Below are 121,896 nucleotides of genomic sequence, written 5' to 3' on the forward strand. Positions count from 1 at the left end.
CCACCCGCATTATAAGGCAACAAAACTACACTGCGAGGGAGGCCACCAGAATCTCCGAGAAGCTTAGCAATGGTGGTGGCTCTTCTCTGCATGACAGGGCTGAAAGCAGCAGATGCTGCCACAGAACTGGGATCCCCAGAATCCTAGTGGGGATAATGGGATTCCAGAAAGGCTGATGCTAAAGAGAGCAGTTAACCAGCAGCATCAAGGTAGACACGATGACTGTAACAGGCAGCAAGGGCCATCAGACTACCTTGACCCACAGGGATCTTGGTGGTTGCTAACTGATGATGCTATTGTGAGGGGCATGGTAGGTAGACAGCTGACCGGAGTGTTATTTGACTTGAAAAACAAAAAACAAAATCCACTCAGAGCTAGGGAGCAGAAGCTGCCAAAAGCTGCGACCAGCTGCCACCCTAGAACGCCATGGTTCCGAATACAGTTTTCATTTAAGTCAGTTCACAGATCTGGGGCCCAGGGATTGCAGAGGAGGCCCAATCTCCTTGAGAAGGGACCCCGCCGTAATGCCATTATAAGGGTGTATGATAAACCATTTCCTGATCCCTTCCCCGAGTCATGCAGCCAGTCGCCATGGTAACTGTGCACTGGGAAAGGAAAACACCCAGACTTTTGAAGGAACTTTGGACACAGGTCTGAGCTGACACTGATTGCAGGGGAGCTGAAATGCCAGCTAGAGTAGGGACTTCGCGGTGGTAGGAGTGGACGCTTTCAGATCACATCCTTGTTCTTTTCTGCCAAGTGGTGACCGTGACAGCTTCGGCCTCAGAACTGAGAGAACCAAATGATGGGCTCATGAGAAAAGACCACATAATCATCCTGGCCAGTGACTGATAAATGCCTTCTCTTTTCTAGCTTAACCGTAAGAAAGCTAGTCCCTAAATCAACCACTGAAAAGACAGAAAAATTAAAATTAAAATATTGTATTAAAAAATTAAAGGGATGTCTGGGTGGCTCAGTCGTTGGGTGTCTGCCTTCGGCTCAGGTCATGATCCCAGGTTCCTGGAATCGAGTCCCGCATCAGGCTCCCTGCTCAGCAGGAGCTCTGCTTCTTCCTCTCCCACTCCCCCTGCTCATACGTATTACCTCTTTCCCTGTCTCTCTGTGTCAAATAAATAAATAAAATCTTTAAAAATAAAATTAAATCAAAATTTAAAATTAAAAATACAGTCATGTCACCCAACCAGTGCTGGATACCACCCCAATCCCCGAAGTTCCCCATGGGAAGGTGCCATGTCTTCTGGGACTTTCCCAATATCTCCCAACCCTGGGCAGCCTCTACACCCCACTCTCCCCTCTAGGAAGTGGATCTGCCACAGCCTCAGCATGAAACAGAGCACGCTTAACTAGGAATCAAGAGCTGGGACCCTAATCTTGGTTCTTCTCCAGCCAGCTATGTGACATTGGGAGAGGTTCTCACCCCCATTCGGGTTCCCAGGGTAAAATAAATGGGGGAACCCGATGCCCACCAAAGCCTCTTTCATCTCCAGAACCCATATATTGATTTACCAGGACCAAATCCCAGTGAATACAGCTCTGGAGCCTCCGCAGTTCAAAGCAACTAAACCTCGTTCTATCTCTGCACAAAGCCCTTCAGCGTGACCCTATTTATCTCACACAAAGGACTACCTTGTTTCCGCTGGCAGGTGCCACCCCCACGGTCCCTGGTACACGGAATGCTGCTCTGAGGGACCCAACAGGACTTCAGCCTTGGGACAAGCCCTGAACTATCCACTCTCACCCCCCACCCCACGCCCAGGCATACGGCTCTTCTCTGCTCTCAGCTGTCTTAATTCTCCACACCCTCCAGGGCGCTGTGCTTGCCTCTTGCAGATGCCCTTTGCGCCTGCCTGTCTGGGTGGGCGGGGGCGGGAGGCGGGGCAGGAAGGGACTGGAGGCCCCCCCCCCCCCCCCCCCCCCCCCCCCCCCCCCCCCGCCAGCCAGGCTCTCAGGGTCCAGGCCAAGGGCTGCATTTAATCAGACACAGGCCAGAGCCTAGTTAGCGGGGGAATGTGTACCTTGGGCAGATGTCTGCTGCCTGGAGGAGACTTTTAAAGCAGCCATTCTCTCCTCGCAGAGTTTTGGCAAAGCCCTCACCATTTCTTCATATTAATAATGAAAAAGGAAAAACCCTTAATGAATGTGCAGTGAAATGAATCTGCAATTAATTTCAAATAAGCTTAAAATCCCATCGAAATGCCCTCCCTTGGTATTTTTACGGGAAACGGTTTTTGCTAGATAGGCGCACTGTAAAGATCCTGAAACACACGGTAGACGAAATCCTCCTAGGCATGCTAAAGGATAATTTGGTTTTTCTCAAAGCTACATTAAAAAAATAAATAAGGGATAGAAATAAGCCAGCTTTTAAAGAAATCTTAACCACTAACCTATAAACTATCCCAGGAAGCAATCTCCCCACTCAGGAAATTTAAAGTATGGTTCTCCAAGCTTAACCCTTTTGCTTCTTCACACCCTCAGGCATCTCTCACTTAAGCCAAATCACTTCAAGTCCCTTATCACAAGGGGCCTGAGAAGGCCTTTTCTCATCCCAGGACCCTAAGGCCAGGGGCTCCCTCCTGCACCGGGTTGGGGTGGCTGCCGGTCAACCTCTCACCAGCCAGGAGGGCAGCGGTTCCAGCCCTGAGGAAAGCCTTTCTCCTCACCCCACTCCCCTCCCCACCTCCCTCCACCCCCGGCCGCTGGGACAGTTTCCAGATCCAGTTCCCAGCGCCCCCCCGCCCCCCTGACTGATCCCAGGCCAAACCTTGGCTCCAATAATAACAAAGAGGCCCAGAAGATGAAAAGCTGAAGTCCTTTCTCTTCCAGCTGAAACCAGGTGTGATGTCGGCAGGGAGAGGTGCCAAGCTCCAGCGAGCCAGATGAAGGCACGCTAAAGCAATAACCCGAAAACGAGCCCCAAGTGGGGCCAGATGCCCAGACCTTTCACTTATTTTGCTATAAATGAGTTTCCTGGGGCAAAATAATTTCTTCCTTCAAAGAAAATCACAGTCAAAGGCCAAAGAAGAGAAGGATGGGGAGGAGGGAGGAAGTGAAAAGGGGAGTCAGGAGAGGGACAGGGGCAGGGGCCTCTTGATGGGTTTTCTAGGGCTTCTCAGAGAGCCCAACCAGACCCAGAGGGAGCCCTGTCCTGGGAGCTCCCTTTGATGTTTACAACGAGGAGCAGCCCTAGAAGCTTTGCCCAGCCTTTGGGTTGATGCTGTCTTCGTCCGTCTGCAGGGAGACAAGCCATTGGGATGGTTTGCTGGACTGCCAGAGGGCTGGACCCCCTGGTGCCCTGAGGGCTGGCAGGGAGGCCTCTGAATTCCAGAGTGAAACCCCGGGGGAGGTGGTGAGCGCAGGCTGCAGGCTGCCTTGCAAGGCTGCTCCCACCTCCTCTCCCTTAGCGGTCACTCAGATGCAGAGATTTAAGAAGGCAGCCTTCAGCCCTGCCTGCCAGGAAAGCTTTGATCCCCTTTTATAATCTCAGGGTCGCATGTATTTGGAGCTTCTGAACTCAATCTCAAAATGAAAGCCAGACGCCCTGCCAAGCTGCTTTGCCTGGTCATTTTGAGTCGATGACACTAGAGGTTGAGCCAGAGCTGGTGGCCATCTGCCCAGAAAGGGATGTTTTCTGCAATGACCAGAAATGGGGACCTGGAAGATGGCAAAGCCTCTTTCTCCTTTGCCTTTGGTTAATGGCTCATTCAAGTAGGGAAAGATGATCTGGCTGGTCACTCCCACACTTCCCAAGGCCTTAGCTGCCTCCTGGATCTTGAGTCACCTGGAACCCAGTACATTCAGCTACGCACCGAGGACCCTCTCCCTCGGGGCAGTTTTTCCTTCAATTGCAACCTGGAGATGTCTGAATTCTCATTCCATCACATCCAGCCTACCAAGATGCAGGGAGGGAGGAGGGATTCATTTGTTCGGTTGATGTTTACTGAGCACCTAGTGTATACCTTGTACTGTTGGACGCACTGGGATATACCTGAGAAAGAAAAGGCTCTTCCCTCGAGGAACTGCTAGTCTGAGTCCCAGAGCAAGATCTGCTGTCTTCAGGAACCATCCAACAGAACAGACCCCTCTGCCCAGGGGCACTGAGGCCCTGAGAGCAGCAGGGCCTGCCCAGGGCTGCCCAAAGTAGGTCTCCTGCCCTCTAATCCAGTGTTCCTTCTGCCACACTACATGCTCATCTGTGAATCTCACAGGCTTTCTCCAACACCCGCTGGGTACTAAACCTGGCAGACCCAAAGATCCCAAGATGAGGCAGGAGATGGGCTTCAGGGCTTGAAACCCAGACCTTCCATTTACCATGTGACCCTGGATGAATGAATGATTTAATTCCCATGAACCTCCTTTGTCCGGTGGGACCTGAGAGCAACTAGATCACACTACTGAAATTGTTAGGAGAATTCAGGAGAATGTCGGTCCAGCTCCCAGTTGCCCAATAGAGCCCTGGCAATGCTGGCTGCCATTACCAGGTCTTGGCAACTGCCCTGCCTTCAGGGAGTACAGTCCAGCTGACAAGATAAGACTGGGGCAAAATGGTTGGGATTCTGGCACCCAAATATGCGACATGTGTGATTGCTGCAGAGGAGAGAAGAGCATCCCATCTTTGACTTCCTGAAGGTGATGGGGCTTGGCCCGAGCACTGATAAATGGGTGGGATTTGGGTCAATCTGAGCGGGCCGAGACATTCAGACTGGAAGGGGCCTCAGTGACTGTGGGGTCATCCTTTCATTCCTTCATCTGTTCATTTGGCAAACACTAATTCAGCTCCAGCAGTGTGCCAGGCCCCGCTCTAAGCAGCAGAGAGACAATGGGGAAGACGAGTGAGGTCCCTGCCTCCGTGGAGTTTATATTCTAGAAGAGGAGATAGTCAGCAAGCTAGTGAGCATATAAACTAACAAGAGAATTTAAGGAGCTTGTTAATATGACGGAGAAACTTGGAAAGGGAAGGAATTTTCTTTAGAGAGTAAGGCTAAGGGAGTAGCTCTGGTGCCATGATTTTTCTGAAGGATGAAATGACAGCTCTGGCTCAGGGTCAGCCACGGAGAGGAACAGAAAACAAGCAATCAGGCTGTTTCCCGGGTTGTTGGTTGAAGTAGTGGGATGATGATTCTGCCTTTTATCAGAGAGGGAAGATTTGCAGTGAAATCGTGGGTTCTCTGTGGGGCACGCCATGGCAGATATGCCTCTTGAACATTGTGGTAGGCAGTGGAACAGGCAGTCCAGAGCTCAAGAGAGAAACGTGCCTGGAGACACAAAAATAAGACCCATTGAAATGGAGAAGAAAAGCCATGGGATGGGGATGAGCAGAGGACCCAGGATCAAGCTCTGATGTCCCTGCACAGAGGTCCTTTGAGCAGAGACTTGGAAGAATTAGACTCTGAGGCAGGACGAAAATCAGAAGAAGGGACCCCTGGGTGGCTCAGACGGTTGGGCATCTGCCTTTGGCTCAGGTCATGGTCTCAGGATCATGGGATCAAGTCCCGCTTTGGGCTCCCTGCTCAGTGGAGAGTCTGCTTCTAAACTCTCCCCTGCCTGCTGCTCCCCCTGCTTGTGCTCTCTCTCCGTCTCTCTCTCTCTTTCTCTCTCTCGCTACCTCTCTCTGTGTCAAATGAATAAATAAAATCTTTTTAAAAAACAATAAAAAGGAGAGACTTTACAGCATTTCAACTGTTGAGGAGATGCTTGAAGGGAAGATGTAGAAAGAGAAGGAAGCTAAAGGAAGTAGGATCCAGAGGGGGCAGAAGGGCTGGCCTTCCAAAGGACGAAAGAAACTTTCTTCATTATAACAATCTCTTGGGTTCTCAAGATAGGGCACAGACCAAGGGTGTGTGAGGGGAGCTATGAGAGGTAAAATCAGAGGACGCCGAATTGTATGAAGCTTTGAATGCCAACCCAAGGAATTTAGACCTCCTCCTGGAAACACTGCTTTTGGGGGCCAAGTGCTTCCAGCCAGGAGGCTCACACAAGAGCAAATACCTGAGTGAGACCCAAATCAAGTCCATAGGAGGAAAGACCCTTGCCTAGAGAAGTGCCCACTGTTGGACCGGCATCAGAGCTGGGCAGAGTTCTGGACTCAAGAAAGAGTAGTACGATGGGTAACACGCTGGCCTTCGCTTCAGAGGGACCTAGGTTAGAATCCTACCACTTCATTGCTGTGAGACGTAGGGGAAATTATTCAACTTTTCTGAGCCTCCTCTATAAAGTGGGACGAAGAACTGATCCCCTTGGAATGGACATCGCAAAGACCAGATGAGATCACATACTCACCTCGTACATAGTAAGTGTTTAGTGAATAGTAGCGACTGAGCCAGAATTCCTGGAAGAGGGGCGTGGGACCCCTAGTTTAGTAAGTTCTTGGAGGTGATTCATGTGTTGGTCCCTGGGACCTGCAAAAAAACTTATGTGGGCTTTTTCCATGACCTCATGGAGAGTAGGCTCTCAATCTGTTGAAAGATTAGTTAGATAGGCAGACAGATGGGGAGGGGGGCAGAGAAGAGGACAAGAAGGAGAAGAAAAATATATCTTAATCCGTCCAGGCTGCTCTAACAGAACACACAGACCGAAAGGCTTAGAAACAACAGAAGTTTATTTCCTACAGTTCTGGAGACTGGGAAGTCCAAGATCAAGGCACCTCCCTCGTGGGATGAGGGCCCTCTCCCTGGTTCATAGCCAACACCGGCTGCTGCATTCTTACATGGTGGAGGGGCGGGGGGAGGGTTCTCTCTGGAACTTGTTTCATAAGGGCACTAATCCCATCTCACCTCCATGACCTAGTCACCCCTCAGAGGGACCACCTCCCAAGACCATCACCTTGGGCGGGGAGGTGGTTAGGATTTCAACCTAGGAATATGGGATGGAGGGCAGGACACAAACATTTAGACCTACATAGATAGACAGAATGAATATAAGTAGAAAGAAAACAGATGGGCAGATCAACAGAAGTAGCTGGAAAAAAAAATCACCGTCTCAATTTGGAGCATTAAAATTTAAAACCGTCTTTGTGAGACCTTGCCACTCTCCTGTAAGTAACAAGGTCATTGCGCATGAGTCATTTTCCTCTTTGGAGGGAAAAAAAAAAAAAAAAAACCCAGGGGAAGGCCCCATAATCACACAAATCCAACATCAGCCGAAGCCAAATGAGCCACAGACTACCTGCGAACATGCTTGTCATTTCCTAACAGGACCGTCGGGGTTTTCAGCAACAGACTTGCAGGGCTGATCTGTTTGAAACAAACATCTTATCTGGAAGCAGAACAAGTCCATTGGACCTAATTACATTGAATCCACTTTAGAATCAGATTTCAGCCCTCCATCCCAAGATACCCCAGGGCTCAGGGTTCCACAGACCCTAAGGGATTCACTGTGAGGGTCCCAAACCCCTCCAAAGCCAATGCTGACTCGGAAAGAATCGTTTGAAAATCAGCCCGTTGCCGGTTTTCACCAGTCCCATATCTTTCCCCTAATCTACCGGGCTCTGAAAACTGAGGCTTTGGACTGGTCCTAATTTCACTTCTCCCTGCCCAGTTGGCAGGAAGTTGAAATAAGCTGAAAATGTGAAGGAGGGGGTGGAGAGGAAAGAGAGTCCTGGACCAAACCTAGCCTGCCTGACATTTTCTTTCAGGAGAATCATTTGTTATGCTATTAAAGCTCCCCCCACCATCATTCTTAGAGAATGTCAGCTTGAATATTCAACTTTTCATCAACCCTGATCTCCAGTTGAGGCCTCTTCCTCCCTGCAGAGCAGGAATTTTGAAAGGTTAGAAGCCAATAGTCTCCAAATCACAGCCTCTTAAGGGCTTGGCAGCCAGACAGCTCCTCCTCCTGCTCCGTCTCTGGGCAATTGGTGTGGGTGTCCCCCCTGGCACCTGAGCCTCACTCCATGAGGGGCCCCAGTAGCTTCTGGGGACCTTCCCTCCCTTCTTCAGTGAACATGACATTTGGAACCTGAAGCTGGCATCTTAATAAAGTTTGCATACGGAATAGGGCTCTGTGTCAGCTGAAATGCCCAGACTCCCATGTGGACCTCCTGAAGTCACTTTCTGCTGATGGCATCTGAGGGAAAAGCGAAAGCATCTTCAGGAAGGTGGGGAACACCCTTCAGATGAGCTCAGAGAAACCAGCTGGAGCCATAGTGAGGCCTGGTATAAACTTTAGAAAGATTTTTCAGTTGCTGTTGGAGTGTGACTGCCTAGCGGGGTAGAAATTCCACCTGGACTTGGAATCCTCGCGGTCCATGAATGAGCTTGGGACCTTGGGCAAGCTGCTAGAATCGCTCCGGAGGTCAGTGTTCTGAGCTGCAAGCTGGGTGGAGGGAGGGAATGCTGCTTCATCAGGGGAAGTGTGGGAAATACAAAACCAATCTTGGAGGATGCCTTGCCTGGCCCTGGACGCCTCAACCGGAGTTCATTCCTCGCTTCCACCCTGGCCTTCTTTGTAGGATCCTGGAAGGGTCAGAACGGCTTCTTCTCAGAGGACGCTTCCTGCTCAGAAGACTCAGAAGAGTTGTTCTGCCCAGGTTTTGTCCCTATATAAACTCAACAAGCCAGGACCCTTTTGATGCTCCACAGAAAAAACTCTGTGTCCTCACCTCTGGTTATGGCAAGTTCAATACCAGCCTCTTACTTTACCTAAGGAGACACAGAGGCATTGGAATTTAAGTTCCTTTCAAGGCTAAAAGATAATTATCAACACCTGCAAAAAAGAACTTGTACATTAATCTCCTAAAACATGAGGGATTTTTTTTTTTCGTACACAGGAAATGAACACATTTATTTTCTTCCCTGAAAAGGCCTCCACTCAGGCTGCTCAGAACTTGTTAGCATCCAACCCAACTGGGGGCATTTATTTTGAAGACACATTAATATTTTTCTCTTAGAAAACGTTCCAGGATCTTTGAAAATCTTTTTTTTTTTTTAGACCATGCATAAAATCTCCTCTGTCCTACACCAGGGGATTCCCCAGCGCTCTTGCTCCCCTCCAGGCCAAGAACTCTGCCCCTCACCCTTAGACTGTCCTCTGCCTCAAATTCCTCCATTATGGGTCAGACATTATCTTTCCTTTGGCTCCTGGGGAGTTAAGGAAGCCAATAGCTGTTAATGACAATGTAGCAAGAATAAATCTGTACTCATAAATTTAAACAAGCAATAAATAGAATTGTATTTATTTTCCTCATCCAACTAATTCCAGACCCCTGAGTCTTGAAGCCTTCCTTAGGTTTCCCCAACCCTCCAGCTTCCTGTCCCGCGCTCTGGAATCTTGCTGACATTCTGGCTGCTTATTCTAGTAGGGTTTGGATAACAAGCAGACCCCAACTGGTAGGTGTTTACCTCATCTGCCTGGTCCTATCCATAGGTGATAGGCTTCACATCCTCCCCTAAGATGAGCTAAGTAGCATGAACATCTCCGTACAAGTGTACCAGTGAGGATCTCTGGCTTTTGAGAACAGACAGGTAAGTCCTAGGGCACAAGCGTACACGGTTTCACTCTGCACTTCCAGATTGCTCCCTAAGACCACTGGACCTACCCTAACAATGGTTCTGGTTTCCCATGGCCTCCTTCACATTGGTCATTCTCTGGTTTTCCAGTTTTGTCACCTGATGGATATAACGTATATCTTACTTTTTAGTTTCTCCTCTCTGTGGTTAAGGGTGACGTTCAGCATTTCTTTGGGTCTTTATTACATTCAGCTTCCCTTCCCTATGAGCTGCCTGTTCCTGTCCTTTGCCCATTTTTCTAAACTGTTCTTGATTTTTTATTGTTGATTTTCAAGAGCTCCATATATATTCTAAATGTTACATTATTGTTATTTTCTCCAGCTTTTTATTTTGAAAAATCTGAAACAAACAAAAAAGTGACCTATCATAACAGATTTACCAACTGTCATCTTGTTCCACATCTGCTTGCTTTCTTTCTTTGGTATAGGTATAAATATAGATATATAAGCATATATTCTGATGAAACATTTGAAAGTAAGTTGGGCACATTCAGACACTACACGACTAAATATTTCAATGTAAATCTAAGAACAAGGACATTCTGTTACATAAACCACAATACAATTCCTCTACTCTACAAATTTAGCATTTATATAACACCAATGTCTAATTTAGGATTCATATTCAATGTTTCCCATTATCTTAATCTCCTTTAACATTATAAAAAATACCTCCCAATCTATCAATTTTTTTATTAACTCCATCTATGAAAACCGTTTAACAAAATCTTTAATTTTGATATCATCAAATGCATTCATTTTTCTCCCTCAGGAGAAAAGTTTTGAGGGTTTCATTTAAGAAGTTTGGGGCTACCCCCAAATTGTAAATGTATCTTTCAACAATTTCTCCTATTAGCTTTATAGCTTTACCTTTTAAATTTAGATTCTAAATCTCAGTGGGTTTCACCTTCGTATGAAGTTAAGAAGTCGGGATTCGACTTTCTTTTCACAGAGTGAGCAAGATTTTCCAAAGCTATTTATTAAACCATCTGTTCTTTTCCGGGTTGTTTGCCGCATTCTGTTATAATCCAGTTCCCACCAGCATGGATCTGTTCTCAGTCTCCCTCTCCTTTCCATTTGTCTATCTGCCCACTCCCGCTCAGGAGCCACTGGTGGTCTTTGCATCTGGGTAGAGAACAACCTCAAAGGTCCCTCTAGCTAGACTAAGAATCGAATTGACACGACACAGGTTAACAGGCGGAAATCACATTGAAGAGCACAGGTACAGAGAACCCACACAGACATGGAAATGCCAGACATGAGGTACGTATGCCATTCTCAACTGAGGAGAAGCGGCCATGGTGTGCACTTCTCAAGGTGGTAAGAAGAGAGGAGGTTTGGTAATTAGGTGTTTGCCTAGCCATACAGATGGGTCCACTCAGATAATATTTTTCTCTGTTAATAACATTATTTGGAAAACACCCCCAATTTAGATTCTTCTGGGTGGTTAAGAGAGGGACAGAATTTCCCTTCAGCCTGCAGGGTCTCAAGTGCCTTTAGCTCAAAATAATCCACGGGCCCAAATGGCACGTTAGGAGGTGGGCGGGGGGGCTGTCCTGAACCCGTTCAATATATTTTCATATATTTCCAATAAATTAATTGCTTTCTTTTTGCTCTTATGATTCAAAGTTGACAGCTGTTTGGAGACTTCGTTATCCTATTAGATCAGTTTTAGATCATATTTTTTAAGGTCCTCAAACATTCTTACCAACAGTCAACCACTATAGTAACTTTTTTTTTAATTTTTAAATTTTATTTATTTGACAGACAGAGATTGCAAGTAGGCCAAGAGGCAGGCAGAGAGAGAGGAGGAAGTAGGCTCCCCGCCGGGCAGAGAGCCCGATGCGGGGCTCGATCCCAGAACCCTGGGATCATAACCCCAGCTGAAGGCAGAGGCTTACCCCACTGAGCCACCCAGGTGCCCCCAGTAACTTTAATACAGAGCTGCCTTGACACTAAAGTGTCAAGCCCTCTGAAGTGCAGAGAGGCCCCAGTGGAGAGAGGCTGGCAGCCATATTTACCCATCATGGGCATCTCTTCTTGGCTCTTAGCAAGCCCAGGGGTAAAGGCATTCCTCTCTGTCTGAATTCCTGCATGTCCATTCAGGAAAGGACTCCAGGTGGCTTTGCTTGGGTGTTCACACCAAGACTAATCCCTGGGGCCCTGGAATTCTGATAGGCTGAGCCCAGTCAGATGACCACCCCTGCTTGGGGGGGTGGTGGACAACGTGCCCTCCTCAGATGCAAGGTTGGTCCAGGTGATGGGAGCCTGGAGGACACCCAGCAAGAGCTGACAGGCTGTGGAGGGCTCTGCTTTCCTTAAGGACAATATCCAGATCTCTACTCCCTCTAACCTGGGCTTTTCCACACTGGCAGAGCCCTTGACATTTCCTGCCGTAGGATAAAAAGCCCGGGCCTGTCTTCTTCCCACACCCTAGAATAACACTGCTAACCCACAATGCAAGTGAGCTGCCCATCATTTCTTGGGCTCTTACTGTGAGCCAAGGCCTGTCCAACACACTCTATGAGGATTATTATCTTCACTTCCCAAGTTAGGTAACCGGCTCCAAGAATGTAAGTGACTTGTCCAAAGTATTAGTGTATAGCCAGTGTGGGATTTGAAACCAAGTCCTGGTTCCGGTGAACACCTGGGACTTTGCCCCAGAGCCAGAGAGGGTAGGGAGGGGGCCAGGGGTGGGGGCTCAGGGTGCAGATCTCAGGTCTCCAAAAGCAGCCCCCAGGGCAGAAGGATGCAGGCTCTGTGAATACAATATGCAGTTCCTATTTCTAACTTCTGTGATTCACACACCGCCTTATACAAATACAGGCCTAAGAGGGGACTTGCAGACTATCTTATTTAACTACCTCCATTTGTATTTAATTTTATTTTATGGGCCCTCAGGGCTAGGGTTTTAAGATCCATCCATGTTTCTAAGTGAACATCTGGTCTGTTGCTTTTAAATGCGTCTAAGCCAACCTCCAGCCTGGTTCACCGCTCACTACTGCAGCCACAGACTCCCAGATCCCAACCCGCTCCACAAAGGACACTGTCCTCACCCACGGTCATGGCTCTGTTTTTAAAGGTGAGGGGAAAAAAAGATGGTGGGGGGGGCAAGGAGAAGAGACTGGCAGCCAAGTTCATCCATGGTGGGCATCTCTAGTTAGCTCTTTGCAAGCCTAGGGTTGGGGAAGACGGAGGGGAAAGGCACTTCTCTCTCTCTCCTAGTCTCTGCGTGTCCATTCAGGAAGGACTCAGAGTCCTTGCTTGGGTGTTCACACCCATGATGAGTACCCAGGGCTGGGCCTTCCTGAGTTGGGTCAGGGGACAGCCCGTGCTTTGGGATGGCAGGAGCTGCTCCTTAGCTCCCTCCAGAGGATAGAAGCAATGGGGAAGGGACGCTTCCTTCTTCCAGGAAAAAAAAAAAAAAAAAAAAAAAGGAATTCTGGCAGAGAAAAACAGCAGGAGTCCTCACAGGGACTTGGGATCACTCCCAGGCTGAGACGCCGGGAGCGGCCATGCCGGCAGAGCCCTCCGTGGGGACTGAGCGCAGTGGGATTCCCTGGAAGGAGCAGGGGGTGGGCGCACGTGGCCAATGCTGGCGCCATCTGGAGGGGCGCGCGCCCTGCAGTGAGCTTCCACACGAGCCTCAGGAAAGCCTCTCTGAGCCCTCTGAAGTGCAGAACAGGGAGCAGCAGGGCCCCCTCACTCACCACACACCCCCTCTCCACGTTGGTCCAGCCCACAGAGAGGAGAAGGTGGAACCTCTAGGAGGAGGGTCACTGCGTCTGCGCAGAAGCAGGTGCAGGGGACAGAGAATCTCATTCCAGGCAAGCGGGCTGGGTGCTCCGCCCTCCTTCCACTCCTGGGAGTGTGGTCTCTGATCCTCCCTCAGGGCTAAATCTCTCAGAAAGTTGAGGAACTAAGGCGCCTGGGTGGCTCAGTTGGTTAAGCCACTGCCTTCAGCTCAGGTCATGATCCCAGGGTCCTGGGGTCAAGACCCACATCATGCTCTGTGCTGGGTAGGGAGCCTGCTTCTCCCTCTCCCTCTGCTGCTCTGCCTGCTTATGCACTCTCGCTCTCTGTCAAATAATTAAATAAAATCTTAAAAGAAAGAAAAGAAAGTGGAGGAACTAGACCCTGCTTTCGTGGACCTAATTATGGTCAACAGAGCAACCCACGGCCACCAGGGACCAGGATTTGGTGCATCCACCGCCCAGCGCCCTCTCCCTCTGTGTGGCTGCTCCAGTGCCTCCCAGGTCTCACCGCAGGGACTAAGCCCTCGCTGTCCAAGTGCACACGTACACTGTATCCCAGGCTCTAGAAGCTTCCTCCCTCTTTGCCTCACTTCCCCACTCCCTTGCCTGCCTTTCCCAGGATCGCTTTCCAAAAAAAAACCACTTTCACTCAAATCCTTCCCTCCAGGTCTCTGTCTGGAGGGACTCTAAAGTAATGTGATAACCAGGAAAGTAAATCTGGAAAGAAACCTGGACGCCTAGTAGCAGAGCAGGTATCCTACAGGCTGCGGAGCCAGACAGTCTGTGTTTGAATCTGCCTCTACGAGTGTATAAACATTTAATAGTAAAATGAATGCTATTTAGAGATTTGAGGAAGTGGATTTCAGAATAGGCAGAGCTGGGAACTAGAGGAACAGGAAGGTAACTCAAGGATGGGAGGGAAGCTTTTACAAATTCTGAGAAAACACAAATAATCTATTCCTCAGAGGCAACTCCAGAAAGGCTCTGGCTTCCCAGGATGCTCTGGGGGAGGGAGGGCAGGTGTTTAAAAGGACAAAGAGCAGAAGTGATGAGGGAACAGGAGGCTGGCTGAGGACAAAGCAAGAGCTGGCGCCTTGCAACACCCCCCCCTTCATCCGCTCCCCTCCATAGGTGTAGCATTGCTCAGGCACCCCTGACTGCCATAAAATGATAAATAGTTAACTTGCTGAGATCACAATCCTGCACAATAGGAGTCTCCCTTGGTTTGCAAATGTCCTTGAGATTACAACAAAGAAGTTACCTTATCAATAGCCCAATTTCCAAAGACACAGAACTCAGTTCCTCAAGCCCTAATGTCACCCTCCCCTCCATGAAAAACCGAAGGAGGTGGAGGTAGAAGGAAAAGTAAATAAAGTTAAATTTCATCTAAACCTAAATCTCATTAACAAGGATGCTTGATAGCAGGAATGTAACATTCCACCAGACTTCCAATTGTCTTTACTTGATAGCAACTAAGCCTTCAATATCCTGATAGTATTCTTTGCCCCAATAGCCCTTCTGAACACCCCTTTGTCCTCACTTACCCAACTCCTGTGTATATAACCAACCACCCCTCACAACCCGGGGCGGCCGCATCTCTGCCTGCCCACGGGCCCTGTCCCCGTGCTTTAATAAACCACCATTTTGCACCAATGACGTCTTAAGAATTCTTTCTTTAGTCGTCGGCTCCGAACTTCCTCACCCCACCGAACCTGACTTAGGTTCTGGGACTTCATCAGAAGGAGTGACTCTGGCAAAGCAGAGAGCAGAGGCTCCCACTCCCAGTCCGAGCTGCTGGCATTGGAAGGCCAAACCCCAAAATGCACATGACTTGCTAACAGACCAAGGACAACGGAGAGGGTTCTGTTCAAGACTGCCCCACAGGAGCTCGAGGGGGAGGAAGGGACAGGCCTGTGCTTGTGGCACAGTGGGCTCCTCATGGGTGACAGGGAGAAAGCAGAACCTATTTGACTCCTGTCTTTCCTATCAAGACAACTGTTTTAAAAGCATAAAAGGTGAAGACAGAGTTAAGAGAAATCAGCACTCAACTAATGTGCCCGCAGGCAGGAGGGAGGTTGGCTTGGGCTGTGCGGCCCCCAACAATCTGGGCTCTGAGGGCAGACGGGCGAATGGTTACTAGGAGTGGGCTGCAGTGCTCGGTCCTGAGTCCCAGCATGCTCTCCAAGAACCGTAAGGAAGGTTCCAGGCATAGTGCTTATCACACCAAAGGCCCTTAGCCAGCATTCTCTCCCCAGGACATACAAGGACTGGAGAACACATATGGCTGTCATGTATGGCATGGGGGGGTGCATTGACATCTAGCAGGCAGAGCCCAGGGAGGTTTGACTCCCTAAAAGGCACAGCAGAACCCCCTAGCCACAAAGAATTCTCTGTCCTAACAGGCTGATCATGCAGAGGCTGAGAGAGCCAGCTCTAAATGGGCGACTGTTGAATGAATGAGTGAGCCGTTGAGCGTCCACAACGTGCCCTGGGACTACACAGATGAACAGGAAACAGGCTGTCCCCTCGAGAGCTTGCCCTTCAGTACAGGAGACAGAGGCAGGTGGCTGCTCACTGTATGAAATGTGCTTTCATGGAGGGGACATGAGAACAGAGACACAAGAACCCCCAATCCCACCAGAGCAAAGGTGCCATGCAAGCTGGGCTTTAAAAGATGAATGGAACTGTATCCAGGACACAAGGCAGAGATGAAGGTTAGAAACACCTCTGTGTTGGGGATGCCACAAGCAAGCCAGTGGGACAAGGGTGCTCGTAAGGAGGAATGACTGGGGACAGAGCAGGGGACACCATATGCCTTGGTAGGGCCCCTTGATGGAGTCATGCCAGCACAGGGTTCAAGAAAGTTGTGATGCAGATGATAAGATCAGATCTTTTTAAAATAAGAATATATGCTTTGTCTCTTTGGTTAAAAAAAAAAAAAAAAAAAAAAACTTCCTTTCTGTAAAGAACTATTGTAACATTAATCATATTCATAAATGCACCATAATGACCAAAACACAGTGATTCCACTAGAATCTTCTAGAACACGCCAAAACATTGCCCCATCCATCCTCATCAAACCCTCCCATTGCCCTGTTTACGTGCCAGATTAAGTGTACACTATAATTGTCAGTAAATTTACAGGAGTGTGTGACATTAGCAAAATCCTGTTTTAGAACATTTCTATCACCTCAAAGAGTCCCGCGTGTGCATTGGTAGACAATCCCCATGACCACCCCCACTCCCAGGCAACCACTAATCTGCTTTCCATTGCTATAGATTCGCCATTTCTAGATACTTCCCGTAATGAAATTGTATAATATGTGGTCTTTCGCTTCCGGCTTCTTTCCCTCAGTGTTGTGTTTCACTCAGCTCGTGTGCGAGCATGAATCAGCTGTCTGTTCCTTTTTATTGCTGACTGATATTCCAGTGAGATGTCTGAAAGATGATGCCGACGGAACGAAACATGGGGAGGAGGAGGAAGAATTGAGAAGCCAGGAGACCCTCTAGGAGACCAGGGTGGCAGTGGGCCTGGAGAGAGGGAGGGACTGGAGGCCGTTCGCTCACAGGAGGCTGGGTGGGCAAGGAGAGAAGCGAGCCGAGGGCCCCTCTGGACAGATTCACAGCCGGCTGAGGGCGCGGAATGTCCACGGATCCAGTCAGCTCTGAGGACCCTCGGGGGGTAGGGGGGGGCACCGAGGCTGGCTCCACAGGCCAGAGGGATGAAGACACTGAGAACAAGTCTGTCAACTGTGCTGATGACACAAAGCCATAAGGGGCAACAAATTTGGGATGCCCAAATTCAAAAAAATCCTGGCAAGCTCAAATGATGAACCATGGCAGAACCCAGGCAGCTCTTGGGGGAGACCTAAAAATGCCAGTGGACTGTGGTTTTTCTGGATCCTTGTCTGTCTTCCCGTGATGCTGAGAACCGAGACAGTGTCTGCCGCGTCCAAGGGGGTTCATGAGAAACTGACCCTGGTAGCTTGCTCTGGGTTTTGGGGCCTCCTCTTCTCAGCTTCCTAGGGGACCAGGAGGTCCTGTGCTCCAGTAGGAGGGTTGGTGGCTGCCAGAAACTCCCATGGGTCCCCAAGGTCCCCAAGTGGAAGGTAATTGCTTTCTTCCATCTTTAAGCCTAGCATGCCAATCCATGGGATGCGGGGAAGATGGAGACCTCGTGTCTCTTCTTGCTGATCTCTACTTGTGTGTTTCTCCCTGTAAAGTCTGTCCCTGAACCCTGCCTGTGTTGTGTGCGGGAATTTATCCCACGCCCTGGTAGACAACAGGTGATCAACAAAGTAGCAATAGCATGACAAGAGTGATTTCTTCATTTTGTCCCCATCCATTCCAGCAGAACACCTGGCCCATGCTAAGTGTTCCATAGACAGCTGACGGGCACATGAACGCACACACCACCTTGGTGAAGGGCACCTGCCCTAAACGGGGAGTCCCCCTTTCCCGGCAGCAAGCAGGGGTCCTAGCGCTACCATCTACTCATTGTGCACTAATTCTGGAAAACCGGAAATTCAATGACATGCACTGTAATTTTTTAACTATAGAAGTCGCATCTGCTCTCCAAGGCCGATCTAGAAACTGTAAGCAATGTTAACTTTTTTATTAATTTCTTTCTCTCTCAATCTAGAATGTGTGTTCAGAATATTCCTTCATTCATACACATATAAAACACGTATTTAGTCTATGTACACATAGCCCACATATCTTTACTACATAACTGGGTCAACAGCAGCATTTTTCAGTTTCAACGAAACATTTTTCTGTCGTTCAGACTCTTCGGAAATACCTTTTATAATCGGGGCAAAGTGTTCCATTGTACGTAGGTTACCCGACTGACTGGCCCATCCTCCTCTCCCTGCCTGGGGAAGGTTGCCTCTGGGTCTGGGGACTGGCTTCAGGGATCCCTGACCTGTGCTCCCCCACACCGTGGGGCTCAGGAGTCCTTGCCCAGCTACCTGCTTCTCTCCCCTTTGCCCTGCCCGCTCTCTGTACCTGCAAACACCCCTCTTCCGGTTACCTTGCTCAGGGTCCATGAACAGCCTCCCCCTTGCCCTGCTCCCCATCCTGGGGGTCCCTTGGCCTGGGTTCCCACGTTCTTCCCACCAGCCAGTTTCCAGAACTGCACCTCTCCACAGTCCTGGAGGCCATGCTGGTCGTTCCCGGCTCTCTCCTGCCATCTCCTGCCCGTTTACAACACGTCTGGCAGTGGGCTTCACTCCCACGGCATTAGAACTAACTGGGAAAGGACAGGCTTGAGCCAACATGACGCCATTGGACATATTTTGCGGTAAAGTCCCATACTTACTTTGTTCTCAGTTATCTACTTATTCACACTACGAGAGGCCTGATCTCACTGCTTCTGAAAATAGTCCTAAAGGTTTTCCTTGGTAATAAGCCCAGGAAGAATCAATAATGCAGTGTGGCTGCATTATTGAAATGAAAAAGGCTCATTTCATTTCCAGCTAGAACCAACAGGGGGATGTCACAGGAGGGCAGTTTCAGGTCAACATAAGGAAAAAGTTTTATAACGGGAGTTGTCCTCCTATGAAAAGGACTGGCAGTAAGTGGCCCAGAGCTGGCAAGGTTCTAGAAAAGATGGGATTCCCTAGGCCTCCAAGATTTTATTGCTACCCCCACATGCTCATTGTGTACACTTAGGTGACTACAGAGAGAGAGAGAGAGAGAACACTCAAACACCTATGGAAAGTGTGAGCACTGGTGAATCTTCATTATGCAGCTCATAGCCTAGAATCACTGGGGCCCAGAGGCCTTGGAAGACCCAGCAAGTCCTGAACAAACCCCAGGCAGACTTTGCACCACGAGGAGCTGGGCATGGCATAGTGGGGCAGCCCCTGGTCTCATTCACTAGGACAGTCCTGGGGTGGAGTGAGGCACAGTGTCCTCCACTCTCCCTGCCTGGCAGGCAGAGCTCACAGGCCCCACGTCCCCTCCCCATCAGCTCTGGGATGCTTTGTGGCTGTCAAAAAAATAATAATAATAAAAGAGCATGTGCAAAAACAGGGAGGCACAGGGGCTTGGGACAGGTTGCTGGGAAAGAAAGCATTCAATATGGCACACGGCCGCCTGGCTGGGGCTGAGCGGGGGATGACACGAGGCTGCCGGGACAGACGGGGCTCCTAATGAGAACAGCCATGCTGACGAACTTGGATTGCAATCTGAAGGCCATGGGAGACACAGAGAGCTGTATGAGAATATGAGAAGTCTGAAGAACTCAAGGACTATGAGGTGAGTGGTGAAGACCAACTGAAAGGATGAAAAGCTTTGATCCCTACTTTTTTTTTTTTTTTTTAAGGTAGCTTCATGCCCAGCGGGGCTTGAACTCCTAACCCTGAGATCAAGATTCAGATGTTTAACCAACTGAGCCACCCAGGTGCCCCTGATCCCTACATTCTTGATCTCATGGGCTCCCTTGCTGGCAATGACCAACCTGAGACATCAGACAGTGCCATATGGAGAGGGTGATGCCTCGTTCTCACTGAAACACATTTCGATTTGCTTCCTGTGCCCACGATGCTTCTGCCAACATAGCCGTCCGTAGACTCATCTTCTACATGGACTTCATATCAAAAACAACATCGCTTCTAAGGAACTCATTTTTCTGCAAAATTAAAAAAATTGGTTGATGGTCTTCATTCATTAGTTTTTGGCTGGTACCAAATCACCCAGAGACCGTTGGCCTTCCAGAAGGGTGTCACCTATTGAAAATCCCAGTTACAGCGTCATTGGAGAAACAAGATCTTTGAGGTCAGGGAGCTGATCTACAATATACAGTACATGTCTTAAGCCAGCGACCACTTCATGGTGCCCAGAACGGAGCAGTGGAGGGGAACCAGCTCTGGCTTGTCAGTATCATGTCAGTATTGACCCACTTCACAGTGTTTGCTTCCCACCCCTAGAACTCAGAGCTCTTTTGGTTAAAAGCTTTCAGTCTTGAAAGAAGAATGCTTCCACCAGAAGACAAAAAAATGGCTTCTCGTATAATTCACCATTTCACCTCCTCAGGCTGCTGTAGTGGTGGAACAGAGTTACCGCATCACGCAAGAGGAGAAAGGTGAAGTTGGATCGTAGAAGATCCCATAGGACTCCTCTGGACACTGCAATGATCAGTGGTAAAAATGAATGGAAACCACAGCCAGTGGTACGATTGTTGTGTTTGCCCATTTCCTTAAAGACTCCTACCGGGCCAATTTCAAGCTAGCGATAAAACATCGCCACGTTAGGAATGCATACGTGGGGAAAGGGGAACAGTAACACACTGTTATATGGCATTCCTACCATGTGTATAAAAGATAAAAATGATCTCCAAAAGATAGGGAGTGGTCAAATAATTAGGAAGTGATGAGTTTGGGTATTTATTACATTGTTTTTAATATAAGTTATTTAGTATAATTTAATTCTTAATAATGGCTATTTTTAACAAGTGAGTCCTTCCATTGCCAAAAATTTACCACTCTTACAAGGCAGAGCAAAGTAAATCCAGCACACCACTGATAAGCAATTCCCTAGAAAAAGGGTCATTAGCCTCAGATGCCTCCGAAGAAAATGAAAGTTTGGATCACCTTTCCTGGTTAAACAATCCAACCGAAGTCCTGGTTGAAAGCAAAGAGAATCTTAAATACTATGGAGGAGAAAAGTCACAAAACCCAATTCTAGCCTTGGGTCCATCTGCAAAAACTAAGGCTAGAGCGGTTACCCGTTCTTACTTCCAGTCCTTGTATGCGTTCATGTGTTGTGATTCATTTCCTTGTCTTTGCTCCACTGTCCCCAGCTGGGGTAATGAACTTCACAGGTTAGTCTCTAGGTCAGGTCACAGAATTCTGGGAAGAATGTGTCAGGACTGGAAGAGGAGGGCATCCCCAGAGACCTGGGATGTGGAGTTGGAACTGGTTACAGACCTAATGAGATGCTGGGTGGTCTCCCTTTGACAAATGGACGAATGCAATTTTTATCATGTGAGGGTTAGGACAGGGAGGGCGGTTTGTGTTGTCATACTTTGTTTTTGAAGCAGTCATTTGGGAAGAAGGAATGATATCGATATACAGTAACACGTGACCTCATGATGCAGCCCTGGATATAGCATGATGAACAATTGCTCTGTCTTCTGCCCAACCTCTGTTCTCGAATGGGGGCAGGTATAACTTATCTTCTGCTTCTGCAGCAGGACTGAGGAACATGGAAGGAGGACCAAGCCAGGCCCGGGAACAGCAGGCTACCCTGGATGGTAAAGGAGAGAGACAGGGGTTACTCTGTTCCATCACTGGTATTCCTTCCAGATCAGGACAATGAAACAGGAACCGATGAAGTGGGGGGAGGTTTAGAATCACTGCACCTGTTTTGGAATCCCTTCCTGCTGCAGAATCCAGAATCATTGCCTTGCTATGTAAGCTGGAGCTGATGCCTGCCCCAAATGGCTCCGTATAGCAGCCAGGACCTGGACCCAGCTGGGTCATGTGGTGGGGAGGCTCTCAGAGCTGCCACCCAGCCAACCGCTGCCTCACCATTATGTAATTGGTTTCACGGACATACAGTTCACATCTTATAAGAATTTTCTTGGATAATGTATTTGCATTTAGTACACAATGGTACACTTAGTAAATACCTAGTATTACAATAGGGTATTATGGTATCGGACACCAAAGGGAAGTTAGCGGATACTTGTGCTCTGTTTGATTTTTGGCTTCCCAGAATTTGAGCCCATGCCTAGAATTAGGAAATTCCCACCCTGTGGGTGTTAGACTGAGCCAGTGCTGACGAGGCCCAAGACCCACTTTCCAGCCTTCCTCCCAGTTCACACAGTCAGGTGCAGCCAGGACCAGGCACTGCGTGAGAATGACAGGGAGCATCTACGCTGAACCAGCTCTCGATAATGACAGTGGTGTCCATGCTGAACCAACTCTACAACATGGTTTGCTGCATAGGCCTTGCGCTTTGTCTTTCCGTCTTTCCAGGGATTCTGTGAGCTTCCTTATATTCTTTTCAATGACTTATGTTTATTCTCCAATCAGGCAACTGTTCTTGTAATTAAAATCCTTGATGGATACTACATGCATAATTTCTGAGGGGAAGTAACAGTCTCATTCTAACTCCCAGACTAGTGGCCCAGGATGTAGGGCCACCCCCCCACACACAACAGAGTTCTGGGTTGGAGTGAAGGGATGAGCCAGTTTGAGCTACTGTGAAATCTTTTTTGAATGAGTCTGCCTCCAGCATCCATTTGCTACTTCGTTGGGGAGCTCTGTGAACTCCCGGGCTTTAATCTCTCCTCTGTTCATATGGCTGGTCTCCCAGCCACCATTGGAGAGGCAGGAGAGATGCCCTTGTGTCTCAGCGGCTTGTTTTATCCCCGAATGTCTCCTCTCTTGGTTAACACGCATGAGCAAGGACTGACCGCACAACACCACCGGCGAGGGGTTCATAGACACACATGCAAGCACACACACATCTCAACCAAACAGTGTCAGAAAAAGGAACCTGAAATCCATAATTCAGAGAAAACAGGAAGAGCATGAGTGGTCCAAATGCCAAGACAAACCAACAATCGCTCCAGGAATAGAACCTCATAAAAGTTTTAGGCTGAGAAGTACTTATGTAAGAATCAAAGGGTCTCTTTTCCATTCAGGTCTAGATATGGGAGTTCAAGTGTTTACCTGAGGTCACACTGGTAATCAGGAGCATACCCAGGACCCAGCACCAAATCGTGCTTCTATCTCTACTTTCACAAAATTATACATTTTCATCATTAAATGTGTTAGCTATGACCTAACATAGTCTCTCTCTCTCTCTCTCTCTCTCTCTCTTACACACACACACACATACACACACAGTGTTCAGTAAGATGAAAAGATTTTCTACAAAAAGGCAAGCCCAATTTCCAACTGAGCCCACACTAATCTTTAAAAGACATCCCTCGCTTTATTTACAGTTAATTTCTCTCCCAAGACATGAAACTCTTCTACAAAGTGCCATTTTGGAAGGATCTCAGCAAGCTTCATACTTTGGAAATTTTATTGGGCTAGTTTTTCCACCATGGGCCCTGGCTTTTCCTGCTGATCATTACAGCCATAGCAAAAATGGGGCCCTCCAAGTTCTTGACTACATCCCAATCCCCACACAGACGAGAAAGGATTGATATGGGCCAATATTTTCAATGTAACACACAATGACAGAAAAGGCCCTTCGATTCGCCCAGGTCCTAACAGCGCTGTCCTCTGGATTAGAGAAGTAGCTGGGGGGCGGGGACAGAAAACCCTAGCAGACTAGTTTTCCTTTGGTCTTTAGAAAGCTCAGAGGTGATTTTGCAGGCTAAGTGTAGTTACCATATGAGGACTATACCCCTACCTTTATCTGAACCTTCAATTTCCTTATGTAATTACTTTTACGTCATGTATGTTTCTGCAAGTCAGTGCTTACTTTTCTGAAGAACAAAGTGAATTTATGTTTATGATTTTAACATTGTGCAATAATTACAGTCACCAAAATTTTTAAAGATATACAGAGAGGTCTTGCTTGCCATTTACTTAGTTTCCTCCAGCAGTTACACTTCAGCTGAATAAAATATCCAACCCAGGGACCTGATGTTGGTACAATGTGTGTATAGTTCCAGATCAGGTTATCGTGTGTGTGTGTGTGTGTGTGTGTGTGTGTGTGTGTGTGTGTGCAGATCTGTGTAACTATGTAATTTCCACTGAGGTCAAGACCCGGAACATTCCACCCCCAGAGAGACCTCCTTTGGGCCATTCCTTTCTAATCACTTCCCCACTCCTAAACTCAATTCCTGGCAACAGCTAATCTGTTCTCCACTGCTCTAATTTTGCTGTAATTTCGTCATTCTGAGAATGATACATAAATGGGTTCATGCAGTATGGGAAAGTTAATGTATTTTTGAAGTACATCTTGTTCACGCATCTCTTCTCCAGATCATTTTCATTTGCTATTTTATCCGTACATTTGCTTATCCAAGTGGAAGCTTCTGGGCTAGGGTAGCCAGGGCTGGAGGGATTCAAAGTTTTCTGAGTATCCCTAAGCCCAGCAGTTTATCCTTTGGTTTAGGAGATTAAAAGGCAATAAAATGGATGCTGGACTTCTGGCTTCCCAAACTGTGAGAGAATAAATTTCTGTTGTTTTAAGCCACTGTGCTTATGGTAATTTGTCAGAGCAGCCGTACGAAATTGATATCTGCCCCATCAACTAGGACAGCGCCTTTCAGATACATGGCAAGTACTCAAGAAATGTTTTATGAATATCTTGAGTTCAGAATAAAAGGAAAGACTAACACTCTTCCAGGGGCACCTGGGTGGCTCAGTTGGCAAAGTGTCTGCCTTCGGCTCAGGTCATGATCTCAGGGTTCTGGGATGGAGCCCAGGACCTCAGCAGAGAGGGAGCCTGCTTCTCCCTCTCCCTCTGCCCCTCTTGTGTGTTCTTTCTTTCTCAAATAAATAAATAAAACCTTTAAAAAAAAAAAAAAGTAAGATTCTTCCAAAAGGGGATTCCTTGAAATCAGCCCGGAAATAGGATTTGGGGATGTTCCTTGAAGAATTAGGTGAATTATAATGGCAAGAAATAGAGTAGGGGATCATTTCAAGTGATGGGATAAAATGGGAAAACAAAGAGGCACGAAAGCCCAGGACGGTGAGGGCAGTGACGTGGACCCCGCTGGGCTTGAACGGAAGATACAGATGTCCCGACTCCCTCATTTACCAGCCCTTGTATGGGCTTTCATTTGCTTTCCTCCAATACGATCAATTCTACCAACGTGGGAAACATGTACAGATTATGCTTCGAAGACTGGGCACCAGCAGGGCTGTTCTGTGGTGTACTATAGAAATCCAAACAGGTCTCCTTGACTCGCCTGCAAGGAGGCTATTTGGAACCTAGCAGGATAGAAAGATACTTTTCCCTCCTCTGGGAACTGGCTCTCTAAATTTCCCACCAACTGTTTATGATTGTTTAGCTAGCGTTCTGTAATGGGTCTAACTCACCAAGTCCATTCATCAGCTTTGTGTGGATGTGGTAATTTACAGAGCAAACTGATAGACTTGTCCTCTGTCTCCAAGGACCCTAGTACTCATTTCACTCCTGGCATCCAAAAAGAAATATAGTCAATTCTATTTTATCCAATATTCTGTTCAGACTCTGTTAATGAGCACATTACTGTATGTATAGCATAAGGATAACCAATGTGTGTGTGGTGTTGCGGATGACCCTGAGACACCATAAGGTCTTGACAGGTCTTATGAATTCTCAAAGTCAAAATCAAATTACTTCAATACAACTGTTTATTTACAGGAATTCTTCATTAACCAGAACATTCCGTTCCTTGTCTACATTAAAGAACAGAGTTTTCCATAATGACAATCCCCAACTGATAGGTCCCACCAAATCCCTGCCTATTTAACCCAAGATTGTCTCTCCCCACCCCCTAAGAGCAACTACTGAAAGATTTGGAACTTGAAAGAACATACAGATTTTGAAGTGGAGGTAAGAGATAGGTAGACCAACGAAACAGAACAAAAAGTAAAAAAACAACCCCAGATAGAAATTTAGTATGTTCCCAAGGTGGCATTAGAAATCAGTGGCGAAAATGCAAATGACTGCATTGAAGATAAAAGGTAATTGAATTAATCAAACTATGTAGCAATATAAACAATAATTAAACTGAATCTTTAGCTCACATGATATCCTAAGACAAATTCTGAGTGGATTGTGTATTTAATATAACTAATAATACCATAAAAGCACTAGATAAAATGTGTATCTCTGTGTTGGCAAAGGATATTTAAGGCATGACACCAATGTCACAAACCACAAAAGATGGCCAAATTTCTACACAAAATTTAAACTTCTGAGTGGGAGAAAAAACAAAGTTAAGCACAAATGACAACATTAGAGGGAAAAAATTGTCAACCTACACAGCAAAGAGGTGCCAGCCTTTTGTAAGTGATCCTTTCATTAGTTATGGGGCTTAAAAGCAATTCCAGCCCACACAGTCCAATCCGACTAAGCACTCTTAACCCTAAGCTCTTAAGACAAGGGTAGGAAGACTATATACTGGATTCCCTGGACAAGGCAGAAAGTGCCCTCCCGAAATCCTGTATCATTATTTTTCGACAGCACGGTCTTCCTTGAACTGAATATATACAATGGTATTAGAAAAGATACTTCACCAAAGCATTAAAAATATTGATATCGGGGTTTGAGGCGACTTGAGTTCTCCTTTCTTCCTGATTGTATTTTCCTAGTTTCTAAATTGAATATACGTTGCTTTGGAGATAAGAGGGAAATTTTTATATCAGCTCAAGTTTTTATTTGTAAGACACAGAAACTAATCTTGTCTGTTTTAACCAAATAGGGGATTTATTATTTATTATGAATGTACTAGGCTAGCTCATTAAATTATAGAGAAGGCAGGAGACCAGGCTTGGGCCCAACAGACAGAGCTTCCAAATCATACAGCAGAGTCTGTCTGGGGAGAAAACAGCAGCCTTCCCAACCAAGCAATAGATGCTAATCTTTGGGTCCCCTCCATCTCTGCACCAGGAACTTGATCTTGGAGCACACCAAACTGTCCCAGCTACTGGAAAGACATCACCTCTGCCTCTTACCATCACTTAGTGCCCCACAGTTGAGGGCACAGTTGGCAAAATGACCTGGCCTGGGTCATGTGTCTCCATCCTGAGATGCCAGGGAAAAGCAAACATCTGGCATTTTTAGCCTCTATAGTGGGTAGATGTCTCTTCTCTTCATCTCATTAAGGTTCATAAGATAATTTCCTAAACACAGAAAGACGGTTCTTATGTTGAGTGGTCAAGAGAACAGTGAACGTCCACTTTTTAGTACACTTTAAAGAAGAAATCTTCACCAAAGATAGAGGGGGAGGGACGACTCTGTGACAAGTAATAATAGTTTAGAGGGAATTACGAAGATGGGGTGAGCAAAGTTCAACTGAGGGCGAAGTCCTCTTCTACCTGCTGCAAATTTTCTTCTTCATTCCTTAAAATGTGATTTCTTCTTTATTATTCCCCTAAAATTATCCAGTTAGTACATGATGGGGAGCTAAGCATGTTGTTTTTTTTAAACTAAAAAATCATTTATAATAGAAATACTGGGGATCGAGAATAAGAGGAGAGGAAAAAACCTTCTTCTTCATGGACCCAAATGGACCACAAATGTGGGCCATTATTGCTGACTCCATCATCTCACCAGCTACAAACGACTACAAACCAAAAATATTATCCTAAACTAGCTTCCGCTTACCATCCAGTCTGATGCAAGCACTTAGAAAGTAAGACACACTACCATCCCCCTGCATGTGCCCCAGAGGGAGCACACATTCCCTCTGGGGCAACACCAGAGGGGAACACCACCGGCTGTGCTTGACCCTCTGGGGGACGGACTGGCCCGCCTGAGCACCAGGGCCAGCGGCGCTCTAGGGAACAGATGCTATGTTCCCATCCATGATGCTCAGTCCTTGCAGTGGCTGCTAGGAAGTTGAGTCACATCGAGGCAGCTCCAGAAAAGTAAGCGGTATATTACGGTGTCTCTGTCATGAGTTCTGGATCCCAAGCTGCTGCTTATTTTTCCTCTCCTTTTGGTATTTACATCCTCCCTTCTCCTCTCCCATATTAAGGGAAACACTGCAAGCCACCTTAACTTCCTTTTTGTTATGAGGCTGGGCAAAAATAATAAATGTGCATATTGACATTTGCTTGGGAACCTCGAATTGTAAATTCGAGGCACCAGCTCTTTATGCTGGTTAGACATCAGATCACAATTAAATCTTCCTCAAATTCTCTGTCGTCCTGGTAACTGCTCTCTACTTAGAACATGAGGGCGAGATTACCCAAAAGGGTCTGGAAGGGGAGCAAGAGCTTATTAAGTTCTTTCCGATGCTCAGAACCACACGAGCAGTGCTGAAGCGGTAGCGAGGCGACAGGAGAAAAGCCCCCGCTCAGGTTATCCGGATTGCTGTGATGTATTTGGGCTCTGCTGCCGTTAAGTAGTTATGTACATTATAATAACAAGATTGGCTATGGCACACCAAAAATATTGACAATGAATAGTATTTTGGATAATCACAGATTGCAAATCCTCTTAAACGCATTCAACTCTAACAGATATATTTAGACTTAGATGAACAGTAGCTGGAGGAATTTCTTAAAACGTCAATTGGTGTGAATGAATAAAGATGGTTTTCAGGGAGCCATATTGCTTAGGGATTAAGGCCAACTGGAACAATTCACTTTAAAAAAAAAAAAAAAAGAGGCTCCAAGCTCAAGAGAGCAGCTCCCCTTTATCTGATGGAGGTACGGAGGCTTCGGTCCTCAGGACTGGTGCTGGCGGCCCTGCCGTGATGGTTCGGGCCTCTCCATTTGCATAGAGAAGAGTTTGTAATTGTGCATAAATGGGAACGCACAGCTCCTGTGAGACAATGTTTGCAGCAAGGATGAGGAAAACAAAATCTCAGGAGCAGTCATTTTTATTTTGGCTTAACAGATTTTAGCAGGAAGACTGAATATGAATGGGCTTCATTTTTAAATCCTGAAGACAATTTCTGAAGCAGCCCATAAGGTGCCACTTTAGTCGGAGGCAATTAAAAACAGCCTAGAATAGCAGGAAAGAAAAATCACACCATTTGTTTGGACATTGCAAGGGGGAAAAGTTACGCATGAGATGAACTCCATTCCTACATCCTCCCTGTTATCTTTTTTGCTTTTTTACTCTTCCCGGGGTTTTGGAGGTGGAAATGGGACAGGAGGCATGGCGGAGAAACAAGTAAAAAACGTTTCTAATGCTTAAGATACTGCTTGTCGTGCTTTAATGACCATAACGTGAGGTATGTTACAAGCACTTAATTAAAAGGAAGGCGCGGACTTTATCCCCATGGGTCTTCTCAGGAGTGGATCCCCTCTTTGATAAGTTGGGCATTACTAAAAAAAAGTAAATGCGTATTAGAAGTAAATTCTCTCTTTTGTTTCCTTTCATTGTCCTTAAGGACCACTAGATAAGGCATTTTTGAACTTAAAATCTTGATGATCTCGAGTGACCTGAAAACTACTGGAAACCTAGTTTCTCAAAGTGGGCTATCGAGAGGGGATGCCCAGGGAGTTGGATTTCCTGCAAGTCCCACTTTCAGAGTGCCCTTCACCATCGTCTCGTAGCCTCTGAGGCGGCCACTTGATGAGGAACAAAACTAATTAAAGTCACACTGAATCTGTATGGTAGCTGTTCACAACGTGGAAAATCACTCTTTTTTCACAGCTTCTTTTCTTTTAAAATGTATGCCCTTTTCCTCGTCCTTAATGCATTCTGTATCTATGACACAAATACTCTTCGCCGTGGGACCTGGACTCAGAGGCGTCAGAACCCAATAAAAGAGTCCTGTAGCTTAATGGTCCTTAAATGCTCAACATCTTTGTCACTTAATGTAAAATCCATCCGATCTAATAGCCGTGACGGAATTAAAGATATATAATTTTTTTCCTATTAAATGTTAATCTTCTGACTTGGCAGAGCAATAGAAGCTCTAAATTATTAAGAAGGCAATAACCTCTCTAAACTCTTTCCTGAATTCAGAATACTCCCAGGACCGCTATCTCGAAAAACAAACTGCAAAGCTGTTTAAAATATAAAAATCAGGCCCATTCAGTACAACAATTTGAGACCAAATAGCAATTATAATGGGCATTATTTTTACCGACGTCTCTTCTACTATTTCATGGAGTAGAACATAAGTATATGTAGGTGCACACACACAGACACAGACACAGACACACACACACACAGCTACTGGGGAAGCAATCCTCACAAGTCTTGGCTCTTTCTCATTTACATATGACATTTTTGTAACCTTTCCTTTCTGGTTGAATCCATCCCTCACCGAAGTTTGTTCCTGCGGGTATAAATAATGAACCCAGCCTCTAATGCATAAGCGACACCACATGACCAGTAACACTCACCACGATGGCACTCGGTGCTCCATGCCCTGGAATGCCACCCCTGCTGCAGCTTCCGGGCCTTTTTTTTTTTTTTAAATCTCTACCATCATGTCTCTTGCAAGGTGGAGGCCCCTACATGTGGCCAGAGACCTAAGCCGTGCTCAGACTGCAGGTTACGATTTACCTGGAGAGGTCTGATCTAGGCAGTCATGTTTCAAGGCACCAAGGCCCAAACCTGGGAAAGAACTTCCAACAACAAAGACTCCCCAGCTGAATGGAAGGGAGCGGAGATGCCCGTTTTCTGTGTTGTATTTTGCATATACATATTTGATGGTGCCATTTTTTTCCTCTTTTCTGAAACGGCATCGTTGCGGAATATCACTCACAGCATGCAGCAGCCAGGAGCGAGGCCGAGGCTCTTCCTTCTCTGGCAGGCGTGGGCCGCCATATTTTTGCCTGCTCATCACAGGCAAGTCTCTCTCTGTCCCTATATTGGTGCCAGAGGTACCGCCATTACTTTGACGCACAGAACTTGTGAGAAGAAAAAAGATCATGCGAGGCTGCAGAGTCCAGTGATGAGGAGAATGCAGAGGCAGCAAGGAGTAGTTGTCTCCCACTGTGGTGAAGCAGACATCAAGAGAAGCTTCTGGCCATTGCTGCCTAAGCTTCAGCTTTATGTGGGCAGGCACCAATAGGCCTTGTCATCGTGGGCACCAAAAATGAACCTTCCCTTTTCTACTTTGAAGCAAGTCAACCAAGAACAGGAACCCTTCAGGTAGATGAGAAGCATGTGTAGAAGTTTTTAGGTGCTTGTTTGAGGAAAGCTGGTAATGCACTTGTGTTCTGAAGCGGCAAGATCCCTAAAGCAGCAAAGATCCAACGCCTAAGAGTTTTAAACCATGGAATATCTGGCTAGGGTCAAGAGCAAAGGTTGGAAATAAAAAGCAAGCCATCAGAAAGATGAAGCTACATTCGCCTGGAGTCTTAGAACAGCGCAGGTTTAGCTAGTGAATAAGTCACTGTAATATTACAATTTAAGATGTTTGTTGAATGAATATTCGACTTTAAAAGTTCTTTATAACATGGATCCTCTGGCAAAAATAATGAGCTTTCCCAATGAAGCAGGAATGGTAAGAATGAAACAGTGGGAAAGTAATAAAGCTTTCAACAAAGGAACGTGCCCCAATAGGAATTTCGTGACTTTTCCCCACTCACATCTCAGCACAACTGATCTTCGTTCAGATGTCCTAGTTCTTCTGAACACAGAACAGAAGAGACCAGCATGTACCTACTCTGTACATTCCACTGTTTACTACCTAAAAAGCTTCAGCCTTCAGTGTCATAAAGGCTATCTCTGCCTTTGATATCAAAAGATGGGTGAAGGAGAACATGGGATTAATTCAAGGGGGTTCCTTGCTCCTCCATGTGGTGGACTAATAATGGGCGACATCACCGGTGGACCCCGTCGTTCTCTACACCAAATTCTCCAAAGTGGCACATGGCATAAATGACCTTGTAAACCTTTTACGAGGATGCTCAAAACAATATTCCACATTTTACTGGTGATTGGTGACAAAATAAAGCACACATGAGGTTCCCTCCCAGCTCTACTAAGGAAAATGCAGCACTGAAATGTGACTATTCAGTAAGGGACGTTTTCTACTTTAGAGCTTCAAAGGAGACCTAAATAAAACCGATGAAACAGAACTCGTGCCAAAAGACAACATTAAATATGAAAATTAAAGAATCCAAATTTTACATGAAAAAATATCTAAAGAATTAAAAAATAAATCCAATTCTGACTTTTCACTGTTGTTCCTACACTGAAGAAATGTGATGGTTTCTGGTGGAAGAAGCTATTTTGATGGCTCTTTGTCCTTGTTACTATACAAAATTGGAACCAGAAAATCTGGGTGCCTGGCTGGCACAGTCAGTGGAGCATGCAACTCTTGATCTCAGGGTCGTGAGCTCAAGGCCCACGTTGGGCACAAATAAATAAATAAATAAGAAATCTGGTCCAGAATGTTCAAAGATTATTGCTAAGGCACATTTTGCGATGAAAAGAAAACTTGGTTGAAAGGATTCATTTGTTCAGTTTATTTGCTAACAGTAAAATTAGTAATCTTCAATCTGAATGGTAAACAAAATAGCAAAACACATAAACTCTTCTTAATGAGATATAGTTAATAAAAATGGTTGGTTACAATATTTACTAAAACATGGCCTATTTTATTTTTTTCCTTGTGAGCTACGTTCTTACGGTTTATTATTGCCCTTTCACCTAAAACCTGAAAAATGTTTTCTAAAATCTGTTCTCTAATTTCGCAGGAAAACTGCACGTTATTAATTTCATTAGTGCAATTTTCCTATAAGTAAGTACAAAGCATTTGGAGGATGTGTGTATAGTGAGTGTTTGGTTACTATAGTAGCAAATGTCAAAGTAGTTGCTTAAAAAAAGCCTATAATTTTTGACACTTTGAAAAATCTAGTATACCATTTATCATAGTTCTCTAAATACTATGGCAAGAGAAATCACAAGTGAAAATTAAAATGCTGTTGTGGATATTATGAGGCCATTTTAATATAAATTCCTGATACATTCTACCCTTGCCTGTTTTTAATCTAAATGTAATTTAGCACTGCACACCGCTTTATAAAAAGAAGTGTATTTAAAGGGGCATAAAAGTTACTAGGTAAGAAGAAAAAAATCTGTACCTCTAAAACAAGTCAAAGGCACTCATGAAGTTACTTCAATAAAAATGCAACTTGGCCAGCCAAGTTATGATGCATTCCTTAAAATCACATTCGGTCTCATGGCTTAGCTGAAGACCAGAAAGATCTTTTGAGCCACTTACCAAATTAATTTCTCTAAAAGAAATCTTTAAAAATTATTTCAGTCTGACCCCTCTTCATATGGCCCTATGAAGGTGGCGTACTTTATTACGGACTCAACAGTTTAAAAATACATAGCCCATCTGAGGCAGTGTTAGGTTGTTTGCCCGACCATAAAATTAACATATATAGAATATAAGAGTTGAACTGATAGGGAAAAACTCAGTAACATACCCATCTAATTTAAAAACAAAACAAAACAAAACTGGGGTGCCTGGGTGGTTCAGTGGGTTAAGTCTCTGCCTTCAGCTCAGGTCATGATCTCAGGGTCCTGGGATCAAGCCCCACATCAGGCTCCATGTTCAGCAGGGAGCCTGCTTCCCCCTCTCTCTCTGCCTGCCTTTCTACCTACTTATGATCTCTCTCTGTCAAATAAATATATAAAATCTTAAAAAAAAGAAACTTGCTGATGAAACAAAATATATTTTATTTCAACTGTAACCAGCACAAGGCAGCTGAGGAAGGCCATGGAGTTGTACTGGGACTGCTGAGCACCAGCAGCTAAAGCACGCCCCAGCTGGTCGGGACTGCCTTTAGCACACGAGCCCCTGCCGCATTTGTATGATCTGGAGTAAGGCCGCCTGCACGTCTTCATCCATGTGACCCTGGAGAGAAAGAAGAAAGGCAGAAATATTTTATGTCATCCTCACGGACACAAGAATTCTAAAGCCCGAGGCTTTGAAACAGGGCCTAAGTGGTTGTGCTTCACCAAATGCTAAAGCCTCATCATTGCAGATATTCTAAAGGATTTCCTGGAAGGAGGGCAGAGCTGTGTGATGGAAAGAAAGAAAGTCAGCTTAAAAGTAGTAGAAACCAGCTGCTCTTAACACTTATTATCAGAAGACAGATGGACAAACTTCTCTCTTTCTCTTTTTTTAACAATGGCTCAGATAATAGGGGCAGCATGAATTGTAGATAAGCAAAGTCAGCTACAAGTTAAGTTTTTTTCCTGCTCCTGCTGAGAAATGTTTTTGTAATTAGAAAAGTAATTAATGAAAAAGACCCCAAACTTATATTCTTATCCTAAGTAGGATCACATGTATGATTTTCCAACTTGCCCTTTCACCTAATGTCACAAAGTCTTTCCCCAGCTGTATCCCTAATTATTTTAAGTTATTGGATAATAACACTTACGGATATATCATCATTTCTTTACTTGGTCCTGCAGTGATGCCCATTTAAGGTGTCACCCATCTTTACAGGCAGATTCCTAATTGCCTGTTCAAAAAGCAGGCTCAATTGCTAATTTTGCTAAGCATTACAAAACTTCCCCTACAGGCGTTGTAACAATTTACACTCCCACCAACAGGGTATAAATGCCAATTTCCCAGACACCTTGGCCAACACTCCAGACGATCATCTTGTTTAGTATTTGCCAATCCCCTTGGTGAAAAATGGTACCTCCTTTGCTTATTCGCATTTCTCCATTATTGACGAGGTTGAGATCTTTTTTATATGTATGTTAGCCATTTATATTTAGGAAGAAACACTTTGAACTTAAAAAGATGGCAAGAGGTTGATTAAATGCGAGTCAATATGGTAAGCTTACAACACCCTCTTCCCCTTTTTCTTTGCTTGAACACTTGAACAGGTTTTAGCATAACACTTCCTATTAATATAAAAAGTTATGCTTCCAAAATCTGTTTCTATAACAGCAGGATGTTTAAATTTCAAACATTAGCCATAGTTGACTAAACTGAATTTCTTAGTTAACTTTATGATGCCAGAAGGCAAGACTATTTCAGATGCCAGTTGTTTTTGTTATGTTTCATTAGGAGTCAGTAGAATTTCAACTTTTGGAAGCAGACTTTAGACAAAGTTGAAAGGCTCGCTAGTTTGCAGTGTCTCTCGGCGAAGGCACACTCTTCCTCTTCTGGCCAATACCAGACCTGAATGAGTTCCTCATCCTCTCTGATACACATCTTCGACACTTTTCTACCCTCTCCCTCCTAAAAGTCCCATTCCGTTATCCATCAACTGTCCTCTCTAACAACCGCAATATACAGTTTACCCTTAAACAACAGGAGTTTGAACCATGGCTCCATACAGACACAGATTTTTTTTTATTAATATCATATTGCATATGATATTAATACAAAATACATGTATTTTCTCTTTATGATTTTCTTTTCTTTCTTTTTTTTTTTTAAATCAGAGAGGGGGCGGGGAGAGGGCGAGCAAGCACAGGCAGACAGAGAGGCAGGCAGATGCAGAGGGAGAAGAAGGCTCCCTGCCAAGCAAGGAGCCCAATGTGGGACTCGATCCCAGGACCCTGGGATCATGACCTGAGCCAAAGGCAGCCGCCCAACCAACTGAGCCACCCAGGCATCCCTCTTTATGATTTTCTTAATACTATTTTTTTCTCCAGCTGACTTTATTATAATATAGTATATAATAAGTATATAATAAACATAACATAGCAAATGTATATTAATTGAATTGACTACTTATATTATTGGGGAGGTTTCCAGTCAACAATAAACTATTAATAGCCAAGTTTTTGGAGGGATCAAAAGTTATATGTGGAGTTTTCGACCTTGCAGGGTTGGCTCCCCTGCCTCCCACTGTTCACGTGTCAATGGTACTGTGAAATCTCAGCTCATCTTCTAGCTCCGCAAAAGAAAGTAGCCAATCATACCATAATCCATTCTTTTCCTTTTGTTACCCCTTTATCTCCTATAGAAAAGGAAGGCTTTTTGGTTTTAAGAATTTGACACTGTAAAGTTTCTTCCTTTTTATTATTTCACCTGGTTCCTTTTATTAAAAAATGACCTTCTTGAAGCTTTCTCTCATCTCAACACCTCTTTAAAACAAACAAACAAACAAATAAACAAAAAAAACCATATGGACTGACATTTCAAATTCTAACCAAGTCCTGTTATATCTCACCCGCCATTCTAACACTGTCTCTTTTAATACATCTTCCTCAAAAATCTATTCTGAGAATTTTGGAGATGCTGATTACAGGATTTCTACAGAGCATTAAGTATGGCACTCTTCATATGTCAAACATTTTCTTATCCTTCTAAAAAAAAGCTTTCTCATTATACCCCCAAAGAAGGGAATTCTTAATCTTACGCTTCACTGAGTTTAAGCCTCAATAAATAAATGTTATTGGTAATCTCCTACCGGAACCAATTTTTTCCTTACATTCTTATAATTTTGTGCACACTTTGTCATTTTTGCACTTTTATAGTACTACATGTCCAAGAAATACTCCCGAGAAACAGTGAAGTCCTTCACTTCTTGAGCTGAGAGCCAGGTATGGCTGTCAAGACGCTATCTCCAGCTAGCAGTGCCACGAGCACGGGCCGCCATCAGATGCTGCCAAATGGTCTATAAAATGAGTGACAAGCAGATGGAGAGAACACGAAATTGAAGATGTTGTGTTACCATATAGCTTTGTAAATTTTGCTGGGAGATACACAGCCATGATTAAAAGAAACACAATTATTTTTAAATAAGCATATGGGGTACAACTACTTTATACATCAATGACTTTCTCATAAATGTACTTGCAAATAAAAAATGGTCTTCTCCAAAATGGGATCGAGGAGTGCGGCTGTGCTGAGCACAGATGAGGTATGGAACTACTTAATCACTGTATTGTACATCTGACACTAATACAGCACTGCATGTTAATGACACCGGAATTTTTAAAAAATAAAATGGAAAGGACTCTTAGGATGAAAATACAAATGAAATGAAATCTTTTCCAAAGGAGGAAGAGTATTCTTTTTTTTTTTTTTTACCTGTGCAGCACTAAGAAGATGTGTACGGTAAATTGCAATCACCTCTTGGTGCTGTCTGTCAGCATCCTAGAAATGTGAAAAGACAGACAGGTCAGAGCATCGGCATTCACATTTTCAAACACAGAGAGGCTTGTGGGAATGCCACCTTCAGGCTTGACACTACACAACAGTAGTGTGCTCCCACCATGTTATGCTCCTGCCACACCTTGTAACAAATCACCTTGGGCTCCATGATGCAAAACCTTGTAGCATAACAGTAACATAGACTTTCCTAATCAATGTGTGGGAACCTAGTGAAAGCAATGCCACTTGTCCTCCGTACTGGGAAATCACTGCCTTAGCTGACATCTCATGCCACCAGATCATCCAGATACCTACTAACTTCTACATCGGATTATTGCAAAAGCTTCCCATTTTGTCTCCCTGCCTCTAAATTTTATTTCTTTTCATGCTCCTGAAATTAAGGTAGCTCTTTGCTCATATCACTTTTGGCTCAAAAACCTCAGGAGAAACTTCATTCCGTATAAAAGAGAATCCAAACTCATCCACTTGCTTCTCAACAGGCTTGGCAGTTTTGCCACAAACATAACTCTGGCATGAGATGTCAGCTAAGGCAGTGATTTCCCAGTATGGAGGACAAATGGCATTGTTGTAGGGCTGTGATAAAGATCAAGGTCAAAGTATGTAAAGTGTTCAGGGCCATGTCTGGCATATCAAAGGCAGCACATCTACTACTAGTACAAGTAACTCTGAGCAAACGTGATTACCTTCCTGGACCTGAGCATAGCCACAAATTAATGTGCCTTCTAAATAAACTTTTACCAACTAATGTGAACCTGCACATGCGGGCATAAAGGCTCCAAGGGCAGGCTACTCACAGCCAGCTGCTGCTGCAGGGACTTCACTTGCTGCTGCAGGGTGTCGACCAGCTGGCTCTGCCTCTTGCTGGGGCCCCCGCTTGGGGACGTGAGCTGTGAAAGGCCACTGAGTGCCTGCTTGAGTCTTTCCACGTCATTGAGCAGTTCTGTTATCTTATAAAGAAAGAAAAAAGGCATGGGAGAAACCTGTATTATTCACTTATTCGATTCTAATGAACACCTTTACACAAAAATCCCTCCTTGAGGCACACAATTTATCTTTATAGACCAGAAAATTGAGGAATGGATATTGTCAATATTATGATCAATAGTACATAAACTATACAGGTTTTTTTCATTAAATTCCTCTCAATAAATTCCTTATAAACGCATTACCAAATTAAGAATAAATATATATCCTAAGATTGGACTGTGACCTTAGTCTTTTTATTCTTAGATAATACTTAAGTACTTATGAAAGTCTATAGATTATCTTCTAGGTCATCTGAACAGGAACTTATGGAGCACTGCCTCCAACAAAGTTTGAAAAGACAGCATGGCTCATTTAAGTCCAGCACTAACTCATGTCCCTGGTTTGTGTCAAGAACATATGATTTTAGACTACTTCATCTTAAAAAGGGGGGGAAAAATCAGGAGGCTCTTCAGACCAGTGGAGAGAGCAAAGGCTTTATTTAAGATCAGCCTGATCTGTTAGTGATTAGCTGTGTGAGTTTGGTCAATTTCCTTTCTTTCTCTGAGCTTTAGTTCCTTTATCAATGAAAGGGGAGAAGTTCTTTCATAGTTAAGAAAATCAAATGCAATCATAAATACATGCCTGGTATGTAGTATAAGCTCAAATAAGTGGCAAAAATGTTAAATAGTTATTAAAAACTTGCTTTTGTAATTATTCAATGTTACATTTGTAACATCCTTCTGAATAAGCGGAGGGCATTTAAATTCTGGGTCATCGGAGCAGATAGGTCAGGTTAGTACTGGCACTTCTCCAAGGAGGTGGGCTGGGATGTGTCTGCTCTCGGGTGTCACTGTACCCCTAGAACTCACCACGGCACCCTGCACATAGAAGGCATTCAATAGTTATTTACTGAACTGATAAAAATGCATCCAAATGCACCCTGATTTCTCGTCTTCACAATATACACTTTACGCCAACTACCAGTTTCAAAAATATTGTTGGGCACCTGTTCTGTAGATTGTAGCATGAGAATGAAAGAAGAAAAGGTAAGTTACAAACCTGAGCTTATAAGCTGGTTGAGACGATCAAGCACATAACTCAATAATTGAGACATTTGAAGTGGATGGCAGCACTAACAGAAACCATGCATTTTGGGAGGGGAACAGTTTACTGGAGGCTAGACAGGACAGTGAAGGCTTCAGGAAGGAGGACACATGTTGAAGTGGGCATGAAGGACTTAACTCGGCAGGCATGAGGGGCAGGGCATTCTGGGTGAGGAGACCAGGGTGTGGAAAGACACGAGGACAGACTGTGCAAGGAACTGGAGGGCTCGGTTATTGGTATGAGTGAGTGCCAAGATCAAGTCTGGGGTGCTCCCCCATGTCCTTCGTTTCTCGGAGCCCCGAAACAGCTTTCTTCCTCCTCTCTCTCATCACCCTTCCATATCCTAAAACCCATTGCACTGACCACTCGCTTATGAAGCCCAGGAATCCTGAGTCTCCCCATCTTTCCTCAATTCTTGGCTCTACGAGTTGAGGAAACCAAAGGAGAAAAGCTTTGCCTGTATGACTTGACTTTTCTTTCAATCCTGAATTTCTTTGCACACCAGCAGTCTAACCGGAAAGGTGGCATTTAGTGGTCCCGTAGTGAATACTTTTGTAACCCCATCCCGTGGGATGCTGCGGTAAAGGGCCCTGTCCCACTCCGGCAGCTCTGCCCTGGGGTCTGCCAACGCCAAGCCATGCACACGCCTCGTAGCCTACCTTATTATCTTTCGCTTCAATCTGTTTGGCAGATTCCTGTATTCTTTTCTGTAACTCTGCGATTGTGGTCAAGGACTTATCGCACCGCTCCTGCTGATCCTTGATTTCTTGCTCGATGCTGAAATGTAGTAATTCCTTCTCATCTTTGGCACAAAGTTGCTTCTTTTGGGCCTGCAGCACCTCCTCGCAGGCTTCCTCGTACTTTCTATTCAGATTGGCCAGTTTTTCATTGAGGCTGGAAATCTGGGTCTCCAAATCACTTTTTGTTGCTTTGTATTTAGACAAATCTACCACCTCTCTCGTCTCTAGCTTTTTTAATGCTTGTTTAGTGTTCTGAACCTCGGACTGGAGTTTGGAGACCTCTTCCGTTTTGTTTTGGCTCTCCTCTTCCTTCTCCCTCAGGCTGGCCTTCATGATGCCCACTTCCTTCTCAAATGCTTCCTTAATCCGCAAATGCTCTGCCAGGGGCACCGAAGAGTTCTTTTGGTTCTCTAGCAGCTGACGCAGATTGGCCACCGTCTGCTGCTCTTTCTCGTAACACCTCTGCTTAGTCTTCAGTTCCTCCCTCAGATGCTCGATGGTGCCGTTAAGAGATTTTTTCAGGGCCTCAACCTGCTCCAGGGGAACATGCTGCTTCTGCAGAAGGGTCTGGGCGGTAAGAAGCTCCGAAGCCTGTCTGGTATTCTCGTCCACCAGCTTCTCCTTCTCAGTCTTCACCTCCGTGTACTTCTGTAACAGGTCTTTCAACTGTTTGTTTAGCTCTTCTGCTTTCCTGTTCAGTGCTCTCTCTGTGCCATGAGAGTTCTCAACGAGAACGTTCTTATCCTTTAAATCCTTCTGAAGAGCGCATATCTCCTTCTTCAGCTTGTCATTCTCGTGCTTGCACTTCTTGGCCTCTTCTTCCCTGACGTGGTATTTTTGCGTCTGCTCTGAGAGCTGTTCTTTTAGTTCTTTCTCTGCTGCTTTAAATTTTCTCTCACACTCTTCGAAGCTGACGATTGGAGCGTATTTGAGCTTAATGCATTCCTGTATCGTGTCAAGTTCCTTCTTCTGGGCTTCGATTTCGGCATGCAGGGTCACAATCTCGTCTTGGCCCTTTCTGTAGTTGGCCAGTATTTCCGCGCTGTCATCCTGTACTCTCTGCAGGCTCTGGTTTACGGCACTCATCTTCTCCTCATGCTCTCGGAGGCTGATATACTCGGCTTTTATTTGGCTCTGAGTGTTTTCCAGGTTTCTTCTGAGGATTTCATTCTCACCTTTAGTTTTTACAAATTCCTGATTGAGATCTTCGAGTTTTTTCTTCGTGTCTAATAACTCTCTGTTGGCCTTATCCACTGTGCCATTCAACGCGGTTTTCACCTCCTCATGGGTTTTAGCCGGCACATACTGGGTACTCAGGGTCTTTTTCAGGTTAGTGTTTTCAGACACGAGTGCATTTATTTTTTCTCGGTCTTCACCGCTCCTCTTATTCAGTTCGGACAGCTGTTGTTTGAGGTCAGCGACACTGGATTTCAGAGCCGAGACCTCTTTTTGGTGCTTCTCGGGAGGCACAAACATGGTTTCCAGGCGGCTAACATTCTTACTTAAACTGTCATTTTCCATCAGCAACTTCTCCATTTCCAGCTTCCTGTCTGCGTATTTTTGTGTTACATCTAAAAGCTGTTTCTTCAGCTCATCAACAGTGATATCATGTGACTTTTTCATCTCTTCGCTGACTTGTAGAGGAACGTAATGACTTTTCATTTCACTTGTTAAGTTCTGGACTTGCTGGTTGAGGGCCTTGTTCTCCAGATAAACCTTTTCAATGTCCCTTTGCAACATCTGATTTTTCGACGTGAGTTCGGTGACCTTCTTCGCCAGCTCTCCTGCTCTCTGCTCCAGTCTGCTTCTGAGCTGCTCGTGCTCCTCTGGCTTGATGTGCTGAGCAAGTTTGGCCTTACAATTCTCAAGCTCTCTCTTCAACTGTCTGATTTCTGTAAGTGACTTTTCATACTCTCTTTCTGCCTCTCCTATTTTCTTCACCTTCTCGTTTACTTCGCTTGACAACAAGCTCTTCATGCTTTCAAATTTTTCCGTCGGAACCGAGAGGGCCAACTTGGCTAAGAGTTCTTTCACCTGGCCTTCCGCCTCGGCGACCCTCCTTCCTTTCTGGTCTCGCTCCATTTCACACGTACTGAGTTCCTTCTGTAAGCGCTTATTCTCTTCCACCAGCCTGCCTTCGTCCCTCCTCAACTGTTCCACTACCAGCTCATTTTGTTTGATTTGGTTTCGCAATTTCCCCATTTCAGCGGATGCGCCCTCGTACTTCGCCTTCATGTCCTTCAGCTGGTCCTTCAGCCCCTCCGTCAGCCTGTGGCTCCCTGTGGCTCCTTCACTTGTCAGGTGCTCCTTAAGGGCAAGAAAGTGCGTCTGCATCTGTTTTACTTTACCTTCGGAGTCATACATTCTCTTCTGCACGTCCTTCAAGGCGTCTTCCAACTGCTTTATCTGCTCATCGGAGTCCGCCTTGACCCGTTCGCACTCCAGCGCTAACGCCTTGCACTCGGCCACCTTGTGCGCCAGCTCGTTCTGCAGCTTGAGGCGGTCTTGTTTTGCCGATTCACAGAAAGTTCTCATTGCCTCTAACTCTTTCTTTAAAATGTCATTTTCAGAATATGAGGTTTGATTGGTTAATGACAGCTCCAGTGGTCTTAACATGGACCTGCTCTGCATGTAGGCTGGGACCCCTGGGGAAGTACACTGAAAAGGGAAACCAAAAAAAAGATACTAATCACAAAAGCCTAAAGAAGACAACGACTTAACTGCCAAACTTACAAAGTTCCTACATCATCAGCAGTCAAGGGGTTTTCAGACCAGCACCCTGGAAAACTACAGTAGTGATTCTGGGTATGAGTCCCTTCATATGCTCTCAAGCAGTGATACTTAGAGAGTCTGTTCATTTTAAGTATTTCTGTCAGAACAAAGAAGGTAAATAGTTGTGACCTCTGGGGACTACTTCCTCTTCCTTTCTCCATACACAGTAACTACCCACAAGTGATAACAACTTTATCAAAACTCATTATTATTTCTATGCTTTATGGCACATAATGTGCTTAGAACTTTCAATTCTGAACAAAGTCATCAGAACCCTCGAATCAAAACAAGTATTACAATTTTAAATCTGCAAATTATTTCACAGAATGATACATTATATAACTTCTAATAAGATATATAATTTCTGAATATCCTCGTTAACTCCAATGTAATGTTCTCTAAGTTATAAAAATACCACCAAAATAAGCAGCACAGCTAGTATGAGTTGTCAAGAGAATATTAGCTTACAAAAATGAAACCAAGTCTTCTTCAGTCAAGTAGGGTGAATGAGAACTTAGCATATGATCTTAGTACAAAATCTGACTGACATCTCATTCCCTCCACTAAGAGTTGACACAAAAAAGTATAATTAAACTTCTCATGAAATAGTTCATAAACAGAACATATAAGCACGAAACACTAAATTCAACAATTTTATTTTTTCCCATACAGCCTATCACAGTAAGGGCCCCTTACAGCTACTAACTCATTGATAAAACATATGTGCTGTGCACACATTCCACTATTTTAATAAGCAGGTTTCACTGTTGTTTAGTTAAATCTATACTGCCTTCCCCAGGGTCAAGAAAGAAAATTAACAACAAGGAAGAATTTCCCAGCCTCTCTGCTTCTAAATTATCTTTCAATTTGCCAATGATCTTTAGACTAAAACTGCAAAAATTTACCAATTACTTATACATCTTTACAATTTCCAGACTTTTTTTATTATAATCAAATATTTATCTAATCTTAAATACTTTTCAGATGATATCCATTTTCTCAACCTAGAATCTTAGAAGTTTCCAGCTTAAAATGATCCTTTTTTTTTTTTTTTAATATTGTACTTATTTATTTGAGAGAAAGAGTGCACACAAGTAGGGGGAGTGGCAGGCAGAGGGAGAGGAAGAAGGAGGCTCTCCACAGAGCAGGAAGCCCGATATGGGGCTTGATTCCAGGACCCTGGGGATCATGACCTGAGCTGAGGCAGATACTTAACTGACTTAGCCACCCAGGTGTCCCTGCAGCTTAAAGTGATCTTAAGACATCACAAAGGCTAACTCATTCTGCCTATCAATAACAGAAGGTTAAAAAAGCCTTTAAAAGTCCAAATATTGGGGCGCCTGGGTGGCTCAGTGGGGTAAAGCCTCTGCCTTCGGCTCAGGTCATGATCCCAGGGTCCTGGGATCGAGCCCCGCATCGGGCTCTCTGCTCAGCAGTAAGCCTGCTTCCTCCTCTCTCTCTGCTGGCTTGTGATCTCTGTCTATCAAATAAATAAATAAAATCTTTAAAAAAATAAAAATAAAAACAAAAGCCCAAATATTTATGTCTTCAGTCCACGGGAGGTGCTAAAAATGCAAACTTCTATCTACTGGAAAGTAAAGATGAGAAGGATATCAACAAGAAAATCAGACAACACTATCTCTTGGAAGGTTTTCTTATTTTGAGGTAAATTTCCAACACATAAAACAGATATTTGAACATAAGGAAAAATACATTTCAAAGCCAAAAAAATTACTTCTGAGTTATTCATAATCTGTCTTCCCCTCTATATGGGCAAATATGAAGAGGTAACCAATCACTGTTAATAAATACAGGCTTACTATCCAAGACAATGAAATTGTAATTCAAATCTCTTATTTAAGCTACTGTCATCAGAAACACTCTAGAGGGCACTAGAAACAGTAATATCTGCTTTTATTAAACTCAGAACACCACCAACAACTTTTCTTTGATAATGAAAACCTTATTCAATGTATATGTACTAATATAGAATGCTGTTTTCCTCTTTTTAAAAAGGCACAAATGTTTTTAATAAATATTTTTACATTAAAAAACAATTACCTGTGAATCTGCCATGTACATTTGACCCTGTTTGAGAAGCATATCTTCTTTTCCTACATAAATCCAAATAAATGATATCTTAACTTAAATACCCATACCAAAGTAGGCTAAGAATTGATTTGGTGTTATTATCTCTCCTCTAGTAGTCAAACAAAGGCATGAGTTACAACATAAAATTATCCTTGTTCTAAAATATTCCCGTTTTTCATTATTATTTCTACATATATAAGGAAAGTACCCATATTCTTCTAAATAGATACTAAGTTGGTTTTTAGAAATATGTAAGACTGTTAGATTACATAAGCTATATGATTATTATAAAATGTATCTTATAATCAGTCAAAATAAAAATGGTGTTCTTTATATTTATAGGATAAATGAGCTTGAGGATAATTTAATATTTTCTGGGAAGGAAAAAAAATGGATTTTCTAGAGGAATTATTTAGAATTAGCAAATAATACATAAAAGTTAATATTAATTACACAGTCTTAAAATAACTAAGAAATAAGTGTTTATGTAACTTCTAATTTTTAGATGCCTCCCTGCATTGAAACTATATCCAAAGATTTCTCCAAATCAGAAGTTATGTTTCTTTTCATAAAAGACAAGCCCCAAATATCACAAAATAAATGTCTACTCATGAACAAGATAAGTTTGGTAACTCATATAAGATACAACTTAAAAATACAAGTGGCTAGGGAAAATCAGAGCCTCAGCATTACCGGATGTTATGCTAGAGGCTACAGTAGTATCATTACCTCTTCCTACTCCCGTATGTTGAGGTATAACACACAAGCAGTTGAAATTGAGTGGCAAGAATGTCATATACAGTTAGACAAAATGAATAGGTATAAACATTCTTCTTTGTTTTAACTGGGTGAATGGTAATGATAATCTATGCTTTTGTACTTACGGTTACTGAAATGACTTCCTGATCCTAAATGATCGGTCTGAAATCAGAAGCATAAATTTACGATGAATATTGCTTCATTTTGTTAAATTCTGTATCTATTTTAGCTCTTAAATGATCCAATTATTAAAGTCACATTTCAAGATTACTTGTTTCTCCTGAGTATGACTCTACTTGAAACCATAAAAAGACACAGCATTGATGACAATTCGAGAGACCAGTTGGGAATAAAATACTTCACTGAGCATTTTAATAAAAGCAGCCAAGCGGTTCAAGGAAAAACTTTTCTGCTCAAAACAAAAAACAAACAAACAAACAAAAAAAGTGAGCCCCAAATGAACTGAAACAACTTTCAATACACACTCTTCACTGCTTCTTTACCTCAAAAGGAAGAAAATGGCTTCCCTATCAAATGCAATCTGTATCAAAATACCAAAGCACTTGTCAAAGAACTAGAATAATAGTAAATTTTGAATGGAAACACAAAGACCCCAAATAGCCCAAGCAATCTTTAGAAAGAATAAAGCTGAAGGGATCACAACCCCAGATTTCAGGATATACTATGAAGCTATAGTAATCAAAATGGTACAGGGACGGCAGAAAAACAGACACATAGACAGAACAGAGAGCCCAGAAATAAGCCCAAGCTTATATAGTCAATTAATTTACGACGAAGGAGGCAAGAGTATATAAAGGAGAAAAGACAGTCTCTCTTTAACAAATCATGTTGGGAAAACGGGACAGCTAAATGCAAAAAAAAAAAAAAAAGAAAGAAAGAAAGAAAGAAAAAGAAACTGAACCATTTCTTACACCATACACAAAAATAAACTCAGAATGGATTAAAGACCTAAATATGACATGTGAAACCATAAAACTGGTAGAAAAAAATAGGCCATAACCTATTTGACATGGGCCATAGAAATAGTTTTCTAGATAGGTCTCTTCTGGCAAAGGAAACAAAAGCAAAAATAAATTGCTGGGACCACATCAAAACAAAAACCCTTTGCAGAGCAAAGAAAACCATATAAAGACCATCTAGAGAATGGAAGTTGATATCTATAAATCATATATCTGATAATGAATTAATATCCAAAATATAGGAAGAACTTATACACACTCCCCCAAAATAATCCAATTAAAAAGTGGGCAAAAGACCTGAATAGACATTTCTACAAAGAAGGCATACAGATGGCCATCACATGTAAAGACACTCTACATCACTAATCATCAGGGAAATACAATTGAAATAACAATGAGATATCACCTCATACCTGTCATAATGGCTAGTATCAGAAAGACAAGAAAAAACGAGTGTTGGCAAGAATGTGGAGAAAAAGGAACCCTGTGCACTACTGGTAGGAATGTAAATTTTCCGCAGCCACTGTGGAAAACAGCATGGAGGATCCTTGAAAAATTTAGAAATACCATATGATCCAGTAACTCCACTATTGGGTAATTTACCCAAAGAAAACAGAAACACTAATTCGAGAAAATATATAAGCCCCTGTGTTTACAGCAGCACTATTTACAACAGCCAAGATATGGGAGCAGCCCAAGTGCCCATCAAGAAAAGAGAGAATAAAAAAGATGTGGTGTGTGGCGCCTGGGTGGCTCAGTGGGTTAAGCCGCTGCCTTTGGCTCAGGTCATGATCTCAGGGTCCTGGGATCGAGTCCCACATCGGGCTCTCTGCTCAGCAGGGAGCCTGCTTCCCTCTCTCTCTCTCTCTCTCTGCTGCCTCTCCATCTACATGTGATCTCTCTCTGTCAAATAAATAAAATCTTTAAAAAAAAAAAAAAGATGTGGTGTACACACACATACACACAAAGAAATATTAGCTGTAAGAAATGATGAGATGTTGCCATTTGCTAAACATGGATGGACCTCAAGGTATTATGCTAAGTGAAATAAATCAGACAGAGAAAGACAAATACCGTGTGATTTCACTCCTATGTGAAATCCCAAAACAAAAAAGTGAACGAACAAACAAAAAGCAGAAGACGACCCATAAATACAGAGAACAATCTTACGGTTGCCAGAGGAGAGGAGGTAGGAGAACGGGTAAAACAGATGAAGAAGAGTGGAGATACAGGCTTCTAGGTATGGAACGAATCAATCATGGGGATAAAGGCTACAGTATAGGGAAGCAGTCAAGAGTATTGGAGTGGCATTGTATGGTGGTAGCTACACTTGTGGTGAGCATAGTATAATTATGCACGGAGTTGTCACATTACTATGTAGTACACTTGAAACTAATGCCCCATTGTGCGTCAGCGATTTTCAGTTTCTAAGAAAAGCTGGGCAGATGTAGTTCATGTTTGTGTATCTATGTGGATTAGTACTAAGAGCTGTATGTCAGACTCATAGAGGTGACCAAAATAAAAACGGTCCACAGTTCTGTGACTAAATTAATGCCACCCCAACTAATCCACAGCACACCAAAGGGTACGGAAAAATGTCTGCAAATTTAGTTAAGCTCTTTGTTCTATGTAATATTGAATACAAGAGCTTGCAATAGTTGCTAAATTGGCTTCTACATGTATGGGTCAGGGGAGGCCTACATCATACATAAGGAGTTCAAAAAACTTGGTTTGGGTTTATTACCTTTAGTAGATTACTCAAACAGGGACAGATGAGTTGTAACACAAAATCAGCTTCATTCTAAAGTACCCATATTAGCCTATATTTTCCCTATAAACATAAGGGAACTGCCTATATGCTATATATTACACATAAGGCAGTATTTCTGTTGGCAGCTTATGAGGAATTTTTAGCACGTTGAGATGATACGGGAGTGAGTACTCAATACTTATAAATAATGCATTTTTAGTTTTAATGGCCACTTTCATAAATATTGGGTCACATATAAAGTGCACCCTCCAATTTTCTTCTTGAAAGTAAAAAACTCATTTCTAGTATAAAAATTCATCAAAATGAATATGTATCGACTGGAGAAAATGTCCCCATTAGCAAATATGTAGAAAGTTATAAAACAATATTCCCACCTGTTGAATGTGTATGTATCACTAGCTATGCACAAAGGAAGTTGTCAAAGGAGATCAGTCAGGGGCTAAGAGTGCTGGCATTATAGGTGTGTTTATTTTCTGCTTTTAGTTTAACTACATTTTCTCGGCTTCCTAAAATAAATGTGTTGTTTTTATAAGAAAAAACGTGTTATTTTTCTACAATATATTATAACCTCATTCAAAGTTATAGACTTGGCTGAAAGTTTGTTGAAAGCTACAGAAAACAATTTTAGTCTTGGGGCACCTGGGTGGCTCAGTGGGTTAAAGCCTCTGCCTTCAGCTCAGGTCATGATCTCAGGGTCCTGGGATGGAGCCCTGCACCCAGCTCTCTGCTCCATGGGGAGCCTGCTTCCTCCTCTCTCTCTCTCTGCCTGCCTCTCTGCCTACTTGTGATCTGTCAAGTAAATAAATAAAATCTTCAAAAAAAATTTTTTATTCTTAAGATGTGAGAGCCCACTCTTAGCAGAAAAGTAATACATAAAAGTACCCAATTTCAAGTATCCCAACTTTGGCGGACACTTCAAAAATCCCATATGCATATCTGTATTTTCTCATTCAAGCTACTCTGAGCATAAAACTAGTCAGACTGCCTGCGTTCAAGTTCTGGTCCTGCCACTTCCTATTTATAGAGCACCACATGGGTAGACTGCTCTGGGCCTCAGTCTCTTCACTCACAAAGTGAAGATAACAGTAAGATACACCATACAGGATTGATGTGTTTATGAAATGCGTGTATAGTAAACAGGGCCGTTTCCTGGCAAATGGGCAAGGCTACGAAATGTTAGCTATTACTAGTTTCACTATTAACCTTAAAAACAAACATCTTCAGACATGAAAGACAGAAGCCACTCCACTAGTTCATTAGTTTATAAATGTGTATTTCTGAATAATCTTCAGAATTTAGTCATATCAGTGTGAACATGCATCAACGCAAAACTCACTCGCCTGCAGTAAAGTACATGAATGTTACATGTACATTGCAGTAAGTGTCCGCATATGTATACCCCATGTCATCACAACCCAGATGAAGACAGAGAACATTCCCAGTGCCCTCAGACACTTCTTCATGCCTCTCGTCGGTAACCCCTCACCAAAGGGTGGCCTCTACTCTGACCTCCATCACCACAGATCAGTTTTTTGTCTAATTCTGAATTTTTTTCACAGCTGCACACGTTTTTCATCTCCAAAGGAAAAAAACTGCTTCCATCACGTACTTTGGGGTTATACTCCCCAGTAAAGATAAAAGATTCACACTGTGGGCACCTGGGTGGCTCAGTGGGTTAAAGCCTCTGCCTTCAGCTCAGGTCATGATCCCAGGGTCCTGGATCGAGCCCCGCATCTGGCTTTCTGCTCAGCGGGGAGCCTGCTTCCCTTCCTCTCTCTCTGCCTGCCTCTCTGCCTACTTGTGATCTCTCTCTGTCAAATAAATAAATAAAATCTTTTAAAAAAAAAAAAAGATTCACACTGTATCAGCCACCTTTCAGTGGCGCCAATGATATGAAATATATATTATGGCCTTGCAAAACAAACCTCTGCAGGTAAAAATCAGTTGAGTGGTCACCATCGGTGCTGGGAGTGTGGGTTTTGACAGGAAGCAAGTGTCAGGAGGTTTCTAGGTACCAGGATGTTGTATTTCTTGATCATGGTGTGTCTGACTTATGAAAATTTTTCAACATATACACTTTAACATGTGTGCTTTATAATGTACACTGTATTTCAATAAAAACTTAAAAATACCATGACTTTGGAAAAACTAAGTCCTAACTTATCCAACCAAAGCTGAGCTTATGAACTGAATCACACTGACACACTACGCTCAACCTTAAGTGTCATAACTAATGAAAAGATACACAAAATTCTTTCTGAGATAATCCTAGAAATATACTATTCATTTATGAGGCTTTGTTCTTTTCACCATCATACACATTGCAAATTCAAAGGTACGAGTGTGAAGTTTTGTAAAGATAAAATGGACAAAGAGGAAAGCCAGGGAAGAGAAACAGGTATGGAATGCCAGACCCATGCAGGTCAGTTTCAGTGGTGTCCTTTAACCTTTGCAACAGCTCTGTGGGGAAAGGGACAATCATCCCCATTTTGCAAAAGCGGCAGCAAGCTCAGAGACTTTAAATAAACTGCCTGAGGTCATACAATAAAGAAGAAAGCGATCTTTCAAATTCAAGTCTGGCTCCAAGCTCCTTCCACTGCCCATTATATGTTATATGAAAGAATTTATTTAAGCTTTCTATACCTCAAAATATTTAAATCTATTTTTCAGAGTCTCAATAGTTCTTAGGCTTTCTTCATGTTGCTTTTCTTTAGCCACCAAAAGGGACTTCAGCTTTTCTTTCTGAAATGGAAAGGAATAAATACAGAGCAAAATCACTTGCAACTAGGTTAAAAATATGTTTCAGAAAATGTGAATTAGAATAACTTTGATTTTTTAGGATTTTTAACTATTAGCAGAGTCGAAAGTTTCTACAAATATACAATAAAATATAAAATATATAAAAACACTATGAAAAATTCACATTTCTGCATGTTTCAAATCTTATTATTTTCAGACATTTTATTTACAATGTTTAGAATTTTATATCTTTTTGTTAGAAGTTTCAGAGAAAATGAGGCATTCAGAGGCAATAACAACAAAATGCTTAAGATGACCTATGTTACTATCCCTAAAAACGTATTTTTATAGTCACATGTAGGTTTCTTTTTTTCCTTTAAGCAATAACCAGAAATCGAATCCTCACCCCCATCTCAACACGGGACTCAAAACTCTACTGCAATGTCATCTTCAATTGACATAGCATTTTATAGCTTTAAAGTAAAATTTATCAGCCTACCTCACTTTCCAGATCGTCAGCAACCATTACTTCCTAAATTTAAAAAGAAGAAATGTATTTTCATTATGCAAAGATTAATTTTGAAAGGCATGAGCTCAGCGAGTATCTTTGTAAAAGACCAGCACATATCTTTAAGATTGGGAACAAAGAGGTGAGGAGAAAATGTCTCTGAATGACCAGCTCTGTGGTCTGAGCCATCACTCATTCTTCTCACTGACCAGGTTAAGAAGCACTTCGATTCTTCTGAGAACCCATCCATTATCAACTCCTCTCTCTCCAATCCCAAGGCCCCCAACCATAGGTCAGCGCTTTGCTATTACCATACACCGCCAGTAATCTCTGTTCCTACATGTGACACTCCAAATTTCATGTGAAGATCCCAGGGAGACAGAACTTTTCTGAAGGACAATGACCTCATTGTACCTCCTTTTGCATCTAGCACCATGACCTGATGTGGCAGGCGATCATTAATGATTTGTTTTCAATGATGATTATTGGTGGTAAAACATTTTTTTCATTTTTTTTATATTATGTAGATTATTTACCTCATTCAGCTGTAGTTGTAAACCATTGACTTTATCCAGTAATATTCTCTGTTCTTGCTGAATTTTTCTCAACCTATCTTTCAAATCTTCATTTTCAATCTCCAGATCCTTAAACAGTAAAGATAACAGGTGCCAGAACAGCCTTAAAAGAGCAATTCTTATGGAAGAAATTTTCAAAAGCAGTTCACTATCATGGTCAGATATATACCTATATACCTATATAAAACCTATATATACCTTAAGTCCAAAGACACAATATATTGTGGCTTAAATAGTTAATGGCTTAAAATTGATAGATCAGAAATAATATACAGGCATACTCATTTTATTGCACTCTGCTTTCCTACACTTCGCAAATACTATGTTTTTTCACCAATTGAAGGTCTGTGGCAACCCTGCATTGAGCTAGCCTATCAGCATCATTTCTCTACCAGCTTTCACTTACTTTGTATCTCTGTCATATTTTGGTACCTCTCAAAATTTCTGAAACTTTTTTACTATTCTGTTTATTATGGTGACCTGTGATCAGTGACCCTTGCTGACACTACAGTAACTTTCTTAGGGGCACCATGAACTGCGCCCATGAAAGACGGCAAACTTAACCAGTAAATAACCAGCAGTGTGACTGCTCAGAGAAAATGAGGCATTCAGAGGCAATAACAACAAAATGCTTAAGATGACCTATGTTACTATCCCTAAAAACGTACCCACTGGCCATTCCCCTATCTCTCTCCCTCTCCTCAGGCCCCCATTCCCTGTGACACATGGCATTGAAATTAGACCAACTAACAATTCTACAATAGCTTCTATGTGTTCAAGAGAAAGGAAGAGTCACTCGTCTCTCACCTTAAATCAAAAGCTAAAAATGATTAAGCTTAGTCAGGAAGGCATGTCTCGAACTAAAAAAAGCCAAAAGCTAGGCCTCTTTTACCAGTCAGTCAAGTTCTGAATGCAAAGGAAAAGTTCTTGAAGGAAACTCAAAGTGCTACCCCAGCAATCACATGAATGATGAGAAAGCAAAACCAACTGATGGCCAAAACAGAGAAAGTTTTAGGTGTCTGGATAGAAGATCAAACCAGCCACGACATGCCCTTAAGCCAAAGCCTCATCCAGAACAAGGCCCTAACTCTCTTCTATGAATTCTGTGAAGGCTGCTAACCCAATATCCACCTTGCAGCCCATGGATCAAGGAGTAATTTCAACTTTTAAGGCTTACTATTTAAGAAATACATTTTGTATGGCTGCCTTGAAGGAGATTCTTCTGATGGATCTGAGCAAAGGAAACTGAAAACCTTCTGGAAAGGATTCACCATTCTAGGTGCCACTAAGAACATTTATTGATTCATGGGAAGAGGTCAAAATACTAACATTAACGAGAGTTGGAAGGAAGTGTTCTCCAACCCTCATGGAGGACTTTGAGGGGCTCCAGGCTTCAGCGGTGGAAGTAACTGCAGATGTGGTGGAGATAGCAAGAAAACTGGAATTAGAGAAGTGGAGCCTGTAAGAGACTCTTAATGTCACAAAACAAACTGAGGGTGGCCGGGGGGAGGGGGATAGGAAGAGGATGGTGGGGGTATGGACATTTGGGAAAGTATGTGCTATGATGAGTGCTGTGAAGTGTGGAAACCTGGCGATTCACAGACCTGTACCGCTGGGGCTAATAATACATCGTATGTTTATTAAAAAAAAACTTAAAAAATTATTAAAAAAAAAAAAAAAGGAAGTGGAGCCTGCAGATGGAACTGAACTGCTAGCTACTCCATGATACAACGAATGATTGAGGAGCTGCTTTTTACAGACGAGCAAAGACAGTGGTTTCTTGAAATGGAATCTATTTCTGGTGAAGACACTATTAGATTATTGAAATGGTGACAAAGGATTTAGAATATGACATAAAGTTAGTTGATAGGGCAGCAGCAGGGTTTGAGAGGATTGGCTGCAGTTTTGAAAGGAGTTCTACTTTGGGGAAAATGCTACCAAGAAAACTTTTGTTAAAGGAAGAGTTCATCGCTGTGGCAAAACTCCTTGCTATCTTACTCTAAGAAACTGCCACAGACTTCCCAACCTTCAACAACTCACCACCCTCATCAGTCAGCAACCATCAACATCAAGGCAAGACGCCTGCCCAGTAAAAAGATGACAACTCACTGAAAACTCCCATAACGGCTAGCACTTCTTAGCAATAAAGTATTTTTATTTAATTTTTTTCTCTTTTAAAAAATATTTATTTAGGTAATCTATACACCCAACGTAGGGCTTGAACTCACAACCCCGAGATCAACAGTCACATGCTCTTCTGACTGAGCCAGACAGGCACCCTAGCAATAAAGTATTTTTAATTTAAGGTATACACAGTGGGGTTCGTTCGTTCGTTCTTTCTTTCTTTCTTTCTTCCTTTTCTTTCCTTCTTTCTTTTCTTTCTATTCTTTCTTTTCTCTTTCTTTCTTTCTTTCTTTTTTTTTAAGATATAATGCTATTACACACTTAACAGACTACAGTATAGGGGCACCTGGGTGGCTCAGTCAGTCAAACGTCTGCCTTCAGCTCAGATCATGAATCCCAGGGCCCTGGGCTACAGCCTCATATTGGGCTCCCTGCTCAGCAGGGAGTCTGTGCCTCCCTCTGCCTCTCCCCCTGGCTGGTGTTCTATCTCTCTCTCTCTCTCTCCCTCTCAAGTAAATAAATAAAAATCTTAATAACAAAAACAACAAAAAGACTACAGTATAATGCAAATATAACTTTTATATGTACTGGGAAACCAAAAAATTCATTTGACTCACTTTACTGTATTTGCTTTGCTACAATACTCGCTTTATTGCAATGACCTGGAACTGAACTGCGCTATCTCCAAGGTGTGCCTGCAGAAGGTTATGGTCTTGTTATCTAATTAATATGAGTATATACAAGACAGCAAAGCACCATGATTCTAACAAAATAAATAAATTACCTGGAAATAGAAAATAGCAGAAGAATATGCCATTTTAACTTTTGCTTAACACCTCTCAAGTTTATGACTGGGTTCTAATGCTTTCGCTCCACTAATTATTTCCATGCTCTGATGAAGTCTTTAAGGCTCCAATTGAGAGTTCTTTTACAGTTATATAAACAATAAACTATAAAACCCCAAATAAAATGCTTTTGTCTTATCATATGGAAAACAGCTATACAACTTGTTTTTTGTTGTTGTTTTTGTTTTTTTTTACAACTTGTATTTTAATGTGTTTTAGTCATAAAATAAACCATTCAGTTATGGAATCTTCCTCCCACATAATCCACATAAGAATTATTTTCTGAACACTCTGATTAACATAGAACATTATATGGTTAAACAAAATGATTTTTCTTTATCAAAATAAAAAAAAGTTGTATTAAACTAAACACATTTATTTACATTAGTAACCATCATTTTTCATCCCAATACTTGTTTTCTAAAATGAATACAAATTTAGGATTTATGGCCCCAAACAGATTTAAATCAACAGAAAGTTATGTAAAGTTGTTTAATTATTTCCTTCCTAATACATATTAAAACAATCATTTCTGTAAGATAATATAACCCAAACATTCCTAACAAAAGTCAATTCTTTTGGAAGGGACTGGGCAAGAAAACAGAATCACAAAACATAGCAGGCTGCCCTTCCTTCCCCTGTTCATTTCCCCATTTCATGCTCCTCTTCCCACCCAACCCCACTACAAACAACACAGTAATTCTTTACAAAGAGGATACTAATTTTTTTTTTACCTGAATGTTTCGATGCTCCCTCTGGCTTGACTTCATATTTACTTCATCTAGTATGTATGGCAAATTTCGCTTTGGTGAAACATATAAGAGAACACGGGTTAGCAAGTATGAAAATACAGAAATACTTTTCCTCAGTAGGCAACATATCCAGTTAGGGATGTGCGGCTTATCCAACATGACATTTTACTGTATACAACACAAGGTGGCAGTGTTTGCACTTGGAACTCCAAGTGAAGCGCATCTTTGATTATAGGTTTTAAATAAATCAAGTATGATTTATTTAAAAATACGAAGACATAATCAAATTTAAAATCCCAACTGTTAAACATTTATTTTTACTAAAGTTCCCAAGATTTGGAAAGTAGAATTTATACTAAACACAAATCTAGAGTTGCACTATAAGACATCAGCAACCATCCCCAAAGGAAAAATCTAGTACTTAAAAAGGACGGGGAATTACAGTAATGTTGAAAAGAGATACGGAAATTATTTATTTCTTTAACCACTGATAAAATATCAAAGTATGTGGTCAGGAAGACAGACAATCCTCTAAATGACTTGGTTCAATCCTCTAAACGACTTGTTTTGTACACTTACTGCTTTGAAACCTTATTCCAGCCTGAAGATTTGCTTTAATAAAACCATAACACAATCAATAAGCAAGAGAGTATTTAACTTTTTTTTGGCAAACTGACCTTTACTTCTACATAATAATTTAAAAACCTATGGTCTCTCTGAGAGCTTTAAAAAAAAAAAAAAAAACTACCACTTTACTTTTCCAAGAAAATTTTTTTTATGTTTTACATTATTTATTTAGTCTTGTTTTAACTGTTATTCTAATCAGTTTGGATTTAGAATTAGAAAGGAAAGGTCCTATTAGGAGGATATTCCATACCCACAACTTGGCCCAAACTACATTTCTAGCTTCATTCCTTCCAGCAAAGGACTGTTCTTTGTGTGGGATCTGATCCATTTTCTCATTCTATCTTCATCCCCATCTTCCCTCTAGAGGGTCTTTCATCATCGGGCAGATGTTTCCCTCACCTGCCTCTCCTCCTCGGTCATGCGCACATCACTCCTCCATGCTGTCCTTCTAATGCCCCCTGGATGTGTTAAACACACTCCTGCATCAGGGGGTTGGCACCTGTCCTTCCCTCTGCCCACTAAGGCTTCCTCTACAGAGCTCTGTGGCTCCCTTCTCGCTTCCTTCATGCCTCTGCTCAAATGTCACTTCCTGAGAGAGGCCTTTGCTGACCACGCCATCTAAAATAGCTTCCCGCCCTCTCCTCTCTTCATCCCCTAATCCTGTTCCACTTTTCTTCAAAGCAGATGCTATGATACTAAATATTAGCATCTGTTTATTGTTCATTTCGCTCACCAGGCTGGGAGCAACATGAGACAGGAACTTTGTACACTATGATTCCCCAGCACCTAGAATAGTAATTGGCATATTGTAGGTGCCCCAGAGAGGTCTGTCAAGCAAACAACTGAATAAGTCTTATTTTTAAAACTATACTGTACTCTTCTTGATAACAGGGACTCTATGTCCCTTAGCACAGGAACAAATGCTATCTACGGTAGCTATTTTAAAATGTATTCAACAAAGAATGGAAATATTGAGTTTTACTGTTCCTAGCAGAATATTAACTCTGTGTATTCATTTAGAAAACTCCTAGAGCCCTAAGCAGATTACCATTCTCACATTAATATTCAATAATTCTTTATTTTAAATATGTGTATATTTCAGAAATCACTTTCTCTGCTCCCATATAAGTCTGCTGGTACAGACATTACGGAGTGCATTTTTATCCACTCTACTCCTACTTAGATCATCTGAGGAACAGGAGAGAAGGTACAAATGGCTGCTCCAGATAGAAAGGTAAAGTGATGGCAGACATGACCCATGCATGAATGTATTACTTAATTCTGATGGACTGGAGAGGAAAACATGCTTTCATATAGCTTTCAGATTCCGGTGAGAGGTCAAGGAAATGATGTGCAGAGAGGATGATGGTCAGAATTTCTCAGCAGGTACCTGATTACTCTCCTCAGGGTTTGGAAGGGCTCAGGTTCCTCTCACTAGAGAAAAGCTGAAAGCCTGGAAGGGAACAGCCAACAGAAGAGGAAAGGTGCCTACTACGCTAGCTCTTGAGCAAGATGGTGACAGTGCAGAAAACCAGCCCCACTTACGCTAACCTGAAGAGATTAGGGGGAAACAATAAGATATTTACTGAGACTGGAACACAAAACCAGGGTTAAATAGTGATTTGATAACAAAGTTATGGCAAAGTATGAATTCTTTCATATACTGCGGTTTTTTTTGAGGTCCTACCAACAAGGTGGAAAAAGTACAAAGAAAGCAAAATCATAACAGCAGTATTGAAATCACAATATATAATCAGTTTTGAACTCTGTTCTCTTCATTTCATAAGGCACTGGAAGAATTTTCCTATAACAGTAAACATTACGCTCTATTAATAAGGGAGAAATGTTTATGTTTATGATCTACTGGGCTAAAATTAATTGTTGAAGAATGTCAACAAGGTACCATATCTCATATTTGAAAGTGCTGGAGGCTCAAGGCCAGCAATCAGGAGGATATTTCCTACTGGATGTCATTGAGGTCCACTGTCTCATGCTGAGGGATTGCATCAAAGCCTCAGGATCTTAATACCTGGGTACTACATGGGCAGGATTAACTGAGCAAAGAGAACAACATGCACTTAAATTTGAAACAGCTGCGTATAATCATTAACCTGTAAACTCTTTACTGAAATTGCACAATATATATAATTTTTAAAAAATTAAAATTAAGATCTACCTGCTGTAAAGATGGTCCTTTCTTCCAAAGTTCTCTCCCTAAAGATTTAAAGAGAGAGAGAAAGAGAGGAGGGGGGGAACAGTAAAACAGCAGGTTACCTTGGATAGATAAACAGATTATGAATTCTCTAACTATATAATTGAGTCACTAAAGAAATCAGTTTTAAAGCTCCCTCTAAAGCTTAACTGCTCTACATTTAAAATGACAGTGACCTATTTTTACCTATCAAACTGCAAAATTTTTTTTTTGTTATGTTTACATCCAGATGGATAATATTCAATGCTAGAAGGGTAAGCAGTTGCAAAATAGAAAATTTTAAACACTCCTAAACAGACGGCAGTTTGTCAATATATACCAAAAGCTTAAAGAAATGGGCATATCCTGAAATATAGGATTCAATTTCTAGGAGTTGATCCTAAGACTATAATAAAAAAACGCTAAAATATTTACACATCATGACAGTCACGAAATTGTTATGTATATTAGCAAAAACTGTAAACAACTTAAATGAATGTACAGAAAATTGCTTAATTCAATTAAATATATGGAATTTCATACATTAATAAAAATTTTACACAAAATGTTTATCTATGAGGGAAAACACTTCAAAATCTATTACACAAAAAGTAATCTGCAGCTCACTACAAGTGACCTCAATTTCCCGCATAGGGTGAAGACAAGGATATTCCTTCCTGCATAGGGAAAAGACTGGAAGGATATTTCTCCTTAATAAACACAGAAAAATACTTGATACAAGTATTTGATAAATACTGATTGAATATTTTATACACATGTTCAAACAATGATTCTTTCTTTAAAATTTTGTATCAAAGCTAAGTACTACACTCCTCCTCATCCAAAAAAAAATATATATATAAAAATATATATGTATATATTTATTTATTTATAAATATATATACGTATTTATTTATTTATATAAATATATATAAATATATTTACATATATAAATATATTTATATATATATATAAAGTGTGTTTTATATAAGTGTATATATAAGTGTGTTTTATATATATATAAAAAATATATACGTATATATTTATATATATATATTAATAAAACACACTTGATTGGGCTCTTTCTCCGCATTCCTTAACCTACTCTATAGTACAACAGGGTCTACTTGATAAACTAGCAAACATACACAACAGGCACTGCCTCAAAGTGACTAATGCAAATACACAAAGCCACAGCACAGAGGGAGAAAGACCAATGATGTGTAGCATTAAGGACTGCTTTGCTTCTTAAAACCTGCAGTTCCACGGTCTGAGTCTTTAAAAGCTGTTCTTTATTAAGCTAGACTTTTCTAGCTACTTTGCTACCTACCTTTGTTGGTATTTTCCGACGCAGTCTTCAATAAAGTTAGAATGTCCAGATTGTCCCCGATTCTTGCATAGTAAGAACAGTCATGGCCCAGGGCATCCAGCAGGCTGACATCAGCACCATTTTTAAGTAAGACTTCTACAGCATCTTTACAACCATACTCGCAGCCTAGCATGAGAGCAGTTCTAAGAGGGAAGACAGAAGCATAAAAGATGTTGAGAAAGACCCAAGAAAATACTCCAGAAATATTCCAGAGGCCCCTTCTTAAATAGATATTACTTTAAAAAGTCATAGTTGTTGGGCCACTGGGTGGCTCAGTGGGTTAAGCCTCTGCCTTTGGCTGGGGTCATAATCCCAGGGTCCTGGGATCAAGTCCCGCATCAGGCTCTCTGCTTGGCTGGGAGCCTGCTTCCTCCTCTCTCTCTACCTGCCTCTCTGCCTACTTGTGATCTCTCTGTCAAATAAATAAATATAATCTTAAAAAAAAAAAAGTAATAGTTGTTATACAGATTTTATTTCCTATTTTTATCTTAAAGTTTAACTTTATCATATTTATAAAACATTTGCTTTCTTAGTTTGTAGAGCTAAAAATCTGGCATCACTTATAGACACGTGTTACTTCTACTACCAAACTAACCTCCTTTACTCCAGTCCTTCTGTGTTCTACAAGTAAATTACCACAATATTCTCCCATCACTGATACTGTTACTCCATCTGCTCAAAACCTACAGCTATAAACCCAAACTATTCAAGTCCTTCATGAACAAACCTCATCATGTAAACCTCTTCAACCAATCCCTTCCACTCCAAAACAAGAATCAGATTCCAGTTCTGATTAATCTCCTTAAAAGAGCTTTCCTTCTCCTAATGGAGACCTTCATATCTTCATATCTTCACACTTCATTTTAAAACCTGCCTCCTCCAGGGGCGCTTGGGTGGCTCAGAGTGTTAAAGCCTCTGCCTTCGGCTCAGGTCATGATCCTGGCGTCATGGGATCGAGCCCCGCATCGGGCTCTCGCCTTGGTGGGAGCCTGCTTCCTCTTCTCTCTCTCTGCCTGCCTCTCTGCCTACTTGTGATCTCTCTCTGTTGAATAAATAAATAAAATCTTTAAAAATAAATAAATAAATAAAACCTGCCTCCTCCATCAACCTTAACTATCCCCATTATCATGGACCACTGGTTTATTATGCCTTGGCAGGATCATCAGCACTGAAACACTTAACAAATAGCAATAACGCAATTAAACACTTGAGTCATCATGGAAATTTAGAAGGAACTTTGAAATTATTTTGTTCCATTCCTATTTTTATTGCTGGAAACCAAAAAATACCTCATGAAATGAAGTGACTTATCCTATACCTAATGCAGTCTTTGTGAATATTGGATTTCATAAGAAAATGGATCCTTGCTTTTATTCTATGCATATCCTATTTCTCTTTTATACTTCCCAATAGTTGCTGGAATACAATTTTATAAACACCGGGAACCACCAACAAAGTTTTTTTTATTAGAGAAAAAAATGTTATAAGTAAGACCAGGAAAAAAATACAGAGTTTTAATTTATTTTTCATTTCTTCTTATATTTAAGATTTTGAATTTGAGAGAAAAGGAGCATGAGTTGGAAGGTGGGGGAATGGACAGTGGGAGAGGGAAAAAGAGTCTTAAACAGATTCCATGCTGAGTACAGAGCCAGATACAGTATTCGATCTCATGACACTGAGATTATAACCTGAGTTGAAACCAAGAGTCAGATATTCAACCGACTGGGCCACCCAGGAATTCCAAATTTTAAATTTATTTTTAAAGTTATCTGTTACCTAGCCTATTTAATACACGTTGTCCTACCTCATCATGTATGTGTGTATGTGTGTGTGTGTGTGTGTGCGCGCGCGTGCCATTCCAAAGTGCTTGAGAAAATATAGGATCTTTAAAAAAAATGAGGAATTATACATGGAACAACCAGATCATCCCTCTCTGATCCTAAACTTTATTTTTAAACCCAATTTTCTTAGTAATGGTTGAAACCAGATTATAGTATTTGCAAAAACAAAGTAATGTAACAAAGCCACTTCCTTAATAATCACATTAATGACTTAATTGCTTAAGAATTTCCTCCTTTGAGAGGTCTAAACAATAAAAACAAGTAGAGCTATAAAATCTGACATCTGAAGACTTTTATTATACCTATTTACTTCCAGTGAACTACAAAAAAAAAAGGATACATGTTTAGAAGAATAAAATTAAGTCAGAAGAAACCAACAGTTTTACTAGGAATCATTTACAAAATCCCAAAAATTTGTTATGAATTATTATAATGCTCCAACTTGGGGATAGGATGTATTTCAGATACATCACTGTTGGAAACACCAGGACCATGAACATGAAAATTGTAATAGCAGCACCACGATACACTGGACCTGGAGGAGGGAAGGAGAGAGTTACAGACAGAAAAGTATTAGTGCGCACCAACTAAAATGACATGAACACAGAAGTAACAAAAATGTAGGGAACCTCAGGGTGTGGCAATGAACTTGGCTCCAGAGAAGGAGACAGCACTATGTCTGGGCAGGGTAAGCAGAACCAACACATGGAGAAAGTCTATATGGAAAAACGGAAAAAACATCAAGCTCCAGGACACCCAAGAACATTTACTCCCAAAAGACTGACTAACAAAGAAGCAGACCGTAGGTGTGATTTTTTATTGTTCTCCCTCATTATCTTATCTGAGCCCATTTTTCACTAAAGATTGCTTTAAAGCTTTAAAATAAATAACTGGGATATAATTCCTTTCTTCGGTTTTCTGACCTGAAGACAGGCTCTAATCACTGCTTGTATTCCACATTTACCCTATTTCCCTTTTCTTCCTTCATCAGACTCTGGGGAAAAACGAAAGGGAAAGAAAAAAAGAAGTGGGTGCTAATTCCAAGAAAAGAAAGATCCAAAGGGGGATGGAAAAGACAAGTCACAGCGGCAGAATTTCAGAGTCACTGTGAATCCAGCTGGTGTCTGTAGAGCTGTGATAAAAGAATTACCTGTTCTGTTTGTCTCTGGAATTAATCTCTGCTCCTCTATCTATCAGCAGTTGACATATTGTTGGCCTACACATCTGAGTAGCCAGAACCAGTGGTGTCCGCCCATCCTAAGCAACAAGAAAAATAAAACAAGGTTAAGACAACAAATCTCCTAAAACATAAAAGTTTGAATACACGAGTTGAAATGACAATAAACATACACGGACTCACCACATCTTTGGCATTCACGGAGGCCCCATGGTCACAAAGCAGCTGTATGCTGGAAGGACAGTCTGCCATGGCTTTGAGGAGCAAAGGAAAATGATAAATGGTGAACATCTGTTGGTAAGACACATGGTGCTTTGCTACATCCATATAAGGCATAAGTTCTACAATTTCTAAACTACCAAGCTTCACATCATCCACTTCTTAGTTTAGCATTTTAAGTACCTATTGTAGAAAATGGGTTAGACCAGATCATTTTATAAATGTACAATTTATTGGGACCAACGAATATTGTCACCTGTAAAGAAGACAATATACTTCTACCCTAAGTGTAAACATAGAAATAAAAATGAAATTTAAATTTTCTACTTAGAATATTTTTTTTAAGATTTTTATTTATTTATTTGATAGACAGAGAGAGATCACAAGTAGGCAGAGAGGCAGGCAGAGAGAGAGGGGGAAGCAGGCTCCCGGCTGAGCAGAGAGCCTGATGTGGGGCTCGATCCCAGGACCCTGAGATCATGACCTGAGCCAAAGGCAGAGGTTTAAACCACTGAGCCACCCAGGCACCCCTAGAATATATTCTTAAATGTGGCTACAACTGACTTGATCCTTGAAGGGTTAGCTCAATTTTTTTCTTTTTTTAATGAATCATATTCAGGTCTTTATAGAAGAGTCACAGTAAAAAAGGTTTGACTCATATAGTTCATAGATTTCAATGTCTGCCTTTGATGATGCAAAGCAGGGTCATTTTGCTGAAAATTATATTGTAAAACGACACAATGCTTTTTTTCCAACCAACACTAGAGTTCATATTTGTATTAGGAAAAAGATTATTGTTAACATCATAAAATAGGATTGTGTTTCAACTCCCCACGAGTTTTTATTAAAAGTTTTTATATTATTATTAACAAATACTTCCTGTGAGTATTTATTATGAGTTGAGACTAGATTATTAGCCACAAAAGTACTGACGAAGTCAGCATTCTTGTGTGTGTGTGTGTGTGTGTGTGTGTGTGATATATTTCACAGTCTAAAACAAAATACACATAAGAAAATCAAGTAAATTTTCATTTCTGCTGTCTTTAATCCAACAAGTCTTTTACATAAAATATAGTTTTTTAAAAAAAGATAAACTGAAACTGAATACATTAATCCAGGAATTCTAAAACTAACAGCCATTCTGGCCCAATTGAAAATAAGAATGAAACAATGTAAAGCATAATAAATTCCAGAGCTACAATATATTGAACTACTAAAGTCAGCATTAAAGGTGCTATGGTGGAGAGTGGCAGCCATTCACCCAAGCGTGGTCACCCTTTCTTCCATGGTAACGAACGTGGGGGTGGGGGGAACTGGGGGCTCACTTGGAGACCCCAGTTCCCAGACTCCCTTGCATGCTTGCATGCAGGCATGACCATGTGCATTAAATCTCACCAGTGGAATGTGACAGGAGAGATGTGTGCTACCTTCTGACTCTAGGGCTTAAAAGAATGGTTTATACATTTCTCCATGATTTTTCCCCTTCCTGTGAGCAGGAAAACAGAAGTGCTTCAGCTTCAGCCTTAAAGATGAGCACAACACCCTAGCTTAAGGCAGAACGGAAAAATGGAAGGAATCTTGGTCCCTGAATGGCCACAGGGAGCAGAGGCACAAGCCCCTCTGAACACTGGGACTACGACAGGAAAGAAAGCAATCCTGTGGGGTTTGTTAAGCCAGTATTCTTTTATAATGTCTTTGTCACAGAAGCCTAGTCTTATCTCTAGCGGAGACAAAACTGCTATCAGGAGTTCGGTGCTGTTACAATAAATCTGTAAATCATACGGCACTGATTTAGTGGTTGGGAACTAAGTAGTGACTAAACATATTTCAGGCTAGAAATCTTGTGATTTTTCTCACACTATGGCAAAACATTTGAAAGAGCTATATCGTCCATCATTATTTAGGTGTACCATTTGACGATGAAGCCTTTCAAGGTGAAACCATAGAAAACAGCCAAAAATTTAGTGCACATTGGCAGTTGCTTACTTTCACCAAGGTCTGGTAAGAAAGAGACAGGTCAAGCAAGAATTAGCCAGTTTATGAACACATATATTTGGGACCTCAGAGATGTGGGGAAGCCAACTGCTTCTCTGTGTCAAACAGCAAGATATACCACTATTGTTGGTCACAACTTTTCTCCCACCAAGGAGAAAAAAAAAAATTTAGTCTTGGAATAAATATCATGGTAAGGACATTATAATCCCATTCAAAAGTATTATTTCAGATGGCTGTGAGGCGGCAGCCATTAAACGAGGCAGAGTCATGACTCTACAAACAAGAACGAGAACTAAAGGATGGTTAAGAACTTCATGTCCAGGAAGTAACTTTGGAGATGGACAAATGGAAATAGCTGGCAACAAATAAACCAGAAAGCCGACCAAGGTTTTATGGGAACTGTACTACGCAAGGTCCCAGAAGGTCCTTGCTAACACTCATGATTGTTCCAGCCCTTAAGCTCCCTCTACAGAGGACATGCTTGTTTGCCATTCAATTTACCTGTGACCTTAGAGAATAATGGACAAGTAAGAACCTCCCAGAAGGCAGAGCTAGGGCCCATAGAGAACAAGGGATAAGGCATTTCTCCTCAAACACAAAAACCACACTGGGGGTCATTGTGAGGCCCAAACAACAATGCATATGAAAATACTTTGCAAATACCACCACTTTATACAAAACAAACAAACAAACAACAACAAAAAAAAACACTTGTGTAAAAAATTAAACTATCACAAAAGCACGTAAAACATAAAAAGAAAAAAGCTGAAATAAATTAAGGTCCCGAAGTTTGAAGGAAATTTGCAGTCTATTCCATTTTTAATGAAGACCGCTTTTATTTACTTCAGATATTCCATAAACATGACAAAAGAGGGTAACTATTTTACTTTGGCTTTCCAGTAAACAGTAGGAATGTCAGACTAAGAAGAGTCAGGCCAGAGGTCAAACAGTGGTATAGTCCAAAAACACTTAATATCTAACTTTTGTCATTAAGACCACTGAAGAATAATGCAGATAAATTTAAATACACAAGTATGATCAATAAAATCTATGAAATTACGAATATAATTTTTTTTAAATACAGCACATAACAGTGATATGAAATTTAGCACAAAGGCCTAACCCAACAGCTACCACCACCATTAATTAAGAAATTATGACATGCCAGGCACTATTTATAATTTAATTATAAACCACTTACTGCAGTAGTATTAACTTTATTTTGCAGATGAGAAAAATGATGTTCAGACATGTTAATTAGGTAAATGTAATTTTTAAGGAAAAAAAATCATCTTCCCATTTCTCCTACCACATCCCTCCCTCCCTCCCCCGCACCCAATCCCCACAATGACACAGTGCTTAGAACTTCCTTGAGAGCAGGATCATGTGTGTTTATCTCTGGACTTCTAGGATCTAGCAAACCAGCCTTGGCTGAATGAATCTTTTTAAGCTGTACAATCAAATAAATTTCATATTCATGTATACAAAAACTTTGTAATATTCTGTTTCTCCATGAATACAAATGTATGCATATTAAAACTTGGAAATGAATTTCAATGCCGAGCCGTTTTAACAAATACTGGCTATATCCCAGTAAAACCCTCACTTACCTGCATCGTGAAGAGCGGTTCTTCCCTGAAGATCTACGTGTTCAGTGGGACAATTGTACTGTTAAAACACAGAAACTTAGCTGGGAGAGTTTTAAAGTTAAACAACTAGACTCAGATGAACAGCTGTTATTTAATCTTAAAATATTCCATTTATCAAAAAACCTAAGTACTACTAGACAAGCCACTAAATATTTTGACATGAAACAAATCTAATAACATTATACTGTAAATTCAAGTTTTCCACCAAACCGGAAACCATATGGTACATTATAATAGCATGGGATGTAGAAACTGTTATTGTTTGGGGTTTTTTTCTCAACAAGAGTTAAAATTTGAACAACTGAATCAGGAAAAACAAATGAGTTCTGCTATGAAACTTAGTGGTAACAATGTTTCTAGAAATGGAGGACTGGACCCTTTAACTGAAAACTTTCTTCAGTCCACTAGTTCAAAGAATTCTGTGGCTGCCTGACTACAAGTTTAACTAGAGGTATTGATATCATATCATGTAGTCTAAGCGACTGATGTTTAGAGAGAAATATATAGCTCCTATTCCGTATCACTTTATGTCATAGACCAGACAACAGAAAATTCCAGTCTCCTGCTAATGTCAACAGGAAGGTCAAGCCTTTGTTATTTATTTTTAATACAGTGAGTTATGCGATTCACTTCCCTCAGAGTTTTTGCTTTTTATTGTTCACATTCTTTCACAAATGATGGAAAAGAAATTATGTAAGCTAACAGTCAGAATTAACCTACTATTTTCTTTGATCTCAAATTCCAAAAACACACTGAAAACACATTATTAGCAGTCAAAATAGTAAAGAAAAAGTATTAACCACTTTTACTACCTGTAGAAGTTTTTGTAGACACAATGCATGCCCGTATTTCGCAGCCAGGTGAAGAGCATTTCTTCCTATTAAAAAATAATAATAATTTAAGACATATGTGAACAGTTATTTTCTTCACAAGCAAATTTTCCATAGAAATGTGATTCATTTTTTCAAGATTAGTTGACAAGATACTTAATTTGTAAGCATGCTTTCACTCAGGTTGATATTGTAGTATGAGATAATGTAAACACCAAAACAATGAAGGTGGGAAGAAAAATTAAATCTACAAACCCATAAAGAGCAAGAACTTTGTCTTATTCACCACTCTATCTCCAATATCTAGAGCAGTGCCTGGGACAGAGTAAGTAATTAAAGTCAACCAGGAAAAATAGGAAGGAGAGAGAGTTAGAGGAGAAAAAGAGAATGGGAACTGGAGAGCAAGAAAGATACCTAGATTTCTCATAATATTTCTAAACAGTCAGTGTGGACGCTAAAATACAGGAAGTAACTTTGGAGATGGACAAATGGAAATAGCTGGCAGACAACTCATTCAAATATAATGTGTATTAAAATGTGCCATTTTAAAGGAAACAAATCATCAGAAAAGTTAACTGTGAACACTGAAAAAGGTAAAGTTGCAGGCAACATTCTACCTCCAAACATGGTTTCTCCTAATTGTATTTCTTCATGCATACATCTCATTGGATAGTGAGAGATAAAAGGGCCATTCCATCTTTCAATGTTTCATGCTCTTAACTTTCTTCTCACTTCTCAAACCTCTCAAAAAATGATCTGACTTCACTGACAGACCCTTTTGCTAGAAGAGAAGTCATTTGTATTCTGTTCATCCTAGGTGAAGGAATACACCGACTTCAACTTCCAACCTTCACTAGGTTTTATATGAGTTTTGATAAGTGGATTAAGTTTTCCTGGATCTGATCACTTCTGTGTACTGACCAACCAGGTTCTAGAACAAACAGCAGTGAGGCCAAGCCTTTTTTTTTTTTTTTTTTTTTAAGATTTTATTTCTTGGGGCGCCTGGGTGGCTCAGTAGGTTAAAGCCTCTGCCTTCGGCTCAGGTCATGATCCCAGGGTCCTGGGATCGAGACCCACGTCGGGCTCTCTGCTCTGTAGGGAGTCTGCTTCCTCCTCTCTCTCTCTCTCTGCCTGCCTCTCTGCCTACTTGTGATTTCTCTTTGTTAAATAAATAAAATCTTTTAAAAAAAAAAAGATTTTATTTCTTTATTTGACAGAGACCACAAGTAGGCAGAGAGGCAGGCAGAGACAGAGGAGGAAGCAAGCTCCCCGCTGAGCAGAGAGCCCAATGCAGGGCTCCATCCCAGGACCCTGAGATCATGACCTGAGCCGAAGGCAGAGGCTTAACCCACTGAGCCACCCAGGTGCCCCGAGGCCAAGCCTTTTTAACCAAGTACAGGTATAACACATTCATCCATACCTAAACATTCTCTAGTTACAAATAAGTCAGACATAATGATTTCATGTTTCAATTTGCTACTGACTGTGAAAAGTGATGAAGAAAACTATCATTTACATGCAAAGTAAGAGAGAGTATGGAGTAGGATGGTAGGAACAGTCCCTGGTGTTCAACACAATGGGTCACATAAAAACATCCGGTGGGGTATTTCCTTAGCCAAACCCAAATCCAGCCACTTGAGATAATGCAGTAAAAAAAACGAATATCAAATCTAAAGTACAACACTATGAATTACACCCAAGGTGCCTATCAGGTAAGACCTGAGTCATAAATACCTCAAAACCAAAACCACGCTTACTTGAAATATGATTACTTTCAATATACTTTTATACTGTTAGCAAATGAAGGAGTTTAGATAAAATATATAAATTTTTTTATCAAATTATTATTGAATATCCACCTCTGGATTATAATAGACAATATTACAGCAAATAAGACAAGGTCCTTGTCCTCAGGAAAGGACAACACTAAAGACAAAAACAGTAAAACAAGGCAAATACAAATATAACTAAACAATAGCAAAAACAGAAGACAAAGACTTTAGGCACAGTATGTCAGGCTGCAGCATACAAAATGATGTCTGCTGTGCCTGGGAAAGCATTTAAGCTTGATCTGCACTGAAGGAGGGAGGGCAAAAGTTACTCGGCAAAAATATCCAGAGCAGAAAAAATACAGACAAAAAATAAGGTAGATACTTGTTTAAATTAGAATCAGAACAACAAATAAATAAAGTCTAAAGAGGTATATGGTTAGTCCAAAATTTCTATAAATATTCCTCTACATCAATGGAATGCTTTGGTAAGTAATTTACATATTCTTTTTTTTTTTTTTAAGATTTTATTTATTTGTCAGAGAGAGAGCCCACAAGCAGGGGAAGCAGCAGGCAGAGGGAGAAGCAGCCTCCTTGCTGAGCAAGGAGCAGGTTGTGGGACTTGATCTCAAGACTCTGGGATCATGACCTGAGCTGAGAGTAGATGCTTAACCATCTGAGCCACCCAGTAGTCCCAGTAATTAACATATGCTTTTGTTCCTCCTTCAAAGGTGGCAGATAGTTTGGTCTTCAATACAAAACTTGATAGACCTTTAGGTAAAGATTCTCCTCACTGAGATCTCTCTTTTCCTCTGCCTCCCTTCCATTTCTAAACACAGTGCTGGTTTTATTGTAATGTGTTCATTATTTGTCTCTATACGGAATCTCAGGATAAAATATTAAAGTTGTTAAGGAAATTCTGGTTCTAGGTCACCGCCTATACTTGATTGAATAACAAAGCAGAACTGCAGAGAAAGAAGCTGTCAAGAGAACTGAGAATGGTTATCCTAAGAAAACCAGCACAAGAACTGAAGAGGTCTATCTGGTGCTGTGCAGACAAACTTATACACTGTAAGATTTTAAAAGCCAGACATGGTACAACTAAGTTTAAGGAGAAGGCATAGTAAGAAAGAGACTTAAAACTGCCTACAAAAAAATAATTTTTTTACAAATAAGAGCTAACCAAACACAGAACAGATCTCCTTGTAAAAAGCATCCTGGGTGAGGACACAGACTCCGACTGCATTGCATCTACTGAAGGACCCCGGGCCAGTTACTAAATAGTTGACTCAGGGCCTCGCAGCCTCATTGCGATGGTATGGGGAGACAGGGAGTTAGTGTGTGTAAAGTGCTCGGCAGAGTGCCATGTGCCATGTCCGCTCTTCTTGCTATCATCGTTCTTGGTCGTGCCGTCGCTGTTGCAAAGCAATTAGGTTCCCATCATGAGAAATGTCCAACCAAATACCGAACAACATTATGACAGCAAGGATTCATAGAGTCAAGAGTATATTAGTACAAACTAAATGGCCCCTACAGGTTCTTCTAACTCTTGAGACTTTAGGATCCTATAATATTACAAAGACGAGCACTGGACCTCAGGTCTCCAAATACTCATCAGATCAGCAATCCTGTCTCAATTCCCTGTGCTTTACCTCTCCGAGACAAACAATGATACCTCAGAAGTGAACTTTTTCTAAACCATTTAAAAAAACAGAAAATTGAGGGTGTCTCTCTCTAAATCACAGTGCGGTCTGAAAAACGCTGGCAGTGGATAAGGCTTGTCCTCCTTTTCTGTTTAATAACTGACTATGGCAGCAACTGACCTGCAGTGTCGCTGGTGGCAATATCGACTCCATGCATAAGGATGGCATTCAAACATTCAAGATTCCCCTTGGAGGCCACAACATGGAAGCTGAACAAAAAGAAAATATATGTTATGCCACAGAAACTATGAAACATCGACTTAAATGTTACAGAATGTCACCTTTTATTCAACACACACACACATATTTTAAAATCTACATAAAATATCTATGTATTGGGACGCCTGGGTGGCTCAGTTGGTTAAGCAGCTGCCTTCGGCTCAGGTCATGATCCCAGCGTCCTGGGATCGAGTCCCACATCGGGCTCCTTGCTCCGCAGGGAGCCTGCTTCTCCCTCTGACTCTGCCTTCCACTCTGTCTGCCTGTGCTTGCTCTCGCTCGCTCTCTCTGACAAATAAATAAATAAAATCTTTAAAAAAAAAAAAATCTATGTATTTTCTACTAGAAAAAAGAAACCTATCCCTTATTGCTGAAAAATTAATTTTAACCCAAATTTACATAAGGAGTCAATACTCTCCAGAAATACCTCCTTATAACCAATGGAATGTTCCAATGTGCAACAGTCGTAATAAAAGAAAATTTATACAATAATACCACTAACTCTATAGCTTATTAGTACTCGGTAGTACAGGCATCAATGCTGGAATGCACTGAAAAACTTCTACCAGATCATTTTGCTTCGTTTCAAGTATACCGAAACTGCCACAACAAATGAAGTTAGAGCAGAACGCTAAGGCCAAACATAGATCAAACACTTATCCCTTCTCTTTAGAATTCACATGGAAAAGCCTTCAAAACAACAAACTAAGCTATACTTGGAAAGCCGTGGAGGAGCTGGTGTCCTCTTCCCCCAAAGTAGCCACAACTGCCACCTAATTCTTCCCCTTTGTTCATAGACCTGTATGAGTAGGTGAAGTTTTGCACACACAGCCATGACAAACTTCCTAATAAGGCAAGAAAAGCCTGCTTAAAAAACCGACTTTAAGCCATCAGGTATTCAAGATACAAGAGAAAATATCCCATTGTTTCTTTGATCATTTAATACTTTATTAATCAACAAACATTTACAGAAATATTTTGTGTGCCCTAAGAATGGACAGTGACCGACTGACTATACGCCACCAAATCCAAACTGTTAAGTAAGGACAGGAGAGGAGGGCTTGCCGACAAAGGATACTGACCACAGGTCAAAATACAACTGACCCGTAACCAAGTACAATAACCACTATGAAGATGCCAGGAGATAAAGGATATACAAGTGCTCGGCAAGCGGCCTAGATACAGACAAACTCTGTATCACACTTTCAAGAGGGGTCTTCCCTAAACATCTTGTTTAAAATTTTTACATTTCCCCATTTCCTGAAACCATAGTATTCCAACTTTTCCAATCCCTGCCTTTACTATTCTATATCGAAACACATATTTTCAAAATGATATATAAATTCAAGATTTATTATCTTTATAAGTGTACCAGTCTCTTCCCACTCAACTCTACACTCAGTGAAAGCAGGGATTTTTGCCTGTTTTGCTTCCTACTATATTCCCAGACCAATCTACGTACCAGACAGATGATGGGCCCTCAAATATTTGAATATCTGAATGCTTAGAGACAAAATCTGGAGCTAGGTTGCAAATTCATTTCCAGATATTACAACACTTGGCCATGTATCTCTACTCGTATTATGACGGATGTAAATGCAAACCAGAGACCAAGCACTACTAAGTAAAATAAAGGAGGTTTGTGTATAGGTTGAATTAGAGAAACAGAGATGCTTCTAATAAAAGGAATAATTATGTTCATAGGAACCAAGAAAGTTCTTCTTAGAGTGGAATTAAATTGCTGTAAGGCTAAGGGTATTGATCTCTGTGACACCAAAGTATGGAATTACACTAATTATACTATGCCATACACTGTTAGAACCTTCTGAGAAATGGTAATATTCTTCAAGTAAAGGTTTCACAATCTTGGAGGGAACATTTTTTTGTTTGCTTGTTTCCCTTTCTTAGCTCCAAAAATTTGGAAGACATTTTTCTTCAAAATAAATCAACATTACGCTGATGTTGTCCTAAAGGGCAGAAATCACAACACATCTACAATACATTATTAATGCGGATGTGATATAAATAGCAGACTTCAGAAGGAAGATGTTATCGATCACTACAGTGTATGCAAAGAGCTGTAAAGGAAATCTGAAAAACTACTTTACAGAAATACTCGTTTTTAATTTAAAAAGTCAACTTTGTCTTTTTTTAAACTAGACGTATGTTACTGCTTCCATAATACGAAATCCAGGTAATGTGGACGATTTCTGACAACAATGAGAAGAGCCACGTAAACTGTAAGACATATGTTGGAAGGTATCAGTGAGCTAAGACAGTGAAAAACCACTAGGCCAGGACACGGGGAGGGAAAGAGGCCCTGAGAGGTAAGCTTGGTATCTGAAGCCATTTTTTGCCGAGGAACATTTGCTGATTCCAGAGAAAACAGCTGGGATGCCAAAGAGCACTTCTGACAGCCTGAGGGGATGGCGAGACAGGAATTGGTAACCGGCTTTCCAAGTGGCAGTGGGGATTCCTGGTGAATCTGCCCTGTTTTGCTTTGGCAATGGGCTATTCCCCAGGAGAGAGGTGAACAGGAAGAAAACAAATCCTTGCAGTGCTCTGGCCAGGCTTCAAATATTTCATTTTTGAAACTGGATCGAGGTCAAGAAGCACATATTACTTCTGTCTTAAATTTCAGAACTAAAACAAACCAAAAGTCATTTGAACTAAAAGAAAGTGTTTGTAACATGTCCCATACTTGACTAAATACAAAATGCTCTAATTAAGGAAGAATACAGTCTGTGTGTGAGTAGCAAAAGGAAAATATCTTATCCCATGAATCCTAAAAGAATTCTATTTCCTACAGTGAAAACCTCAGAGACTAATACTACTCATACGTCTTACAAACTGAAGTTCACAGTTCATCAAATTATTCCAGATTTTTATAACTCTGACCATTAATACAAATAATTTCACTCAAAACTGAATCTCAGATTGAAAAAATATGAACAGTAACTCAAGCAACTGTTCACTCAAAACATTCAAAGCATGGTTGGGCGGAACTGAAGAAATAAGGTTTCACTGACGATTTTCATCCCAAAGATTTCCTTCATCTTCTAACATCTTGACGTTTGGTAAAAAAAGAAACACAAAAAATAAAGTCACTTTTAGATATTAAAGTGTCACTGCTTATATGTGAGCCTTACAGAAATAGCTCAAAGTTTAGCAAAAACAGGAGCAGGACTGAAGCAATGTTTCTGTGGCTATCAAATCAACTACTTGAAAAAATTGAAACAGTATTAAAAAATTTGAACTTTTCAAACTTTATTGGTATTAAAAGCTACTTGATTTTTATGTCATGCTTTGCTCTTTTTCCTATACTTGAATATTTAAGCATCCTAAGGTAGTGATCTACATTAAACATTAACTATCCACTTCCTAATATTCATTTCTATATTTAGTATCTGGGTTTCCAGTTATAATATTCTAAATAAACTCGTGTAAGACTGAGAGGAACTTTAGGAAATGAGACTTTTAACCTCTAACTTTGGAAGGTTTCCCAGATAAGGTTTTAACTGCTGTAATCACAGAGGGCAGTAACAGAATGTACACCTCCCCTTTAACCCATCCTCAACAGGAAGGGAAGGGAAGAAGATGGGGAGGGGTGGGAGAAAAGCTAAACAGGGAAACAAGCCAATAGTCCTTCTCAGTGACCCAAAAACCAAAGGATGAGATCACAACCTATGTTTCCCTAAGCCACTCTAGTTGTTCTGCCTCCCTTTCTGTTCTGAACATTCTCACTTAAAATAATGACCCAAATATAAAAACAGATTGGGAGTTCAGACTAAACAACTAGACCACTGGGTAATATTTTAGTATTCTCTCTAGATTGAAAATCTCTTAAACACTGAGAACAAATTATTAGTCCATAATGTTTGAAAGCGATGTTTGAAGGATTTTATAGCATGGGTTTTGATAAAGCCTTTTTAAGTTGATACCTTGACAGCCACAATTCACAAATTTCACTTGTGTCCCAAGGGTCTACCCAAATTCCCTTGAGGGAATTGTCATCAGTAATACTTACGCAGATCTGCCTTCCACATCTAGTTTGCCTGGATTGGTGCCCTTTTTAGCAAGGATTGAGGAAACTTTTTCTACATCTCCCCTCTCCGCCGCTTTCATCAATCGGTCATCATATTTGTTCCAATCTGCTGCATGCTACAAAAAGGAAAAACATATATAAACATGGCCTACTCTCTATACTATATTTAAGACTTTCTCAAGAAGGAAGGAAAAGAGAACGGAGAGCAGTACTTGCATAAAACATCACTCAATCTCCACTGCATCCCACATTTCATGAGAAGAGCCTCTCCAAAGAACATGACCTTCAAGAAATATTTTAAGGTCTAATTTTGAGAAAAAGCACGTTTCTCATGTTCTCTGTTTTCTTTGCCTTCAGAAAAAAGAAATTAGTAATTGTTGAACACCAATCTGTGCCAGGCGGGAATCAACCAAACGACCCCAGTGAACTAAAATCATCATCCCCATTTAACAGATGGGAAAAGTCAAGACTCCAGGGATGTTAAAAGACCTCAGCAGCCAAACCCAACCAAGACTTCTCATGATTTCCAAAATCAGTGTGCTTTCCGGTGATTTCCAAAATCAGTTCTCCTAGTCTCTACCTCCTGCTTTCATATTTGGCTCCGGTCACCTATCTTCCAAGACCTTAGATGCAATGGAATTCTGTACACATTTTAAGACATCCACAGACTCACACAGCCTGCTTAAAAAGTACTGTTGGAAATATATTTATGGAGGCAAATTAGACACTTACCTACATTCACATATACTCTGTCTCTGTCTCAACAGAGGAAGCAATTCATTAATCTTATACACTAGGATAAAAAGAAACCTCTACATAGAAAAAACAAAGACTCTAAAGTATTAACTATTTTAAAATCCCTAAGACAATAGGATTTCAGGTGACTTTCATTTTCTTCCTTCTTTTTTACTTTCAACATATATTGTTTTTGTTTAAAAAAGATTTTTGGTTTTAATAAAAACTCAGTACATGTTTTAAGAGGAAGATCAAAGGCAATTTTTTAAATAGGAGGATGTACCACATAATATATATTTTAATTGTATCAAGGTTATTTTTAACTTTGGAGAAAACATATGCAAGACATTTTAAGGCCAATAACTTGGATTTTTTTCTTAGTAGGCGGAAATGTAGAACCCAGAACTAAAATACACACTATTTAACCATGTTAAGGTTTTAGCCTTTTAAAATATATGTAAACTTATTGCTAAATTCTGTACTAAGCCCAGTACTATTTCTAGAACAAAGAAAGATGTACCTATTTTTCACTGAAACTTACAAAGCAATTCTTGTGTCCACAAATAGCAAAACGAACCTCTGAGGGAGAAAAGAAATGAATCTGTTATATGAAGCATATCCTCTGTCTGATCAGTGGGATTAACTTTCTATTACCTCTCCCCTTCAAACAGCAACACAAAACACCAACTTTCTAGCTAAGTAAGCAGTGTCTTCATTAAATACTTGAAGTGAAAATAAGTATGAAAATTGAATATGAAAAAAGATAGATACATTAAAATTTTAACCTACTTCTGAAAAGCAATGTTTCCATGGAATCCGGTTCAAATACCTACAAAGACTTCAGCATCGTTGTCTCCAAATTAGTTAAATTTGGAGATGAGCCCACTTCATTCTAACTTGAAAAGCTCAAATTGTCAGCATGGAGACTAGGCCTATTTACTGGCTCAAAGACTCAACTACATTTGAGGCATCCCCCCTTCTTTAGCTTTAAAACAAAACAGTTTACAGACTCTAAATTGGGGAGTGGCGTAGAAGCAGGCTTAAGATAAGACTTAGGTTTTCAAATGCCTTAGGGATTAAGTCCTGTTTAACACAGAGATACTTGCTTGAAATTGATTAGTTTATCCTTGCAGTTAAAACCACCTCAACTTTATTTCCAAGTAAAACGCCAGCTGGAGAAAGGAGCTCTCTAAAACAAGGGGAAAAAAACCTGTAAAAGCCTAAAGCAAGGCTTTTAAAAAGATAATTAAACATGATCCAAGTCTCATATTATCATGGGATTTTTCAGTTCCACTTCACCAAGCACCGTTTTCCATTCCTGTCCACTGTCAGTTAACAGAAATACTGCTCAATTACTAAGATTCTATGGTGTGCTTTCTAAAACCCCAGAAAAAGAAACAAGAACTGTCGTTTGCTATCACTAACCCCAATCTGCTGCTCATCAAATACATCAGAAAGAAGAGAAGGCAGAGAGACTAAAATTAATTAAACAGCAGTACATTTTACAAAAATACAGCTCAGAAAGCCCAAGCGCAAGTCCTTCATGACACTAGACAGCAGGGATACCTACTCTGTTCTTGGGAGCACAAGAAAACCAACAGTTCATCATAGACAGGATTTAGTCTCTGGTTGCGAGCAGCAAACTACTGGGCATTAAGTTACAAAGCTCTGTGGCTCACAAAGCACGCCCTCAGACAAACTCCTAACCAGTGACTCCGTCCCTCGTTTTACAAATCTTCCTGTTCCACAATCTTCATGCTGGGCTACACTTAGCTTGGATCTCTAGCGATATTTTCTTCGTCTTCAGGATCCTTCTCCGCCTTCATAACGCTTGAAGATTATCTTCCTTATGGAGCAGCCCCAAGTCAGGTACTGTAACTCCTCTGATTTCTTAATGTTTAGAAGCTGTCTTTCTCTGAAGCTGTCCCCCTCACGGACTCCACTGGAAAAGCTGACCAGCCCTCTACATCCTGCTGCCTCAACACTGCAACACAGAGGCTGCTGTGCATGACAAAAGCGTCCACCTCCGAATCCTCCCGTAAACAGTGCGGAGACAGCCTCCCATTGGTCAGGTTCTATTTCAGATTCCATAGGCCTTGACAGCTGAGTGATAGAGAGGGGCAGCTAAGAATATACTGTAAACGCATGCTTCTCCTCTGAGTAATAGATTTCAGGTCTACAGGAGACAAACGACTCAGAACACATTGTAAAACGTGCTTCTTATACATCGAGTGACGTTATGACAATACTGTTAAGAGGCAAATTTGGCTATTCCACAAGACGGTGTTTAAAACCAGTTTCAGTCTTAGGATCTATCATGAAGTTATAATTGCTTTGATAAACAGAATATAAAATGCTATTTTAAGCAAATGTGTCATACCCTAATTTAACACACACATGCACACACACACACACAGTAATGTTTTCAAATTTTCTCCATTTTCCTTCATAGTCCTATCAGGCTTGCTGCATACAACCAGGTTTCAGTTTACAACCGCTGCCAGTCTGTCTCCTAACATGAGAAATGAGAAGAGCCAGAGGCACTGCCAAGACACTAAGTAGACTGTGTTATGATGAATACTTTCAACAAATTTTAAATTTAACTTACTACTCTTAATTTCTAAGTTTAGCGCCCTGGCTGATATGACAAGTAAATATTTTATCAGTTGAAAATCAAATTATCTGGATTTAGGAATTACAAAAAAAATAAGCAGATTTTTACTAAAGGAGGCAAATGCATATTGAACACTGGGCCAGACTGTAAATACAACTCCATTTGGGGACAAAGCAGACCACTTCTCTACATTCTTTATGACGTTCAACAATACTTGTACCAAAGTTCCTTCCATTATCAAGGAAAACAACAAACATCTGTGAGTTCCAGGCTGTTTCTTACCTTCTGTTACCATGGTAGCATGACAGTAATTTATACTTCCTCCAAAAAGACGAATTTGGGTAAACTGTTTCATGGCAATGCAAAACATTCCAACACAAGTGTTTATAGGAAGGAGGTTAACTGCTATACTATATAGATCATGCCGCCAGTTAAAAACTGTTATGAACTTCATCCACTTCAATCCACTTCCTACTAACTTTATAATATTAGGCACATATTCTAATTATAAAATATGTAAGTTCATACACCATAATATATTGAGACAATTATTTTTTTTCCCCAAATCACATTAGACATCACAATGGAGTCTTGGCTAGACCTTAAGACTCCACTCTATTTCACTCTTCTACAGAGGAAATCTGGGATGAAACTTGGGCCCTGTCCTTAGGTTAACAAAGCAAGCACATTCTATCTAGAAATAGGACTGCAAAGGAAATAAAAAGGAGGAAATCTGTAACAAGTAATAAAAACATGTAAGCAACTGTGCATGCTAAGCTTCAGGAAGACAGGATTTATGTGCCCTCCTCTACTGTCGTCCTCCTGAGCCTCTCCATTCTCTGTCACAATCTCCTGTTCCTACTCTCACACCCTCCTTGCTAGCTATTTCTCAAAAGCTCGAAGTCCCATTTTACTGTCCCCCTGCCTACAGATTCTTCTCTCACTTTCTAAAAAGACATTTCCTCAGGAGGCTTCCCAAACTTCATATCTAAACAACCCTAGCCTTACTCTACTCCTACCACTTTTTTTAAACTCCACACCACACATGGGCTTGAACTCATGACCCCAAGATCAAGAACTGCATGCTCTACTGACTGAGCCAGCAAGGTGCCCCTGGTCCTACCACTCTTAACCTTCTTGCCCTGTTTTACTTCTCTTCATAATACCCATCAGTATCTGCCATCGTATCATGTTTATTTACCAGCTTACTGCTTATGTCTGCTTTTTGCTTCAAAAAGAATCAAAACAATCAGAGGGCTGACTGAATTCAACAGCACATTATAGAGGGGAGACAAGATGGCGGGGAAGTAGGAGGAGGCGCCATTTCAACCTGTACCCTAAAGTGAGCTGATTACCCACCAAAAAACTCCAGTCACCCATGAAATCAGCCTGAGATCAGAATTATACACGTCTGGATCTCTACGGGGGCAGAAGATGCCAGTGGGTAGGTAAAGCGGAGTGGGAACATCGGACTGATATCGGAAGATAAACAAAAGGGGGAGGGAGCCACGAGAGGCGATCCATAGGAAAGTAATACTCCAATACAAGAGTGCCCTGCGTCTGGGGACCAGCATTAACTAGGAGTCTGGCTGAAAGCACTCAAAAAGAGCAAAAAATCACAAGGGGAAATTGTGGGAATCGGGGCAGTTAGGGGCTTAAGTCCCCGGACCCAGGACAGCCACCCCTGGAGCTGAGCCAGAGAGAGTGCAGTGGAGAAACCAGGTCTTGGTCCCTGAACTGCCAGAGTGCCTAAGAGATCGTTGGGTCTAGTGAGGGGCTGGGAGCCTCGCCAGACAGCAGAAGCATAGCCTTTTTGCAGTCTCCACACACGTGCCATGCAGTGCTATCAGAGCCTGAGAAGTGCGTGCCCCACACCCTCCCCTGAGAGAGGTGCGCACAGGCGCCAGCCCAGCGCCCTCGGACCCAGGAAGACCAGGCACTCCCAGACCAGGCCAGCGGGAAAATCTCAGTGTGCCATCGCTGCTTGGAACCTCTCTGGAGGTCCAGAGCTGCCCAGACAGCCACCGCTGTTGTGGTTTTGGGTACAAGCAGGAGTTCCTGCGTCTCCAGGGACCGTCACTAGAAACGTGCTCTCCCAGCGAGGTGAGTTCTCCAAGGGCGAACTTAAGTGCTTGCAGCACCTAAAGGGGAACAGACTGAGGCTTCTCTCTGAGAGGGAGGTCAGGGTGCAGTTTGCTTTCCTCTAAATAGCACATTATAAGGATTATACACCATGACCAAGTGGGGTTTATTCCTGGAAGGCAAGGATGGTTCAACATATGAAAACTGATTAATGTAATACACCACATTAACAGAATTAAGGACAGAAACCACATGAGCATCTCATTTGATGCTGAAAAAGCATTAGATAAGATTCAAACATCTTTCATGATAAAAACATTCAACAAACTGGAAATAGAAGGAAACCACTTGAACATATAAGGGCCATATATGAAAAACCCATATATGGGCTTTAAAAAGCCATATATGAAAAGCTGACAACTTAGTGGTGAAAGAAGCAAGCTTTTCCTCTAAGATCAGCTTTTCCCATTCTCACCACATTTATTCACAGTTTTGGAAGTCCCAGCCAGAGCACTTAGGCAAAACAAAAAAGGAAATTTTATAAAAACTAGAAAGAAAGAAGTAAAATTATCTCTGTTTGTAGAAGTAAAATTATCTCTGTTTGTACAAATGATCTTGTATGTAAAAACACCCAAAAAAATTTCCACAAGAAAAAGAATTGTTAGAATAAACAAATTCAGCAAAGTTTCAAGATACAAAATCAACACACAGAAAACTGTGTTCCTATGACTAAAAGTGAACAACCCAAAAACGAAATTAAGATAACATTTCCACTTAGAGTAACATTAAAAAGAATACAATGATTTGAGGCACATGGGTGGTACAGTTGGTTAAGCTTCTGCCTTTGGCTCAGGTCATGATCCCAGAGTCCTGGGATTGAACCCCACAACTGGCTCCCAGCTCAGCAGGGAGCCTGCTTCTCCTTTTCCCTCTGTCACTCCCTGCTTGTGCACTCTCATGTGCTCTCTCTCTCTGAATAAATAAAAATATTTTTAAAAATACAATCATTAAAAACAAATAATCAAGGAGGTGAAAGATCTGTACACTGAAAACTACAAAACATTGCTGAAAGAAACTAGAGAATGCACATATAAATGGAAAGGTAGTGTTCGTGGCTTGGAAGACTTCATACTGTTAAGATATCAAAACTACCCAGAGCAATCTACAGATTAAATATAATCCCTGGCAAAATTCCAATGCCTTTGTGTTTTTTTGTTGTTGTTGTTGTTGTTTTTTTTTCAGAAACAGAAAACATCTTAAAATTCATATGAATCTCAAGGGAACTCAAATAGCCAAATAATCTTGAAAAAGAAAACCGAAATTGGAGGTCTCATACTAATGATTTCAAAACATATTATAAAGCTACAGTAATCAAAACAAGTGCAGTACTGGGATAAAGACAGATACATAGACCAATGAAACAAAATAGAGAACTATTGAAATAAACCCTCATGTATGTTGTCGAATGATCTTCAAGGTTGTAAGGCTACTCACTGGGGAAAAGAGAGTTTCTTCAACTAATGGTGCCGGGGAAACTGGATATCCACATGCAAAATAATGAAGTTAGGCCCCTTATCTTACACCATATACAAAAATTAACTTAAAATGATTAAGACCTAAATTTAAGATGTGACCACAAAGCTGTTAAAAGAAATTATAGAGAGGAAACTTCATGACACTGGATTTGACAATGATTTTTTAACATAGGACACCAAAAGCAAAATCAGACAGACAAATGGGATTACACTGAACTTAAAAACTTCTGTACATCAAAACAAAAACTTCTGTACACCAAAGGACACAACCAATAAATTAGTGCAAGGGTGAACTATGGAATGGGAGAAAATATTTGCAAATTATGTTACATACAAGGCTAATACGCAGAGTATATGAAGAACCCTTATAACTCAGTAACAAAGAAACAAATAACCCAATTAAAAATTGCCAAATGACTTGAATAGACATTTCCCCAAGGATAATACACAGATGACCAACAAGCATACAAAAAGATGCTCAACATGAGTAATCATTAAGGAAATGCAAATCAAAATCATGAGCTATCACTTCACATTCATTAGAATGACTATCAAAAAACAGAAAACAGTAAGTGTTGACAAAAATGTGGAGAAAGTGGGGCCCCTGTGCACTGTTGGTGGGAACGAAAAATGGTGTAGCTACAACAGAAAACAGGATGGCATTTCCTCAAAAAATTTTAAAAAATTTAAAATGGAACTAGTACATGATTAATGCAAAGTCTCAGAGAGGGATCTGTCCAGTGATGTTCACAACAGCATTATGCACAATAGACAAGATGTGGAAGTAACACAAATGTCTGCTGATGAATGAAAAGACAAACAAAATGTGATATACACATGCAATGGAACATTATTCAGCTATAAAATGGAAGGAAATCCTGTCACATGCTATGATATGGATGAATCATGAGGATATTATGCTAAATGAAACAGACCAGTCCCCCAAAAGACAAATACTGTGTAGTTTCACTTACATGAGGTATCTGAAATAGTCAAATCATAATGTGGTAAAATAAAGGAAGTAAAATGGTGATAACCAGGAGCTGGAGGAAGAGGGAAGTGAAGAGTTATTGTTTAATGGAAATAGCTTTTCAGATTTGCAAGATGAAAAAATTCTGGAGACCAATTACACAATAATGTGAATATACTTAACACTACTAAACTATACACTTGAAAGTGGGTGAAATGGTAAACTGTACCTGTTTTTCAGCACAATTAAAAATAGAAATAATAAAATGAAAGAAATGTAATCTCTCACAATAACATAATTAATATCTTTTTTTAAAAAGGCAGTGAGGGGGGTACGCCTGGGTGGCTCAGTTGGTTGGACGGCTGCCTTCGGCTCAGGTCATGATCCTGGAGTCCCGGGATCGAGTCCCGCATCGGGCTCCCAGCTCCATAGGGAGTCTGCTTCTCCCTCTGACCTTCTCCTCGCTCATGCTCTCTCTCAAATAATAAATAAAATCTTAAAAAAAAAAAAAAAAAGGCAGTGAGTGGGGCGCCTGGGTGGCTCAGTGAGTTAAGCCTCTGCCTTCAGCTCAGGTCATGGTCTCAGAGTCCTGGGATCGAGCCCCACATCAGGCTCTCTGCTCTGCTGAGAGCCTGTTTCCTCCTCTCTCTCTGCCTACTTGTGATCTCTGTCTGTCAAATAAATAAATAAAATCTTTAAAAAAAAAAAAAAAGGCAGTGAGGGTATAGACCAAACAAGATTAGCTATAGCTTGACTGTTCCAGCTGAGTTATAGGTTCATCTGGATTCATTATAGTAAGTTATTCTCTCAACTTCTATATATTTCACACACTTGATACAGGGTCTGATAAATCTGGTTGGCGTATAAATTTGTAATCTATATTACATTATATTGCTTAAACACCAATGCCCTTTGCAGACTCATTGATATGGCAGGAAATGCAGCACATCCTCTCTGGATTAAAACTATTAACATTTTAACATACTTTAATGACTCCACAGGCATATGCTAACAAGATAAGCCCTGTGATATCAAATGGAAGCATTCTAAAAAGAAGCAATAAGTTTTTTAATGAGCACTAATGTTTATTGGGTATTACAATAAATACCCTTCTAAAATCAGGGACTGCATGCAGTCTTTTGAAAAAAAAAAAAATATTCATCAAACTCAGAACACAGAAAGCCAAAGTATATACAGTAAATGTAAAAATACAGCTGTTTCTAGAGAATACACAGGACATTCTAACACAAGTAGTTATTTTGCTTTCTAGACCTAATGGGATGGTAACTTTAAACTCCAAATCAACATAAAGGAAGTCACTTAAAAGTTTTGATAATGACTCCCTCATATTAATATCAATTGTAAATTCATACCTTTTTTGAAAATTATAAAATGTTTAAAATGCTATAAAAGTAATACACTTCCAGTGTAGCAAATATATAATACACTTCAGTTTGTATGTTAAAATACAGAACGTATAATTCCACCATGCAGAAAGACCATTATTAAAAATGCTGTATATTAATCTCTAATCTCTATTCTATAGAAGATCTAATCAAGATTTGTCTTAAACCTACATTGAATCCAACAGTTGCCTCATTGACTCAATATTTAGGATAGAAGGTCTCCTGAGAAGAAATTTATAGATGTTAATAATCAAGGAGACTTTAAAATATATGCAAATCCACATAAAATACTTATATTTAAGAGGTAGACTCGATAGATTACAGTCAAAATGACTGATGGCCCATTTTAACCTCAAGACAACTTTTTATTGATTATTCCAAAGAGAAATATACAGGATAACAGTAAAACTTTCAAAGAAAATTGTTTAAAACCAAGAGGAGTCAAAATATCTAATTATTTAACAAAAATACTTAATAATTTTGGTGTCATGGACCCCTTTAAGAATCTGATGGAAGCAATGAATCCTTCTTTAATTATATATAAGCACATAATTGGAAAAATTCACATTTATTTTCAGAGTTCACTGATCTCCCTACAAATATGGAGTCCATGAACCCCAAAATAAAAAGCCCATAACATAAAAAGAAGTAGCAAGATATTGTTGTCTTTTATACGGTTTATAAAACAAGTACTGGAGAACTGCCAGAGGACTGGATAATTTAGTTGTTCAATAAAAATTTACTGAGCATCTATGCAGAAAGGGATCCTCCTGAAATCTGATCGTATTCTAAACTGCAGTAATGCATCAAACAAAGCCATGATCTATCTAGTTATATAAGACAGAAATCTAGAAATCAGTCTTAATACCTTCCATCCCCTTGGTCTTCCATCACCAAATCCTGGTGATTTCAATTCCCCATTATTGCTCAAACCCCACAGCTTACTGTCATGTACACCATTATTATCCTACTTCAAGTTAGCAGCATTTCTCACCAGGACGACCACAGTGTTGAACGGGTCTGGCCATATTCATTCTAACCCTTCTCTATATTCTCTACACTGTAGCCAGAGTGGCTTTTCTGAAATGTAAACCTAGTCATACCAGTACCACTAGCACTCCCTTCCATGTACACTGTCCCACCCCACTTAATATGCTTCAGCACTTTTCTATTCTTGTAGGACAAAGACAAAATTCCTTAATGGAGTCTATGACTTCCTGAGCAGTGTTGCCCCTACAAATCTCTTCAGCCTCATCACATGAAAACGTGAACACTGTTTCTCATGTTGTAAATGCAGATACTGAATCACTACTCCTAGTGAAATTTTGTCCATTATAATTAGTTGCAGAATAATTCGAGAATCCTATTATTACAACCTCTTGTCCAGTGCTTTCCATTAATTATGTCGTTTCCACTTCTCTAATCACCTGAAAATAAATTTTTGATGTAAAAATGCAAGTGTATTTTAAACATAGGTTTAGATGTCCTTCATAGCAAAAAATAAAAAAATAAAAAGGATGAAAAATTCCACATTTGCATATCTAAACTTTTAGAAGCACCCACTACATGTCATGAATGGCACGAGGGATACAGCAGTGAATAAGCCAGCCTAAGTCTCTTTTTTTAAAAAACCACTTTATCGAAGCATGACTGAAGTGCAAAAAGCTCTACATATTTAATGCATAAACTCAGTGAGTTTGAGGATAAGTATACACCCGTAAAACCATCACAACCATCAAAGCCTTAAACTACCAGAGGCTCTCTTCTAATGGAATTTGATGTTCTAATAGGATAAGATAAGGTAAGCAATTAAGGAAACCCAGAAAGTATCCGGTGAGAACAGAGGGGGAGATATGATGGAATGCTGGCGATTGATTAGAGTGGATAGACTGGTAACCCCAAAGTTGTGAGAAGGTGATATTGATGACGGGATTCAAATGAAAAGTAGCAGCCGGCCTGTGAGAATTTCCATCTCAGATGGAGGCATCAACTAGTGAAAGCAGTTTAGCATATTTGGAAGAAGGCCAACATAGTTGACATATAATGAGTACAAAGGATCACAGAATGAGATGAGGGAGGTGAGGGCAGGTACCACCAAACTTAAAAGTAGGTTTCCCCACGTGTCTTACACATTTTTCAAAAGACCATTCTTTTTCATAGGGATCTTCTGGCCACTTTAGAATCAAGACTAAAAAGAAAACTTCATCCCAGCTTACTATTTTTTTTTCACTTCCAAGAATTTAAAAATAACCAGCTAAATCTCAACTAGCCTTGAAATGTTTATAAGATTAATCAATTATTTTAACATCATAGATATTAAAATCCACCTCGCCCACATCAGAGCTAGAGAGCTGAACAAACCTGGCAATGAACTACACTAAAAAATCCACCATAAAAGGAATGACAGCACCTCCAAAAATAGGATTTCACAATCACATCTACAAGATAAGTCTCCTCAAATAAAAAGAACATAGGGGCAACTAAATAAAGTCTTCTCCAGTTGGAAAAAAAAATCCTAAATATAAACTAAACAACATGTACGTTTAGGCAAACTGCCCTAAATACCTAATTGAACCAATGAACAGGCACTGATAGTACTCTACAATTATCAACAATCCCGGTTACTAAACCCAAGACAAGCTCTGCCGCAGCTGAAAACTGAGCAAACAGCAGAAAGCAAAGCTCACAAAGCATAAACATTCCTTACAGATTAGGCTGCACAATTAAGAACTGTTCTACAGTTCATTGGTTGGTGATAATTAAAAATATTTCCCTCATTCCATGTGGTCCAAAGGTTATTTATCACCCACCCCCGCCTTATATAACCTGCAAATTAGAGCTTACGTAATAGAAGAAGCAAAGAATGTTAAAATAAACCAGAAAAACAAAAGCTGTACATCCATCCAGCATCTCTATCCCTGGCCCCTCTCTCTTCCCTTTCTCATTTTTCTTTAATCTTTATTTAATTATGCCCCATCCGCTTTTCTTTCTCTCTCAAGCCTGCCACTGCACCACTGGAAGTATGTACTTAGGACTCAGTGAAACAAATAAGGGAAAGGGAAAATTATAAGCCATTGAGCACATTTCTGACCAAGACAGTAACAAGCGAAATCTTTCTTTAATGGAATTTCTCTCATAAAAATACCATGGAGACCAAAAAGGTAGTAATAATGTTATTATTACTATTTAAATAATAAATCTAACATCTTCAGAACTGAAGGGGTATGAAATCTGAAGGGGAAAAAAATCTTTGAAGAACTGGAGAAGAAAGATTTAGCAAGCACTGCTTTGATAAGATTTCTTGACCACCAGGTTTGGGCCTATTCTAGTCTGCTGTATAAATACCCTTCCCTATTGCAGGGGTTCCTTAACAAATTCCTCTAACAAGTTCCTATAACAAATGTCCCTTTACTAAACTTGTCTAGGCACCCAAAAGAGTTTATGACAAATACAGACAGGATATCACCTCTCTGATTTTATTAAGTATCATTCATTTTGTAATATCATTTATTTTGCCCTCCCTCACTAGCAGAAGCATTAAATTCCAAATAAATGCAGATCTTAAACACAATAAATGATGTTTATCATACAAGAATAGAGCTTTCAAGCTGCAGAAGTAGATTTAAAATGTTAACCAAGTGGTTATTTGGGAAAAGTAAACTTTGTCCCTAGACAATGTTATAGAAAAATGTATTCAAATTAGAGTTCTTTAAGTGCCTAAGTGCCGGGAGTGAAATTATTTAAATATAAGGTTTATTAGGAAGGTCTATTATGACTCCTACCCAAACCTACACACAACCAATGAACAGAGTAATACTTCTGGTGAGTTTTAACAAACGTTTTCACCAATGTCTGATAGATTATATATATATATTTATTTAGATATATATATCTAGATATATATATCTAGATATATATATATTCAACTTCAAAATTGTTTCAGAAATACTTCTAAGTGCATTATATATACATAATTGTTAAACTTTAAGAAGAACTCAAGTCATATATATATATATATATATCTAGATATATATATATATATATCTGTCCTGTTTTGAGATAAATATATATATTTTTTTCTCTCAAAACAGGACAGATTTAGAAAGCATTCTGTGTTTATTCCTAACAAAGTCAAGAGCAAAACAGATACACTTATAAAAAAGCCTCTCATGAGATTTGACCGCAATGAAAAATAAGAGCTATTTTTTTGTTCACTTGGCTATTTTTTTCTTGGCTTTGTAAGGAAACATTAGCTAAACAAAAATATGTTGCAAGTACTCAAAAGACTCTTCAAGAAGTAACCTGATAGAAACCTTACACTACAGGCCAATATTTTTAAAATCTAAAATGAGAAATATAAACACACAGAGGGTTTTAGGAAAATGTGTGGTTTTGCAAACACATCAGAAGTTAATTGCTTTCTTTTTTACTTACTGAATGAATAAAACAGTTCTATACAAAAGTCCAACTCCTCGTACACACTTATTTTACAGAGGATATCCTTCCTTTGAGTCTTAATAAATGTCTCCCATGTTAAAAATTCATAGCCAAGGTAATAATTACTTTCATAATACTTACATAAATAATAAAAAGCACAATATTTAAATTAAAGATTCAACTTCAAAATTGTTTCAGAAATACTTCTAAGTGCATTATATATACATAATTGTTAAACTTTAAGAAGAACTCAAGTCATACTGTTTTTTTCTAGTCTATTGTTATTTCTTTCCAAATTGGGCATAAAGAAACTAAGTAGTTTACAGTGGTGAATTGTGCAGCTACTATTTATTTATTTATTTTATTTTTTAAGGATTCATTTATTTGACAGAGAAAGAGAGAGAGCACAAGCAGGAGAAGCAGGAGAAAGAGAAGCAGACTCCCTGCTGAGTGGAGAGCCCAATGTGGGGTTTGATCCCAGGATCCTGGAATCATGACCTGAGAGATGCTTAACTGACTGAGCCACCCAGACAGGTGCCCCCCACCAGTACTCATTCCTTTAACACCTATAAGCCCATCTTTGTGCCATGTGACCTTGCCATGCTTCCCATCAAGAGATAGTATTTATTTCTTCATCCCTTAAATCTGAGCTGGACTTGTAAATTATTTTGACAGATAGGATGTGGCATAAGACCTTATAAGACTTCTGAATCTAGGTCTCAAGAGATCTTGTAGCTCCCCATCTGGACATACTACCAGCACGGCATGAATAAGCTATCCTAGAGCACCAGAGATCTTGAGAGAGCAGGATCCCAGTCACCCAACCATGACAGCTAGCAGTGCTGGCTAGCATAATATGCCAGATATATCAGTATGGCCATTTTAGACCAACCAACCCCTAGAGGAGCTTCCAAAAGACAACAGCCGCATGAGTAATTCCAGAGAAGACCAGCGGAACAACCATGCAACAGAGCCCAGCTCAAATTGCTGACCCATGCAGTAAACAGCAAATAAAGTAGCTGTTGTTTTAAGCCACTAGATTTAAACCTAGGGCTGTCTGACACCAGGGCTTATGCTCTCTCCACTAACTAAAGCTGCAATTTCTTCTTTGGTTTGGAAACAAATATATCTTGTAGTCTAATTCAATTTTATTGATAGTATACAAAAGCAGTCAAGTTGAGAAATAGTATTTTTTTACCCATTATCTTAAAAAAGAGCATGAAAAATAAAAATAACTAATTGGAAAAGGGGATGAGTTAAGCACACTAATATACCTTTCTACCACCTTAAAAGAAAATAGATACATTGAAATCTGTAATTATAGTAATATGAAACTGATAAAATTTTGTACAAAAAGTACTTTCCATTCCCAAAGATACACCAGCATTCATTTAAACTAACAGCATTCATATGCATTTTAGCCATAAAAACTAAATCTACATGTGATCTAAAAGAAAATCTGAATGGCTATGCAATAAAAATTAAGAAACCACTAATTTTGGGGGCGCCTGGGTGGCTCAGTGGGTTAAAGCCTCTGCCTTCAGCTCGGGTCATGATCTTGGGGACCTGGGATCGAGCCCCACATTGGGCTCTCTGCTCAGCGGGGAGCCTGCTTCCTCCTCTCTCTCTCTTTGCCTGCCTCTCTACCTACTTGTGATCTCTGTCAAATAAATAAATAAAATATTAAAAAAAAAAAAAGAAACCACTAATTTTTATGAATCTAATAAAGTCTGTGACTTTAAACAATAAAATATTGCTACTGTAGTGTTTAATGAGTATATACTTATCCTTGAACAGAGACACTGCACTAGGAGTAGGCCATGACAAAACAGGAACCCCAATATTAATGACTGACAAACACTTCTATATATTAAGCGTTGGCCAACATATTCTGTGAAGGACTGGATAGTAAATATTTTAGAATTTGCAGGCCATACGGTCTCTATTTTAACTACTCAACTCAGCCATTATAGAGTAAAACAGCCATAGACAGTATATAAAGAATAAGCACGGTTGTGCTCCAATAAAACTTTACTTCTAAAAACAAGCAGTGGGCCATAGTTTGCCAAGCCCTGTTTTAGGTGCTCAATTATCTTCAGCCAAAACATACTGCGTTTATTAGCTATGATCAAGCTAATTTGTTTGTCCTTTACAATAAGAGAGAACACTGTGTTCATATTCTACTATCTGCAAAATAGCACTACGTATATATGGACAGTAAATTCTGTATCATCATGGCTCAGCTATGGTGCCCATTGTTTTGTCAAACATGAACCCAGATGTTGCCAGGAAAGTAGTCTGTAGATGTGACTGACCTCTAAAATCTGTCGACTTGAGTTAAAGGAGATTATCCTTGATAATGTGGATAGGCCTTAAGCAATCGCTTTAAAACCTTAAGAGCTAAAGAGTCCCTGACAAGAAGCCATTCTGTCTCATTGACTGTAACATAGAAATCCTGCGTGAGTTCCTAGCCTGGCCCCCTGCCTTACAAAATTTTGGATTTTCTAGCCCCCACAATTGTGTAAGTTAATTCCTTACAGTAAATAAATATCTCTCATATAGACAGATAGATATAGATACATAAACAAGTATCTCTTACTAGCTCTATTTCTCTGGAGAACCCAGATACAGTATATTAAAGTAATATACGACTAAATTTAAAATACAGAATTCTGATCTTTTGTCCATCATCCGGAATTAAATTGTGGTAGACTGTATTATTATTATTGAAACTATTCATTCCTGTTTCCTTGCAAGATTATTATTATACACACACACATATATATTTATGTATCTCTCCCTATGTAGATGTGTGATTTGTGTATCATCTCATAGGGAAAGATTGGCCATCCCTAGGTTATTGACTTGGGGATCACCTAGGATATGATTTGGCCAACAGAATGTGAACAGATGTGATACATATCACCTCTAAGCAAAAACTTGAAGCAATAATCCAAGTTTGTGCCAGCCTTCTTGATTCAGTCAAGAGACTAGCATAATAGCTATAATAGCTAAGGGCTATTATAAGGGCTTTTCCTTTAGCCTTGGTTCTGGAGGGGAGCCACAGGCTGCTTCTACAGAGCTTACACACAGTCTACAACATATAGTAGGAAATGTAAATTTGTTATTTTGAAAAACCACAGTTGTAATTACTGCAACAAAGCTGAACCCTGCAGACATTGCCACCAGAAGCAGGGTGTAACCTTAACAACCTACCACGACCAAAAATAATAAAAATATGTGATGTGGGCTTCAAAGCTGGGTGATGGATAGCAAGGAACGGTTATTGGAGGTTGGCAAATGGCAAACCACATCATGTAGTGGTAAATGAAACTGTTTAACATGTAAAAAATGAAATAACTTGGTGAAAAGACTGGACTTGTGATTGGCGTCCGAAGTTTGAGGGGGACAGTCTTGTTGGGCTGAGCCCTTAACCTGTGGGGTCTGAGTTAACTCTAGGTAGTCAGTATTAAGATTAAGTTAAACTACAGAACACCAGGTTGATTCTCACAGAGAATTGGGGAATTGCTTGGTGTGGAAAAAACATACACACTTGAAGTACAAAAGAACCATTCAGTGAATAGTGAGGAAAGGAAACAAGTGTTTTCCTTTCACCCAGTAAACCCTTTCAATGAAACAAAATGGCTTGGAAGAGGACTCCCCACAGGAAGAGACTAAGGATGTGGTCCCACAGAAGCCTAATAAGCTCAAGATAGCTGTATTGAAGTCTAGAGAATAAGTTATATGCCAAAGAATCAAGGATATAGTAATTAGCACATGGGTCTGACTCAACAAAATAGTTAAAATAAATAAATAAATAAATAAAATAAAAGACATAAAGCAGCTTCTAAAACAACCCAGCCTGGGCTGAGTCTGTTACTCTTCTAGATCCTATTTGGGTCTCCAGGTTTCTATAGGCAAGAAGCAGGCCAGGAAAAGCTGTTCAACCCTTACCTCATTCTCCAGCCAACAAGAGCATACCCTTCAATACTCTATTCAAATACAGAGAAGGATGATATATTAAAGGAAACACCTACAAAGGGCATGGTCGAGAGCCATGGAAAACAATGGACTAGGGGGCTATACACAGGAGCATAACCAGCGCAAAATCAAGGAGCATCCCCTACTGCCAAGAAAAGGAGTCCTCATTATATTTACCCAACAGGACTTTTACAATTAAATGTCAGGGACCCAGTGACTGCTGGGTGTCTCCCTCCTTCCCACTTCTTTACAGAAATGTTTACTGTCAATGTCCCAACACTGTTCCATCACTGTTATGTTGGAAAGATAGAGAGTAGAAGATAACTGGTTTCTGGATCAAGGAAACCTATATACATAAAAGACATACAAATTCTAATGAGGTTCTAGACTTCAAAAGTAACGTGAATGAAAGAATTCTTGAGGTATTTCCCATGACAAAGGGAAAAATATATTTTGTAAGCAGAAGAGAAGACAGTTGGCATTTGTGATGAAGAAGACAAATCATGGTAGGTGACATTATTGTTCACTTTTTACCAACCCCATCCTTGGAAGAGGCTTCCACACTCCTGCCTCTGATTTAGAACTTGTTTTCACTTCCAGTGGGAAGAGTATCTGTCCCTATGCCTCCCTGCTCAGAGCCCAGTCATGTAACATGCTTTGGCAGTCATGACGCACTGCACACCTGAGCAAAGGCTTTAAGAGCCATCACTTAAATCACAACGACCATCACGGGCTGGTTGCAGCCAGCCCTCTGAGTTCTCACTACCATGCAAATGGCAGATCCAGACAGAGGCTGCTCCTTCAGTCTGGGTCTCTGAATGAAAACGTGTGGAGGGGAGCGAACTGCTCTGTACAGGTAGCTCAAAGGCTACGTGTAATGTAATATTGTTATAAACCACCAAAATTTGTGGGTTGTTTGTGCAGGAAAGCTGGTTAGTACAGAAATTGAATGAAACAAAAAGGTAAGGGCGCCTGGGTGGCTCAGTGGGTTAAGCCGCTGCCTTCGGCTCAGGTCATGATCTCAGGATCCTGGGATCCAGTCCCGCATCGGGATCCCTGCTCAGCAGGGAGCCTGCTTCCTTCTCTCTCTCTCTGCCTGCCTATCTGTCTACTGTGAACTCTCTGTCAAATAAATAAATAAAAATCTTAAAAAAAAAAAGAAAGAAAGAAAGGCCTCTTTCTTTAAAAAAAAAAAAAAAGGTAAGAGAAAAAGAAATATGAGATGCATGGCTATTATTTTGGTAGGTGACTATAGTATGAGACACCTGCAGTTGTAGGTGAGTACAGTTCATGATGGATCGATGTTTCTATGACATCGTATGGGTAAATATGGTATGGGTAAATATGGATTCTATAGAGGATAAAGCAATTCCGTTTAGTTGCTGGAAGTAAGGTTGTGGCAAAAATAAAACTAAAGTTGCAAACCTGATAAATTAACACTCATTGTTAATAATAAACACTTCACATAGTCCTCAACTATAATAAAAAAAGAATTTTACTACCATCTTCATTTCCCATATAAAGCAAAAGAAACCTAGGGAGGTTCAGTAACTTGCCAACATTAAATAACTATTAAGTGGCAGAGTTAAAATTCAAATTCCAAGACTAACTAATTTTAAACTTCAATTAAAGGAACATATTATTTAGTAATCATTCCACTGAAGTGATAACTGGGTTTTATACTTTTTACTAATTCTATAAGATAGATGCAAGAGAAAGCTGATACCATAAACTCAGTTCTAAATCTGAATTCTATTAAATATTATTGATGATGAATTGTTTTCTTTTATACTCTATAATATTCTTATTAGTGTGACAACCAGGAGTCTAAAACAATACATTTTTTATTTTTACTTGGAACATTTTCTTAAATTTAGGCTATAGTAATTCAGAATTTTAAAGATTCAGATAAGTAATGGCCTAAATTTACCTTGTCAATAAGAAAAAGATTTCCCAGGTAAATTAATAATGCATTAAAATGAGTGATGCATCTTAGACTAAAAAAGAACACTTTAAAAACCATTTATAGCCCCTACACTGCTCAAATAAACCACAAATAAGAGTTATTTCTTGCTACATAATACACGTTCATTGTAGAAAAACTAGATAACTAATATGTATGCCCCCCAAAAAGGTGGAAAATAAGAAACGATAACCTAGCAAAACCACTGCTAAGAGATAACAATAACTATATTTTCTTACGTCTCTTCATACTTCTCAATACACGATACACATTTACTTTTAAAATCAAAATGAGAACATATTATATACATATTTCGTATAAACAATTATTCTTAATAGGAATTCAACAGAATAGCTTATGAGTGAATACTCCTAACTTGGAGAATTCCAAATCTTTATTAAAGTATCAACCTTTCTGGCTCCCTCTGCTGGCAACTAAAAGCTTTTTTTCTTTGCAAATAAGTGTGAAAAATCGAAGGAAAAGAAGCATTAATTAATCATTGTTAAAAACACTAAAAACCTGTCTGAATGTACTGTTTGGCGAGAAAGTGTACAGTGGACAATTTTTGAGTGAATTCCTATCAGCCAACAGGGATTTGGCATCAGAAAACCCTGGACTGAGTTCCTAGCTTGATCACTTATTTGCTAATGACCTTGGTCAAATTACTTAAACCTTCTGAACTTCAGTATGCTCATCTGTAAAAGATCAACCACCTCACTAGTTAGAAAAATAGAGTTAATATATTTATGCCTTGGGTTGCTCCGAAGTACTGAAACAGAGTAAGTGCAAGATAAGTGGCAGTTAAGTATTACTACCACTACTACTACTACAACTACAACTACAACAACTACTTCTATCACCACCAAGGTGCTCAGCTATGGTTAGAAAGAGTAAGTACTAAAGAATTCAAACAGGTCTACTTTCATAATATAAACTTACTGTACCTAAGACTTTTTAAAAACTTCCTGTTGCTCTCAAGATCAAAGTCCTTAACATGATCTCAAATATTCTTCATGGTCTGGCCCCTGTTGACCTCTGAAGTATAATTATTGAAGTTGGATATTCTCTCTCCAGCCCTCCAATCTCTTTTCAGAGGGAGTTCTTCAGAAGTACCGAGTACTCTCACAACGTACCTGAGAACACCCTTCCCTTCCCCTATGCTACTTAACAATAACCTGGTTTTTTAGGTTTTCTCTGAAAAGCTCAGCTTTTTCAGAGAAACTTTCTCTGACTTCCAAGTCAGGCCTTCCTTGTTATGTATTCTGGAATACCTCTCCTTCATAGAGCTTATCACGTAGAGTGGTAGCTTGATATGTAAGTGTGTGAGCATTGTAATAAGGTCTCCCCCATTCGTCTGTCTACATGTTCCTCAAGAGCACTGTGTCCTCACAACCTAGTCACTTCTCTGCATTAAGTAGGCAATTAAGTATCTGTTGAGTGACTAAAGACACTGAAATTAACAGATACTGAAATTAGAGAATTCTTTCTAAACCTAACTACTTCAGATAGAAGGTGACCATATAGATAATATTTACAAATATTTGGCTTTGTATTGCTTCTTAGGTCAGGGTAGCTGATAGAAAATACACATACACTCAGAAAAAGTTGTGTCCTTCCAAGAGGGGAATCTTTAAGGACATAGAAACCTAATATATGACAGTCTTAATTAATACTTCCAACTCAAATTTTTAAAAACTTTAATGTGTGTGGTTTGTTTTTTGTAACAACTATGCAACTGAAATGTGTCTGAAACTAAGTGTTTCATACTGTACTAGGGAGTTTCATTTTTCAAGGAAACCTGTGGTAAATGAATTCCTAGAGCTAACAATAACCTAACAGGTGTACTTCGTGGTTTCTTTAGTAAGTAGGGATACTGCACTCTTTTAAACCAAGGTGTACCTACAATTGCCTTGAAGAGTTTGACCCTTTTACAGATTACATTCTTTTTTTATATAGTAAGTATTCCCAAGTATATATGGTAAATTTTGGCCCCAAATGGCTTTTTCCTCTATTCATTTACACCAAGCCAAAAAATAAAATCAGGAAAGTCCAAACCAGGCAACGAGTTTGCAATACATTTCTCAGATTAAAATCTTTATTTGATAGACTTATTTGGTGAAAATTAATAAAGAGAAAGCTCACTAAAACAGAGTCAGGAAGTCCGAAGGGAAGCTCTCAGGCTCTACCACTCCTCAAACTGCAGACCCAACAGCAAAAGACACACTTGCACATCAGTACTATTAGCTACTACTTTACTACCTCAACAGGAGGGGGAAGTTTTCCTCAGGTCCCAGCCAGCCAGTGAGAGTCACAACTCATGAAAAGCCACCATACACCAAACTCCACTTTACTCCAATGGACTTTTTGTTTATAACGGCCCTTCTAACTGCCCCCAACCCTTTCCTTTATGAAAGTGTTCCTCTCCTTGATTATCAGGACTTCCCTGTGGTTTTGCAACAGTTTGCTTACCCTAAATTGTAATTCTCCACTATCCTCAAATAAACTCATTTTTGCTGATAAAATAACTGACAGTTTAACTTTTATTTTATTTATTTGACAGAGAGGGAACACAGCAGGCATAGTGGGAAAGGGAGAAGCAGACTCCCCACTGAGCAGAGAACCTGCCGTGGGACTCAATGCCAGGACCCTGGGATCATGACCTGAGCCCAACACAGATGCTTAAATGACTGAGCCACCCAGGTGGCCCTGGCAGTTTTACTTTTTTTTTTTTTTTTTTTAAGATTTTATTTATTTATTTGACAAAGAGAGATCACAAGTAGACGGAGAGGCAGGCAGAGAGAGATAGAGGGTTGTTAGTACATCCTATAACTGCAAAGTAGTTATTTTCTTCCCCACAAGCCCATTATACGTAGAAAATCCAGAAATTAATTGCTTCCCTTGTTATATTAAAGGAAATTAAATTTTAAAATATATCTCAGATTAACAGAAGCAAGACCTCAGGGAATCATTGAGTCCAGGAATGGTAAAAACCTGGTGTGGATGTGGCTATTCCCATGGCGAATATGGATTAATCAATCTTAGCACTCCTTCTAGTCATCAAAACACCATGGCTTGAATATTTGCAGGGGTAAACTTGCTTCCTGATTAGGGACAGACTGGATGGAAGTAGTCAGTCCACTGGTCAGCTATTTAGTTCTCCTTGTATACATTAATAAGATGACACTTAACACCACAGTGAACTTGAGGTGTAACTCAGCTTCTTTGAATCTGCTTGCCACTTCCCCTGCTTGTGCTTCCTCTCTCTCTCTGACAAATAAATAAAACCTTCAAAAAAAAAAATCCACTAATCAAACAGGGATTATACTAATGGACCATCCTCCAACTTGCTTTTTGCACATAATAAATATATTTTGGACATCTTGAAAAGTCTAAATGATAATTTCTAAAGATTTATAATTTTCCATAATCAGAGAAAACAAAAATTTTTAAAAGGAGCAAATAACAAATGCTTTAGTTTTACTATCTTTGTTATTTCAGGTATTCTAAATGGATTTTAAAATTTAATGTTGGGTGGATCATAATACTAATATTGTACTGAGAGATACCTTTATGGGAAACACCTCTGCTTTGGGGTTTGAAAGAAATTGCCAAATTTCTAAATTAGTTAATTTTCATGTTTTAAAAATATTTAACAACTATTAAAAGTAATTTTGAGTGTTTCACATTCTATTTTATATCATTCCACTAAACAGCTAAGAAGAATAATTTAAATATGGCATGAAGTAATAAGTAGTTTCCATATTTGGTAGGATATTTTAAGTATTTTGTTTTTATTGTCAAATTCTTATAGTGAATTATTCTAAAAATTATATTTTATTATACAACTGGAATTAAAATATTTTGTACTCATTTTAATACAATGCCAACATAGGGGCACCTGGGTGGCTCAATGGGTTAAAGCCTCTGCCTTCAGCTCAGGTCATGATCCCAGGGTCCTGGGATTGAGCCCCACATCAGGCTGTCTGCTCAGAGGGAGCCTGCTTCCTCCTCTCTTTTTCTCTGCCTGCCTCTCTGCTTACTTGTGATCTTTATCTGTCAAATAAATAAATAAAATCTTAAAAAAAAAAAAAGAATGCCAACATAATCAAAGGTCTTCAAATAATATTTTCTGTACTTGAGAAATGGAGCTTCAATATCTTCATTGTCAATATCTTTATTAGTCTGCTTTATTATCTTTATCTTAATTATCTTTATTATCATCTTAACAAAGGGACTGTACTTACTTAAAATGAGGTGATTATTCTTTTATTTATTGGAAGAGAGAGAGCACATGCATATTCAAGCAGGGGGAGAGGAAGAGGAAGAGAATTTCAAGCAGACTCTGCTCTGAGTGTGGAGCCCAACTTGGGACTTAGATCAGGACCTGAGCCAAAATCAAGAGTCTGATGCTCAACTGAGTCACCCAGGTGCCCCTTGGGGTGATTATTCTAATTGTAGTTAACAAATGCTTCCGCTTGTAAGCTTTTGGCTGATGGTGACAGAGCACATGAACTTTGCTAATGGCAGGGCTAGGCACTGTGTGTCACAAGAGTTTCAGCTCACTGGTTACCAAATGCTGATGAGTGATACTCTTAGGTATTGTGAGAGGTATCTCACAATTGTCTCACAGACATTATTTTCTTTCTCTGAATTTCAAGGATGTGGAAAATGTTTTATAATGAGCAGATCTGAGATCTGAGATCTGAGATCCAGAATAGTTGTGGTGATTTAAAATCATTACTCTTCAGAGTCGGCAGACTAATTTGAATCGGTGGTCTCCTAAGTGTCTGAGGCACAATGTCTTGGAAGGTTGTCCCTTTTGAATGCTAGCAGTAGCCTATTTGAGAACCACTCTTGTATCATGAACAGATTAAGAAGAGTGAGATGTTTCATACGGAGTCTTATAAATGTCTACATTAGAGAAGAAAAATGGTGTTTTTCTTGAGGTCAAAATCTTAAATTTTATGTTAGAGTCCTTCTAGTAAGTTTTTTTCAGTTTTTATATTTCTTCTATATTTAAAAACACCTTTTAGTCTATTTGCTTATATATATTTATGAAATATAATAATTTTGTTATATAGAAGATGTCTGGATCTTTTAAAAGAATATCTTTTGTACCTCAATCACAGCCTTTTACTTTAAAAAAAAAGAGAAAAAAAAAAGCCACAGTCCACAGTCCTTAAACAGAGAACCAAGCCACATTTAGAGGCCAGCTACTACAAATAAATAATTTGCTTAAGCTTTTCCAATAATACAGATAATAACAGAGCCTCACAATGCAATTTAGCCTTCCCTTCTCACACACCTCCTGAACTTGTCATTAATGTGCTGGGGAAAGATGAGTTTTTAAAAAGACCAAGGAGTACATTATTCTAATAGAATAATTTTTTAATTGCATTATTTCTCAAGTGACAGTATGTAGAAGATGCAAAAAAGTTTTAAAAATAGCCTAGTAAAAAATTAATTTAGATTAATCAATGGCAATGGGACCTATTACAGATTACATTTTTTCTAGTGTCTATCTGCATCCTGGACTGGATTACGATAATCTACTAATTGGTCTCCTCAGTTCCACCCTTGTCCCCTGCTCCCCACAGTTATTCTCCACACAAGAGTCAGAATCATTTTTAAAACAAGTCAGATCACGTTTAAAACCCCTTAGTAGTTTATATTCTCACCACAAATATTGAACCTAAAAATGATAATTAGGCAGCAAAAAAAACCCAACATAAGGATGTTCTGCGGACAAGCAAGCAAACAAAAAACCCTGCCCTGCTGAATTCTTCAGACTGGAATCCAAATACATTCAGAAACCATTACCCAAACATGATCCAGATACCAAGAGATCACTGATTTAATCTCTTTCCACTTTCTCCCTTTTGCTCACCTGACTCCAATCGTAATGGCTTTCCTGTTTTTAAAACATGAAGACAACAAATACAACCCCATATCAAGGCTTTTTTAACAAGCCCTCTGCCTGGGATTAGTAATAATTAGACAAAAAAGCAAGTATGTCCATTCCCCCACAAAAGCATTACTCTATCATAAAGTATCAGTTTTCTCTTGCTGCAAAACCAAAATACAGTGATTTAAAACAGCTCCATTTGTTATTGCTCACGAGTCTACAGGTCACCTGGGCAGTTGCGCTGTGCTGAGCCATACTGAGGGATCTCAGGACTATGCATGCATCTACTACCAACTGCCCACATTGGCTGGCTGGGGGCTGGGTGGTCTAGGATGGCATCTTTCCCAGGTCGGGTGATCGGCCTGCTGACTGTCGGGGTAACAGGAGCAACTGCTAACTAGCAGTCCGGCATGGCCTTGTTCATAAGAGAGAACAGAAGCACGAAAGATCTTTTGAGAGCAGACTTAACATCATTTCCAACACTTTCTATTGTCCAAAGTAAAGCACAACCTAGAATCAAGAGACAGGAAAACCGCCACATTGCAGAGTGTGGATGCAAGGGGCCCTTTTTCTAATCAATCTATCAAATATTGTAAGAGCACTTTTTTAAAAAAATCCGCTTCACCTAAGATGGCAGAATAATGGAAAATGCAAAGGATGACATAAATTATACTTTGTTATGACTTGGCACTACTGACATTTGGAACCTCAGAAGTTTCTGTTGTGGAGGGGCTATCCTCCACATTATACAATGTTTAGCAGACTCCCTGGCATCTACACTAGACATCAGTAGTACCCCCCAAGTTACAACAACCAACCCAGATTTTGCAAAATGTGCCCAAGAAAACAAAACTGCCTGCAGTTGAGAACCACTGCTATAAGGAGATGAATTAAGGTAAAGATAATATGGTCTATATTTGCCAATAAACTAATTTTGCTTTAAAAAGCTATTCAAGTGATTCTAAAAATACAAACCTTATAGATATGTAAGATATATACCAACTTTCAAGGGGCTACATATTAAACATTCAAAAGTCCATTGATGATAGATTCCTGCTAACTTATATAATTTAACCAAAAACATTAACATGTTGTTAAAATCAATACAAAAAATAATTGTGTCAGCAGTTAAACTAAACTAATACTCTAGAATTTGGTATGTAATGCACATCTAAGCCCCAGGATGATTCTTATTTGTTTCTTTGAAGAACAATCAATCAATCGTGTTGTTTCTCTCCCAACCTTCAAAATTCTGTCTCAGAACTACGTCTCACGTCTACTCCTCTTCCCATTTCGCAACAATGGCAATGCACCTCCCAATTCCACCTCTCAGTCCAGTGCCAGTTACAGATGTGAAACACATCACAGAAAGGTTCTGTAATAAATTACAGAAACAGAGTGTATTCATTTAAAAAGCAAGCACAACAACTCAAAGTATCGCCTTGACAATTAAAAAAGAGACAAACCCAAACAATGTATTAGAAAAGCTAGCAGTCGGTCATGAAATACTTACCGATCTAAACTGTTTTCACAATACTTGCATTGTTAAAATGATATATATAAACCAAACTACTTGAGCTGCGTTTAAAAATCTTGCAAATCTTTGTCAGCTGAATACGCTCTTAAATTAAAGTATAAATCTGTGATAGCATTGGCAGAGCTATCACATATACAAGAACCAGCCAAGTCATATATACAAAAACCATATATACAAGAACCTCAGTGCAGATTCTCTGAGCAAAGAGAAGAGTTTCTCCTCCAGAGAAAAGAAAAGAAGATAGGATAACTTGCTACTCCCATGATGCATCAATGGGCAAAGCCAGGACTAGGGTTTGGGGAGAAATTGTTTAGGGTACCAATTTAAGGAAAGACTCATTCTTAGAGGTAGAAGATGAGCCAAAAATATGAGGCAAGAGCCTGTTGTTTTAATTTGACCTCCAGTCCAGCAGGAACTGCACTTAGCAGAAAACAGCACCCTGATTCCCACATCCCCAAGGTCTGTCCTGTACTAAGCCATGACACTTACACCCTACTCATCTTACCATCTGTGTCCCCTCAAAGAACCACGAGATCTGCTTAGCCTGTTTAGAATGATGATACCAAACAAGGATGGGGAAATTCAGCAGAAAGGGTCACCGACAAGCATATAATCGGACCACTTAAATATTTTGGAATTATGAAGGTGGAAAAATCAGGCATTCCAGGAAGTTTCTAGAACTGTCCTTTACCAAGTTGGCCTGGTGTTTAAAAGTGGTTTACAGGGGTGCCTGGTTGGCTCAGTCAGTTAAGCCTCTGCCTTCAGCTCAGGTCACGATCTCAAGGTCCTGGGATGAGCCTGTGACATCAGGAACTGCATTGTCAGGTCTGCTGGGCTCCCTGCTCAGCGGGGAAATTGCTGATTCTTCTCCCTCTGCCCTTCCCCCTTGCTCACACTCTCTGTCTCTCTCAAACAAATAAATAAAATCTTTAAAAAATAAAAAATTAAAGTGGTTTATCATTGTTAACCATGTGTATTCACGCTTCAAATTGAAATGTTATCATTTTCATCATTTTTTCCAGTCATTGCCATTTAATTGAATCAATGGTATCACCCCAGAACAATGAAAAGCAATAGAATCCCATGTGGTTAGCAATGCTAGTTTTAAGAAACCAGTGTGATTTAAGAAAAACTTAAGAGGATACAGTTTCACCTTCGTGAGGCAACAGCATTCCTTCCCCTGTTATCCTTTTTGTGAAGGATCGACCCTGCTCAGCAGTCAGGAGCAGACACAGGAAAGTTTTATCTTACAGGTCAGACCCAAAAACAACAAAAACTCTCCAGGAGAGCTTCATTGTGTTAAATGAGACACTTCATTTGTCTTGGGGAGTACACCCAAACACACCACACCCAAAAATCTTTATTCTGGGTCCTAAGTGGAGTTCCTTCCTCTTTTGTGACTCATCTTTCCCATGCCCTCAGAATAGTTGCACAGCAGGAATGTAATTAGATCTAGGCAATTAAGAAAACTGCTGTTCTACTTGCTCAGTGTGTATCTAGAAAACACTCTGACATAAATAAGAGTTTAACTTACAGGACTCCTTGCATTAAATAACGCTTTAACTTTAATAAGGCTGAAGGACTTAAAGTGGCTTGAAGATGAGTAATAATAAGGGGGAGTCCTTTCACATCTTTATCTTAAAGGCCATACATGACAGCTTTAAATCTATCTTTCCAGGGGCCATTCCTAGACCTCTACTCAGAAACTCTTTAAAAAACATGCTGGCCTGTGCATTCTCCTCATCAATACAAGAGGGGCCACCAAAAGCTACTTCCTCAAGAGATGAGTGATATGGTAAATGTCAGGAAATAACAAGGGGTCTTGCTACCAATGAGCTTCGTGGTATTTGATAATTAAGCAAAATTAGGAGGAACATTCAGAACTTTTTCACATGTAACACTTGCCAGTAAGTCTTTCAGGCCCATGAATTGCATGTTCCAGTAATCAATTCCCAAATAAAATTAAGCTCCTAGTTTTACATAGATTTACTATAAATTCTAATAAGATAAAACTATTTTAATTACAAAAAGTAACATGACAAAAAATGGAAAATAAAAATGTCAAAATTCGTAACGATCATCTTTGCATATCCCCTGCTGGTCTCTTCCCAAGTGAATGTTTTATATCATTATTATCAGGCTGTAACTATATTTTTTTATTCTGATTTTTTCTCTTAACAAGAATTCCATCTCTTCCACACAACTTCTTCATATGGTTGCAAAATGATCTTGCATAGTAGTCTTCTACTACTGTGTAAAAATACACCACAAACTTAAGAGGCTTTAAAACAACACTTATTTATCACTTCACGTTTGTGTAGGTTAGAAGTCTAAGTGGGACCGACTAGATTCCTTGTTTAGGGTCTCACAAATCAAGGTGCCAGCCAGGTCGGCCAGTCTGGGCTCCTACCTGGGGATGAATTTGCTTCCCGAGGCTCATTCAAGTTGTTGGTGGAATTCGGCTCCCTACCACTGCGGGACTGAGGCACCCATTTTCTTGCTGGCTGTCACACCAGAGCCTCTTTCCCCCAGTTCCTGAAGGCCACTGGCATTCCTTCTCCCACAGCCCATACACCCTCAAGCCAGCAACCATAACAAACCTCTCTTGTCCTTTAAACCTCTCTTTCAGTTCTGCTGTCAGGGAAAAATCTGTTTTTAAAGGGTTCATGCGATTAGAATAGGTCCACTTGGATAATCTCCTTTATTGGCTACCTCAAAGTCAAGTGATTTCAACCTTAAATTACATCTGCAATATCTCTTTTGCCATGTAGCAACATAATCATGGGCATATTATCTCATCATAGCCAAAGTCCTGGGTTGGGGGAGGGGGTTCACAGGTAGTCATTCTTAGAATTCTGTCTACCACATCTCTGTACCACAATAGAAAATGTACTTCCAACCGTGGGTTGTGCTTGAAAAGCTAGAAGGGAATTTTGCCACTGGACCAGAAAACCTTTAGGGTCCTTTCCAATTCTAAAATGCTACAAATCAATTATTTAAATGCATTAAAGAAATAAAGTGAAGGTTATTTTAAAACTTGGAGAGAAAATAAAATAATACAGATTTTTAAATTGGTTAAATTAAAAAAAAAACTGAATTTTCTCCTGGTTTAAAAACAGAAAGATGTTTTTGCAAAACTGTCACCTTTTGGGGGGCCAATGTTCTAATCCAACAAGAGGTTGAAATTTAGGAAATAAAGAACCATAAAAATGGAAATAAAGGTTAGTGCCACTTAAGTGACAAATCATAATGAATGCCTGGGGAAATGAGAAGCAAAGAACTCTGAATCCAGTGGCAATTTCTACAACACAAAACTCCAGTTTCATTCTAGATATAAAGATTAGAGGAGGTAAACGAGCCAAAAGAAAAACCAGGGGCGCGTGGGTGGCTCGCTCAGTGGGTTAAGGCTTCGGCTCAGGTCATGATCTGGGGGTCCTGAGAACAAGCCCTGCATCGGGCTCTCTGCTCAGCAGAGAGCCTGCTTCCCCCTCTCTCTTTGTCTGCCTCCCTGCCTACTTGTGATCTCTTATCTCTCTGTCAAATAAATAAATAAATCTCTTAAAAAACAAAAAAGAAAGAAAGAAAGAAAAGAAAAACCAGCTCATATGCTGATTATTCCACAAAAATTCATTAAAAACTAGGACTAAGGGGGTGCCTGGGTGGCTCAGTGGTTGGGCCTCTGCCTTCAGCTCAGGTCATGATCTCAGGGTCCTGGGATGGAGCCCCACATCGGGCTCTCTGCTGGGCGGGGAGCCTGCTTCCCCCTCTCTCTCTGCCTGCCTCCCTGCCTACTTGTGATCTCTCTCTAATGTCAAATAAATAAATAAAATCTTAAAAAAAAAAAAATACCTAGGACTAAGGATATAACTAAGGATCAGGCTAGAGTCAGCTAACTGATTTTGATATAAGACCGTTCCCATCCCCAACACAAAAATCTAGTGACAGAGGAGGAAGGGGAAAAGAGGAGAAAAAAGAAAAGGGGAGAAAGAAAGGAAGAAAAGAAAGAGGAAGAAGAAGAAGAAGAAGGAAGAGAGGCAGGCAGGCAAGCAAGAAGGGAAGGAAGGAAAAAGAAAAGAACCTGGCATACAGTAGGAGCTAAATAAATAAATATGTGTTGAATGCAAGTACAATGTAACAGATCATAAATATGTTTGTTAGCCTTCAGAAAATTCACCCTCCTTGCCAGGGAAAAGAAGTCTTTCTAAATCTCAGCTGCTCTTGAGCTAAAAATTGCCTGCAGCCTGCCAGGAGGTTGACAGTGGACCCAAGGTGGGGCAGTCTGCAAGAGGCTGGGTAACTGTCCTTAGGAGTCACAGGAAAATGAGTACAGGCAATTAAAGTGTTAAGACCAAAAAAAAGTCTGTTAAATATTGGTAGAACTGATTTTTGCTTAATCTTTAAGTCTCAGAGTAATTGTAACTTACACAGTGGCAAATATACAAGTAGAGTGTCTCTCAACAGAATTCCAAAGACTGGTTTCCAGCAAAATAAGCCAGGATTCTCCCTATTGATACTAACCAGTAGAAAGAACACATTGATAGCTGTGAATGACACCACAGAATAAGAAGCTCCTAACAGCCATGAATATAAAATACTAGACATAGCTTAACCTCTTATCAAATGCACAAGTGTCATGTTTTCTACAGCTTGCAAGGTTCTCATTCATTGTGCTGCTCTACAATGAAAGTTCAGTGCGGAAAAATAGGCATTTTGTAAACTTACAAAGATTTTTCCCTGTCAAGTGTGTTATTCAGATAACCAACTCAAAACTCCTTTGTACAAAACAAAAGTTGTACTCTTCTTATTCTCCACTTATGCAATAAATAGGAAAAGCGATTCAAATTAGAATTCAGAAGATCTTTGCATTCTACAAATAAAGAATACAGTTGACTCTTCATCTCATCAAGATGTGAGCAACATCTTCTGCATTTTCAGAATTGGCTACAACTTTAGGGACACCTAACAAACACTAATGTAATATTTTAACTGACAAATAATAACCACTGCTTACATTTCCATTTATATTGTTCTACAGCTTCCAAAAGGTTTTCATTCTTTTTTAGTACTTAAAATCTCTGGTAGGGTAGAAAGGCAAGTAAAATTATCCCCATCTAACAAGAGAAAGAATTGAAACTTAAAAGTAATTTGCCCAAGGGAATGCATGGGTGGCTCAGGTCATGATCCCAGGGGGAGCCTGCTTCTCCCTTTGCCTGCCACTCCCCCTGCTTGTGCTCTCTCCTGCTGCGTGCTCTCTCTCTCTCTCTGACAAATAAAATCTTAAAAAAAAAAAACCTAATTTGCCCAAGGTCACAGAGTTTTTCAATAACAGTGCCTGGACTCAAACCAAGATTTTCTGACATCTTGTTATTCCCGATCTTTTGCCTAGGAATATCTCTACTTAAATGGTGTGGACACTAAAATGGAAAATGTTTCTAAAATTGCATGACATTTTTTATTTACATAAGGAAAAGTAAAATCATAGAATAATTTGTCAAAGAAAAGCACTGATTTTTATAAAAATTCTTATGAAATAGACCAATAAAAAAACCCAAAGCTACAAGAAATACAAAAAAAAAAAATGGCCATATAACTAATATTCTAAACTAGAATATTTATTTAGTAGTCAAATAAAATATTGGACACATTAGTAATTTACATGTTCATACAAGAATTTAAGTATTTCAATAAGCTACTGTCCACCCAAAAATGGTATTATGTTCTTAAAAAATATCATTCCAGGTGATAGTTAAGCTTAGAGAAAAGGAACTGAAGAAAAACTCCAAATAAGCTTGAATATGATTATGAATTTTGTGTTTACATTCCATAGGCAATGCAGGGTCTGGGATACAGTAAATACTTAAAGAATATATGATTTTTTTAAAAATGTGCATTCTTCAATTCTAATGACTTAATAATTATTTAATTAAGAATTTCAACAAATTATCATTCCCTATAAAGGGAATTTTAAAAAAAAATCTGGGGCACATGGGTGGCTCAGTCATTAAGCGTCTGCATTCTGCTCAGGTCATGATCCCAGGATCCTGGGATGGAGCCCTGCATCAGGCTCCCTGCTGGGCAGGGAGTCTGCTTCTCCCTCTCCCTGCTTGTGTTCCCTCTCTGTGTCTCTCTCTGTCCAATAAATTAAAAAATCTTTAAAAAAAAAAGAAAAAGAAAAGAAAAAGAATCATTCCACAAACAGGAAAGTATTTACTTCGTGGCAGAATACTGAAATTGAGCAGGCAGATCCTAGTTCACTGTGCTATTCTTTCTAATTTTCTATTTCAATTTTTCATAAAAGTTGGAGAAAACAAATTCGATATATACTCAACATCTATGTTTATGATTATTAGCAATGTAAGTTAAACTTTCAGAAATATTTTTGCAAGCAACACCATCAGAACATTGAGCTACACATCCAACCTGGTTATACAGCAAGTCACATGAAAACAAGGCTAACGTGCTAGCATACAAGAAGACACAGGTGGTGTTCTAGAACACAATTACCTCTAGCCAGGGACTGCACCTCCGCAACACTGCAGCACACCCCGGGCGCTCAGTGGGGCTGGCTCAGGGCCAGCAGGCAGGGGCTCTAATCTGTTGACCATGTGTGACTTTCACAAGTCACAACTTCTCTGGGGCTCATATTCCAGTTTCTCTCATGGTGCCCTCCTCTCTGTCCCTTGCAGAATGATTCTGGCCCTCACGAATTCCTGCCTAACTATGGTAGCAGCCTCATACACCAGCCATCTGGGCCAAGCTTGACCCCTTCAAGATCCTGAACAGAGCTACCAAGTAATCAACCCAGAAGACCTTTGATCCTGTGATTCCCAACTTCTGAACACACAGGACAAAGTTCAACACTCTGAAAATATGGCATATTTTAAGCCATTCTAAGATTTAGCCCCAATCTCCCCTCCTATCTCCTACTCCATCCCCTTGCCTATTATTCTAGGGTTCACCAATGCTAAGCTGCAAACCAACTACCCTCTCCCCCAACTCAGGGCTCTTCACTTCATGCCTTTGCTCTTGCTGTTGCCTGGGAGAGCAGTTTCATCCTTTCCCGGATCACACAGGCAACTTCTTAATGGGTACAGGGTTTCCTTCTGGGGTGATGAGAATGTTCTAAATCTGGACAGAGATGGCAGTTACATAACACTGTGAACATGCTATATGCCACTGAACTGTTCACTTTAAAATGATTAATTTTAGGGGCACTAAAGGTGGCTCAGTCAATTAAGCACCTGCCTTTGGCTTCAGGTCATAATCCCAGGGACCTGGGATCGAATCCCTGCATGGGGGTCCTTGCTCTGCTTCTCCCTCTCCCTCCACCCCTCCCCACTGCTTATGCCCTCTCTCTGTCAAATAAATAAATTAAATATTTTTTAAAAATAAATTTAAAATAAATAAAATAAATAATTTTACATTCTGTGAATCTCCCCTCAACTTTTTTAAAAAAACAGCAACAGCAACTCATCCTATTTAAAAACAAAAACAAAATCACCTTCACCAACTCCTCAGCCGGAGACTGGAACAGTCCCCTGTCACATCAGTTATGACTTTGTATTACCTGTTTATAGAACTCCCCCACCATACTTTGAGCCTCTTGTCTTCCACTGCTTCTCATTCCCTCCTGCTCAGCCTAGGCCTTCAAGAAACTTTTTTTTTTTTTAACAAATGAAAAGTAGAGACACCTCTTGCGCAAGAGGCTAGAGTAGATAGTCTTTTGAAGATCTCAATCTAAAAGTCTCTTGTAGAGACTTTGGAAATGGGAAAGGAAAAGATCAGGAAAGACTGTGGTTCATCTGGTTATGAAGGATAAAAGTGGAAAGACCCTTAGTGAGATTTTTCAGTTAGTAATAAAGAGAAATAACATTTACTGAGTTCTTAACTATAATTATTAATCCCATTTTCCAAATGAGGAAACAAATTTCAGTAACTTGCCTAAGGTCACAAAGGGGCAGCAAGACTCAGACCCAAGTGACCTGACACCCTGCCCCCCCCTCCATTCTGCCCCAGGCAGGGCTGCAGGAGCTATGAATGGACATTCTTTGGCCCACAATTTGGCTTTTCTAAGGCTGAGGAAACACTCCGTGTTCCACCTTTATCTACTTAGCCACTACCACAAATGTTGTTTCTGTTTCATAAAGTTTTTTTTTAAAAATAAAATGTTAATTTTTAAAAAGAATCCAACATTTAAAAAAAGAGATGAATCATAAAAAGAGCTCTCATTAAAAATATCTCTCACATGTAAATCAGCAAGTGTTTGTGGGCTTTTCCTCCCTTACAGGGCTAAAAAGATCAGTGTGTGATACCCTCACTAGAACCCAACTATACCAATTAGGCTTCTCCACGGGAGACTCTTTTCAAGGACCCCCAACCTCTGTACAAGGTAAGTACCCTGCAGATGAGAAAATCATGGAATAACAAAAACAAGCTAGAAGAAAAATTATACACTCACTTTTTTAGTTTAGAAAGCATGATGTACATATCCTTCCCCTCTTCCCTCTAATTATTTCACAATCTGGTTAAAAAAAAAAAAAATGAACCAAAAGTCACTGAGATTGAAAAAAATAATTATTTGTGCACCTGAACGGGAAAACCTTATCACAGAGGTAATGTCAAATCCTGACAACATTATCAATAAGGTTAATATTAAAAACATATCATCCCCCCGCAAAAAAAAAGTATATACCCCATGGTACACACTTGTACATGCACATCTCCAGACAGTAAGCCCACTTTTCAGTTCTACTGGATTCTCAGCACTGGTTTCACCCATACATCCTCCTAAATATTTAAAACCAAGAACTGGGGACGCCTGGGTGGCTCAGTGGGTTAAGCCGCTGTCTTCTGCTCGGGTCATGATCCCAGGGTCCTGGGATCGAGCCCCAAATCGGGCTCTCTGCTCAGCAGGGAGCCTGCTTCCTCCCCTCTCTCTCTGCCTGCCTCTCTGCCTGCTTGTCATCTCTCTCTGTCAAATAAATAAATAAAATCTTTTAAAAAATAAAAATAAATAAAACCAAGAACTGTAGGATACTGTGTTGGGCAAATACACACACACACAAAATCAAAAAAGCAAAACGGGTAAGAATATCACAGATAATATGACAAAGTAGAATTCAAGACAAAAGTTTAATGGGACAAATTAAGGACTTTTATACCATTATTTACACTCCACAGTGAATATAAAATAGCCAACAGTCTTAATGTACCAATTATCACAAAATTAAGTACATAAAACAAAAACTGGAATACAAGGGAAGGTGTCAGCAACACAGCTATAGTGAGACACACACTACTCTCAAAGCTATAATAAGCCAAGTAGCAAAAATTAAGATATAACGCCCAGAGATCAACAAGAACAAGGCATCAAAAGGAAAAAATGGTCAAACACAAACAGTTCCTAAAACAAGAAGTAAAAGTGGCAATAAGCATAGAAATGTATGTCCACACTGCCTAGAAATCAAAAACACAAATTAAAGCTGTATTTTGTTAAAGCTGTATTATTTTTCCAATCAAGTTGACGAATATATTCTAAATCATATTACTGGAAAGGTGTAGTGAATGCAACAACTGTATACAGTGCTGGAAGGAACACAAATTGGTTTCGAGACTTAACATAAAATGCCTCCCTTCCCCCTAAACACTCCTCCCTCCAATTTTCTTTAGTATATAGCTCAAGAATATAAGACAATAAACAATATAAGAACAAATGTCATAGCTTTACATTTGAAATTCTACCATTTCACAATAGTTAAAAACATGGGTTCCAGGGTCGAGCTACCTGATCTCCACTTATTAGGTATGGCACCTGAGGCAAGTAAACTATTTATCTATAAAATGTCTATAAAATGATGGCAATGGTACTGACTTCTTAGGGCTGCTGTGAGGTTTAAGTAAGCTAAGGTAAAGCACTTGTAACAATGCTGGGGCATACATGCTCAATAAATATTGGCTATGGGCACTTGGATTTCTTATAACTAACTTCTTTTCAAGTAATTCACTAGCATTTACTTAGTATTCCTAATGGGACATTTACATCTGCTCCAATCATTTCAAATGACTTATAATTTTAAATATGGGGGTTATTAGAATCAAATATGATTCAATAAATTATACACATATCATTACTATAGCATCAAGGTAATTAAATGCTGATTGAACAACAAAGAGGCAATCTGGAAAATTTAAAAATAGCATAAGCAGTGGTTTATGATATGGCATGGGGACATGTTTTATTCTTTATCTTCAACTATATTTTGTTTTCTACCCTGACCATGTATGCCCTTTGGAGGGTGGGGCAAGATTTTTAAAACAATAGACAGCCATTTACCTTGACGGGTTCAGTCACATACCTACTCTCTCTCAAGGGCACTTAGCAGGTCTGATTCGATTGTGTAATTACAGTTTATCATATCGCATCTTTTGCCAGAGCTTTAGTAACTCAACTATATCAGTTCATCATTTGCACATCATTTTGGAGACTATATCATTCAGGAATAAATTAGTCAACGTCATTAATAGCCAAGATTTCTGAGGCTAACAAAAATACAAAAGAAGAAATCGTTTTGGGGACAACAGGTAAATTTATTCCTATATTTTTGTGTTATATATTTAAGCTAGACATATATAAAGCATTTAGTTATTTTATGATTTAGGAAAATGAGGCAATAAGCATATATTAGTCCACCTTTCTATTTACAATTTCAGTAAGTACATTTCAATCAACATTTTTTGGCAAATTAAATTCCCTACAGAAATCAATTTGATTGCTCTTGCATAAATAAGCTCGGGCAGGTGGAAATTTTCAACCATTTGTTACATTCCTTAGGTGTCTGGGCAAATGTTTGCATGATTCCTAACAGGATACTTAAATCCTCCATTATGATAGAGATAAAATACATGAGTTATAATGTTTAAGTCCAAAATTCTTGGATGTAGATTTCTTTACCAAGCATTTCACTGTAAATTAAACAGGGCTGATAATAATGTTGCTGGCTATTAGCTAATTCTAGGGGGAAGGGGAAAAGGGTGAACTTGTTACCTCATCAACAGAATAACTTCTTCAGATGAAACTTTACCCGCTCCAATTAGAAATCTCTCTGAACAAGGATTTAAACTTGTCAAGGAATCCAAACTTTTAACTCAGGTTAAAAAAACTAAAAGGTGGGGCGCCTGGGAGGCTTACTGGGTTAAAGCTTCTGCCTATGGCTCAGGTCATGATCTCAGGGTCCTGGAATCGAGTCCCGCATCCAGCTCTCTGCTCAGCAGTGAGCCTGCTCCCCCCTCCCTCTCTCTCTCTCTCTCTACTTGTAATCTCTGTCTGTCAAATAAATAAATAAAATCTTAAAAAAAAAAAAAAGGCAAAGCCTTCCTTTTAACTATTTCACCCAGCTGCCCCAGCTGCCCCATCCAAATTCTCGTCCATACCTCATCTGCACCACCCCCTACCAAAACACCAAAGCTCCTTTCCAAACCTGGTGCTCCCTCAGAGCACTCTAATTTCACAGCTCCACACCACGCTGCACTTGGCTGTTCTCTTGCCTGGAAAGCCCTTTAGACTGCCCATCTGGCCCAGACTCACCTTCACCTTCCAGCCTCTTCCCTGACCCCACCCTACACATCTGTGCTCCCACAGCAATTTATATACACCTCTATCGATGTGTTTTAACATAAGGTATTATTATTTTTTGTTTAGCTCTCTTAAAAGTTGAAGGCTATGACTAGATTTTTCTTATGACAGAAATTTTAGAATATATAGAATATACAGTAGCATCACAAAAAGTAAATACGATAGTGTCATGAACCAGCCAACTACAACAATTAATTCATGACCAATCCCATTTCAACTTGTACCCCCTACTCTCTTCTCCTACCCGCTCACTCACAGATTATTTGGAAACAAATTCCACTTCACATCATTTCATCTGTAGATAGTACACTTCTAAATGTTTCTCTTAAAGATAAAAACACTTTGCAAACATACGACCACATTACCCAGAGGAAGAGAGAGAAGCTGATCTTCCCCTGAGCAGGGAGCCCTATGTGGGGCTCAATCCCAGGACCCTGAGGTCATGACCTGAGCAGATGCTTAACAGACTAAGCCATCCAGGTGCCCCTATTTTTATTATTAATCAAGATCTAAATGAAGTCTATCATTATAATCAATATGTCTCCTAAGTCTCTTTTTTTTTTTTTAAGATTTTATTTATTTATTTGACAGACAGAGATCACAAGTAGGCAGAGAAGCAGGCAGATAGAGAGGAAGGGAAGCAGGCCCCCTGCTGAGCAGAGAGCCCGATGTGGGACTCGATCCCAGGACCCTGAGATCATGACCCGAGCCAAAGGCAGCAGCTTGACCCACTGAGCCACCTAGGCGCCCTCCTAAGTCTCTTTTTTTTTTTTTTTAAAGATTTTATTTATTTATTTAACAGACAGAGATCACAAGTAGGCAGAGAGGCAGGCAGAGAGAGAAGAGGAAGCAGGCTCCCTGCTGAGCAGATAGCCCGATGTGGGACTCGATCCCAGGCCCCTGAGATCATGACCTGAGCCAAAGGCAGCGGCTTAACCCACTGAGCCACCCAGGCGCCCCTAAGTCTCTTTTAATCTCTAGATTTCTCCCCCATTTTTTTCTTCTTATAATTTATTTTTGAAGAAACTAGGCCATTTGTTCCAAGCATTTCCCACGATCATAATTACGCTCATTGCATCCCATTGTTCCTCCATCCCTACATTTTCTATTAAATGGAGGAAAGATCTAGAAGCCTGTCATATTCAGGTTTGATTCTTTTGACAAGACTATATTCATAGGCAGTAATGAATATTTCCATCAGGAGATAAATTACATCTGGTTTTCTTTCTTTTTGAGACATTAGTAGCCAATTGTAATCACTGTCTCTGCCCTAGATCCATCAATTCATTAGAAGGTGTAAAATTGTGATATACTAATTCCATCTCCCTTTTTCTCTTAGCTGGAATAAAACACCCTGCATAAAAGAGGAACTTCTCTCATCAAATTCTCGGTTAGCCTGAGGAAAAGCATACCTCTTTCTTTGTCTTTATTTTCTGGTTCTTAAAAGAATACATCAGCTCTCTAGCATCCTCCAAAAGTGACAACTTCCTCCTGTTTTTCTAATCATAATTACGAAATCACAGATTTCAAGATTTTGATACACTGTCATATTATCCTTACTGTTGATGGAACTGTCCCATCATGGGTCAAGTGGGAACCTCTTCAAGTTGACTCCTAAGTCCTAATCTTTGACAGTCTCCTTGCTTTCAAGGGGAACAAAAGATTCCAGGCTCAATTTGCACATTTTCTGCTTCCAACTTGGTATTATCTATTTCTTAACAAAGGATCTAATTATTAATTCACTCTTAAGTCCAAATTATGTTTTCCATAAATGTTTTCCAAATTAAATAAGGTTACTGCTTACCTAGGTCCAATTCCTGAAGTAATCATTTTAAATTTCAGAATATGTACAGATATATAATCACTGTAACACTCTTATTTAAAGAATTTAAATTGTTGGGGCACCTGAGTGGCTCAGTGGGTTAAGCCTCTGCCTTTGGCTCAGCTCATGATCTCAGGGTCCTGGGAACAAACTTCACATTGGGCTCTCTGCTTGGCAGGGAGCCTGCTTCCCCCTCTCTCTCTACCTGCCTCTCTGCCTAATTGTGATCTCTATCTCTCTCTCTGTCAAATAAATAAATAAATCTAAAATAATAATAAAAATAAAGAATTTAAATTATTAATTGCTCATCATTTAAATTATTGGCCCCATCGTGTACCAAAAGATGTACCAAAGCAACTCAAACATTCTGCTTTGGTATTATAATAAAATTCAGCAATTCAAATCACCATGATGACCTGGGTTGACATCAAAAGTATAAATACAGGTCTTCTTTACTGCGATCTTCCTTCAAGAACACAAGAAATACAAGGAAGGGGTAACTCTAGGAAACTGTCTGAATAAAATTTTAAGGTAAACATTTTAATCAAAGGTTGGCATCAGCTTTAATTAAATTGAGTAAACAGTGCTCAATTAAGTATCATGAGTTTAAACATAATGATCTGTGATCTTATTTATATTACCCCAAAATCACTGTTATAATATTAACATCTTATCAAACATACTCCAAACCCTAAGAGGGAAACACAAAACCCTCATTTTCAAAACCACAACTGAGACAAAACATAATCCTTTATGCTTTCTAAACATCTCAAACTTCTATTTTTTCTTAACGATTTATTTATTTATTTGAGAGAAAACATGTGAGTGCCTGAGAAGGCAGGGTGAGGGGTTGGAACAGAGAGCATCTCACTTAGCGGGGAGCCCAATGCAAGGCTCCATCTCATGACCCTGAGATCATGACCTGAGCCAAAATCAAGAGTAGGACATTTGACCAACGGAGCCATTCAGGCACCCCAAACATCTCAAACTTCTGTTCTTAGTGGGAACCAAAGAAATTTTTTTGAAGATATTTTTCAGTTGCTATATTTGTAACTCTAAATGTTTTTAGAAAAAGCAATATTTTTTCAGGGTCCTGAAACATTAACAAGATGCTTTTGTACATATTTGGTTGCTCATTTACAGAATTCATGTTCCAAAGTCAGAGCAGCCTAGAGAAATGGCAGCAAAAATAACCACAGTCTCCCATATCAGAGATAACTAACAATCAAGGGTTTCCTCCACTACAAATGTTAAGTGTAGGGACCGTTTAAGTGTCTGCTTACAATATTTGTTTGCAGTACATCTACTAGTTCTTGAAATACACCCCCTTAATTTTAATTACTCAATTTTCCTAGTCTGAACTAGGTGAAAATGGAATAGCCTATTCTCACTGTACATATAATTGTACATATAATTGCACATATAATTGACTAGATTTGAAATGGCATTTACAGTCATTTAATTACCCCTTTCAGAAATCTGAAGCTCCAATTTAGTAATTAAGATAAATGTCAACAACAAAATAGTCTTATTTTATGATTAAAAGAGGCAGCTATCTCCAGATTCAGCTAGTATAGGACAAATCCTCAACTGTATTTTACCCACAGTTGATAATTATGAACTACACTTATATATATGTGTATAAGCATAACTTCTGTTGCGTGAGCTCTAAACTATGATAGTATTCAGACTATTTTAAATGATTTTTTCCTACATATAATTTAGCGTGTTAAGATTCTGTATTTCACATACTATAAAATATATACATCGGTCTATTGCTAACGCATCTCTTTCAGATACATAAGCTTAAACAAGAAAAAATATTTATGAAATACACATCTAAGATTTTTGTCCTCAAATCAAAGTTGTGCGGAGCATATTGTGATTATTTCCATGATAATTAAAATGACTGCTTTAAGATTCAAATTCAGTAATCATGGGGAGGAAAAAAAAAGCAAGATATATGCCCCTTAACTTATATCAGAATAGATTCTATACGGATCAAACATTTAACTTAAATGTTAAAAAAAAAAATGAAACAAATTAAAAAACTAAAAGAAACTAGGTAGAATTTTTTGTTTTTTAATATTGAAGAGTAGAAAGATCAAGATACTATGTAAATACAGGTCACAGAGGGATGACAAATTCAATTGCATAAAAATAACCACTTTCTGCATAGCAAAAGCCACCATAAACAAAGTCATAAGACAAATAACCAATTAAGAAAACATACTATTCATATCAAAATGAGTAATTGCCTTCATATAGAGTACATACAAATGAATTTTAAAAAATCAGCAACCCAACAGAAAAATGGAAAGGATAAACTGTTAATGAAAAAAAAGAACATGCAGTGGGGTCTTACAAGCATGGAAAAAGTAATTTTTCACACATGGGGTACATGATGAAGGAAATTTAACAGCATTCTTCAGTATTGCAACTGCGCCACATCCTTTAACGGAGCAATTCCACTTTTATGACACAGACACACACACACACACACACTTGAAATATACACAGGCTTATTCATCATTGTATATTACAGCAGGATTTGAAGGGAGATGCTCTGAATGGGCCTAATTATTTACAGTTTTAAAAAAGGATATAGAACAACAAGTACAGTGTGCTACCATTCTAATAAAGGGTGAATATTTACATTCCTATTGGCTTGCATATGCTAAACTCTCCCTGGAGGAAGAGGCAAGCAACTGGTAACACCAACAGTACATACTTGTGACCAAATCTGACATTAGGGATTATGGTATGGATTGAAAGCAAAAGGAACCTACTTCTCCTGTACATTCACTTTATTCTACCTTGGTTTGGTTTTATTAGTCATCAACTCAATTATTTTCATTTAAATATTTTTCCCAAAATTTATTCTAGTATTTAACTTAAACAGATGTTCATGTTTTCTAAGCCGACAGGTTCTACCTTTTTATACTATGTATTTCTCTTTATTTTTATGCTATTTTAAGAAAAAGAATGCTCAGTTAAGTAAGTGCTAAGATTTAAGTTGAGGGAGATGCACTTAATGTTCCAAATGTATACAATGCAAACAGGCATGCTGATAATAGCAATAAAAAATACTCTGCATTTCTAGAAAACGGGATAAAATTAAGGTATAAAAATCTCTAGGTGGAATGTGGATCTGTAGTGCAAGCCAAAGAAAATGGGAAAATACAGCAAATAAATATAAAAAAGCTATCTTTTATAAAAATGAAACACAACCTGTACTACAAAAAAGCTGAATCTTTATTAACTCAACCACAGTGACCTCTCACACACTAAACGACATTTGTCAATTATCTAAAAAACAATGTGAAACAAAATAATCTCTCCTATATGCTTATAAATTAATTTCATGCTTTATTAATCAACATCAAATCATCAAGTATCATGCCACCTACAACTCTCTTTTTTTTTTTAACTGGAAATTAAGGAGCCTAGTTTTGCCACAATTTCCTGTTAAGTCTAAGTAAAATCATCCCAGAAAGTCAGAATTGAGTAAGCCACAATTCTGAATTAACTCCTAACCAAAAGCAGATTAATTAGTACTCTCATAAAAAGCACATATAATCATTTGGTAAACTTCGTTAATTATAAAGGTCCTTTTTAATTACTCCCAAGGGGAACTGGGCAATTTGAGCATCACATCTCATTGGCGTTTCTGACCCTTCACGACTTGTTAAGTAACGTTTAATACTATAGAATGCTGATGACATTGCCATTCTTCTGACTTGCCAAATTATCTAAATCCCCAGCATCTGCAGTCAGGCTGTTTCTCAAGATTTCTGATCTCCTGCCAACGAAAGAGAGGCCCTGAGTGCTCCTTAGCGTGCACACACGGAGGCCAGGCTGCAGACGAACCAGCGAATGCCTGTCCCGCACGGATCTGTCCCACAGGTGAAACTCGGCCTCAAAGGACAACCAAACTCCCCAGTTTCACCTCCGCTTCCAGGATCGCCACCCGATTCCGCCTGCCTCCGTCAGAAATCAAACTTCCCCAGTGATACGGCGAAGGCAGCCCGCACACGACGACACCCGCCCCCCCGCCCGTCCCGGCGCCACCAGCCTCCGAGTCCCGGGCCCACAGAGGGTGCGGAGAGCCGCGGGCCCGCGCGGGGTCCGCTGCCCGGCGCACCCGGACTGCGGGGTGCGACTCCCCCGTCTGGCCCCCGCCGGCCCGGCCAGGCAGAGCGCGCGTGGGCAGCCGGGCCAACACCGGGCGAGGCGAAGAGCCGGGGTCGCCGGGCGCAGGGAGGAGCGCAGAAAGCCGGGATGGCGGAGGGGGCCCAGTGGCCCGCAGAGCGCCGGGGTTTCTCCCGGGAGCTCGGAGACCGTGGGGAGAGGGGCGGGTGCTGCGCCGGGCCGGCGACTGGGAGGGTCCCCAGGGTCTCCGCGCCGACCCCCGGCCCCGGCCGGAGGAAGGAGTCCCCGGGAGACGGAGCGGGACGGCCGAAGGCAAGCTGAGGAGAGCTGCGCGCGCTTCCGAGCACACGACCCCCCGACTCTCGGGAAGGCAGCGCCGGCAACCCGGGACGCGCAGGGGCCGCGGGACTCACCGCGCTGGCGGTGGCGGCGGCGCCAGACGACGCGGGGCCGGACGCGTCCTGCCTCCTCAGGCGGGACTTCAGACTCTTCATGGCCAAGTCTTCGCAGTCCGGCTCCCGGCGGCGCAGCGCGCCTCTGCCGCGCGCGAACCTTCAAGTGCGCGGGCTGCGAGCCCTCAGGAAGGCGGAGGAGGCGGCGCCGGCGGTCCCGGCCCCACCTGCCACCTGGGGGCCCCAGGCTGCCCACCGCTCCCCGGCCGGCGACGGGACTCCCCTTCCACAGCCAATCCTGCCGCGGCCCTGGAGGGGGTGGGGCAGGCCCCGACCAGTCAGAATCCGGGAAGAGGGCGGGACTTCCCTTTCAAACTTAATAACACCCTTCCTCTCCCTGCGGGAGGAAAAGTTCTGAACTTAGGCTGCGCGAGTGACTTCGGTGAGCGGCGGCGGCTGGGACGTAGCGAGAGCCAGGCTCCAGGGCACTGGTGCCATCCTGCTTTAGCGATAGAGCCTCAGGTCGAAAGAGAGCATGGGGTCCAGGCAAAGCCGGCTGTCGTCTTGGCCGTACCCACCCCCCTCCTCCCCACGTGCTCTTTCCCAAGATCAGTTCCCTTCCTCTCTTGCGGTCCCGAGAAGGACACACGACAGCTCTCAACTTCCCTTCCATTCGCCGACAGATCCCCGTGCCTGGAGACAGCACGCATCAAAAACTCCGGAAACAAACAGCAGCCTCTAAGGAATAAGGCGCTGGCGCTATGGAAAAACAACGAAGAAAGTATTTTGAAAAACGCTACAGTAAATATTAGATCATCAATAATTACTTGATGAGTGAAAAACCCGCTGCTTTGGAGAGAAAGAGATGGTATGGAGGGACGGAGAGAGCATCAATAAAACATAGTGGTAAAGACAGTGGTTTAAAAAAGAGAGAGAGAAAGACAAAATCTTAACAAAAAAGTATACCTGGAGCCCTTTGTGCTGTGCCAGACGGAAGAGGAAACAAGATCTAGCGCTTTCCATACGGTCACAGTCTGCTATACTTCTTTGCTTTCCCACTTGATCCTCCCTCTCTGCTGTAATATTCCCTACTTAAGCTGCTGAATTAATTTATAAGCCTCAAAAAAAAAAAAAAGTGTGGTCTTTCAATGAGAATCTAGGCTTTCAATAATATCATTTCAGCTAAAAGTTTATAAATTAACTCGGAGAGTAATATATTTCTTGATTCTTAAGCTATAATTGCCCTGCCCCCCAAAAGAGTATTAACTAATATTACCTATTAGATGCCTTTTAATAGCAGTCTGTACAGACTTCATCTCATTTTGTTTCATCATGGCAGCTCTTTGAAATAGACAATCCAATCCATTCATTCATTCAACCTACACCTATGTTTCAGG

At 40.4% G+C, this 121,896-nt stretch overlaps 1 protein-coding gene across 2 annotated transcripts; it reads right to left on the bottom strand.

The window, feature by feature from the left end:
- Positions 1-33,547: 33,547 nt before the first annotated feature.
- On the bottom strand, positions 33,548-120,791 carry UACA (uveal autoantigen with coiled-coil domains and ankyrin repeats). Of its 2 annotated transcripts, none has more exons than XM_004758323.3 (19): positions 120,521-120,791; positions 75,319-75,452; positions 71,193-71,281; positions 67,583-67,647; positions 66,732-66,789; positions 63,091-63,161; positions 62,881-62,987; positions 59,851-60,032; positions 58,506-58,543; positions 55,685-55,753; positions 51,943-52,050; positions 51,398-51,430; positions 50,803-50,901; positions 45,534-45,570; positions 44,620-44,672; positions 39,706-42,444; positions 37,771-37,923; positions 36,893-36,958; positions 33,548-33,745 (listed from the first exon to the last, which is right to left on the bottom strand). In XM_004758323.3, exons 1-19 carry the CDS (start codon positions 120,599-120,601, stop codon positions 33,674-33,676), a joined length of 4,254 nt encoding a protein of 1,417 aa, XP_004758380.1. In that variant the 5' UTR covers positions 120,602-120,791; the 3' UTR covers positions 33,548-33,673. The 2 variants fall into 2 exon arrangements, with proteins under 2 accessions (XP_004758380.1, XP_004758381.1); XM_004758324.3 differs by lacking the exon at positions 120,521-120,791 and adding an exon at positions 77,642-78,086.
- Positions 120,792-121,896: the final 1,105 nt, after the last annotated feature.

The sequence above is a fragment of the Mustela putorius genome, unplaced genomic scaffold (genome assembly GCF_011764305.1).
Source record: "Mustela putorius furo isolate JIRA1106 unplaced genomic scaffold, ASM1176430v1.1 tig00537243_pilon_pilon_pilon, whole genome shotgun sequence".
Taxonomy (NCBI): Eukaryota; Metazoa; Chordata; class Mammalia; order Carnivora; family Mustelidae; genus Mustela; species Mustela putorius.

Coding starts and splice junctions, on each gene's coding strand:
- UACA (XM_004758323.3), bottom strand. CDS start 120,601: ATGAAGAGTCTGAAGTCCCGCCTGAGGAGGCAGGACGCGTCCGGCCCC. Junction 44,673..45,533: donor AGGAAGTCATTTCAGTAACC/GTAAGTACAAAA, acceptor GGATTTATGTAG/GAAAAGAAGATATGCTTCTC. Junction 37,924..39,705: donor TTGAAGCGAAAGATAATAAG/GTAGGCTACGAG, acceptor TTTCTTTATAAG/ATAACAGAACTGCTCAATGA.